Genomic DNA, 143,834 nt, shown 5'->3' with positions numbered 1-143,834 from the left:
CCCTAAAACCCTCACATAGACATTATGCCATTTTCATAAATCTTGACCCTAGACCAAATTGACCTTCACCATTAGTTGAAATACCTTACTAAACTCATATTACAACTTTGTGAATCATAGAAACACCCATTAAATCAAATTCAAATAAAAATTGAGGTCACATAGAATAATGGTCAAATCTGCCCATTATAATCTGGTCACCACTTTGAGCCCCTGTATTTCAAAATTCTCAAACTAAAATCTTTCCACTCTTTGCATGTCATCCAAGACAACATCAAGATGAACACTTTTTGTAAAAACCACCATGCCAAATTATTTATAGATCCATAACTATGCTCACCCAAAGTGGCAACATTTTATTAAAATCAACAACCTCACACTTAGCATTTTTGAGAGTTCTTGGAATTTAAAAATTCCACCATCACCTCAAAACCTCTCTGGTCATGTACAACTTATATCAACACTCACAATTCAAAAACTTTCACCATTTGAATATTTTCGAATTTGGTTATTTTTGCATTTTACAAATTTGGGCACTATTTGCAACTATTGCAAATAGTGATCTACCTCAACCTAATCTACCCAAACCTAACCTACTGGTTCCCCTGGTCCCCTCTCTCACAAACACCAACATAAAAACCCTAGGAGGAGAGGCATTGCAAGCATGGCATGGCCATGCCGGCCACATGCCGGCCATGCCGCACCACCTCCTCTCTCCTTCACCCCCAACCATGGCCACCATGCCCTTGCCCTCCACCTCACCTCACTGGACCCTCTAGCACCGGCCATTGTCGAGGAGGAGCTCGACACCGGCCAGACAAGCACGCGTCCATGGCGCCACGGACGCCGCTCGCGTCGCGCGTGTGCCCGACGCGGACACACCACGGCCACGTGCCGCGCCACCACCCTGAGCACGCCCTGGCCCCCCTGACTAGCCGTTGAGCACGCACACGCCACCACGACGCCGCCAGACACGCGCCCAGCCTCAACCCGTGCTCGCCGCCGCCGGAGACGACGAAGAAATCCCGCCACTGCCGCGCAGATGCTCGCACGCGCCCGACAAAGTTAGGCACCGCCCAGCGTCGCCGTTGACGCTCAGAGGACCGCCTGGACATGCTGAACAGCCCTGCGTCGTCGCCTAGCCCGTTAGCTCGCCGGAGACGCCGCGCCCGTGTCGACCACCTCACTGCCCCGCCCCCCTCACACGATTCTATAAATAGAGCGTTCCCTGGACCAAACCAGGCACACCATTCCACTCCCCTCTCTTCACCGCTCCTCCTCACACCATTAGCCACGCCAATCGTCGCCGGAGTCGCCGCAATCGCCAGCTCGGAGCCGCGGAAGCTCTGGAGGAATCGCCGTCGATCCGGAGCCGCCTCAAGCTCCGCCACCGCTACAGGCTGCCTCACCATCGTCAACAACGTCGCCTCGAACCTCGCCGCCGGCCGCCGGACCTCTGGTTAGCCCTCCGACCCCTAGGCTCGCCGGAGCAGCGACGGCATCTCGTCGCCGTCGACGATGCATGTGAGCCGTTGGATCGTGTTCTGATCCAACGCGCCACAGCTCGCGTACCGTTTCGGGGCGAAACACCCACTGACGGGTGGCCCCCGCTGGCAGGCAGCCCACGCGTGCGTGGACGCGTGGTGGGCTGGCTTGGGCCATTTTAATTCGTTTGGCCCGTTAAGTTTTTCCCGCCGGCCCTTTTAATTCAAATTTCATTTAATAAATTTAGTTGAATTATCCCACTTGGACCCAACTTTGAAATTGCATAGAAATTGTTTGGCTTGGCCAAATTTAATAAATTTTATATATTTGGAAAGCTATTAAAATTATCTACAACATGCCACTGGTCTCATGACCAGATTCGTTGTAGAATTAATTCGACAAAAATAACAAGGCAGGGACTTTTCCCTACTCAATTAATTATTAAAAATCAAATAAAATAGATATTAAGTTAGTTCCAACTCTGGTAGTTCACATATTACTTACACTAATTGATTATGCAATAAAATGGTGTGGTCACCTTGCATGATCATGCCCTAGTTTAAGTAGTGGACAATATGGCTATTTTCCCTAAGTGGTATTGTCCAAAAATATTAGTAAATCATATGGGAGCTTTTCTTCCATTTAAATTCTGTCATGAACAATCCAATATGAGGTGAAGCCTCTGATCATAAAAAATCTCATATGGTCGGTTGATGATATTAAATTATTACCATGTTAGAATTAAATTGTATGGGGTGCTACACCCCATTTAAATCATTTTCTCCAAATGATAAGTGTGAAGAGGTTGACTTGGGTCAACCTAGGTCACATATTATACATAAGAGAAATAAAATCCTAAAAAGATAATGAGAGGAAATTATTTCTCTGAATAATTCAAAAGTAACATTTAAGATGATTATGAGAGGAAATTATTTTTCCTAATTAATAAGAAAAACCCATCCACCAACATAATAGTGATATGTGATGCTAGTTTAATTTGTGTGAATCATGTGTGTGCTTAGTTTAGTAAATAGATTGGTGTGATGATTGTGTATCCCGTATTCGTATTTTAGACGCTAGTACCGAGGAGTACCCGGAGGAGGAGGAGGTCTACTTGTCGGGAAGAAGAAGACCACTTTGACCGGTTTCCCAACCAAGGCAAGAAAATACTCTTGCAAGTGTTAGCTCATCCTGAGCCAAGCACCACCCATTTACTTTATATCATGAGCCTAATTCCCGAGTTTTATTTTAAGTTTTACTTACTGTTATTTTATACTATTGATTCGTAATTCCATAGGGTAAATGTTAGATTAGTACAAGAGTATCAAAGTTAGCCTAGGAGCAAAGCAAATTACTTAGCACCCCTCATCCTTAGTTGCTAGTGCTAAATTAAACATGACTACTCTAGATGGGAACATGTGTGGTGAAATGTTGAAATGACTTTTGAAGGTGAATATGACCAAGAGAAGATGGTGATTTTTGATAAAAACTAATATTGGTTTGGATGCGATACCTTTCCAATTATGGAGTACCCCCACAATACCTGATTATGGGTAGGGCTTAACTAGAAGTTTATGTATCTTAGTATGAGTTTCCTCCTGAACACACATCATAGGGGTTATGCCGAGGCTGCCTCCGTTGTTGAGAAATGATGTGAAGTGAATTGTACGGCCAAGCCTGTGCGGTTCCCGGGTTGACGAGTTGGTCTTCACTTGGGAGGCCAAGCTCATGGGGAGAGGTGCTCATACTAGGGTTAGTAAATGAAAGGTTATGGTTGATGATCCGCGTATCGTGTTACGATGATTCGGGGAAATCCCGACGGATGAAATCAAATGTTGTGGCACAAGTGTGCAACCTCTGCAGAGTGTAAATCTATTCGAATAGCCGTGTCCACGGTTACGGATGGTTGGAAAGGCCATACAGTTTCCAGTATTAGAATTTGATCATGTGGTTGAAATGAATGGTGTGTGGTGACCTGATTATATTGAAAACACAACAGAGTTGTGGGAATGACACCGATGTTCCCACTTGAGTTAGTTAGTATATGAATAAGTCTTTAGTAAATACTTGTGAACTAAAACTAGCTTATGCAAGGAAACTAGAGCTTAGCACCCCCTTACTAGAAATGTTAGCACTTACACTAGTATTAGTTTGCGAGTACATCAAGTACTCACGGCTGTGTCCCTGGCTATTCAAATGGCCAGACTATGAAGAGGAGCGACCAGTACGAGGAGGACGGTCAGCAGGAAGTCTACAACAACTAGGAGTCTGCTAACGTCAAGCGTTGGCCTGTGGACTATAGAGTCCTTGTATCTTACGCTTCCGCTATGAACTTATGTTTGTTCGTTGATCAGTTCGTTGATCGTTAGATCAACTATTTGTGTATTATGGATCATGTGATTCCAATTTGTAAGACTTTATGAGTTGTAATGAATGATGACTGTGATACTTAACTATTATGCCTCGCAACAACAATATTCCTGGGATTGCGATGTATGACATAATAGGCATCCGGACTTAAAAATCCGGGTGTTGACAAGTTGGTATCAGAGCCATTGTTTGACCTTAGGAGACCCTAGTTTAGAATGGACGTCCTGAAAAATTTAGTTTCGAAAGGAGAATGAAGTATTTCTGAAAAACCAAGTCTTTGTCTTCTCCTTAAAGTCCGTTGAAAAATAAGAAGTCATGTTCCTTCTTAAGAAATATACCTAAAATTTTGCCACACTTAGTCACATCTCTAACTTACTCATCCATTTCACTTTCAGATGGAGCCCTACGTCCAGACGGAGACCTACGATCTGGAGAACGGAGGAAGTCTGGTGTTCGAGCGCGACTTGTACCTTGTGTCCGAGAGGCTCGAACGCCCACCTCCCAAGTTCCATGGAGTCCGGATCCACGACACCCCCACCGGGGAACAGCAGTGGATGATCACCGCTGACTTGAAGGGAAGTTCGGAGCCTCCCGTCTCGGAGAGGATCCTTTTCTCCTTCAAGGCATGCAACCGGCCGGACGGGCTTGCTCACGCTCTTCGGGAGGGACTTGCTCGGGTGTGCGGACAGCACATCGCCGCACTCCGGGAAGCCGCTTCGCCTACTTCGCCGAGGCACGACACCATGGGAGAACCCATGGCACCCTCTTCGCACCCGGTGCTCATGATTCATGTGGGGCATCTGGACTTGATGCTTCATGAGACCCGGAAGGACCTGGAGCGGACGCGGGTTCACAACCGAGCACGCCCGGATGAGCGTGGCTCACCATGCCGAAGCTATCCGGATGCTCGCCAAGGACCGCAAGTTACTCCGCCTGCGGCGCGCCAAGAAGGATGCCACTATCCGCCGCCTTCGCGAGAAGATCCGCACTTTGGAGGTGGCTGTTCGTACCCGAGCGGGACCAGATCCGGGAGCTGGAGGAGGATGGAGAGGACATTCAGGGAGGTGATGACTTCTGAGTGACGACAACGACTTTGAGGATGATGAGTTCACTGATGAGGAGGACTACGCGTTTCTGGAGCCCGAGGAGGATGGGATCATCACCATCGATGTGGACATTGATATCGAGGGGTAGTTGCACTAGATCACATGTGTAGGAATGGCTTGTACCCCGTCCTTTGTATCGTAGCATGAAGGGTTCTTAAAACCCTGGGTATGAGTATGTATCCGGTCCCTTGTATCGTAGAAGGAAGAAGAAGGGTTCTTAAAACCCTTAGTGTGTTAGCTTGTAATCTGTGATGCTTGCTATGAATGAATGAATGTTTGTGTGTTATATGCATCATCACAAGTCTTTAAAGTTTAAAAGTTACCCAAAAATAAGCCATAGAAAATTCCCTCTTATCTCATGATCTATCTATCTGTTCAGATGGCTCACCGCAACTCAGATGCGATGATGCAACTACTACAGACCCTGATGGCAGACAGGGAGACAGATCGAGCTGAACGTCAAGCCAGCCTCGCAGCACTACAACAGTTAGCCAACAACCAGCAGGGCCATGGACACCATGACCATCCAGGATCCAAACTCAAGAATTTCCAAAACACCAACCCACCTGTTTTCAGCAAGACTGAAGAGCCCTTAGATGCAGATGATTGGCTGCAAACAATGGAAAATAACTTGGAAGTAGCTGGAGTGGATGAGAATGAGAAAGTGTTGTTTGCTACGCACTACTTAGCAGGACCAGCAAGAGCTTGGTGGACCAGCGCCCGTGCATTAAACGCCGGACAGATGATGACTTGGGCTGACTTTAAGCTCAAGTTTAGCAAGTACCATGTACCACCGGGTTTGATCAAGAAGATGAGGGATGAATTCCGGGAAGCTGAAGCAAGGCCGGATGTCGGTGGTAGAATACCGCGACGAGGTTCCTCACCACTGTCAAGGTACGCCCCCGATGAAGCCGACACCAATGAGAAAAGGAAGGAGAGATTCTGAACGGCACCGCACGACGAGATGCGGACGATGCTCGGTCAACATCCCCTTTGCTGACCTTGAAGCCTTAGTGGATTCTTCCATCCAAATGGAAGGCAAGTTGCACCAGGCCAATGAAAACCGCAAGCGCCGCATGATGAATCAGAGTGGGCCCAGCAATGCCCCGAGATACCGCCCTAGCTCAAGCAGTGGATTCGCCCCCAGAAACAACAAGCCCCAGAACCAAGTGTCGCGCCCCGGATTTCAGAACCGGAGCGGAGGAAACCCACGGCCAGGAGGCCCCCACCACAACAGCAACAACCCCAACTCCTATGTGCACCACAACAGCAACTTCAACCGCGCTCCGCCGCGAGCCCCCAACACCAACAACAACAACACCAACACTGCACCAAGGACCGGGAGCAATGCTATTCCGGTTGGAACCAAGGACAAGTCCACAATCACCTGCTATGAATGTGGAGTGGTGGGACACTTCTCCAATGAGTGCCCCAAAAGGCTGGCCAAGCTCGCCGGCAACACCGCTGCACCTGCTCAGCAGCAACGCCGTGTCTCCACCGGCAAGAAGTTCGCCCCCAACAACCCGCACAACCGCGGAGGTCGCCTCTACCACATGAACGCCGAGGAAGCCCAGGAAGCTCCAGATGTGGTGCTGGGTATGTTCTCTGTTAACTCAATACCAGCAAGGGTGTTGTTTGATTCCGGAGCATCACATTCATTTGTTACCGAAGATTTTGTGAGCACTAGTAAGATTCAACCAATCAGCTTGAAACATGTCATGATAGTTCAAATACCTGGATCAACTACTAAAGCTAGAAAATTTTGCAAAGAAGTACCCATCAGAATTCAAGAAATAATGTTTTTTGCAAACTTAATTGTTACGGGAACAAAAGGATTGGAAGTAGTACTAGGAATGGATTGGATGGCGAAACATCATGGATTGATAGAGCTGCGCCAGGAAGGCCATCACCATGACTAGTAGCACCGGAATAACACTAGAACATGTGTCCGAAAAACTCCCCGAAATTTCACTTGCAACCAAGGAGTAGCCAAACCAACTCTGGATCGGATCAGGGTCGTTTGTCGATACGCTGATGTGTTTCCGGATGATCTACCCGGTATGCCCCCGGATCGGGATATCGAGTTTATCATCGAGTTAATTCCTGGAACAGGACCGATAGCCCAGAGAGCCTATAGCATGAACCCGGCAGAATTGAGAGAACTGAAGAAGCAACTGGATGATATGTTGCACAAGGGTCTGATTCGACCAAGTTCGTCGCCTTGGAGATCACCAGTTTTATTTGTGGATAAGAAAGATGGTGCCAATCGGTTATGTACGGATTATCGTAAACTTAACGATGTCACCATCAAAAACAAATACCCCTTGCCAAAGATAGAAGATCTGTTTGACCAGCTAGCCGGTGCCACAGTATTCTCCAAGATTGACCTTAGGACTGGCTACCATCAACTGAAGATCCGTGCAACGGATATCCCAAAGACTGCCTTCACCACCAGATATGGACTGTATGAGTACAATGTCATGTCATTTGGATTGACCAATGCCCCCGCCTATTTCATGAACCTCATGAACAAGGTCTTCATGAACTTTTTGGATAAGTTTGTCGTTGTTTTCATCGATGACATTCTTATCTACTCCAAAACCGAAGAGGAACATGAACAACACTTGGAAATAATCCTAGAAACCACGAGGCAGCACAAGTTATATGCCAAGTTCAGTAAGTGTGAGTTTTGGTTGAAGGAGGTAGGATTCCTGGGACATATCTTGTCCGCAGGAGGAATCGCCGTAGATCCCGCCAAGATCAAGACTATCACAGAATGGAAAGCCCCAACCACTCAGACCGAGGTCCGCGCATTTCTCGGATTAGCGGGATATTACCGCCGATTCGTTGAAGGATTTTCCAGCATAGCCCGACCTATGACTCAACTGCTGAAGAAGGACAAGAAGTTTGAATGGACTGCCAAGTGTGAAGAAAGTTTCCAACAGCTCAAGAACAGATTGACCACAGCCCCAATATTGATCATGCCGGATATCACCAAGCCATTTGATGTCTACTGTGATGCGTCCAAGATTGGTCTTGGATGTGTGTTGATGCAAGGAGGCAAAGTGATATCATACCTGTCCCGGCAACTGAAACAGCATGAGCAGAACTACCCAACCCATGACCTCGAACTCGCAGCCGTAGTGTTAGCCCTGAAAGTTTGGCGTCATTACCTCATGGGTAATCGATGCGAAATCTATTCTGATCACAAGAGCCTGAAGTATATCTTCACCCAGAAGGAGCTGAACATGAGGCAACGCAGATGGTTAGAGTTAATCAAGGATTATGATATGGAGATCCACTATCACCCCGGCAAGGCCAATGTAGTAGCAGATGCCCTGAGTAGACTGCCTTGTCAGTTAAACTCCATGATAGCAAAGGAACAGCCTAGCCTACACCAAGAGTTTGAGCACTTCAGAATGGAGCTCGTTAGTGAAGGATACCTAGCCAGCATAGAACTGCAGCCTACTTTGGTTGGACAGATCAAAGAAGCCCAGACGGGAAATGCCAGCATAGACGGAATCAAGAGTCAGATAGCTGCAGGAAAGGCACCAGGATTCACCATCGATGAAGAAGGAGTACTTTGGTACAACGGTCGCCTGTGTGTACCGTCAGATTCAGAATTGAAGCAAGTCATACTGAAGGAAGCTCACAACACCCTGTATTCCATTCACCCCGGAGGAACCAAGATGTACCAGGATTTGAAGGAACAATTCTGGTGGCATGGAATGAAGAGAGAAATTGGAAGCTACATCGCCAAGTGTGACATCTGTCAGCGAGTCAAAGCAGAACATCAACGACCCGCAGGACTGTTGCAACCTTTACAGATTCCTGAGTGGAAATGGGATTCTGTCGGTATGGACTTTATCACGGGATTGCCCAAATCTAGCAGAGGAAATGACTCCATTTGGGTTGTCATTGATAGGTTGACCAAGGTTGCACACTTCATCCCTGTCAAGACCACCTACCAAGGCCCAAAGTTAGCTGAGTTATACATCTCAAGGATAGTAGCCCTGCATGGAACCCCTAAGTCCATTGTGTCAGATAGAGGATCACAGTTCACCTCAAGATTCTGGCAGAAAGTGCATGAAGGACTAGGAACCCGTCTAAACTTCAGCACCGCTTATCACCCGCAGACTGACGGACAGATTGAGAGAGTCAACCAGATACTGGAAGATATGTTGAGAGCTTGTGTACTGGAGTATGGATCCAAGTGGGAAGATTGTCTGCCTTACGCAGAATTCTCTTACAACAACAGTTATCAAGCCAGCTTACAGATGGCCCCCTTTGAAGCCCTGTACGGAAGAAAATGCCGTACCCCTCTGAACTGGTCGGAAGTAGGAGAAAGCCAAGTCTTCGGCCCGGATGTTCTGCGAGAAGCGGAAGAGAAGGTGCACAAGATCCGCGAGTACCTCAAGACAGCGCAGTCAAGACAGAAGAGCTACGCCGACAAGAGACGCCGAGAGATGACCTTTGAGATCGGAGACTTCGTCTATCTCAAGGTGTCACCCCTCAAGGGAATGCAGAGATTCCAGCTGAAAGGAAAGCTCGCACCCCGATATGTCGGACCTTTCAAAGTTCTGAGTCGCCGAGGCGAAGTGTCTTATCAACTGGAACTCCCTGAAGAAATGGCAGCTGTGCACGACGTGTTCCACATCTCACTCCTCCGGAAGTGCCTTGAAGTCCCCGAGAAGACGGAAGTATTCAAGAACATCGATCATCGATCGGTGGATATCAACACTGACTTGACATACCGCGAAGTGCCTATCCGCATCCTGGAGGAAGCCTACAGAACCACCCGCACCCGAAGTATCAAGTTTACGAAGATACGGTGGAGCAACCATACCGAAGATGAAGCCACTTGGGAGCGGGAGGAAGACATGAAGAAAGAATACCCAGATCTCTTTAGTACCTAATTTTCTTTTAGATCTCGGGACGAGATCTTTTGTAAGGGGGAAGGGTTTGTAACACCCCAAAGTTCAATAAAAGAAAATTAGAAGAATTCCAGAAAGTAAAATTTCAAACCAACAAAAACTTTTTCTTACATATAGTACCATGCATAGGACTTGTGCATTTGAGTGATATGCCATGATGCTTGTTACCTGGTGCATATGCTAAACCCTAAAAACTCTAATGTGATCCAGTGAAGATCACAAAGAAAATAAAATAAAATAAAATCAATTGCTAAAACCCTAAAACCCTCACATAGACATTATGCCATTTTCATAAATCTTGACCCTAGACCAAATTGACCTTCACCATTAGTTGAAATACCTTACTAAACTCATATTACAACTTTGTGAATCATAGAAACACCCATTAAATCAAATTCAAATAAAAATTGAGGTCACATAGAATAATGGTCAAATCTGCCCATTATAATCTGGTCACCACTTTGAGCCCCTGTATTTCAAAATTCTCAAACTAAAATCTTTCCACTCTTTGCATGTCATCCAAGACAACATCAAGATGAACACTTTTTGTAAAAACCACCATGCCAAATTATTTATAGATCCATAACTATGCTCACCCAAAGTGGCAACATTTTATTAAAATCAACAACCTCACACTTAGCATTTTTGAGAGTTCTTGGAATTTAAAAATTCCACCATCACCTCAAAACCTCTCCGGTCATGTACAACTTATATCAACACTCACAATTCAAAAACTTTCACCATTTGAATATTTTCGAATTTGGTTATTTTTGCATTTTACAAATTTGGGCACTATTTGCAACTATTGCAAATAGTGATCTACCTCAACCTAATCTACCCAAACCTAACCTACCGTGTTCCCCTGGTCCCCTCTCTCACAAACACCAACATAAAAACCCTAGGAGGAGAGGCATTGCAAGCATGGCATGGCCATGCCGGCCACATGCCGGCCATGCCGCACCACCTCCTCTCTCCTTCACCCCCAACCATGGCCACCATGCCCTTGCCCTCCACCTCACCTCACTGGACCCTCTAGCACCGGCCATTGTCGAGGAGGAGCTCGACACTGGCCAGACAAGCACGCGTCCATGGCGCCCTGGACGCCGCTCGCGTCGCGCGTGTGCCCGACGCGGACACACCCTGGCCACGTGCCGCGCCACCACCCTGAGCACGCCCTGGCCCCCCTGACTAGCCGTTGAGCACGCACACGCCACCACGACCCCGCCAGACACGCGCCCAGCCTCAACCCGTGCTCGCCGCCGCCGGAGACGACGAAGAAATCCCGCCACCGGCCGCGCGGATGCTCGCACGCGCCCGACAAAGTTAGGCACCGCCCGGCGCCGCCGTTGACGCTCGGAGGACCGCCTGGACATGCCGAACAGCCCCGCGTCGTCGCCTAGCCCGTTAGCTCGCCGGAGACGCCGCGCCCGTGTCGACCACCTCACCGCCCCGCCCCTCACACGATTCTATAAATAGAGCGTCTCCTCGGACCAAACCAGGCACACCATTCCACTCCCCTCTCTTCACCGCTCCTCCTCACACCATTAGCCACGCCAATCGTCGCCGGAGTCGCCGCAATCGCCGACTCGGAGCCGCGGAAGCTCTGGAGGAATCGCCGTCGATCCAGGCCGCCTCAAGCTCCGCCACTGCTACAGGCTGCCTCACCATCGTCAACAACGTCGCCCTGAACCTCGCCGCCGGCCGCCGGACCTCTGGTTAGCCCTCCGACCCCCTAGGCTCGCCGGAGCAGCGACGGCATCTCGTCGCCGTCGACGATGCATGTGAGCCGTTGGATCGTGTTCTGATCCAACGCGCCACAGCTCGCGTACCGTTTCGGGGCGAAACACCCACTGACGGGTGGCCCCCGCTGGCAGGCAGCCCACGCGTGCGTGGACGCGTGGTGGGCTGGCTTGGGCCATTTTAATTCGTTTGGCCCGTTAAGTTTTTCCCGCCGGCCCTTTTAATTCAAATTTCATTTAATAAATTTAGTTGAATTATCCCACTGGACCCAACTTTGAAATTGCATAGAAATTGTTTGGCTTGGCCAAATTTAATAAATTTTATATATTTGGAAAGCTATTAAAATTATCTACAACATGCCACTGGTCTCATGACCAGATTCGTTGTAGAATTAATTCGACAAAAATAACAAGGCAGGGACTTTTCCCTACTCAATTAATTATTAAAAATCAAATAAAATAGATATTAAGTTAGTTCCAACTCTGGTAGTTCACATATTACTTACACTAATTGATTATGCAATAAAATGGTGTGGTCACCTTGCATGATCATGCCCTAGTTTAAGTAGTGGACAATATGGCTATTTTCCCTAAGTGGTATTGTCCAAAAATATTAGTAAATCATATGGGAGCTTTTCTTCCATTTAAATTCTGTCATGAACAATCCAATATGAGGTGAAGCCTCTGATCATAAAAAATCTCATATGGTCGGTTGATGATATTAAATTATTACCATGTTAGAATTAAATTGTATGGGGTGCTACACCCCATTTAAATCATTTTCTCCAAATGATAAGTGTGAAGAGGTTGACTTGGGTCAACCTAGGTCACATATTATACATAAGAGAAATAAAATCCTAAAAAGATAATGAGAGGAAATTATTTCTCTGAATAATTCAAAAGTAACATTTAAGATGATTATGAGAGGAAATTATTTTTCCTAATTAATAAGAAAAACCCATCCACCAACATAATAGTGATATGTGATGCTAGTTTAATTTGTGTGAATCATGTGTGTGCTTAGTTTAGTAAATAGATTGGTGTGATGATTGTGTATCCCGTATTCGTATTTTAGACGCTAGTACCGAGGAGTACCCAGAGGAGGAGGAGGTCTACTGTCAGGAAGAAGAAGACCACTTTGACCAGTTTCCCAACCAAGGCAAGAAAATACTCTTGCAAGTGTTAGCTCATCCTGAGCCAAGCACCACCCATTTACTTTATATCATGAGCCTAATTCCCAGTTTTATTTTAAGTTTTACTTACTGTTATTTTATACTATTGATTCGTAATTCCATAGGGTAAATGTTAGATTAGTACAAGAGTATCAAAGTTAGCCTAGGAGCAAAGCAAATTACTTAGCACCCCTCATCCTTAGTTGCTAGTGCTAAATTAAACATGACTACTCTAGATGGGAACATGTGTGGTGAAATGTTGAAATGACTTTTGAAGGTGAATATGACCAAGAGAAGATGGTGATTTTTGATAAAAACTAATATTGGTTTGGATGCGATACCTTTCCAATTATGGAGTACCCCCACAATACCTGATTATGGGTAGGGCTTAACTAGAAGTTTATGTATCTTAGTATGAGTTTCCTCTGAACACACATCATAGGGGTTATGCCGAGGCTGCCTCCGTTGTTGAGAAATGATGTGAAGTGAATTGTACGGCCAAGCCCTGTGCAGTTCCCAGGTTGACAGTTGGTCTTCACTGGGAGGCCAAGCTCATGGGGAGAGGTGCTCATACTAGGGTTAGTAAATGAAAGGTTATGGTTGATGATCCGCGTCTCGTGTTACGATGATTCGGGGAAATCCCGACGGATGAAATCAAATGTTGTGGCACAAGTGTGCAACCTCTCGCAGAGTGTAAATCTATTCGAATAGCCGTGTCCACGGTTACGGATGGTTGGAAAGGCCATACAGTTTCCAGTATTAGAATTTGATCATGTGGTTGAAATGAATGGTGTGTGGTGACCTGATTATATTGAAAACACAACAGAGTTGTGGGAATGACACTGATGTTCCCACTTGAGTTAGTTAGTATATGAATAAGTCTTTAGTAAATACTTGTGAACTAAAACTAGCTTATGCAAGGAAACTAGAGCTTAGCACCCCCTTACTAGAAATGTTAGCACTTACACTAGTATTAGTTTGCGAGTACATCAAGTACTCACGGCTGTGTCCCTGGCTATTCAAATGGCCAGACTATGAAGAGGAGCAGCGAGTACGAGGAGGACGGTCGGCAGGAAGTCTACAACAACTAGGAGTCCGCTAACGTCAAGCGTTGGCCCGTGGACTATAGAGTCCTTGTATCTTACGCTTCCGCTATGAACTTATGTTTGTTCGTTGATCAGTTCGTTGATCGTTAGATCAACTATTTGTGTATTATGGATCATGTGATTCCAATTTGTAAGACTTTATGAGTTGTAATGAATGATGACTGTGATACTTAACTATTATGCCTCGCAACAACAATATTCCTGGGATTGCGATGTATGACATAATAGGCATCCGGACTTAAAAATCCGGGTGTTGACAACCTATTAGGTGTGTTGGGGACACAAGAGACTTCTTGCTTTGTGGTTGCAGGGTTGCATGAGAGGGATATCTTTGACCTCTTCCTCCCTGAGTTCGATAAACCTTGGGTAATCCACTTAAGGGAAACTTGCTGCTGTTCTACAAACCTCTGCTCTTGGAGGCCCAACACTGTCTACAAGAATAGAAGCACCCGTAGACATCACTCCCTGCTGCAGCAAAACACATGTTCATCATCATACAGGAAAATAAACCAAAAAAAGTTTCCAGATAAGGAAATAACTTACGGAAAAAGCGCCGGCTTTGGGCTTCAAGCTGATCTATGATGCCTTGCTCCCGCACAATCTGCTCGGCGATCTTGTCGCTTAATGCAGATTCCGCCTTGGAGAGGCGTTGGCGAAGTTCTTCAACAGAAGCAGCATCGGCCTGAGCTTTCTCGCGAGCCTCTTCGCTAAGTTTTAGCTTGGCCTCGAGAGCTTGAGCGCGCTCTTCGGCTCGCTGTAGAGAAGCTAATGGAAAACAACAAGGTGAAGATTCATTAGTCAAGGGTTAAAAGAAAAGAAGCATGTTGAACAAGCAAGTTATCCAACAGGTACCTTTCAAAATATTAGCCTCGTTGTGGAACCCGATAGATTGGAAACCGAGGCGGATGAACTTATCCATTAAAGGCTGTCGAAAAATGATGTCGCAAAAGAAATTCAGGAGAGAACATTCGAGAAAGGGGGAATAAAAAGGCCGGGACAAACAAGGAAAAGCATGACAAGATGCAGCAAAATAGAGTACTGGAGATACTTACATCATTCACCAAAGGAGTCGAGGAACTCCCCAAAATAAGCGTCTGCTCATCGCCAGCCCCGACCTTGAGTCTTTTCGGAGAAGGCGCTCGGGGGCTGGGCGGTGGAGTCGACGTATCCACCATCTGCTAGGGGGAGCCGAAGAATCCGCGGCAACGTGATTTTCTTCGGAAAGGACCACGGTATTGGACGTGCTCGTTGGAGCCGTGCCAGTAACCGTGAGTTCTTCTTCCTCTTCCTCCTTCTCGCCACTGTCAACATATGAACGTAAGCATCACAAGTAAGCAGAGGTCGTGTCAAAGATAGTAACAAGGAAACTTACGAGCTAACTAAGCATGCGTCGTCGTAAGGGTCGAAGGCACCTCCATCTTCAGGAGATGATTCTTCGGGAGCAAGTCCAGCAGGCTTGGAGGTGCCGGAGTCTTCAGTTTCACTCCTCATTCTTTTATTTCTAGGAGAAACAACGGAAGGAGGAGAGCACAAGTACAGATTCAGAAGCATATGCTTCCGTGTCTTTGTCAGAAGAAGCCACGGATTTGCGAGATCCCGCGACTTCAGCTTTAGGGGGAGAGGATTCTTGCGACTCATCACTAATGACGGTTCACTCATCCACCTCTCCACCCTCAGGAAGGGGAGGAAGAGAAGAAAGAGTCTGGTGGTTGTGCCGAAAAAGAAGCAAATAAATACAAAGATGCAAGGAAACAAGATAGTAGTCGAAAATCACAGGCACAACATGATGAAAAGGTACTTACTTCGGGGAGGGCGTGGCTGCCACTATACGGCTCCACGCGACAAGAAGATGGGACTTCTTGCTTTTTGTTCAGCGAAGAAAAACGTCGAACAAGCCTCTCCAAGTCCTTCACAGAAAGGTCCTTGGATACGCGATCAACATCTTCTTCGCCAGCATACATCCAAAGGGGGTTCTTGCGAGCCTGCAGAGGCTGCACCCTGATCCTGAGGAAGTGGGCAGTAATCTGAACACCCGACAGTTCTTTGCCGCGGGTGTTCTGAAGTTCGCGGATGCGCTTCATCAGGGCATCCGTCGCCGTTTTCTCCTCCTCGGAAGCTTCGGCGTCCCATGACCGGCGCCGAAGGATTTTCACGGCTCCATCAAAAGGAGCGATGTTGTACTCTTGCGAGTCGACACTTTCCTCCCGAATATATAACCACCTCCGGCGCCACCCCTGAACGGAGTCGGGGAATTTGACGTCGAAGTAGTGAACGTCGGGTCGGACACAGATAACAACGCTGCCCACATTGTAGGCGACATTGCGAGAGTTGTTGCACCGGAGGAAAAAGATGCGTTTCCACAGGCCCCAATGAGGATGGGTCCCGACAAAGCATTCACAAAGAGTGATGAAGATGGAGATGTGGAGGATAGAGTTGGGGGTCAGCTGGTGCAGCTGAATCCCATAGACAAAGAGAAGACCACGAAGAAACTCGTGGATTGGGGTAGAAAGGCCGCGAATGAGGTGGTCGACAAGTGTTACCCGATATCCGATGCGGGGCGTCGAGAAGCTCTCATCGCCAGGAAGGATCAGATTGTCCTCCTTCATCAGCCCCAGTGTCTTGAGGGTCTTCAGATCTTGGTTGGAGATTTTGGATCTCTCCCAACCGGAAATCTTTGTAGGCTCCATTGACGGGTTGGTTCCTGGTGAGGTGTGCCTTGTGAGCTTTGCGCGTGGTGGCATCAACGTGAGCGCTGGAGAGAGTGGGGAAGAGCACGGGCGCAGGAGCTCAGTAGCAGCAATGGAGGCTTTAAAGAGAGAGAGAGGACATGAGCGCGGCGCAGCGAAGGGGATTATGGAGGAAGAAGAACGTTATTTATAGCGAGCCACTGAACCGCCGCGCCGTTGGATGAAGGAAAAATGGATCCAAGGCCTTACGCGTGTCTCCATGGGTAAAATGGTCTTTTTACTGTGAAGTAACTAGATAGGCGCTACAACGCGCGTGCCAGAGAAAGCGGATGACGTGTGTCCCCCACTTGCGTAACCTGTCAACCGGCGCCGAATTTTGGACCCACAGGTCAGTGACACGACAGCTCCCGCGCCTTACCAATACATCGGTCGTGGCCATCGTCAGCAGTGATGTCACCATAAGCAAAATGTCGATTGGCCTACTTTGAAAAATAGCGACAGGGAAAATGTCGAGAATATAAAGAGAGTAATTTCGGAGAGCCTTTGATCAAATACAAGTGTTTGTTCAAATGCTCGGGGGCTACTCTTATCAGAAGTGTTGTTCGCATTTCTGGTAAGAGGATTTTCTGAAAAGAGAAATACAAGGTCGTTCAAAAGAGAAGAAAAGTTGAGCCTACAGCCAAGTACAAATACTCGACTGTAGCCTCGGGGGCTACTCCCATCGGGAGCGCTGGTCGCGCATCCGATAAAACAAAGATAGAGCGGGAGTGATGTCTACGGGTGCTTCTATTCTTGTAGACAGTGTTGGGCCTCCAAGAGCAGAGGTTTGTAGAACAGCAACAAGTTTTCCCTTAAGTGGATCACCCAAGGTTTATCGAACTCAGGGAGGAAGAGGTCAAAGATATCCCTCTCAAGCAACCCCGCAATCACGATACAAGAAGTCTCTTGTGTCCCCAACACACCTAATACACTTGTCGGTGTATAGGTGCACTAGTTCGGCGAAGAGATAGTAAAACACGGGTGGTATAGATGGTGGTAATATTGTAGAAAGTAAAGATGCGGTAAAACAGTAAACAAGCGGCGCCGAGAAAATAGCTTGGCGGCGTGGGAAGCAATTCTTTATGGTGGAAACAAGGCCTAGGGATCATACTTTCACTAGTGGACACTCTCAACATTGATCACATAATAAATAAGTTCTCTTCCTTTGTGCTACATATACTCTTGTTGGATGATGAACACCACTAATTGTGTAGGGCTACAAGAGCTCCCTCAAGCCGGAGTTAACAAGCGCCACAACATTCGATATTCATATTTAAGTAACCTTAGAGCATAATAGATCTTTGCAAAATAGACCAAGTACTAACATAGCATGCACACTCGTCACCATCACACTATGAAGGAGGCATAGATCACATCAATACTATCATAGCGATAATCAACTCCATAACCTACAAGAGATTATGATCATAATCTACGACAAGAAATACACGATGCACACACTTGTCACCATTACACCATGCGGGAGGAATAGACTACTTTAATAACATCACATGAGTAGCACATAGATAAATAGTGATACAAAACACATTGCAATCATAAAGGGATATAAATAAGCACTTCACTATGCCATTCATAACAGTGAATAAGTATTCTGTGAAATATAGCCTAAGAGACCCACACGGTGCACACACTCGTCACCTTTACACACGTGGGACAAGGAGTCTCCGGAGATCACATAAGTAAAACTCACTTGACTAGCATAATGACATCTAGATTACAAGCATCATCATATGAATCTCAATCATGTAAGGCAGCTCATGAGATTATTGTATTGAAGTACATAGGAGAGAGATGAACCACATAGCTACCGGTACAGCCCCGAGCCTCGATGGAGAACTACTCCCTCCTCATGGGAGACAGCAGCGGTGATGAAGATGGCGGTGGTGTCGATGGAGGAGCCTTCCGGGGGCACTTCCCCGTCCCGGCGGCGTGCCGGAACAGAGACTCCTGTCCCCCAGATGTTGGCTTCGCGATGGCGGCGGCTCTAGAAGGTTTCGCGTACCGTCGCTTATTCCTCTCGTGTTTTAGGTCAGGGACCTTTATATTGGCGAAGAGGCGGCGTCAGAAGGTCAACGAGGCGACGACACAACAGGGGGGCGCGCCCCCCCTGGGCCGCGCCGGGGTAGTGTCTGGTGGGCCTGTGGCCCCCCTCTGGCCTCTCTCGGGTGTTCTGGAAGCCTCCGGTGAAAATATGGTACTGGGCATTGATTTCGTCCGATTCCGAGAATATTTCCTTACTAGGATTTCTGAAACCAAAAACAGCAGAAAACAGGAACTGGCACTTCGGCATCTCGTCAATAGGTTAGTTCCGGAAAACGCATCAAAACGATATAAAGTGTGAACAAAACATGTAGGTATTGTCATAAAACAAGCATGGAACATCAGAAATTATAGATACGTTGGAGACGTATCAACATCCCCAAGCTTAGTTCCTACTCGTCCTCGAGTAGGTAAACAATAACACAAATAATTTCTGAGGTGACATGCTACCATCATAATCTTGATCAACATTATTGTAAAGCATATGACATGAATGAAGTGATTCAAAGCAATATCTATAGTTTACTAACAAATAGATAACAATATAGCAAAACTTTTCATGAATAGTACTTTCAAGACAAGCATCAAAAAGTCTTGCATAAGAGTTAACTCATAAAGCAATAGATTCAAAGTAAAGGCATCGAAGCAACACAAAGGAAGATATAAGTTTCAGCGGTTGCTTTCAACTTTCAACATGCATGTCTCATGGATAATTGTCAACATAGAGTAATATGATGAATGCAAATAAGCAAGTATGTAAGAATCAATGCACAGATTGACACAAGTGTTTGCTTCTAAGATGGAAGGAAATGGGTAAGCCGACTCAACAATAAAGTAAAAGATAGGCCCTTCGCAGAGGGAAGCAGGGATTAAATCATGTGCTAGAGCTTTTGAAGTTTTGAAATCATATAGAGAGCATAAAAGTAAAATTTTGAGAGGTGTTTGTTGTTGTCAACGTATGGTAATGGGTACTCTAACTACCTTAGCAACCAGACTTTCAAGAGCGGCTCCCATGAAGGACGTTATCTCTACCAGCAAGGTAGATCATCCCTCTTCTCTTTTGTTTATACATGTACTTTAGTTTTATTTATTAGATGACACTCCCCCAACCTTTGCTTTCACAAGCCATGGCTAACCGAATCCTCGGGTGCCTTCCAACATTCACATACCATGGAGGAGTGTCTATTTGCAAATTTAAGTTGCTTACTGATAGATCAGAGCAAAACATGTGAAGAGAATTATTAATGCAAGTTAATTAATTGAGGCTGGGAACCTCATTGCCCGCTCTTTTTGCAAAATTATTGGATAAGCGGATGAGCCACTAGTCCATTGTGAAAGTCTCGTCAAAAGTAAATGACAAGATCGAAAGATAAAACACCACATACTTCCTCATGAGCTATAAAACATTGACAAAAATAAGAGATAATAACTTTTGAATTGTTTAAAGGTAGCACATGAAGTATTTACTTGGAATGGCAGGAAATACCACATAGTAGGTAGATATGGTGGACACAAATGGCATAGGTTTTGGCTCAAGGTTTTGGATGCACGAGAAGAATTCCTCTCAGTACAAGGCTTAGGCTAGCAAGGTTGTTTGAAGCAAACACAAGTATAAACCGGTACAGCAAAGCTTACATAAGAACATATTGCAAGCATTATAAAACTCTACACTGTCTTCCTTGTTGCTCAAACACTTTTACCAGAAAATATCTAGACCTTAGAGAGACCAATCATGCAAACCAAATTTCAACAAGCTCTACGGTAGTTCTCCACTACTAGATTTAAACTACATGATGCAAGAGCTTAAATGATTTATGAGAGCTCAAAACAATTGCCAAGTATCAAATTATTCAAGATCATATGAAGCATTTTCTTATTCCAACCAAATAGCAACAAGTGAAGCGATCAACTTTCGCCCTTGAACATTAAAAGCTAAGAACACATGTGTTCATATGAACCAGCGGAGCGTGTCTCTCTCCTACACAAGGATGAATTTATTCAGAGAATGAAAATAACAAAACAAAAATAAAAGCACACAGACGCTCCAAGTAAAATACATAAGATGTGACTGAATAAAAATATAGTTTCACTAGAAGAAACCTGATAAGTTGTCGATGAAGAAGGGGATGCCTTGAGCATCCCCAAGCTTAGATGCTTGAGTCTTCTTAAAATATGCAGGGATGAACCACCGGGGCATCCCCAAGCTTAGACCTTTCACTCTTCTCGATCACATTATATCACCCTCTTCTATTGACCCTTGAAAACTTCTGCCACACCAAACTTCGAGCAAACTCATTAGAGGGTTAGTGCACAATAAAAAATTCACATGTTCAGAGGTGAAACAATCATTCTTAACACTTCTGGACATTGCACAAAACTTCTGAAAGTTAATGGAACAAAGAAACTCATTCAACTTAACAAAAGCGGCAATGCGAAATAAAAGGCAGAATCTGTCAAAAAAAAGAACAGTCCGTAAAGACGAACCTGGAAGGGGCACTTAACTTGCTCAAACGGAAAAACTCAAAACTAATGAAAGTTGCGTACATATCTGAGGATCACACACGTAAATTTACAGATTTTTTTGATTTGTTTACAGAGACTTCTGCGCGAATTCGTGACAGACAGCAATGCTGTTTCTGCGCAGCAATCCAAATCTAGCATCAACTTTACCATAGAGACTTTACTTGGCACAAAAACATGATAAGGAGAGGTTGCTACAGTAGTAAACAACTTCCAAGACTCAACAAAACAAAAAATTGCTGTAGTAAAATAAACACATGGGTTATCTCCCAAGAAGTTCTTTCTTTATAGCCATTAAGATGGGCTCAGCAGTTTTAATGATGCACTCGCAAGAAATAGTATTTGAAGCAAAAGAGAGCATCAAGAGGCAAATTCAAAACACATTTAAGTCTAACATGCTTCCTATGCATAGGAATCTTGTAAATAAATAAGTTCATGAAGAGTATAGTGGCAAGCATAGGAAGACAAAACAAGTGTAGCTTCAAAAATTTCAGCACATAGAGAGGTGTTTTAGTAACATGAAAATTTCTACAACCATATTTTCCTCTCTCATAATAACTTTCAGTAGCATCATGAGCAAACTCAACAATATAACTATCACATAAAGCATTCTTATCATGAGTCTCATGCATAAAATTATTACTCTCCACATAAGCATAATCAATTTTATTAGTTGTAGTGGGAGCAAATTCAACAAAGTAGCTATCATTATTATTCTCATCATCAAATATAGGAGGCAAAGTATCATCAAAGAAAATTTTCTCCTCAATGCTTGGGGGACTAGAAATATCATGCTCATCAAAACCAGCTTCCCCAAGCTTAGAATTTTCCATATCATTAACAACAATGGTGTTCAAAGCGTTCATACTAATATCATTGTTACCGACATGCAAATAAGATTCCATAGGTTTTTTAATTTTCACAGCAAACAATCCATGTCTTAACTCAGGAAATAGAAATAAAAGCTCACTGTTGCTTTCCATTATGCCTAACTAGTGTAAAAAGAAACCAAAAGATGCAATTGCAGGATCTAAAGGAAATAGCTTCGAGTACTTACAACGGCGCCGGAAAATAGCTTAGTAGCCGAGATCCGGAGTGTGAGTACCTTTTACCTTTCCTCCCCGACAACGGCGCCGAGAAAATAGCTTGATGTCTACGGGTGCTTCTATTCTTGTAGACAGGTGTTGGGCCTCCAAGAGCAGAGGTTTGTAGAACAAGCAGCAAGTTTTCCCTTAAGTGGATCACCCAAGGTTTATCGAACTCGAGGAGGAAGAGGTCAAAGATATCCCTCTCAAGCAACCCTGCAATCACGATACAAGAAGTCTCTTGTGTCCCCAACACACCTAATACACTTGTCAGATGTATAGGTGCACTAGTTCGGCGAAGAGATAGTAAAACACCGGTGGTATAGATGGTGGTAATATTGCAGAAAGTAAAGATGCAGTCAAGAGTGTAAACAAGCGGCGCCAAAAAATAGCTTGCTGGCGTGGGAAGCAATTCTTTATGGTGGAAACAAGGCCTAGGGATTATACTTTCACTAGTGGACACTCTCAACATTGATCACATAATAAATAAGTTCTCTTCCTTTGTGCTACATATACTCTTGTTGGATGATGAACACCACTAATTGTGTAGGGCTACAAGAGCTCCCTCAAGCCGGAGTTAACAAGCGCCACAACATTAGATATTCATATTTAAGTAACCTTAGAGCATAATAGATCTTTGCAAAATAGACCAAGTAATAACATAGCATGCACACTGTCACCATCACACTATGAAGGAGGCATAGATCACATCAATACTATCATAGCGATAATCAACTCCATAACCTACAAGAGATTATGATCATAATCTACGACAATAACTACACGATGCACACACTGTCACCATTACACCATGCAGGAGGAATAGACTACTTTAATAACATCACATGAGTAGCACATAGATAAATAGTGATACAAAACACATTGCAATCATAAAGGGATATAAATAAGCACTTCACTATGCCATTCATAACAGTGAATAAGTATTCTGTGAAATATAGCCTAAGAGACCCACACGATGCACACACTGTCACATTTACACACGTGGGACAAGGAGTCTCCGGAGATCACATAAGTAAAAATCACTTGACTATCATAATGACATCTAGATTACAAGCATCATCATATGAATCTCAATCATGTAAGGCAGCTCATGAGATTATTGTATTGAAGTACATAGGAGAGAGATGAACCACATAGCTACCGGTACAGCCCCGAGCCTCGATGGAGAACTACTCCCTCCTCATGGGAGACAGCAGCGGTGATGAAGATGGCGGTGGTGTCGATGGAGGAGCCTTCCGGGGGCACTTCCCCGTCCCGGCGGCGTGCCGGAACAGAGACTCCTGTCCCCCAGATCTTGGCTTCACGATGGCGGTGGCTCTGGAAGGTTTCGCGTACCGTGGCTTATTCCTCTCGTGTTTTAGGTCAGGGACCTTTATATAGGCGAAGAGGCGGCGTCAGAAGGTCAACGAGGCGACGACACAACAGGGGGGCGCGCCCCCCTGGGCCGCGCCGGGGTAGTGTCTGGTGGGCCTGTGGCCACCCTCTGGCCGGTGTTCTGGAAGCCTCCGGTGAAAATAGGGTACTGGGCGTTGATTTCGTCCGATTCCGAGAATATTTCCTTACTAGGATTTCTGAAACCAAAAACAGCAGAAAACAGGAACTGGCACTTCGGCATCTCGTCAATAGGTTAGTTCCGGAAAACGCATCAAAACGATATAAAGTGTGAACAAAACATGTAGGTATTGTCATAAAACAAGCATGGAACATCAGAAATTATAGATACGTTGGAGACGTATCAGAGAGTCGTGATTTTGAAGACGTTAAGTGAAGTAGCAATACAAGTTGAGCCTACAGCCAAGTACAAATACTCGACTATAGCCTCGGGGGCTACTCCCATCGGGAGCGCTGGTCGCACACCCGATAATTTATGCTGAGGAAGATGGTCGCCGAAATTCGAGTTACACATAATTCTTCATTTACTCCCATCGGGAGCGTCAAGCTATCATCGTTTATTGACTCGATAAAATTGGTTATTCCAGCAGCCGATAAAGGTACTCGACAATATATTCCTGGAGCGCGTCCGCCGCGATAAAATCTCTGGATGCCGTAAAACTTTACGAAGGTAAGTCCCCAGGTCCTATCCTGAGTGGCGTGGTATCGCACCAGACTGCGCTCTACTACTTTTTCCGTGTCAACAGATGCGAAGAAACATTCCTAGCGGACGCGCTATGGACTTTATAAACATGACTGGAATTTGATTCATGGGTAAGTCCTGAAGCGGCACATGTCGAATTATGCTAGTATGTCGGGGTCATGTCCAGGGACTTGACCTTGAAGTAGGTTTTTGCGGGTTTGCCACGAGAGCAGTTAACTGGTACTTGATCCGTCAGATGAAGCAGCCCCATCTACCATTATCCCTGCACAAGATATGTATGTCCCGATTAAGTTATTTGTAAATGACTCGAAGAATGTGATTGAGATTTTACTCGACTCTACGAATCAAGAAAAATCTCGGGGGCTACTGACATAGGCATCCTGGATGGGCCTGCCGAAGATAGTACCCGGGGTTTATTGAAGGCCCATAACCCGAAGATTGTGAAGTCCGGAAGCCTAGCAAAGCATTGAGTATGGTAAATAGAGATAGATTAGGAATGAAGAGACTTGTAACTTCACGGGTTGAACTCAAAGAGTCTCCCGGAGTTTTGTAACTTGTGTAATACGAAATACTCGCCTCCGCCTCCTATATAAGGGGGAGTTGAGGGACGAAGAAAGGATCAATCTCATTGTCAACAAACCCTAGCTTTTTAGCAGTCGAGCACCTTTTCGGCTGAAACCTTCGAGATCTACTTGCCTTCTACTTCCACGAAACCCAAGTCTACAACTTGTAGGCATTGACAAGTTAATCCCTTGTCACTCTTTGACCCATAGGTATGAAGTGTTCAATGGATGGTTTTGTGAGACCAAGGGGAAGTCCAAGATAAGTCAATGGGAGACTCACAGTCTTGCAGCTCAGAGTACATGCAAAATGGTGTAACATCTTTTCACCCAGATTAATTGGAACCATGCTTGATTTGTTGTAATTTACTTTTAGACCAGTAGAATCAGCAAAAGAGTGAAGAAGTGCTTTTAAGCAAACAAGCTGAGAAGCATTTGCCTTACAAATTACTAAAGTATCATCACATATTGGATCACAAAAAGTCTGGGCAAGATGGGCAATTGATAGGCAGGGTAATCACACCTTGGTGTAGAGCTTTATTTAGTACGAACTGTAGTAGATTTGCAGCTAACACAAAAAACAAAGGGGATAAAGGATCATATTGTCTAACCCCTCTTTTACAATAATTTTTATTTTCACGCACACCATTTAGCAGGACTGCAGAGGTACCAGATTGAAGAATGAACTTTATCCAGTGGATCCATTTATCACCAAATCCTTTTGATTTAAGAATTTCCAGAATAGTCGAGTGCTCAATTGTATCAAAAGCTTTTGCAAAATCCAACTTGAGAATGAGAATTTCTTCCTTTGACTTGCGACATTGAAACAAATATTCAAAAGCCATCCAAGGCAGTCCTGAATAGAGCTCGATACTGGTTTTTGTGCACAATCTTTAAATGATTTTTTGCAGTCTATTTGCCAAGATCTTTGTGATTATCTTTAACACTGAATTCATCAAGGAAATAGGCCAGAAGTCCCCACCATTCATAGGATTATCTATCTTTGGAATAAGAGTGATGAAATAAAAGTTGATGCTTTCTAGATCTATTGTCCCGTTGTAGAAATCAGAGATAAGAGAGAAAATGTCATCTCCAATAACTGGCCAGCAATATTTGATAAATTCATTGTTAAAACCATCATGCTCAGGAGATTTATCGTTGGACAAAGCATTCACAATATCTTCCACTTCTTTTTCCCAAAAGGAAGCTCAAGAGAATCTCGCCCAAACTTCGGATCTGGATGAAGCGCTCGAAGGATTTAGCAAGTTCGATGCAAATACATGGACCAATGAGAAAAAGCGGAAGGACCATAAGTCTTCTTCTTTCATTTAACTTCATATATCCAATAATTGTTTTGCAGTAAGTGTTGTTGGAGAAAACTGCAGCGACCTTGTGGTTGAAAATGGAATCAATCTTATGTTTAGAATCCAATATATCGTCGTTAACCTTTATAATCTTGTTCATATAACCGACCATGCAGCCAAATATGTATCCATGCGCATACTATGGCCAAGTTAGGCGCGATGATACGCCTTTTTTCATGTTCATGTATGATCTTGAAACTATGATGATATGTTTAAATTCAACATGTTCTGCCTCTAAGTTGTTCATATATAGTTGTGTTCAAGTGCGCCTTTGATCTATTTTTTTGCTTATTTCGTGTAATTATGCCCAGACCATCTCTTGTAGCGTAAGGCGTGACTTCATGAAACATATACATATATACATTAATCAATCGAGACAGTTTGTCACCATGCAGCAGGATTCATTGCCCATACCCGAGAAAACCTTCATTATTCAAGTCATCAATGAGACAAATCGAACCTGTTTCAGTGGCCCTTGTTGGATAGAGCTTACAGAGTTCTACATGATGGAGCCAGGGATGAGGTATGATTTCTACCTCGACGGTGTATTTCACAACACCTACTTCAACTACAAAGACCGTGCAGACTCCTCTTCGTCTAGTGATGAATGTCAAGACCTAAGAGATGCTGACGAGGTTATTATCCATTACTCATTTGTGGAGCCACAGCCGGCCGTGGAGTAGCTACCTAGCGAGCTATATGTTCTTAATAATGTGATACTAATACTCTATCAGGATTTTAGTACTATTATGTGATATGATGTTGCTACTACGCTACATAATGTTGCTATTCTATCATTTGATATTGTTGCCAAATGAAATAAAATAGCATTTTTTTTAAAAAATAATTAGCGGCAAGCCAGCGGTACGATACACCATTAGTAGAAACGTTACGAGCTACGTGGGAGTTAGCACGCCATCAATATTCCTCTGATAAACGACTTGGTTGCTGGCACGGTCGATAACGTTTACCAGGGGCGAGATATCGGAGGCGTGGCACATACGCCGCTAAGGCCCATATTGCCACGTTGAAAGGACACAGATGCCGCCTAGAGGGGGTGAATAGGCGGTTTGAAACTTTACGAATATGGCTTAACAAATACGAAATAAAACTAGCGTTTAATTTGTCAAGCACAAAACCTATATAACTAGGATTCACCTATGTGCACCAACAACGCATGCTAAGCAAGACAAGCAACTATGTGATAGCAAGATTTATAACTTCAAGCACGAAGGCTATCACAAAGTAACGTGCATAAGTAAATATCTTGGGTATAGGAATAACGGAGGTGACGCGGAGACGATGATGTATCCCGAAGTTCACACTCTTGCGAGTTCTACTCCCCGTTGGAGCAGTGTGGAGGACAAGTCACTCCAAACGACACGAAGGTCCACCGTATTCTCCTCGACCATTCCCAGCAAAGGAGAAGACCTCGATCCACTATGGAACCTTAGGGTGGTCACCGAACCCGCACAAAGCTTGGAGTTATCTCCACAACTTAATTGGAGGCTCCCAATAAATCGCCACACATGCCTTGCCCTTGAGGAATCTCCACAACTTAATTGGAGGCCCCAAGAACACCACTAAGCCGCAAAGCACAAAGCTTGAGGCAATCTCCACAACTTAATTGGAGGCCCCAAGAACACCACAAAGACCACTAAGCCGTCTAGGATCCAAAGACCGAAGAGGAACAAGCTCCCGAAGTGTATATCTCACGAACTTTCACATCCACGTATCACCGCGGAGAAGTCAAACCGATGCACAAAATGCAATGGCAAGAACACCACAAAGATGCTCACGTCCTTCTCTCTCAAATTCCAACAAAGCTACAGAAATTATTGGGGGAATAAGAGAGGAAGAACAAAAGGAGGAGAAACATCAAATTTCTCCAAGATCTAGATCTAGTGAATTTCCCTCACAAAGAGAGAATTTTGTTTGGTCAAGATGTAGATCTAGATCTCCTCTATCTTTTCCTTAAATATGAGCAAGAATCATGTAGGGATTAGAGGGAGAAGAAGCTTCTCAAAGTTAACAATGGACTAGAGAGAGTAGGAGAAGCAACCAACTCAATGGGGAAGAAGAGGGTTATATACGGCCTCCAAAATGAAATCTAACCGTTGAAAACGCACCCAAAAACAACCCCCAACCGGACCTTCCGGGCTTGGCCGGACCACTCTGGCTGGCCGGACTCGTCCGGCCAAGTCCGGACCATTTCGCGTTTTCGTGCTCGCAGTAATTCGGCCGGACTGAGTTTGGCCCGTGGCCGGTCCACTCCAGCTGGCAGCGCACACCAAAAATATCGTCATTTTCACATACGAACTCCGATTTTGATGAACTTGGTCTCGTTGGAATCACAAGAAAGAGATATACAAGATCATGCAGAGAACCATCATAGTCCAACTATTTAGAATAATATAAAATGGGGAAAGATTTAACCTATGTATAAGAGCCAAATCGGTCACACCTCCAATACGGAAAATGCGACAACTTGAGTTAGAAAACTTGGATTTAGGTGAACTCAGTTTTGTTGGAAAGAGGATGACAAGAGATAACCCACAAGGAGATAAAATATTAAGAACAGGTGGGATAGATTTTTCCATGAATTTAGAGGTGAAACCTCTCAATACAAAGAACCGGGAAAAAACTCCAATATCGAAAACACAACAAGTATTTCATGTGAAATCCGTTTTCTATAAACTAAATCTTGTCATGAGAATAAGCACAAACCCTAAAACACCATATGGATAAGATCTAAACAACACCCCAAAAAATACGATGCAAGGACGCAAAGGTTTGACCTCTCTCCGAATGATATGACCGAGTTACTCACTCGAGAGCCCCTTGATATAGCGGCAACTAACCTATTACCCGGTCTTCCAACTAAACCACGAGACCGATAAGAAAGAAACCCTATCAAGACCAAATCTTAACCGTGCGTATTCCACTTGAGCTTGATGATGACGATCTTGACCACAACAAGATGGGACGCCATTATTGATTGTGCTTGCTTGATGAAGTCTTACGGATTGCTCCCCCACACTCCACTATGGAAAAGTTCCTTCTTTGGTGCATCTTCACATATCCATGAACACCATATGAATGAAAAGTTTCAAGCATATGATCTCTCCGAGTTGGCTTATCTTGAACTTGCACCTCGTTTCATCTTATTGCAACCTTGAAGCCAACATATGGGTCAACCATTGCCAATAAACAACTCCTACAAATATAACTCAATGCAACCGTTAGTCCATAAGGATTTTCATTAATTACCAAAACCACACATGAGGGATCTATGCACTTTCACAAGCCCCGATTGTTCTTTTCCTAGTAGTGATTTAATTATTTTGAGGACATTCATGCATGCATGAGTTTGGGATATCAATGTACTTTGCCTATGACGGTTATATCTTACTTACTACCTCTATTCAACAAAACAATGCGTATATATTTAGTCAAAAGTCGACAACTTGCAAATTTGACCAAGCCTATAAAGAAAATTATGAATATCTACATTACTAAATACATGTCAATATATTCACCTCGGAATATATTTTGTTGACTATTTGTTTATATTGTATATTATATTTTTCTATATAAGATTGGTCAAACATATAAGACATTGACTTTTGATTGAAAATATGCGCCTTGTTATATGGAAAGGAGGTAGTAATATACAACATCAATCGTTTTTTCATATAATACAATGCGACATAAGCAAAATACATAGGATATCGTGTAAAAAAATCCTAGTTTTTTTTAGAAAAAGCGGGGATAAAATCTTTGCCCCAATCTATTACAGCGGATTTGCATGAAAAGAACATGCCTTACAAACGTATATTATTACAACACGATTTACTCTCGCGGCATCAAATTTCCCAAATTCATAGCACTATCTATTACCCATACACGTGCCTCGCGTTTAATCATATCGAAGACTACTTGCGTTGGCGCATTTTTTTAGCGGAAGGCCCTAGCATTGATTTCATTCCTAACCTCGCAAGAGACTAACAAGGAAGTGTGGAGGTACCTGGGTCTGACGGAAAATGTAAATGATCTGCAGCAACAAACTGATCATTTAGGTTCAGTAATCATCAAGGAGATCATTGTGAGAGCGGAGAAAGTATCTTGCCTTGGTGATATTGGGTTCAAGGAATTGGTTCTAACAGCAGGATGGTATCTATGGTGGGATTGAATGCAAATAACAAATGGTGAAATAGTGCAAACTCCTTACAAGTCAGCTATGACGATTGCTACCCTAACTCTGAATTATATGATTTCAAGTAGGAAGAATGAGGCTAAAGTAAGAGAAGGTTGGAGGAAGCCATTGGAAGGAAAGATAGTTATCAATGTGGATGCGGCCTTTGATGAAAACTCAGGCACATGAGCAACTGGTAGATTATCAGAGATGATCATGGGACTTGTTTGGGGGCAGCCAACAAGAAACTTGATTATGTGACTGATGCTCCAACGGCGGAAGCATATGCATTTCGGGATGGGTTATCTCTAGCACAAAGTCTGGGGTTTAATAAATTCATTATCCAAACAGACTGTGTGCAGGTTGTTGATACAATGATCAATGGAGGTTTCTCGGCGACCTCGGCGGCGGCCATCTATATGATGACTGTTCTATCATGTGGAGTGGCTTTGATGAAGTGTCGATGGAGTACTGCAATAGGGAAGGCAATGTTGTTGCACATGAGCTGTCTAAGCATGCTTTTATTTCGAATTCTTCTTGTAATTGGTTCGAAGAACCTCTTAGTTTTATTTTTCTTGCTCTTACAAATGATGTAACTTTGTTATCAAATCAATAAAGCATGCCGCATGTGGATTTCCCTCAAAAAATAGGTGATGGATGCCATGGCCTTGCGGTTATGCATGCCCCCTCCCGCCATAAAGTTCCACCAACCGGGCATATCTAGGTCTGTTCATTGCGTGGGGTGAAGGTTGTTGATCCCCATCCACTCTTTGACAAGACCCCAAAGGCGGGTAGTGAAGCGGCAATGGACAAAGAGGTGATCAATAGATTCCGTACATCGCTTGCATATAGGACAAAGTCCACAATTGGGCCAACCTTGTTTGGCCAAACGATCGGCCGTCCAAACCCTACCTTGATTGGCAAGCCACGCTAAGAATTTCACCTTAGGCAGGGCCCATGCCTTCCAAATTGTTTTGTCCATAGGCGAGGTAGTTGACCCTAGAAATTGCAAGTCATACACCAACTTTATCGTGTAATGCCCACTAGGAGTAAGTCTCCAAATGATACCATCCTCCATCCCGGGGTCAAGGGTGATGCTTGAAATGAGAGTCCATAGGTCAACGAACTGGGAGAAGTGGCCGAGGGTGAAGGGATTATCCAAGATGATTTTGCTTATCCAAGTGATGAAAAGCCTATGTAATCGCAATATCTCAGAAAAACATTAGCAAATGAGACATGTTTTTGTATGATGAAACCTTTTGCGAAGAGTTTTTTTGCGAATTAAGAAAACCTTTTGCGAAGAATTTTTTTACTACTCTGTATTACATATTACAATTTGCCAGCCATGCCTTTCTTTGTATCTTTTACGAACACCTTATCGGTCAGGCCAGGTTTCACTATGAGGATAACAGAGCAACAAGATATCAACATCCATGTGTTCCAACAAAAACAAAAATGATTGTTGCAAAATGAGGCCCAAGCAGAAAAGATGCGACGTTCTGCACAGCCAGAAAACCACCCTATCGATCTGTGATTCCTTAAGACAATTATTCAGGGAAGATCAACAAGGACATGAGAGAATCACCTTGTTCTCCGACCAGGATCATTGGAGTCAACTTTTCGCGTGTGCGGATCATCTTATGGGAGATGAAGATACACTTTTGTGGTACGCTCGTGTTGCAATCTGCTCGCTGATCCGTTCATAGTACCTCTGCCACCTGGTATTAGATGATATTATTCCTTGCATGATTGAAGGTTAAGCCGGCTTTAATCGGTAGATGCGGATACACGCATCACCGGTACTCCTAGGACTAGTTAGCAGTACCACCCTAGCTTGTCTGAAATAATAGTTGTGCCCACCGCACCTGTCGACTCTTTTATCGTGTCCTTATCTCAGCATCATGCTAATCACGAGTCCTCCTGATCTGACATGGATGGATCGATTAGAGCGCTTGTTTGCAAACCATGACTGAACTATCTGGTCAGTGAAAGAGATCATGAGCATATGTGCATTGCAATTTTGCAACGCATGTGCGTGTCGTTAGTGGGATGCTTTCTGCCTAAGTAGCATTACCATCGATCGTCGTTCCACCTGACTACTCGAGCTCATGACACGGAACATTCGACCATGATAGACAATATCCGAAAAGTATGCTGTGTCACTAGGAAGAAGAAGGCTGGTCAGCTGTTCTAGACGATCCAGCTTCCAAAAAGGGGGACCTGCTGAGCTGCCACGTGCTCCCTTCATCGTCCTGCAGCCAATATTGCACAGAAAATTTGCCGAAGACAAAAGCAATTTTGATCACAAAGTGACAGGAAAAGTGCTACTAGTAGAAGACAGATTAAGCTCCATCGCAGCCATCCATGGCACCACGCCCCAGTTGCTGTTCGAGCTGATCCGCTCCGGCCATCCTGCGCTCCATGACCAAGAGCGAGGTGGCTAAATGCCGCCGTCAGCACCTCCTTCCTCTTCGGCCTGGCCTAAAACTGAAAATAAATTGGGACTGAATTAATTAGGTGTAAGGCTAGAGGGTTGATTTTGGACCAAGTCGCAGAAGATATGCTATAAGCCTATAACGAACTCTCCCTGATTGACTTCTGAGATCGAGCTACTAAAACTGTACATAGTCCAATCTTGATACCGAAATGAAACTATATATACAGTCATGTCGGCGTGCATGGCCTCATCAGCAGTTCACCAGCTGGCTACCGCCTACCGATACGTACAGTGTAGTAGTGCTAAGTAAGTATTCTGACCGAAATAAATTGTGCGCGCCGCACGCGTGAAGTCGATCGTGTTAATTAAACTAGACACTCATGACACGGACGGTGAAGCTTGCTTGCTCTCATGTGAATCGAGACCGACTTCGTTGTCTGCACGTTACTCAACCAACAGATCATGACTCATGAGGTTTAAGGTTACGGTCGCAGATTTTGCAATTGCGTGTCGTCGATCCGTGCCACCGATCGATGTTTTCTGCCCAAATACCACAATTACATCATCGTCGTCATCATACCATCTGTGACTAAGCTACTGGCATGCATGGAACAACTGAAAAATGTACATTGGGCTACCACATCATCCATCATTCCATTCTATGTATTTTTTTTGACAATCAATACAACATATATTTATAGTAACAAATAGTACATGGTAGAGATACATGAACTGACTTCAACGATTACAAAACAAAGTCTAAAAAATAGTAACAAATCTTCGAGGTCTTCAATTTCTTTCTTCTTCCAGAACACAATCTTGTACTCTTTTGAAGGCAGCCAAAGATAGATAACGAACTATAGACCTGTAGATACCGATGAAATTTCTCCCATAATTTTTTGAGCCGCAATGCCAAGGCTGAGCAGTCATACAACATCGGCAAGACTACCAACACCAGTATGGAATAATAACCGACTAGCTTTGTCGTCGTCGATGGAGAGCCGAGAGTACGAATCACCATTGTCGAGGACGTAGCAGCCGGGACAAAAACTGCGAGGGTAATCCTCCTCGCGGCAACAACGACAAAAGATCTAAAATCAATCTGGCGAAGCAAGATCTGAAGGCCCATACCTACAAAATTGTGATCGTTCAACACTACGCAGGGAAGAAGATCTCGTCGCCGAACAAAAGACCGAAGATCACTTATTGCAGGCGATGCCATCTCCATTGAGGGGAAACCAACAAGAAGACGGCTACCAAAATCCTAACACAATCTAATAAAAACAATACTTTTATTGAAAACTCCACGTATAGATCGGGTTCCCCACTCCTCCCAACGCCGGCGAAGCCGGCCGGAGGAGGGGGAACCGATCTATGGAACAGGATGAACTGGAGGCGGCTAGGGCTGAGTTTCAGAGAAGAAACAACGATTCGATCAACGACTTAATTGAGGGGGTGTTTGGTGTGGCTTTTTTTGGCTTTTGGCTTTGGCAAAAGCCACCAAAAGCACCTAAATAGGTGTTTTTTTTGGCTTTTGGATTTTGGAAGCCAAAAGAATAGGATCTTTGTTTTTGGCTTCCAAAATCCAAAAGCCCAAAAGCACGCTGTTTAGGTAGCAACAGTAGCTTCTTGCAAAAGCCAAAAAAAGCCACACCAAACACCCCCTGAGTTGGTATCATTCCATTCTATGTTACTATAAGGTTGTTTCGAAGAAGGGTACCACTATCTCAAAAGAAAAAGGTGAAGAAGAAGGGTACCACTGGACCAAACGCATCTGGCCACCGGGCTACCCAACCCAGACGGACACATGTAGACTCACAGACGATTTTGTGTCTACGGCCCAACCCAAACAAACGAAAACAAATACTACAATTGCTAAAAGATAGATGACCTCCACCGATCGATGCTTTCTGCATAAATACCACAATTCCATCATCGTCTGTGACATGGAACAGTTTAAAAATATACCAGCAGGTATGACATGGCTGCACCGTCATGATGGAGAAGAAGGGTAATGATTCAGCTTCCTAAAGGGGACCTGCCGACCTTCCACGTGTTCATCGATGATGATACGAAAACAAAATTGATCACGGCCTCGTCTCGTCACAGAAAAAACGGTACATAGCTCCATCATAGCTGGAGCCATGGCCCATGGTGATAGCATCGTCACGGCAGCCTACACCACTGCCTGAAGCCGATCGAGCTCCACACATCTCTCTACTCTGCTTTGTTGCCAGACATTCAAGAAAATCAAATGGCTGTCTTGCGCAGGCTGTACAACAAGAGCAGCCACAATGCCGCCGCCGCCGGGAGCGCCTCGTTGATACTGCTGCTCCTGCTCGTCCTCTCCCTCTCCGGCGGCGGGGTTCGAGACAGGCGGGGTGGCATCTTGTTAGGCTCCGGCGTAGAGGCTGGAGATGCAGAGGAGGGGATCTGCGAGGAGGAGCTGCTGGCGCTCGAGGGCCGCGCCGCGCGGTGCCGGTACCTCCAGTCCAGCCACCCGCCGTGCGGGCCGCAGGGGTACGTCGACTACCTCGTGCTCTTCTACTGCGCGTGCGGCGACGGCCAGATGGACCTCTGGTGGTCGCCGTGGCTGGGCGGCGCGACGATCGGGCTCTGGCTGCTCCTGCTCTTCTACCTCCTCGGCGACACCGCGTCCGAGTACTTCTGCGCCTCGCTCGAGGGCCTCTCCGCCGCGCTCCGCCTCCCGCCGGCCGTGGCCGGGGTCACGCTGCTCTCGCTCGGCAACGGCGCGCCCGACGTGCTCTCCAGTGTCGTCGCATTCGCGTCGGGAGGCGCCGGGGACGGGGCGGGGGACGTGGGGCTCAGCGGCGCGCTCGGCGGCGCGCTGTTCGTGTCCACGGTCGTTGCCGGCCTCGTCTCCATCTTGTCCGCTCGCCGCCGCGGAGGCGCGGGGGACGCAGTCGTCATCGAGCGGCGTGGCTTCGTGCGCGACGTGGGATTCCTTCTCGTCGCGCTCTGCTACCTCCTCGCAATCCTACTCGCCGGCAACGTCACTGTCTGGTCCGCCGCGGCCTTCCTCTCCCTCTACGCCGTCTACGTCCTTGCCGTATCGGCCTCGCACTGCTGCCCCTGCGCCGCCGCCACCGCAGACAATAGTACCAGCAGCGCCGATCACTCCGACGACCTCGCCGCCCCGCTTCTCCCCGTCGTCTCATCCAAGAATAATAAGAAGCAACAGCTAGCAGCCTTCGCCCGCCAGCTCCTCGCCGCGCCGCTCTACCTCCCGCGCCGCCTCACCATCCCGGACATCGCCGCGCACCGCTGGTCACGTGCCAACGCCGTAACCTCCGCGCTCCTCGCCCCTCTCCTCCTCGCAGCCGTCACCTGCCCACTCACGCCATCCTTCCTGCTCGGCGCTGCCCTCACCGGCGCCCTCCTGGCCATTGCAGCGGCCTCGACCACGGACGCCGTAGCACCCCCTCGCGGCCGGTACGCGCGCCTCCTATGGCTCGTGGGCGGGTTCCTCATGTCCGTCCTCTGGTCCTACGTCCTCGCCCGCGAGCTCGTGTCCCTGCTCGTGTCCACCGGCATCATCGCCGGCATTCCCGCCTCCGTGCTGGGTGTCACCGTGCTCGCGTGGGGCAACTCCCTCGGCGACCTGGTCTCGGACGTAGCCATGGCAACCCAAGAAGGCAAGGCGGGCGCGCAGACAGCGGTGGCGGGTTGCTACGCGGGGCCGGCGTTCAACATGGTGGTGGGGCTGGGACTGTCGATGGCGATCGCGGCGGCGGGGACGTACCCAGAGCCGTACGAGGTGCCGGTGCAGGCGTCGACGTACGTGACGGTGGGGTTCCTCGTGGCCGGGCTGGCGTGGGCGCTGGTGGTGCTGCCGGCGCGCGGGATGCGGCTGGACGCCGTGCTCGGGGCCGGGCTGCTCGCACTCTACCTCTGCTTCCTCGCCGTCAGGTTGGCCGACGCCGTTGGCGTCCTCAGCTTGAATTCGTTCTCTCTTGCCAAGGATACCGTAACGTGAGCGGCATGCATGGTTGATCGATCGCTGTAAGATCTGACGGTGAAGCGACAAAAATTGATGGGACAAGATCGAGAGGAGGACGAAGAAGATTGGAGCTGGTGATGGTACACTGGTACTAGACTGTAAGCCTAACTAACTACATCGATCGATTGATGCTTAATTACGTGTGCTTTGTCTGAAGCTGTTTTTTATGTTTGGCTTCTTCTTCTGCTGTCACTGGTGACTTCTCAATATGCATAGTATGTAATGCCAAATGCGTAAATTTCTGACTGTTGTGTTGTGAATTGTGAGGTAAGACAAAAATGATGAAGTGATTCTATAGCAAAGAGTTATATGTAGGAGAAGCCTAATCTTTAAGTTCAAATCAAATAGCACCAGTGGTCTAGTGGTAGAATAGTACCCTGCCACGGTACAGACCCGGGTTCGATTCCCGGCTGGTGCAATTTTTAAGTGCGGACTAGAGAGTGTCATCACTCATCAACATATACTGTTACAAACAATAGTTTCTTTTTTTTATTAGATGACAAATAATGTAGTTGCCTGTAGTTTAATTTTTATGTCTATCACTTGCGGTTACAAACTTCACAATTGCGAGCAATATGTATTGGATCTCTGCTCTGAGTCTCATCGCCATATACATTACAAAGATTAGTTCTTTTTTTAGATAACAAATATTGTAGTTGCCTGTAGTTTATTTTTTATGTCTATCAGTTACTGTTACAAACTTCACAATTACAAGCAATATCTATCGCATCTCCGCTCTGAGCTGGGAATTCTCAAGCAATGGTCTCATGACCATATAACATTACAAAGATTAGTTCTTTTTGTAGATAACAAATATTGTAGTTGCCTGTAGTTTTTTTTTTTATGTCTATCAGTTACCGTTACAAACTTCACAATTACAAGCAATATCTATCGCATCTCCGCTCTAAGCTGGGAATTTTCAAGCAATGATCTCATCACCATATACAATTATAAAGATTAGCTCTTTTTTTTAGATATGCTCAGCTGCTTGGACGGGACAGACACTTTTGTGTACAAATAGGTTTTTATTCCTTGTACTTAACATTCTAAATATGTATGGAGAGCGGTCTTCATTTTTTGGGGGTTATCAAGATCACATTTAAGATTAGTAAGTACGATAGGGAGTTTGTGGGCTACCCTTGGCATTGGAAGATGGCCTCTCCTCTTTTCGAGAGCGCCTCGTTGCCCTATCAAGGGGCTGACATGGAGAGACCTATTTAATGTCAGCCAAAAGTTGAAATTAGCCACAATTCCGGTAACCAGCTCTGCTTTCGCGGTCTCAAAAGGAGAAGCCTCGAGCGCTTGCAGTAGCTCTGCCCGCCTATTTCCTTCGAAGCTTGCCTCTGCAGACTGTCTTGCACGTCGGATTCCTCCATATCGACACAAAAATATCGTTCTGAGGAGTTCCCTCGTCCCCCCCCACCACCACCACCACCACCGCCACTCGTTCGTTGCCGCCTAGTCGGTGGCTACTCTGGGATGGATCAATGTTTACCCCAACAAAGGGGGCTTGCTTCCTTTCTTCTGGTTCGGGGGAGGGGGGTAGAGATGCTCGAAGCTGAGCAATCCTTCAAACTTGCATCATCAGTGAGAATATTTATGATTTATTTAAAGAAGGAGGGTTAAACATAATGCATCACAGTTGGTTATCTAATTGCGTAGTCAAACATGAGTCAACATGGTTAATAAAACTGAGAAAATAAACTCGGAAATAATTTGTTTGTAGCCTTCATTGTGAAATTGAGGCCTAACAATAATTCAATATGGTTGTAACCAAGTCCCGATCCCTGTGTCGCCCTCCTCTGGCCACATGGGAGGAAACTCTAGCCGCCGCCTCGACCCCCCCCCCCACACACACACACACACACACACGCACGCAAGAAGTGCCGCCGCCGTCTTCAGCTTGAATTCGCTCTCTCTTAACGTGACCAGCATGCATGGTTGATCGATCGTGTAAGATCTGACGCTGAAGCAATAAAAGATCGACGGGACAAGATCGAGGAGGATGAGGAAGAAGATTGGAGCTGCTGGTGGTGGTGACCTGGTGGTAGTACTAGAATGTAGGGCTAACTAACTGCAGGAGTACATCGATCATGGATGCTTTTGTTTGTAAGCTGTTTTCTTTGGTTTGGCTTCTTCTTCTGCTGTCACTTCATTAGCTGTTACTACTTCGCGTGGTTATGTGCATTGCTGCATGGATATGTTATGCCAAACGTTGGCTGTGTGTTGTGGATTGTCAGTTATTAAGACAAAAATGATGAAGTGATTCTGTAGCTAAACATTATCTGTCGTACTTCACTAATGTTTCAATTTAAATCAATTAGCACCAGTGGTCTAGTGGTAGAATAGTACCCTGCCACGGTACAGACCCGGGTTCGATTCCCGGCTGGTGCAATTTTGTTTTAGTTCGAGCTATGTATATTTTCTACGTAGAAAAGAATTTCTATCTCTTTCGCATACAATCAGAAAAGACTAGTTTTATCGAGGAGGAAGAAGATTTTGTATGTAGAAAAGAATTTTTTTCTTTTTCGCGTACATTTTTTACATAGAAAAGAATTTCTATCAGCCTACTCTCTCCTTTAGTAATTTTACCCTGCCACGGTACAGACCCGGGTTCGATTCCCGGCTGGTGCAATTGTTTTTTAGTTCGAGCTATGTATATTTTCTACGTAGAAAGGAATTTCTATCTCTTTCGCATACAATCAGAAAAGACTAGTTTTATCGAGGAGGAAGAAGATTTTGTATGTAGAGGGGTTCGATTCCCGGCTGGTGCAATTTTGTTTTAGTTCGAGCTATGTATATTTTCTACGTAGAAAAGAATTTCTATCTCTTTCGCATACAATCAGAAAAGACTAGTTTTATCGAGGAGGAAGAAGATTTTGTATGTAGAAAAGAATTTTTTTTTCTTTTTCGCGTACATATTTTACATAGAAAAGAATTTCTATCAGCCTACTCTCTCCTTTAGTAATTTTACCCTGCCACGGTACAGACCCGGGTTCGATTCCCGGCTGGTGCAATTGTTTTTTAGTTCGAGCTATGTATATTTTCTATGTAGAAAGGAATTTCTATCTCTTTCGCATACAATCAGAAAAGACTAGTTTTATCGAGGAGGAAGAAGATTTTGTATGTAGAGAAGAATATTTTTTCTCTTTCGCGTACATTTTTTACATAGAAAAGAATTTCTATCAGCCTACTCTCTCCTTTAGTAATTTAATTTTTTGTAGATTTTTTGAACGTTTTTTTGTATATTTTAAACCAGGCGATTTAAAAAAAACTGTTTGAATATATGAGCTTTATAACAAGATTAATATTGAATATATTTTTAACAATATTGAAAAATGATACTCCTTCTATTAATGAATAAGACTTCTTTTTTATTTGAAAAGTCAAGCTAAATAAACTTTGACCAAAATTCTAGAAAAAAACATTAACAACTTTAATATTGTATACATATCAAAATACATTTCATGATGTATCTAACGATATTGATTTTGTATTTTACATGTTAATAATTTATTCAAAAATATAAGCCTTATTCATTTGGAACGGAGGTAGTAGTTGGTAAAACTTTATGACACCTAGCAAAAAAATTATTCTCAAAACAGCTTATTTAACAATCTTTTAATTTTTTAAAATTTTGTGTTTCACCATATTTTTTAAAACTTGTATTCGATGTGTTTGATAAACATATCAAATAGCGAACACTTTAATGTTGCTTATTGGGTTTCATTGTAAATCATCATGTTTCATTGTGTTTCAGAATTCAGGTTTTCAAATTTTGCTTATTTTACGTTGCTTAAAAATATCATTGAAATAAAAACACATGTCTTGCTTAATACTACAGATATATAGTCTTGATATTAAAGAAGAAAGCGCACCACTCAAGGTCTGTGAGAGAGAAGCCATGAATGATGCTAATGCAAAAGTGGCCAAGTTGCTTAGAGATGAAGAGTCTAAATGCAGGCAGCGGAAGTAAAGCATAATCAAGAGGGGGAAAGTAATACTAAGTAATTTCATCTTGTCGTAGATAGAAATCATACAAGAAAGAAGATCTTTCAGCTAGAGCAAAATGAGAGCACGATAATAGGGCAAGAAAATATTTAAGAATTGTATCACTGATTTTTACAAAATTATTTGGGATACATACAAAAAAATTATTCTCTCTGGTAGAGTTAGAATTGGTTGATATACCACAGATTTCTCAAGAGGAGAATAGCATTCTCATACTAGGCTTTGCAGGAAAGGAGGTTTATGACTCTATAATGCAAATGAAAAAAAAAAAGACCTCTGGGACCAAACGGGTTTCCGGCAGAGTTCTATCAAACGTTTTGGGAGATTATAAAGAAAGATCTAATTCGTATGTTCGATAGTTTTGAGCGAGGGGATTTGCGGCTCTTTCAGCTCAATTATTGTACTTTTATCCTACTTCCCAAGAAAGATAATACAATTCAAATTCAGCGGAATAGACCACTATGTCTACTGAATGTGAGTTGTGAAATCTTTGCCAAGTTTTGCACTATTCGGGTTTACAAGGTTAGGCCGACTTGAAAGGATTTTATACCAGGACGACACATTCTTGAGGAAGTGTTAATCCTGCATGAGACCATTCATGAGCTTTAGAGGAAGAAAATGGATGAGGTGTTACTAAAAATTGATTTGAGAAGGCTGACGATAAAGTCAAATGACCATTATTAGAATAAGTCATACGTATGAAAGGTTTTCACCTAAATGGTGGGAGTGGATAAACCATTTGTCAGTAGGGGAGTGTAAGAATTAGAGAAAATCATGGCACATGTCATTACTTTTAGACTCATAAACGAAGGAGCTTTAGGGACATGGAGCTGTTCAATCTGGCACTACTGGGACACCAAGCCTGGAGGCTACTAACCAACCCAAATACCCTAAGTGCGAATTCTGAAGCACTTCACTGCCCAAATGAAGATGTTCTGACAGCTGAGCTGGGCTCGCGCCTATCCAAGATTTGGCGCGATATCAGTGAAGCAAGGGATGCTCTTTGATTTGGGCTTGTCAAGAGAATTGGGACAGGGGAACAAACAAGGATCAGGGAAGAAAACTTGTTAACACGGGACGCTCGGCGTCGGCCAATAACTGCAACCAAAAAGTCGCCACCAGTGTGGGTTTCACAGCTGATCGATCAATCATCCAGATCATGGAACTTGTGGAAGCTCAATGCAAAAAAAAAATGCCGATGGATGTAGAGATTATTCATTCGATACCGTTGGGAACGGTCAGCCACGATGACTTTTGGGCTTGGCATTTTGAGAAACACAACAATTTCTCGGTTAAGTTTTCATATCGAAAGCTAACCAAAACAAAGAATGAAAGGGAGGCATGGTTAGAAGAGAGAGACAGCTCGAGTGGCTGCAATAATCAGAAGCATTGGGCGTCTATGTGGAAGACAAAGGTCCCTTTGAAGATTAGAGTGTTTCTTTGGAGGTTGTTGCATCAGTCCTTACCAACGGGCAATGTACTGCACCGACTATCACATGTGCGATGACAGTTCATGTGGACTATGCCGTGCCCCTAATGACTCTTGGAAGCACTCACTTTTAGAGTGCAATATGGATAGCAGAACTTGGACACTTATCGATGAGGATCTAGTGGAGCACCTTCTAGCAAACAATTGTGGTAATGCAAAGAAATGTTAGTTCTTCTTAATTGAAATGTTGTCTCATGCGGTAAGGCATTAAGCTATACATGGGCAGAATTTCCAGAGCCCTCTATCTATATATAGATTCATCAACTCTTTCATGGCTACTCTCAGAGTTGCAAATGATGTCCAAAGAGCACGTATGATGGAAAGTTGTCAGATGCGACAATCGATAGTCTGGTTGCCGCGGTGCCGCCACCTCCTAGTATGTGCAAAGTCATTGTCGATGCTGCTCTGTCAAAGACGGCAATTGTAGGTGCGGTAGGAGCTATTTGCAGAGATGAGAAAGGTGTATTTATGGGAGCATCGACAAGAGTCATCGATGGTGAAAGGACGAGATGTCGCCTAGAGGGGGGGAGTGAATATGCATTTTTATAAACTCTTACGAATTTGGCTTGTAAAAATGTGGAATTAAACTAACGTTTATTTTACAAGCAGAAACCCTAAATATGCTAGGCTCAACTAAGTGCAACAAAAATAACTAGAGCTAAGCAAGATAGGCACAATATATATATGAACAAGAAGTGATAGCAATATATAATAAATACTTCAAGCTCGATGGCTATCACAAGGGAAAGTAAACTCGGGTATATAAATAACTGAGGCACGCGGAGACGAAGATGTATTCCCGTGTTCTCTTCCTTTGCAAGAAGGTATGTCATGTTTGTAGAGGTGGGGATCTCACGAAGGATTTCCCAACGCCACGAAGGCTGACCTTCTTCTCCGAGCCTATCCTACGAAGGAATAGCCCCTTTCCTTATGGTTAACTTTCCCTCCTCTCCGGAGATGGCAAGCTCCACAACCACTTCACAAGCTCCACGAAGGAGAAGCCCGAGCCCCTTCACAACCTTCCACGAAGGAGGTCACCGGGACACCAACCAAGCCAACTAGGAGGTCACCCTCCAAGAGTAACAAGCTCACGGTCTCTCACTCGAAGTGGAGAGCTCAACACTATGGAATGATGCAAAGCACGAACACCAAAGGTGTTCAAATCCTTCACACTCAAATCCCACCAAAGCAACTAATGTTAGGATGAGATTAGAGAGGAAGAACAAAGGAGAAAATCAACAAATGACTCCAAGATTTAGATCCAAAGGGTTCCCCTCACTTAGAAGAGAAATGGATTGGTGGGGATTCTAGATCTATATCTCCTCTCTTAGATCCCTCAAGAATGAGCAAGAATCATGGGGGGATCAAGAGATAGGGCAAGTTTTTCAAAGTCAACAATGGAGAAGAGAGAGTGGAAGAAAACTTACCCAACCCAAGGTGGAAGAAGGCCTATTTGTAGCCTAGGAAAAAAAGAGTCGTTGGGGGAAAAAGATGGGCAGAAAAATGACCCAGCCGGCCAGCCACGCGGTCCACTGGGCCGGGCGGCGGACAGGCTAACGCACAAGCCGGCAGCGCCGGCTGACAGGCCGGACTGGGCAGGCAGGCCGCGCAGCAGCAAAGAGGGCCCAACCGGCGGGGGGGGGGTCGACCAGGTGGGGTGCCGGACTTGGGCCGGTAGACCCCCTGGAGCGGGCCGATGTGCACGAGCGCATGCCCGGAGGCCGGTCCCCACCGGGCAGGCCGGTGGCTGGCTCGGCGAGGCTGGGCGGTGGGCCGGATTTCGAGACCCCGTGAAAAACCTTTTCCTTTTCTTTTAAATAGAAAATGCTCACGAATTCCGATTTACATGAAACCAATTTTGCTGGAAAGATAACGATAAATAGAGCCCCACAGAATATTTTTAGATGATTTTAGAGAGGAAGTCTCCCAACGTCAAGAAACGGTAAAGACGTTCAAACTTGAAAACGCAATAGAAGATGCATGCGGATTCCGTTTTCGATGAACTTGGGCTTGTTGAAAAGCTAGCAACAAGCTCAAGAATCTCACACAGATAAATACCAAGAAGCAATAGGGATATGCAATGTATGCAAATGATTGAGCTCCCTAAGACGATGTGATCAAGTTATCCAACCGAAAGCCCATCTTGATAGTGCGGCTATCTATCCTATAACCCGGTCTCCCAACAACCACCTTGAGACCGTGATACGTCTCCGACGTATCGATAATTTCTTATGTTCCATGCTACTTTATTGATGATACCTACATGTTTTATGCACATTATATGTCGTATTTACGCATTTTCTGGAACTAACCTATTAACAAGATGCCGAAGTGCCAGTTCCTGTTTTCTGCTGTTTTTGGTTTCGAAATCCTAGTAACGAAATATTCTCGGAATTGGACGAAATCAACGCCCAGGTTCCTATTTTGCCCGGAAGCATCCAGAACACCCGAGAGCCGCCAGAGGAGGGCCACAGGGCCCCCAGATGATAGGGTGGCGCGGCCCACCCCCTGGCCGCGCGGCCCTATGGTGTCGTCGCCCCTTCGACCTTCTGACGCCGCCCTTTCGCCTATATAAAGCCCCTGCGTCGAAAACCCTTACGGAAAAAGCCACGGTACGCGAAACCTTCCAGAGCCGCCGCCATCGCGAAGCCAAGATCTGGGGGACAGGAGTCTCTGTTCCGGCACGCCGCCGGACGGGGAAGTGCCCCGGAAGGCTTCTCCATCGACACCGCTGCCATCTCCACCGCCATCTTCATCAACGCTGCTGCTCCCATGAAGAGGGAGTAGTTCTCCATCGAGGCTCGGGGCTGTACCGGTAGCTATGTGGTTCATCTCTCTCCTATGTACTTCAATACAATAATATCATGAGCTGCCTTACATGATTGAGATTCATATGATAATGCTTGTAATCTAGATGTCATTATGCTAGTCAAGTGAGTTTTACTTATGTGATCTCCGGAGACTCCTTGTCCCACGTGTGTAAAGGTGACAGTGTGTGCACCGTGTGGGTCTCTTAGGCTATATTTCACAGAATACTTATTCACTCGTTATGAATGGCATAGTGAAGTGCTTATTTATATCTCTTTATGATTGCAATATGTTTTGTATCACAATTTATCTATGTGCTACTCTAGCAATGTTATTAAAGTAGTTTTATTCCTCCTGCACGATGTAATGGTGACGAGTGTGTGCATCCGTGTTAGTACTTGGTTTATGCTATGATCATGATCTCTTGTAGATTGCGAAGTTAACTATTGCTATGATAGTATTGATGTGTATTATTCCTCCTACATAAGCATGAAGGTGACAGTGTGCATGCTATGTTAGTACTTGGTTTAGTCGTTTCAATCTTTCTTGCACTCTAAGGTTATTTAAATATGAACATTTAATTGTGGAGCTTGTTAACTCCGGCATTGAGGGTTCGTGTAATCCTACGCAATGTGTTCATCATCCAACAAGAGAGTGTAGAGTATGCATCCTCTCATGGGCTATATGAGATCTCACTTTTGATGCATGCCCATGAAAAGATACCTAACCCACATAGACAACACAAGAGCACATATATGATGGGTTAGTTCATAAAGCATAATTGACAAGGCTTGTCATACCACACGACTTCACCTGGCACATTCTTCATGCTTCACGTGTTGACCAAACTTAAATCTATTCTTCACTCTTTGTATTGGTTAGCCTTGTATCTTCTCATGCTCTATCATACTATCTTGAGGTGTATAAAGAACTCTTCATTTGTTTGCATGCTCTAAATCTTAGTCAATCCTAGATTAACTTATGAGTCTATCATGACACCGACTTAGAGTCATATCTTGAATTCTTCACTTGGAATCAAGCACTCAAGATCTTGATAATTCATTGATTATGACATAATCTAGAGAATGGCTAATATTGAGTTTCACATAAGAACTCCATCTTCATTTCTTCTTCTTGATCATATCACATATATGTCTTAAAATCGATGATCTTGATGCCAATACTCAAGGTATATCTTTTATCTTCATGGCATCTATACTTGAATCCAACACATGGACTATAAGTATTATGTATGAAATATTCCTTCATATAAACTCAATGAAAACATTAGTCCATAGGAGTTTTCACTAATTACCAAAACCACACATATGGGCAATGTACCCTTACATATGGTATGAATGATCCTACGATGTTGGAGGCTTTTGCATGTTCTCAGGGCCTAGAACTAGCTCATGATCTCAATATTGAAAATATCCAAGTGACTATAGACCGCCTAGTTGTCTCGCGAGAAATCAATGATGGCATCTTAACTTCATATGGTTCTATATTGAAAGAGATTGCAGAGCGCCGCCGCCGTTTTAACAACTCTAAGTTGATGCATGAACAAAGATTTTTCAACACATAAACTCATAATTTTGCTAGATCTCAGTAGCTTGACAAACCAGTTGTCATGTGTGGCTTGGTTTTTCTCCTGGTCCAATCTTTGTACCCATAAACATTAGAAAACTCTATCTATCAACCAACCACCTCATTGCATCAGCCCGTTTTGTTATGTCGCGCGTATTTCGCATCTTCGTCACGTCCCGTATCGCTGGCGCTTAGGTCAAAATCATTCATGCAGGCCTTTTCCCCTGTCACGTGTTACGTGTGCCACTATTGTAAGCCGCTGATGGATTTGTTGTCGACGACCTCAAATCAGGCAAATCAGGTATTGAGAGATTTGCACCAATATTACATATGTTATCGTGTAATGTTTAATAGATTGGAATAAAATGTTTGATGCATTGCAGAGAAATTTTGTACAACAATGTCACATTTTTAAAAATGTTACATACTTAGGAAAAATATACATTTGGGAATTTTTTGTACCATTGGGAAAAAAATTGTACCATTAGTTTGTGACGAAATGGAAAATGTTGGTGACAAATGTTACATACTTATTAATTTTTTATTACACACGATCCGTTTTTGTACCACGATCGGACATGCAAAATTCGCTTACTTAAGTTGATCTGACGGTTGAGAAGGCGGCTGATGGGAAGACTTTTTACAACCAGCAGATTCCTAGCGTTCGCCTAAACATTATTGTTTGAATAAAGATGGATCTTACAGCTCAAAAGAAAAGGTAGAAACATTTTGTTAGGTATGAGAGTTTTTTGTCGAGAATACACCCTAGAAGGTGTATCAATCATATAGAAGAAAAGAGCCAGAAGGCCCACATTGTCAACAAAGGGTGACAGCTCCCCACCCAAAGGCCTAATTTTCATCCCTCCATGAGAGCGGAAATGGCTCGGGGAAACCAAAAGTCTCCGAGCGGAAAAGTGAAAGTATAGAGATGGTAAACCTAGAGGGGGGGTGAATAGGTTTCTACAGATTTTAATTCTTTCTTTGCAATATTAGGCTTTGCGGAATATAAAGGTGAGCCTAATGCAAACTAGGTGAAGCAACCTATATGAGGATACAACTAACTCGAGCACGAAGGCTCTCACGAGCGATTAAATCACAAGTAAGGAGTTTGGTTAGAGATAACCGATAGCACGCGGAGACGAGGATGTATTCCCGTGTTCCCTTGCTTTGCAACAAGGTACGTCACGTTTGGAGGAGTGGAGGTCCCACGAAGGATTCCCCGCGCCACGAAGGCTCACCCTATTCTCCGGAGCCTATCCCACGAAGGAATAGCTCTCTCACTTGTGGTAGACTTTGAGGTAGCCTCCAAACCTTCACAATCTTGCCGGAGCGGATCCACGGCCCGGATGCTTCCGAACTCCTCTTGCCCACCTAGGGTTTCCAAGGAACCCTAGGAAGCAAGCTTCTTGATGAATACAAGGGGGAATGAGATTTGGCTTGGTAGAACGGTAGATCAGGTCCTCCTCTATCGTTTCCCGGAGGGATTTGAGTTTGGGTGGAGGAGGAGGGAGATCTGAGGCTTTTGGTGTTTCTAACAATGGAGTATGAGAGAAGGAGCTCAAGAACAGCTTGTAGTGTATTGCCTAACTGTCTAGAGGTAGGAGAAGGGCTATTTATAGTGTTCTTCGAAATATGGCCTTTGGCCACTTGCCACCTCAGCTTTTCCTCGACAAACCCGGTCAACCGGACCAGGGACCGGACTGCCCGTGCAGAGGCCGGTCGGACCGGGCAGGTGACCGGAGCTTCTTTTTCGTCGTCCAGAGGCTCCTCCGGTTGGCGCCCGGTTGGCGCCCGGTTGGCGACCGGTCGACCGGGCCGTGCGCCGGACTCGCCGGTCTGTAGGCCGGCTGACCGGTCGGCAACCGGATTTGCTGTGTTCTTGTGTGGAGCCCGGTTGGCGACCGGTCGACGGGTCGTGCGCCGGATGCTCCGGTTGGCGACCGGTGGACCGAGCTGCGCGTCGGGCGCCGGCGGTTGCTGGCCCGGTTGGACCGGGCTGCGGACCGGATTTCGCTCGTAGACCCCTTTTCGATTGTTGTTGAAGTGGGGGTCTCCTTTAGCCTTCTTGTTCCTTTGATACACCATTTATGCCTCATTGCCTAAAACCCGAGATTATCCTTATAAACATATTAGGCCAAATACTCTAGCACGGTGTCATTGTTACCAAAATAATGGATAAGGGTAAAATACCCTTACAATCTCCCCCTTTTGGTATACGATGACAAACCGAGCTAGAGTCACAAATAGATATTATGATTAGCTCTAAACCTTGATTCCATATAAGATATTACGACTGACTCCCCATAATGTGTGCACTTGGAGAATTTGCGTTTGAATGCAAAGTGCACCATTTGTGGAACATGAGAAGCTCCCCCAATATCTTTAGGAAACAAGCATGGTATGGAGATGTGCATGTTAAGATATATAAGCATATATGTAAGCATAGCACACATAATCATCCTAACATAGAGTAGCACACATAATATTCGTCCATACACAAATTATTCGAAGTAGCAAATCCAAATGGTTCTTGAGAAATCAAAGCAAATAAGCACAAGCCATATAAGAATCAAATAAAGCAACCCTATTCTTCGGAGCCTATCCCACGAAGGAATAGCTCTCTCACTTGTGGTCGACTTTGAGGTAGCCTCCAAACCTTCACAATCTTGCCCGGAGCAGATCCACAGCCCGGATGCTTTCGGACTCCTCTTGCCCACCTAGGGTTTCCAAGGAACCCTAGGAAGCAAGCTTCTTGATGAATACAAGGGGGAATAAGATTTGGCTTGGTAGAACGGTAGATCGGGTCCTCCTCTATCGTTTCCCCGGAGGGATTTGAGTTTGGGTGGAGGAGGAGAGAGATCTGAGGCTTTTGGTGTTTCTAACAATGGAGCATGGAAGAAGGAGCTCAAGAACAGCTTGTAGTGTAGTGCCTAACCTTTCCAAGGTAGAAGAAGGGGTATTTATAGTGTTCTTCAAAATCTGGCCGTTGGACAACTTGCCACATCAGATTTTCTTCGAGGAAGCCGGTTGACCGGGTTTGGCGCCGGGCCGTCCGGTGCACGGTCCGGTCGGACCGGCACACGACCGGCCGGCCGGTTTCAACCGGAGCAGGGACCGGAGCTTGACCGGAGGAGCTTCGGGCTTACCGGAATGCGCCCGGATGGCACAAGCGCGGAATCCGGTTGGTGCCGGGGCAGCCGGTCCGGTATCCCGGTCCGACCGGCTCGTGGACCGGATACGCCGGTCCTAACCGGCTGGAGACCGGGCGACGACAGGAGGGCTTCCCTCCTTTACCGGATCCCCGCCCGGATGGCACAAGCGCCGGAGCCGGTCCCGACCGGGCTGGCCGGTGCTGGGCCGGTCCGACCGGGCCGTTGACCGGCCGGACACGAGAAAATCCCGTTGATTCTTTCGTCGAATTGGGGGGTCTCCATTGCCTTCTTCTTCCATTGATACACCTTTATACCTCTTTGGCTAATACACGGGAATCATCTTGCAGTCATGTATTAGTCCAAATACACTAGCACGGTGTCATTGTTACCAAAATAATGGATAAGGGTAAAATACCCTTACAATCTCCCCCTTTTGGTATACGATGACAAACCGAGCTAGAGTCACAAATAGATATTATGATAAGCTCTAAACCTTGATTCCATATAAGATATTACGAAAGCTCCCCCATAATGTGTGCACTTGGAGAATTTGCGTTTGAATGCAAAGTGCACCATTTGTGAAATATGAGAAGCTCCCCCAATATCTTTAGGAAACAAGCATGGTATGGAGATGTGCATATCAAGATATATATAAGCATAGCACACATAATCATCCTAACATAGAGTAGCACACATAATAGTCGTCCATACACATCCATACACGAATTATTGGAAATAGCAAATGGTTCTTGAAAAACTCAAAGTAAACAAGCACAAGCCATATAAAATCCAAATAAAGCAACTCACATGGCTTGTGGCAACACCCCGTGAATCCTAGACTCTACTCTCTTCTCCCCCTTTGGCATCGGAACACCAAAAAGGCGAAGAAAAAGAGGAGAGATGGTAGCGCACCCATCAAAAGATCTCACGCCCAGCGGAGTATGAGCTTTCGCCATCATCACGCGAATCAGGAGCATCTTCATCTTCTTCATCCTCATCATCAGTAGGGGCACGAGCAGGCTGAGGAGGAGGACCGCCAAAGCCGTACCATGTAGGATCAAAGTTCTGGAACATCTGATCAGTGAGAGGAGGCATCTCCCAGTTAGGTGCATGAACAGGCTCTAACTCAGGGCCAGGAGGAGGAAAAGTGATATTCCGAGTGGCCATGTACTCATTCTGGCGCCTTCTCGTCTCTTGGGTCATAGCAAGGCTTTGATGTGCAACATCATTAGAATTCTTGCACATCTGCCACATGGAGGAGAAGAACCTAGAGATACCATGCTGCGGGCGCCGAGTGAAGCGGGAGCTAGTAGGGTCATGGCTTTCCTTGGACCGGCGCTCGGAGGTGTCATGTCGGGGACATCCGGTCTATCACCTTGGACAGGAACCTTGAATGCTTCCATCTTGACCCGTTGACCATGGGTATTGAGAGGAGCGAGCACAACCTTGTTGATGAGGAGCTGGATGTATTGAGCATAGTTCGGGGTCATCCTGTCGCGAACACTTCTCCTCGCCTCGAGTAGATGAGATCACATCCATCAATGCGTCGCCGGTGCTCGGGGTTGCGGTAGTACATCAAGTTCAAGTGATATCCTCGGCATTCACTTGTGTCGCCTGACTTGCTAATGAGAGACTCTCTGAATAACTTGGCAAGCAGGAGATAGGAGTAGAACATGCCAGATATGGTGGGAGGACGAGCGGTGGGCTCCCGAGGATAGCAGAAAGCAATGTCTCCTTTGTTGAACTTCTGCTGAGAGTAAAGCTTGAAACCGTGAGCACGACCTCCACCAAACCCAAGGGCATCACAGAAGTCAAGATAGTTGCAGGAGTACTTCTCTTTGCCTGTCATCCATGTCATGGTACGGGCTGGATCATCATGGAAGTACACAGTGCAGTGGAATTGCCTTACCAAGAGTGGGCAATAGCATCCATCAGAAGGCGTCAGACATACAAGCTCGTACAGCCCCATGTTCTTCAAAGTCTCAACCACAAACCGATGTGTGGTGGCTGCATGCATCTCAATAACATCCTTGACGGCCTTGGGCATAACAATGGTGCCATTCTTCATGTGCTCACGGGAGTCATAGTACTCAAGCCACATCCTCTCGCCGACTCTGGGTCCGAAGAACTTGTCGCCCCGGTGTAAGTGGGAGCCTCAAAGCGATAGTGATTGGTTTCTCGAAGCCTTTTCCATGCACCAATATGGACATCGCCAACATTGTAGTCTGGCAATTCCTCATCATCTCCCTGTGCAGCGTGCTTATCTTTCCTTTTCTGGGCAGGCTTCTTGGTGCGGCCTCCAGCTGAGCTGCCACCAGCAGTCTGAGGAGCACGACCAGTAGAGCGCCGTGGTGGAACTTCTGAGTGCCTCCCTCGCTTGGCAACAGTGCCACGGTCCTCAGCACTCCATTCATCACCTGTGAATCAGCAAAATAGAGCGAGGATAGCAAAGAGGTAAGTGTACATGTCATCAATGAGGGAGAAACCAGAAAGCATAGCATATATCCAAGTGGATTGATGAGATTGTGCTGAAAAACTAGGCGAGGCCGGCGCACGAGCCGGTCCGACCGGACTTCAGACCGGGCGAGCCGGTTGAAAATCCGGACGACCGGGCCGCACGCCGGACCGGCCGGTTGAATGGCCGGTTGACCGGGCTATGAACCGGGTGGTGATGATTTGTGATGTTTGCCCAGATTTTCTACCACAAATTCATGCAAAAACTTCGAAATACTTGAGTACATGCTATAGCAATAGAGTGGAGTATGTGCTTAGTGTTGAGAGACACTCTAAAGGCATGAGGACTTGCAAACCCTAACCCTAACCCTAAGAGTTCCTCAAATTTTGGCAAGAACTTGCAATGTGTGAGGAGGACTAGAGGTTAGGGAGAAAAGGAGAGTACATTACCCGAAGACATTGTTCTCCTTGATCAAGGGAGCAAGAAGAACACAAGGTAGGGCTTGAGAACCAAGAACTCCAAAAATTCCCAAACTAGGTGGAGAGGGACCAAATCCTTCGGTGGAGATGTGCCAAGGGCCCCGATCTATGGTGTGGTGGAGTTTGGGGAAGTTCTTGTGGTGGGAAGTGCCTAGATCTTGGTGGGGGTGCGGAGGGCGCCGGCCATGGTGGTGTGGGAGTTGGGGAAGAATGAGGAAGATGACCCCAAAGGGTAACCCCTCAAACACATATCAGGCCGCGCGGCCGGTCGGGCGCCGGCCGACCGGGCTCGGAGCCGGCCGGCCCGGCGCAAAGGCCGGTCCAACCGGGCCGTAGACCGGCCAGTGGCATTTTTGCCCGCTTTTGTCTAGTTTTGCCTCTTTTTGCCCCTATTCTTTGTGTAACCGTGTATGAATGCTCAGATGATGACATGTACATATAGATAGATAGAGGATGATAAGATGAGCATAGACATGGGGTTGGAAACACAAAGTTCTCTAGGCATACCCATTGGAGTGAAAGTCCAAACAAGATGTAAATAGCAACAATGGGCATGATTCGAAGTATAAATCAAGAGTCATAAGTCATTTTTGAAGTGATTTTTGCAATAAGATCATTTAGCCTTGTATAGTCAAAACAAGTTGCAATTTGAGACTAAATGAGGGGCGGGGATTACTCCCCCTATGTGAAAGCGCAAATGTCATGTGACCTCGAAGAGACGTGCTTGGGTCCATATAATGACATTGGGTCTATTTATGTTGCACACATGGGTATGCATCATACCAAGACATGGTAAGATGACTATCCCCATATGTGCTATGCCTCTAAGCTAGATAGTTAGATAAATGCAAGAATATAGTGCAAGAAGTTGATTCAATCCAAGTTTTTAGGATCAAGAATACCAAGTTCTCCTCTCAAGTTTACAAACCGGGCTTCATCCAAAGGCTTAGTGAAAATATCCGCCAATTGGTAGGTTGTTCCCACATGAGTGAGATCAATATCCTTATTGGCAACATGATCACGTAGGAAGTGATGGCGAATGTCAATATGTTTGGTGCGACAATGTTGAACCGGGTTATTGGCGATCTTTATTGCACTTTCATTGTCACATAGAAGAGGCACCGTACCAAGAGACACACCATAGTCTTTCAAGGTTTGCTTCATCCATAACAATTGAGTGCAACAAGATGCCGCGGATATATATTCGGCTTCGGCGGTGGATAAAGCGGTGGAGTTTTGTTTCTTGGATGACCAACTCACCAATGACCGGCCAATAAATTGGCAAGCCCCGGAGGTAGACTTCCGGTCAACCTTATCACCGGCCCAATCGGAGTCCGAGTAGCCAATGAGTTCAAAGGTTGACCCCTTTGGATACCATAGCCCGAGAGTAGGAGTGAGAACAAGGTATCTTAGAATCCGTTTGACCGCCATCAAATGGCTCTCCTTAGGAGCGGATTGAAAACGAGCACACATCCCTACACTTAGCATGATATCCGGCCTAGAGGCACAAAGGTAGAGCAAGGATCCTATCATGGAACGGTATACCTTTATGTCCACATCCTTCTCACCGTCACATGAGCCAAGTTGCCCCTTTACGGGCATGGGTGTCTTCATTGGGCTTGCATTGGTCATGTTGAACTTCTTGAGCATGTCCTTCACATACTTTTCTTGAGAGATGAAGGTGCCTTTTGCAAGTTGCCTCACTTGGAAGCCGAGGAAGAACTTCAACTCCCCCATCATGGACATCTCAAATTTCCTAGTCATCAATTGCTCAAAAGCTTTGTTATGATTGGGGTTAGTTCCACCAAATATAATATCATCAACATATATTTGACATATAAACAAGCCACTCCCTTTAACCCGCTTGGTGAAAAGGGTGGAATCGACCGTACCCATGCAAAACCCATCTTGTAGTAGAAAATCCCTAAGGAACTCATACCAAGCACGTGGAGCTTGCTTGAGACCGTAGAGTGCCTTATGGAGTAAATACACATGGTTGGGCTCGGCATGGGTCTTCGAAACCCGGGGTTGAGCTACATATGCGGTTTCTTTTAGAGGACCATTCAAAAATGCACTTTTCACATCCATTTGGTATAGTTTGAAATTGTGGAAAGATGCAAATGCAAGCATAAGACGAATAGCTTCAAGACGGGCTACCGGCGTAAAGGTATCCTCAAAGTCCATACCTTCTATTTGGGCAAACCCTTGCGCCACTAACCTTGCTTTATTTCTAATGACAATGCCATCCTCATCTTGCTTGTTCTTGAACACCCATTTGGTCCCAATGACATTGATGCGATGATCCTTGGGTCTCTCAACTAGAGACCATACTTCATTGCGGGTGAAACACTCCAATTCTTCTTGCATGGCAATGACCCAATCCGGATCAACCAAGGCTTCATGTACCTTGAGTGGCTCAAAACTAGAAACAAACGCATGATGTTGACAATAAGTCATAAGTAATGCATGGTGTCTACGAGTTACCACTCCTTTTGAGATGCTACCGAGGACAAGATCCACTTTCATGTCACTTGCCCTTGTAGCCGCCTTGATCTTCCGAATGGTTCCTTCATGATCAATGAATTCATCTCTTGCTAATACTTGATCATGAGGGACAACTTGAGCTTGAACATGAGTTGAAGATGTTTCTTGATCATCATCATGATCTTGCTCGATGGGTTGAGGGCTTTCTTCTTGTTCTTCGGGATGTGGCTCATCTTGAGTGGAGGATACATCTTGGGTTGCACTTGATGGTTCAACTTGAGTTGAGCTAGGCTCAACTTGAGGTGAGCTTGATACTTCTATTCCATCACCTTGATCATCACTATGTACTTCCATGGGCCGGATGTGTCCAATGCCCATATGCTTGATGGCACTAGATGGATCATCATCATTACCTGCAACACATGGAACAACTTGCTCCACTTGGGAGCCATTATCCTCCAAGAACACCACATCACAAGATACTTCAATAGTCCCAGATGGACCGGTTGTAGTATCTATAGGCGTGAGAGTTCTCCGCATATCCAACAAAAATGCCCTCTATAGTTCTAGTTTCAAATTTACCAAGCTTCCCTTTATTGTTCTTAACAAGACATTTGCATCCAAAGACACGAATGTACGTGACATTAGGCTTGTTACCCGTGAGAAGCTCATATGGAGTTTTGTTGTGGAGAGGGTGGAGGAAGAGCCGGTTGGAGTAGTGGACTGGCCGTAGAGATGTCTTCTCCCCAAAAGTTGTGGGGTGAGTTGAATTCACTCAACATGGTTCTTGCCATCTCAATGATAGTCCTGGTTCTTCCTTTCAACAACACCATTTTGTTGAGGGGTATATGGAGCTGAAAACTCATGCTTGATGCCCTCATCATCAACAAACTCTTGCATAGTGTAGTTCTTGAACTCGGTGCCATTGTCGGTCCTAATCGCCTTGATCTCGGATTCATATGTACGTTGAGCTTTCTTGGCGAAGGTGATGAACTCCCTATGGGTCTCATCCTTAGACTTAAGGAGAAATACCCAAGAGTATCTTGAGTAATCATCAACAATGACAAGTCCATACTTGCTCCCACCAAGAGTATCATAATGTGATGGCCCAAAGAGATCCAAATGAAGGAGCTCCAAAGGCCTAGATGTGGTGACGATACTCTTGATAGGATGTTTCTTCTTGAGTTGTTTTCCCGCTACACATGCACTGCATACACGATCTTTCTCAAAAGAAATGTCGGTTAGTCCAACAATGTGCTCACCCTTTAGGAGTTGTTTAAGATTCCTCATGTTAACATGACCAAGGCGGCGATGCCACAACCAACCTTCGTCATGCTTGGCCGCCATTAGACATGTGGAGGGAGATGGGCTCTCTTTCGAGAGGTCAACCACGTAAAGGTTGTTCTCCACATATCCAACAAGGACCAATTTGAGATTGTCACTCCTAAAGACTTGCACATAATACTTAGTAAAATATGAATTGTAACCGGCATCGGCAAGATGATATATAGAAAGCAAGTTATAACCAAGGTGTTCGACTAGCATGACCGTCTCAAGGCACAAGTCCTTAGAGATTGCCACCTTGCCATACCCAAGTACCTTTCCCTTTGAGTTGTCACCAAAGGTAATGCTTGACTTCTTGTTAATGTCTTCAATGAATTGGTCAAGCACACCTCTTCCTCCGGTCATATGATTGGTGCATCCACTATCAAACACCCATTTTGGACCACCGAGGAATACCCCTACAAAATCAAGTAGAGGATTTAGGAACCCATTGATTAATGGGTTCCCTAGTCATGGCAACAAGATCTTTTGGTACCCAAATTGAGTACCCTCTATAAGCATAGCCATTACGAGGACCGACATAGTTAGCATAAACATCACCATAATAATCAACAAATAAAGCATAGTGATTGTTTGGCCCCGTGCGGTCACCACTAGCGGCTTTGCCCTTTGGGGCTTTGCCATCATTAGTGACCTTCTTGTTCTTTTCTTGAGCGGGCTTCTCTTTCTTGTAGTTGTTCTTCTTGTAGGGCTTGGGGACATACCCAAGTCCATACTTTTGATTGTTTGACCTTTGCTTACTCAAAAGGTCATCCAATCCCATCTTACTCTTGGTTGTGGTGAACTTGGCAAGTTCTTTCTTCAACCTAACATTTTCCTCAAGAGTAGTTGCTTGCTCACAAGCCGATTCATTAGGATAATAGTTGAGACCATATTTGGTTACCAAAGATTCAAGATATGTATTGGTCTCAACATGCAAAGATAGTTCCTCTTGTAAACGAACATGTTCCGCAACAAGCTTAGCATGCTCACTAGTAAAGGTGGTGGAGGAACTAGCAACATTTTTATCAACAATAGAATCATTCATTGATTCAAGAGATTTAGAGTAGGATTCTTGGAGTAGGTCATGGTTCTTTCCAAGTTTCTTGAGCTCATCCTTGACAAGCTTGTTAGCTCTTTCAAGGTGGTCAAGATCCCTAGTGAGAGAAGCATGAGCAACTTCAAGTTCCTCCTTTGATGCATTGAGCTCTTGGGTCAATGATTGAGCCCTTTCAATAGTTTCAAGATCCTTAACTTTATCTAGTTCATAAGTTTCAATTTGTTGCTTAAGACCTTGAGATATGCACCTTTCGGTTTTTAGCTCTTGTCTTAGGAGATTGAATCTCCTTTCCTTATCATTCAAATGATATTCTAATTCCTCAATGGACTCATCCTTTTCTTTGAGAGAGTCCATCAAGAAATCAAATTTGACAAGAGCTTCACCACGAAGGGTGCATCTAACATTGTAAAGTTCCTAAGCACAGCTTAATTCATCTTGTTTTTCAGCTTCATTGTCAAGAACACTAGACAAAGAAGGTGGGGATTCCATTACCTTGGTTTCTCTTGCCATAAGACAAGAGCCAATGGTTGTAGATGAGGAAGAGTCGTCGAAGTCATCCTCTTGAGTGATTCTTGCCATGAAGGAGGAACCAACATCATTCTCCGTGGAGTAGTCCTTGGAGTAGTCATATGTGAAGAGTGACCCGGGCTTGGAGTAAGCCAAACCGGCCACCCCGGCCTCCTTCTCCTCATCTTCTTCTTCATCATCGGACAAGTACTCAGCTCCAACAAAAGCTCTTCCCTTGTTCTTCTTGAATCGATCGTTGATTGGGTTTGGCTTCAATCTTGGCTTGACCCCTTTGATGAATCTTGGCTTGTCTACCCTTTTCTCATAAGGGCACTCATTTGCAAAGTGGCTATCTTCATCACAATTGTAGCAAGTTCTCTTCTTCTTCTTGTCATTGAGAAGCATAGGCAACTTTCCCTTGTACTTCTTGGCAAAGAAGGCAAAGTCGATGACGATGTCACTAGTTGAAGTCATCTCCTCATCTTCTTCAATTTCATATTCTTCTTCTCCTCCATGGTCAGCTCTAGCCTTGAGAGCAAGGTTGTGTGACGCTTCATGGTTGTGTGAGGCTTCATCAACACGATTCATTGCCTTGAGCCTCTTTCCGGCTTTGGCCATGTTTTCATTGGCGGCCACATAGGAGACTAGATCATCGGAGTTGAGATCGGCACTCTTGGTCATGATTTGCAAGTTGAGTCCAAGGTTGGTGTCTTCTTGTTTGACGGAAATCATAGCAATGACCTTGGATTTTATGAAGGCTCCGTTCATCTCGAATCCGTCATTGTACTTCTCAGCACCAAGTCCCTTGACCCTTACTTTCAGAGCACCAAGCCTAGCATAGGCATCGAATACGGATTCTCCATCTCGAATCATGAACTCGGTAGGCCTCTTGCTTTGCGGTCTCATAGAGAGATGATTGGATCAAATCGGTTCCCTCTTGGAGTACTACGATCCGATCCCACAACTCTTTAGCGGAGACAATGTCATCAACTTGATCTAGAAGCTTGCGGTTGATGCCACTTCTAATCTTGTCACGTGCGGATGCATTGAGTTGACGGTTGTAGAACTCGGTGGAGGTCAACCGAGTAGGATCTTGTGGCTCCCGGTATCCATGAAGAATGATCTCCCATAGCTCCACACTGCAGCTGCGAATATGAGATTCCATAGAAGATTTCCAATGTGGAAAGTGAGTTCCATCAAAATGGGGAACGGTCCCACTATGGTTTATATGAGGCATGGGTGAAGTGTTTCTAGGATAGTCATGGTTAACTTCATGGAAGGATTCCTTAGAGGCCGAAACCCCACTAGGAGCTCCTCCAAGTAGTTAGGTTCTTAAGCATGACAGACATTTACGCCATTTGGCTTTGTAGTTCATCCTCCTTTTTCTTCTTCTCGGCCTCATATGCCAAGAATCTAGATTTCATTTCTTTAACCGAAAGGTTAGAGTCATCATCTAGACCCTCGAATAGTTTATCCATCTCACTCTTAAGGCGGTGAAGCCCTTAAAAAGAGTCCAGGCTCTGATACTGATGCGCGTAGATGTACACGTCCGTTGGGAACCCCAAGAGGAAGGTATGATGCGCACAGTGGCAAGTTTTCCCTCAGTATGAAACCAAGGTTTAATCGAACCAGTAGGAGCCAAGAAGCACGTTGAAGGTTGATGGTCGCGAAATGTGATGCGGCGCAACACCGAGGATTCCGGCGCCAACGCGGAACCCGCACAACACAACCCAAGTACTTTGCCCCAACGAAACGGTGAGGTTGTCAATCTCACCGGCTTGTCTGTAACAAAGGATTAAACGTATCGAGTGGAAGATGTTTGCAAAGAAAATAGTAAACACAATTGCGATAGATTGTATGCTATGTAAAGAATAGGACCGGGGTCCACAGTTCACTAGAGGTGTCTCTCCCATAAGATAAAAGCATGTTGGGTGAACAAATTACAGTCGGGCAATTGACAAATAGAGAAAGGCATAACAATGCATATACATGATATGATAAATATAGTGAGATTTAATCCGGGCATTACGACAAAGTACATAGACCGCCATCCAACCGCATCTATGCCTAAAAAGTCCACCTTCAGGTTATCATCCGAACCCCCTCCAGTATTAAGTTGCAAAGCAACAGACAATTGCATTAAGTATGGTGCGTAATGTAATCAACAACTACATCCTTAGACATAGCATCAATGTTTTATCCCTAGTGGCAATAGCACATCCACAACCTTAGAACTTTCTGTCACTGTCCCAGATTCAATGGAGGCATGAACCCACTATCGAGCATAAATACTCCCTCTTGGAGTTAAGAGTAAAAACTTGGCCAGAGCCTCTACTAGTAACGGAGAGCATGCAAGATCATAAACAACACATAAACAATAGATTGATAATCACCATAATCATAGTACTCTCTATCCATCGGATCCCGACAAACACAACATATAGTATTACAGATAGATGATCTTGATCATGTTAGGCAGCTCACAAGATCCAACAATGAAGCACAACAAGGAGAAGACGACCATCTAGCTACTCGCTATGGACCCATGGTCCAGGGGTGAACTACTCACTCATCACTCCGGAGGCGACCATGGCGGTGTAGAGTCCTCCCGGGAGATGAATCCCCTCTCCGGCAGGGTGCCGGAGGCGATCTCCGGAATCCCCCGAGATGGGATCGGCGGCGGCGGCGTCTCGCAAGGGTTTCCGTATCGTGGCTCTCGCATCGCGGGGTTTCGCGACGGAAGCTTTAAGTAGGCGGAGGGTCAACGCGGGGGCCACACGAGGGGCCCAGTGGGTAGGTCGGCGCGGCCGGGGCCCGGGCCGCGCCGGCCTCCTCTCGGCCGCCTCGTGGCCCCACTTCGTTATCTCTTCGGTCTTCCGGAAGCTTCGTGCAAAAATAGGACCCCGGGCGAAAGTTTCGTCCAATTTCGAGAATATTTCTTTACTAGGATTTCGAAACCAAAAACAGCAGAAAACAAGAATCGGCTCTTCGGCATCTTGTTAATAGGTTAGTTCCGGAAAATGCATAAATATGACATATAATGTGCATAAAACATGTAGGTATCATCAATAAAGTAGCATGGAACATAAGAAATTATCGATACGTTGGAGACGTATCAAGCATCCCCAAGCTTAGTTCTCGCTCGTCCCGAGCGGTAAAACGATAACAAAGATAATTTCTGAAGTGACATGCCATCATAATCTTGATCATACTATTTGTAAACATATGTAATGAATGCAGCGATCAAAACAAAAGTAATGACATGAGTAAACAAGCTGAATCATAAAGCAAAGACTTTTCATGAATAGTACTTCAAGACAAGCATCAATAAGTCTTGCATAAGAGTTAACTCATAAAGCAATAAATCAAAGTAAAGGTGTTGAAGCAACACATAGGAAGATTAAGTTTCAGCGGTCGCTTTCAACTTATAACATGTATATCTCATGGATATTGTCAATCATAAAGTAATATAATAAGTGCAATATGCAAGTATGTAGGAATCAATGCACAGTTCACACAAGTGTTTGCTTCTTAGGGTGGAAGGAGATAGGTAAACTGACTCAACAATAAAAGTAAAAGAATGGTCCTTCAAAGAGGAAAGCATCGATTGCTGTATTTGTGCTAGAGCTTTTATTTTGAAAACATGAAACAATTTTGTCAACGGTAGTAATAAAGCATATGAGTTATGAAAATTATATCTTACAAGTTGCAAGCCTCATGCATAGTATACTAATAGTGCCCGCACCTCGTCCTACTTAGCTTGGACTACCGGATCTTCGCATGCCATGTTTCAACCAAGTGTCACAAAGGGGTACCTCCATGCCGCCCGTACAAAGGTCTAAGGAGAATGCTCGCATTTTGGATTTCTCGCTTTTGATTATTCTCAACTTAGACATCCATACCGGGACAACATGGACAACAGATAATGGACTCCTCTTAAATGCATAAGCATGTAGCAATGATTATTATTCTCATATGAGATTGAGGATATATGTCCAAACGGAAACTTCCACCATGATTCATGGCTTTAGTTAGCGGCCCAATGTTCTTCTCTAACAATTTTGCATGCTCCAACCACTAAAATGATAGATCCTTCAGACAAGACGGACATGCATAGCAACTCACATGATATTCAACAATAGTTGATGGCGTTCCCCAGAAGCATGATTATCGCACAACAAGCAACTTAATAAAATATAAAGTGCATAAGTACATATTCAATACTACGATAGTTTTTAAGGCTATTTTGTCCCATGAGCTATATATTGCAAAGGTGAATGATGGAATTTAAAGGTAGCACTCAAGCAATTTACTTTGGAATGGCGGAGAAATACCATGTAGTAGGTAGGTATGGTGGACACAAATGGCATAGTAGTTGGCTCAAGGATTTTGGATGCATGATAAGTATTCCCTCTCGATACAAGGTTTAGGCTAGCAAGGTTATTTGAAGCAAACTCAAGGATGAACAAGTGCAGCAAGACTCACATAAAAGACATATTGTAAACATTATAAGACTCTACACTCGTCTTCCTTGTTGTTCAAAACTCAATACTAGATATTATCTAGACCTTAGAGAAACCAAATATGCAAATCAAATTTTAGCAAGCTCTATGTATTTCTTCATTAATGGGTGCAAAGCATATGATGCAAGAGCTTAAACATGAGCACAACAATTGCCAAGCATCACATTATCCAAGACATTTTAGAATTACTACATGCAGCATTTTCCAATTCCAACCATATAACAATTTAACGAAGAAGAAACTTCGCCATGAACATTATGAGTAAAGCCTAAGGACACATGTGTCCATATGCAACAACGGAGTGTGTCTCTCTCCCACAAAGTGAATGCTAGGATCCATCTTATTCAAACAAAACAAAAACAAAAACAAACCGACGCTCCAAGCAAAGAACACAAGATGTGATTGAATAAAAATATAGTTTCAGGGGAGGAACCTGATGATGTTGTCGATGAAGAAGGGGATGCCTTGGGCATCCCCAAGCTTAGACGCTTGAGTCTTCTTAAAATATGCAGGGGTGAACCACTGGGGCATCCCCAAGCTTAGAGCTTTCACTCCTCTTGATCATAGTATATCATACTCCTCTCTTGACCCTTGAAAACTTCCTTCACACCAAACTTCAAGCAAACTCATTAGAGGGTTAGTGCATCATTAATAATTCACTCATTCAGAGGTGACACAATCATTATTTTCACTTCTGGACATTGCATAATGCTACTGGACATTAGTGGATCAAAGAAATAAATCCAACATAGCAAAAGAGGCAATGCGAAATAAAAGGCAAAATCTGTCAAAAACAGAACAGTCCGTAAAGACGAATTTAAAGTTGGCACTAGACTTGCTCAAATGGAAAAACTCAAAACTAATGAAAGTTGCGTACATACCTGAGGATCACGCTCGTAAATTGGCAGATTTTTTCTGAATTTTCTACAGGGAACTGTGCCCAGATTCGTGACAGACAGCAATGCTGTTTCTGCGCAGCAATCCCAAATATAACATCAACTTTGACATAGAAACTTTACTTGGCACAAAAACATGATAAGGAGAGGTTGCTACAGTAGTAAACAACTTCCAAGACTCAACAAAACAAAAAATTGCTGTAGGTAAAAACATGGGTTGTCTCCCATAAGCGCTTTTCTTTAACGCCTTTCAGCTAGGCGCAGAAAGTGCAAATCAAGTATTATCGAGAGATGAAGCATCAACATCATTACCAGGGGTGTCGGGAGTTTTCTCAACCAAGCATAGTATATTTGATATATAAGTTTTAGCGTCTCCCTTTTCATTAGTCTTAGGCTTGCTACTCTCATCGAACAAATTTTCAGGAACAAGCCAAGCATAGTTATTTTCTAATGCATCATTCATAGCTAGGAGTTTACATGGTATTGGTGCTTTGATTTCCCCACCATCATTAATGTTATTAGTGTACATTATTCTATCCATGTCCATTTTTTCAAGGAGACCAATAAAATTGGTATGAGAACCTAGCATATTAAATTTAGCAAAAACCTTTCTAGCCTCTCTTGCTAGACCACCAAATTCTCTAAGAAGGGTTTCTAAAACAAAATCTTTCTTTTCCCCTTCTTCCATATCACCAAGTGTAAGAAACATGTGTTGGATTATAGGATTGAGATTAACAAATTTAGTTTCCAACATGCGAACTAAAGCAGCAGCAGCAATTTCATAGGTAGGTGCAAGTTCTACCAAGTGTCTATCTTCAAAATCTTCAAGTGATACTAACATGATTGAAAAATTCTTCTATATTATTTCTCCCAACTATGGACCCACGTCCTACCGGTATGTCTTTTGTGGTGAAATTAAAAGGAAACATGATGCAATAAGCAAAAAGTAAACTAGGCAAACAAAGTAAAAACAAGTAACTAATTTTTTGTGTGTTTTTGATATAGCGAGCAAGACAATAAATAAAGTAAAACTAGCAACTAATTTTTTTGTATTTTGATTTAGTGCAGCAAACAAAGTAGTAAATAAAATAAAGCAAGACAAAAACAAAGTAAAGAGATTGAGAAGTGGAGACTCCCTTGCGGCGTGTCTTGATCTCCCGAGCAACGGCGCCGGAAAAATTGCTTGATGCGCGTAGATGTACACGTCCGTTGGGAACCCCAAGAGGAAGGTATGATGCGCACGAGTGGCAAGTTTTCCCTCAGTATGAAACCAAGGTTTAATCGAACCAGTAGGAGCCAAGAAGCACGTTGAAGGTTGATGGTCGCGAAATGTGATGCGGCGCAACACCAGGGATTCCGGCGCCAACGCGGAACCTGCACAACACAACCCAAGTACTTTGCCCCAACGAAACAGTGAGGTTGTCAATCTCACCGGCTTGCTGTAACAAAGGATTAAACGTATCGAGTGGAAGATGTTTGCAAAGAAAATAGTAAAACACAATTGCAGTAGATTGTATGCTATGTAAAGAATAGGACCGGGGTCCACAGTTCACTAGAGGTGTCTCTCCCATAAGATAAAAGCATGTTGGGTGAACAAATTACAGTCGGGCAATTGACAAATAGAGAAAGGCATAACAATGCATATACATGATATGATAAATATAGTGAGATTTAATCCGGGCATTACGACAAAGTACATAGACCGCCATCCAACTGCATCTATGCCTAAAAAGTCCACCTTCAGGTTATCATCCGAACCCCCTCCAGTATTAAGTTGCAAAGCAACAGACAATTGCATTAAGTATGGTGCGTAATGTAATCAACAACTACATCCTTAGACATAGCATCAATGTTTTATCCCTAGTGGCAACAGACACATCCACAACCTTAGAACTTTCTGTCATCGTCCCAGTATTCAATGGAGGCATGAACCCACTATCGAGCATAAATACTCCCTCTTGGAGTTAAGAGTAAAAACTTGGCCGAGCCTCTACTAGTAACGGAGAGCATGCAAGATCATAAACAACACATAAACAATAGATTGATAATCACCATAATCATAGTACTCTCTATCCATCGGATCCCGACAAACACAACATATAGTATTACGAGATAGATGATCTTGATCATGTTAGGCAGCTCACAAGATCCAACAATGAAGCACAACAAGGAGAAGACGACCATCTAGCTACTGCTATGGACCCATGGTCCAGGGGTGAACTACTCACTCATCACTCCGGAGGCGACCATGGCGGTGTAGAGTCCTCCGGGAGATGAATCCCCTCTCCGGCGGGGTGCCGGAGGCGATCTCCGTAATCCCCGAGATGGGATTCGCGGCGGCGGCGTGTCGCAAGGGTTTCCGTATCGTGGCTCTCGGCACTCGGGGTTTCGCGACGGAAGCTTTAAGTAGGCGGAGGGTCAACGCGGGGGCCACACGAGGGCCCAGGGGGTAGGTCGGCGCGGCCGGGCCTCGGGCCGCGCCGGCCTCCTCTCGGCCGCCTCGTGGCCCCACTTCGTTATCTCTTCGGTCTTCCGGAAGCTTCGTGCAAAAATAGGACCCCGGGCGAAAGTTTCGTCCAATTCCGAGAATATTTCTTTACTAGGATTTACTGAAACCAAAAACAGCTAGAAACAAGAATCGGCTCTTCGGCATCTTGTTAATAGGTTAGTTCCAGAAAATGCATAAATATGACATATAATGTGCATAAAACATGTAGGTATCATTAATAAAGTAGCATGGAACATAAGAAATTATCGATACGTTGGAGACGTATCAGATACCAATTGAAAGTATAGAGATGGTAAACCTAGAGGGGGGGGTGAATAGGTTTCTACAGATTTTAATTCTTTCTTTGCAATATTAGGCTTTGCGGAATATAAAGGTGAGCCTAATTCAAACTAGGTGAAGCAACCTATATGAGGATACAACTAACTCGAGCACGAAGGCTCTCACGAGCGATTAAATCACAAGTAAGGAGTTCGGTTAGAGATAACCGATAGCACGCGGAGACGAGGATGTATTCCCGTGTTCCCTTGCTTTGCAACAAGGTACGTCACGTTTGGAGGAGTGGAGGTCCCACGAAGGATTCCCCGCGCCACGAAGGCTCACCCTATTCTTCGGAGCCTATCCCACGAAGGAATAGCTCTCTCACTTGTGGTCGACTTTGAGGTAGCCTCCAAACCTTCACAATCTTGCCCGGAGCAGATCCACAGCCCGGATGCTTTCGGACTCCTCTTGCCCACCTAGGGTTTCCAAGGAACCCTAGGAAGCAAGCTTCTTGATGAATACAAGGGGGAATAAGATTTGGCTTGGTAGAACGGTAGATCGGGTCCTCCTCTATCGTTTCCCGGAGGGATTTGAGTTTGGGTGGAGGAGGAGAGAGATCCGAGGCTTTTGGTGTTTCTAACAATGGAGCATGGAAGAAGGAGCTCAAGAACAGCTTGTAGTGTAGTGCCTAACCTTTCCAAGGTAGAAGAAGGGGTATTTATAGTGTTCTTCAAAATCTGGCCGTTGGACAACTTGCCACATCAGATTTTCTTCGAGGAAGCCGGTTGACCGGGTTTGGCGCCGGGCCGTCCGGTGCACAGTCCGGTCAGACCGGGCACACGACCGGCCGGCCGGTTTCAACCGGAGCAGGGACCGGAGCTTGACCGAGGAGCTTCGGGCTTACTCGGAATGCGCCCGGATGGCACAAGCGCGAATCCGGTTGGTGCCGGGGCAGCCGGTCGGTATCCCGGTCCGACCGGGCTCGTGACCGGATACGCCGGTCCTAACCGGGCTGGAGACCGGGCGACGACCGGAGGGCTTCCCTCCTTTACTGGATCCTGCCCGGATGGCACAAGCGCCGGAGCCGGTCCTGACCGGGCTGGCCGGTGCCAGGGCCGGTCCGACCGGGCCAGTGACCGGCCAGACACAGGAAAATCCTGTTGATTCTTTCGTCGAATTGGGGGGGTCTCCATTGCCTTCTTCTTCCATTGATACACCTTTATACCTCTTTGGCTAATACCTGGGAATCATCTTGCAGTCATGTATTAGTCCAAATACACTAGCACGGTGTCATTGTTACCAAAATAATGGATAAGGGTAAAATACCCTTACAATCTCCCCCTTTTTGGTATACGATGACAAACCGAGCTAGAGTCACAAATAGATATTATGATAAGCTCTAAACCTTGATTCCATATAAGATATTACGAAAGCTCCCCCATAATGTGTGCACTTGGAGAATTTGCGTTTGAATGCAAAGTGCACCATTTGTGAAATATGAGAAGCTCCCCCAATATCTTTAGGAAACAAGCATGGTATGGAGATGTGCATATCAAGATATATATAAGCATAGCACACATAATCATCCTAACATAGAGTAGCACACATAATAGTCGTCCATACACATCCATACACGAATTATTGGAAATAACAAATGGTTCTTGAAAAACTCAAAGTAAACAAGCACAAGCCATATAAAATCCAAATAAAGCAACTCCCATGGCTTGTGGCAACACCCCGTGAATCCTAGACTCTACTCTCTTCTCCCCTTTGGCATCGGAACACCAAAAAGGCGAAGAAAAAGAGGAGAGATGGTAGCGCACCCATCAAAAGATCTCACGCCCAGCGGAGTATGAGCTTTCGCCATCATCACGCGAATCAGGAGCATCTTCATCTTCTTCATCCTCATCATCAGTAGGGGACACGAGCAAGGCTGAGGAGGAGGACCGCCAAAGCAAGTACCATGTAGGATCAAAGTTCCGGAACATCCGATCGGTGAGAGGAGGCATCTCCCGATTAGGTGCATGAACAAGGCTCTAACTCGGGGCCGGGAGGAGGAAAAGTGACATTCCGAGTGGCCATGTACTCATTCCGGCGCCTTCTCGTCTCTTGGGTCATAGCAAGGCTTTGATGTGCAACATCATTAGAATTCTTGCACATCTCGCCACATGGAGGAGAAGAACCTAGAGATACCATGCTCGCGGGCGCCGAGTGAAGCGGGAGCTAGTAGGGTCATGGCTTTCCTTGGACCGGCGCTCAGGAGGTGTCATGTCGGGGACATCCGGTCTATCACCTTGGACAGGAACCTTGAATGCTTCCATCTTGACCCGTTGACCATGGGTATTGAGAGGAGCAAGCACAACCTTGTTGATGAGGAGGCTGGATGTATTGAGCATAGTTCGGGGTCATCCTGTCGCGAACACTTCTCCTCAGCTCAGAGTAGATGAGATCACATCCATCAATGCGTCGCCGGTGCTCAGGGTTGCAGTAGTACATCAAGTTCAAGTGATATCCTCGGCATTCACTTGTGTCGCCTGACTTGCTAATGAGAGACTCTCTGAATAACTTGGCAAGCAGGAGATAGGAGTAGAACATGCCAGATATGGTGGGAGGACGAGCGGTGGGCTCCCGAGGATAGCAGAAAGCAATGTCTCCTTTGTTGAACTTCGCCGAGAGTAAAGCTTGAAACCGTGAGCACGACCTCCACCAAACCCAAGGGCATCACGAAGTCAAGATAGTTGCAGGAGTACTTCTCTTTGCCTGTCATCCATGTCATGGTACGGGCTGGATCATCATGGAAGTACACGATGCAGTGGAATTGCCTTACCAAGAGTGGGCAATAGCATCCATCAGAAGGCGTCAGACATACAAGCTCATACAGCCCCATGTTCTTCAAAGTCTCAACCACAAACCGATGTGTGGTGGCTGCATGCATCTCAATAACATCCTTGACAGCCTTGGGCATAACAATGGTGCCATTCTTCATGTGCTCACGGGAGTCATAGTACTCAAGCCACATCCTCTCGCCGACTGCGGGTCCGGAAGAACTTGTCGCCCCCGGTGTAAGTGGGAGCCTCAAAGCGATAGTGATTGGTTTCTCGAAGCCTTTTCCATGCACCAATATGGACATCGCCAACATTGTAGTCTGGCAATTCCTCATCATCTCCCTGTGCAGCGTGCTTATCTTTCCTTTTCTGGGCAGGCTTCTTGGTGCGGCCTCAGCTGCCACCAGCAGTCTGAGGAGCACGACCAGTAGAGCGCCGTGGTGGAACTTCTGAGTGCCTCCCTCGCTTGGCAACAGTGCCACGATCCTCAGCACTCCATTCATCACCTGTGAATCAGCAAAATAGAGCGAGGATAGCAAAGAGGTAAGTGTACATGTCATCAACGAGGGAGAAACCAGAAAGCATAGCATATATCCAAGTGGATTGATGAGATTGTGCGAAAAACTGGGCAGGCCGGCGCACAGGCCGGTCCGACCGGACTTCAGACCGGGCGAGCCGGTCGAAAATCCGGACGACCGGGCCGCACGCCGGACCGGCCGGTTGAATGGCCGGTTGACCGGGCTATGAACCGGGTGGTGATGATTTGTGATGTTTGCCCAGATTTTCTACCACAAATTCATGCAAAAACTCGAAATACTTGAGTACATGCTATAGCAATAGAGTGGAGTATGTGCTTAGTGTTGAGAGACACTCTAAAGGCATGAGGACTTGCAAACCCTAACCCTAACCCTAAGAGTTCCTCAAATTTTGGCAAGAACTTGCAATGTGTGAGGAGGACTAGAGGTTAGGGAGAAAAGGAGAGTACATTACCCGAAGACATTGTTCTCCTTGATCAAGGGAGCAAGAAGAACACAAGGTAGGGCTTGAGAACCAAGAACTCCAAAAATTCCCAAACTAGGTGGAGAGGGACCAAATCCTTCGGTGGAGATGTGCCAAGGGCCCCGATCTATGGTGTGGTGGAGTTTGGGGAAGTTCTTGTGGTGGGAAGTGCCTAGATCTTGGTGGGGGTGCTGAGGGCGCCGGCCATGGTGGTGTGGGAGTTGGGGAAGAATGAGGAAGATGACCCCAAAGGGTAACCCCCTCAAACACATAACAGGCCGCTCGACCGGGCCTGGAGCCGGCTAGCCCGGCGCAAAGGCCGGTCCAACCGGGCCAGAGACCGGCCAGGGCATTTTTGCCCAGTTTTGTCTAGTTTTGCCTCTTTTTGCCCCTATTCTTTGTGTAACTGTGTATGAATGCTCAGATGATGACATGTACATATAGATAGATAGAGGATGATAAGATGAGCATAGACATGGGGTTGGAAACACAAAATTCTCTAGGCATACCCATTGGAGTGAAAGTCCAAACAAGATGTAAATAGCAACAATGGGCATGATTCGAAGTATAAATCAAGAGTCATAAGTCATTTTTGAAGTGATTTTTGCAATAAGATCATTTAGCCTTGTATAGTCAAAACAAGTTGCAATTTGAGACTAAATGAGGGGCGGGGGATTACTCCCCCTATGTGAAAGCGCAAATGTCATGTGACCTCGAAGAGACGTGCTTGGGTCCATATAATGACATTGGGTCTATTTATGTTGCACACATGGGTATGCATCATACCAAGACATGGTAAGATGACTATCCCCATATGTGCTATGCCTCTAAGCTAGATAGTTAGATAAATGCAAGAATATAGTGCAAGAAGTTGATTCAATCCAAGTTTTTAGGATCAAGAATACCAAGTTCTCCTCTCAAGTTTACAAACCGGGCTTCATCCAAAGGCTTAGTGAAAATATCCGCCAATTGGTAGGTTGTTCCCACATGAGTGAGATCAATATCCTTATTGGCAACATGATCACGTAGGAAGTGATGGCGAATGTCAATATGTTTGGTGCGACAATGTTGAACCGGGTTATTGGCGATCTTTATTGCACTTTCATTGTCACATAGAAGAGGCACCGTACCAAGAGACACACCATAGTCTTTCAAGGTTTGCTTCATCCATAACAATTGAGTGCAACAAGATGCCGCGGATATATATTCGGCTTCGGCGGTGGATAAAGCGGTGGAGTTTTGTTTCTTGGATGACCAACTCACCAATGACCGGCCAATAAATTGGCAAGCCCCGGAGGTAGACTTCCGGTCAACCTTATCACCGGCCCAATCGGAGTCCGAGTAGCCAATGAGTTCAAAGGTTGACCCCTTTGGATACCATAGCCCGAGAGTAGGAGTGAGAACAAGGTATCTTAGAATCCGTTTGACCGCCATCAAATGGCTCTCCTTAGGAGCGGATTGAAAACGAGCACACATCCCTACACTTAGCATGATATCCGGCCTAGAGGCACAAGGTAGAGCAAGGATCCTATCATGGAACGGTATACCTTTATGTCCACATCCTTCTCACCGTCACATGAGCCAAGTTGCCCCTTTACGGGCATGGGTGTCTTCATTGGGCTTGCATTGGTCATGTTGAACTTCTTGAGCATGTCCTTCACATACTTTTCTTGAGAGATGAAGGTGCCTTTTGCAAGTTGCCTCACTTGGAAGCCGAGGAAGAACTTCAACTCCCCCATCATGGACATCTCAAATTTCCTAGTCATCAATTGCTCAAAAGCTTTGTTATGATTGGGGTTAGTTCCACCAAATATAATATCATTAACATATATTTGACATATAAACAAGCCACCCCCTTTAACCCGCTTGGTGAAAAGGGTGGAATCGACCGTACCCATGCAAAACCCATCTTGTAGTAGAAAATCCCTAAGGAACTCATACCAAGCACGTGGAGCTTGCTTGAGACCGTAGAGTGCCTTATGGAGTAAATACACATGGTTGGGTCGGCATGGGTCTTCGAAACCCGGGGTTGAGCTACATATGCGGTTTCTTTTAGAGGACCATTCAAAAATGCACTTTTCACATCCATTTGGTATAGTTTGAAATTGTGGAAAGATGCAAATGCAAGCAAAAGACGAATAGCTTCAAGACGGGCTACCGGCGCAAAGGTATCCTCAAAGTCCATACCTTCTATTTGGGCAAACCCTTGCGCCACTAACCTTGCTTTATTTCTAATGACAATGCCATCCTCATCTTGCTTGTTCTTGAACACCCATTTGGTCCCAATGACATTGATGCGATGATCCTTGGGTCTCTCAACTAGAGACCATACTTCATTGCGGGTGAAACACTCCAATTCTTCTTGCATGGCAATGACCCAATCCGGATCAACCAAGGCTTCATGTACCTTGAGTGGCTCAAAACTAGAAACAAACGCATGATGTTGACAATAAGTCATAAGTAATGCATGGTGTCTACGAGTTACCACTCCTTTTGAGATGCTACCGAGGACAAGATCCACTTTCATGTCACTTGCCCTTGTAGCCGCCTTGATCTTCCGAATGGTTCCTTCATGATCAATGAATTCATCTCTTGCTAATACTTGATCATGAGGGACAACTTGAGCTTGAACATGAGTTGAAGATGTTTCTTGATCATCATCATGATCTTGCTCGGTGGGTTGAGGGCTTTCTTCTTGTTCTTCGGGATGTGGCTCATCTTGAGTGGAGGATACATCTTGGGTTGCACTTGATGGTTCAACTTGAGTTGAGCTAGGCTCAACTTGAGGTGAGCTTGATACTTCTATTCCATCACCTTGATCATCACTATGTACTTCCATGGGCCGGATGTGTCCAATGCCCATATGCTTGATGGCACTAGATGGATCATCATCATTACCTGCAACACATGGAACAACTTGCTCCACTTGGGAGCCATTATCCTCCAAGAACACCACATCACAAGATACTTCAATAGTCCCAGTGGACCGGTTGTAGTATCTATAGGCGTGAGAGTTCTCCGCATATCCAACAAAAATGCCCTCTATAGTTCTAGTTTCAAATTTACCAAGCTTCCCTTTATTGTTCTTAACAAGACATTTGCATCCAAAGACACGAATGTACGTGACATTAGGCTTGTTACCTGTGAGAAGCTCATATGGAGTTTTGTTGTGGAGAGGGTGGAGGAAGAGCCGGTTGGAGTAGTGGACTGCTGTAGAGATGGCTTCTCCCCAAAAGTTGTGGGGTGAGTTGAATTCACTCAACATGGTTCTTGCCATCTCAATGATAGTCCGGTTCTTCCTTTCAACAACACCATTTTGTTGAGGGGTATATGGAGCTGAAAACTCATGCTTGATGCCCTCATCATCAACAAACTCTTGCATAGTGTAGTTCTTGAACTCGGTGCCATTGTCGGTCCTAATCGCCTTGATCTCGGATTCATATGTACGTTGAGCTTTCTTGGCGAAGGTGATGAACTCCCTATGGGTCTCATCCTTAGACTTAAGGAGAAAGACCCAAGAGTATCTTGAGTAATCATCAACAATGACAAGTCCATACTTGCTCCCACCAAGAGTATCATAATGTGATGGCCCAAAGAGATCCAAATGAAGGAGCTCCAAAGGCCTAGATGTGGTGACGATACTCTTGATAGGATGTTTCTTCTTGAGTTGTTTTCCCGCTACACATGCACTTGCATACACGATCTTTCTCAAAAGAAATGTCGGTTAGTCCAACAATGTGCTCACCCTTTAGGAGTTGTTTAAGATTCCTCATGTTAACATGACCAAGGCGGCGATGCCACAACCAACCTTCGTCATGCTTGGCCGCCATTAGACATGTGGAGGGAGATGGGCTCTCTTTCGAGAGGTCAACCACGTAAAGGTTGTTCTCCACATATCCAACAAGGACCAATTTGAGATTGTCACTCCTAAAGACTTGCACATAATACTTAGTAAAATATGAATTGTAACCGGCATCGGCAAGATGATATATAGAAAGCAAGTTATAACCAAGGTGTTCGACTAGCATGACCGTCTCAAGGCACAAGTCCTTAGAGATTGCCACCTTGCCATACCCAAGTACCTTTCCCTTTGAGTTGTCACCAAAGGTAATGCTTGACTTCTTGTTAATGTCTTCAATGAATTGGTCAAGCACACCTCTTCCTCCGGTCATATGATTGGTGCATCCACTATCAAACACCCATTTTGGACCACCGGAGGAATACCCCTACAAAATCAAGTAGAGGATTTAGGAACCCATTGATTAATGGGTTCCCTAGTCATGGCAACAAGATCTTTTGGTACCCAAATTGAGTACCCTCTATAAGCATAGCCATTGCGAGGACCGACATAGTTAGCATAAACATCACCATAATAATCAACAAATAAAGCATAGTGATTGTTTGGCCCCGTGCGGTCACCACTAGCGGCTTTGCCCTTTGGGGCTTTGCCATCATTAGTGACCTTCTTGTTCTTTTCTTGAGCGGGCTTCTCTTTCTTGTAGTTGTTCTTCTTGTAGGGCTTGGGGACATACCCAAGTCCATACTTTTGATTGTTTGACCTTTGCTTACTCAAAAGGTCATCCAATCCCATCTTACTCTTGGTTGTGGTGAACTTGGCAAGTTCTTTCTTCAACCTAACATTTTCCTCAAGAGTAGTTGCTTGCTCACAAGCCGATTCATTAGGATAATAGTTGAGACCATATTTGGTTACCAAAGATTCAAGATATGTATTGGTCTCAACATGCAAAGATAGTTCCTCTTGTAAACGAACATGTTCCGCAACAAGCTTAGCATGCTCACTAGTAAAGGTGGTGGAGGAACTAGCAACATTTTTATCAACAATAGAATCATTCATTGATTCAAGAGCTTTAGAGTAGGATTCTTGGAGTAGGTCATGGTTCTTTCCAAGTTTCTTGAGCTCATCCTTGACAAGCTTGTTAGCTCTTTCAAGGTGGTCAAGATCCCTAGTGAGAGAAGCATGAGCAACTTCAAGTTCCTCCTTTGATGCATTGAGCTCTTGGGTCAATGATTGAGCCCTTTCAATAGTTTCAAGATCCTTAACTTTATCTAGTTCATAAGTTTCAATTTGTTGCTTAAGACCTTGAGATATGCACCTTTCGGTTTTTAGCTCTTGTCTTAGGAGATTGAATCTCCTTTCCTTATCATTCAAATGATATTCTAATTCCTCAATGGACTCATCCTTTTCTTTGAGAGAGTCCATCAAGAAATCAAATTTGACAAGAGCTTCACCACGAAGGGTGCATCTAACATTGTAAAGTTCCTTAAGCACAGTTAATTCATCTTGTTTTTCAGCTTCATTGTCAAGAACACTAGACAAAGAAGGTGGGGATTCCATTACCTTGGTTTCTCTTGCCATAAGACAAGAGCCAATGGTTGTAGATGAGGAAGAGTCGTCGAAGTCATCCTCTTGACTGATTCTTGCTATGAAGGAGGAACCAACATCATTCTCCGTGGAGTAGTCCTTGGAGTAGTCATATGTGAAGAGTGACCCGGGCTTGGAGTAAGCCAAACCGGCCACCCGACCTCCTTCTCCTCATCTTCTTCTTCATCATCGGACAAGTACTCGGCTCCAACAAAAGCTCTTCCCTTGTTCTTCTTGAATCGATCGTTGATTGGGTTTGGCTTCAATCTTGGCTTGACCCCTTTGATGAATCTTGGCTTGTCTACCCTTTTCTCATAAGGGCACTCATTTGCAAAGTGGCTATCTTCATCACAATTGTAGCAAGTTCTCTTCTTCTTCTTGTCATTGAGAAGCATAGGCAACTTTCCCTTGTACTTCTTGGCAAAGAAGGCAAAGTCGATGACGATGTCACTAGTTGAAGTCATCTCCTCATCTTCTTCAATTTCATATTCTTCTTCTCCTCCATGGTCAGCTCTAGCCTTGAGAGCAAGGTTGTGTGACGCTTCATGGTTGTGTGAGGCTTCATCAACACGATTCATTGCCTTGAGCCTCTTTCCGGCTTTGGCCATGTTTTCATTGGCGGCCACATAGGAGACTAGATCATCGGAGTTGAGATCGGCACTCTTGGTCATGATTTGCAAGTTGAGTCCAAGGTTGGTGTCTTCTTGTTTGACGGCAATCATAGCAATGACCTTGGATTTTATGAAGGCTCCGTTCATCTCGAATCCGTCATTGTACTTCTCGGCACCAAGTCCCTTGACCCTTACTTTCGAGCACCAAGCCTAGCATAGGCATCGAATACGGATTCTCCATCTCGAATCATGAGCTCGGTAGGCCTCTTGCTTTGCGGTCTCATAGAGAGATGATTGGATCAAATCGGTTCCCTCTTGGAGTACTACGATCCGATCCCACAACTCTTTAGCGGAGACAATGTCATCAACTTGATCTAGAAGCTTGCGGTTGATGCCACTTCTAATCTTGTCACGTGCGGATGCATTGAGTTGACGGTTGTAGAACTCGGTGGAGGTCAACCGAGTAGGATCTTGTGGCTCCGGTATCCATGAAGAATGATCTCCCATAGCTCCACTCTGCAGCTGCGAATATGAGATTCCATAGAAGATTTCCAATGTGGAAAGTGAGTTCCATCAAAATGGGGAACGGTCCCACTATGGTTTATATGAGGCATGGGTGAAGTGTTTCTAGGATAGTCATGGTTAACTTCATGGAAGGATTCCTTAGAGGCCGAAACCCCACTAGGAGCTCCTCCAGTTGTTAGGTTCTTAAGCATGACAGAACATTTACGCCATTTGGCTTTGTAGTTCATCCTCCTTTTTCTTCTTCTCGGCCTCATATGCCAAGAATCTAGATTTCATTTCTTTAACCGAAAGGTTAGAGTCATCATCTAGACCCTCGAATAGTTTATCCATCTCACTCTTAAGGCGGTGAAGCCCTTAAAAAGAGTCCAGGCTCGATACCAATTGAAAGTATAGAGATGGTAAACCTAGAGAGGGGTGAATAGGTTTCTACTGATTTTAATTCTTTCTTTGCAATATTAGGCTTTGCGGAATATAAAGGTGAGCCTAATTCAAACTAGGTGAAGCAACCTATATGAGGATACAACTAACTCGAGCACGAAGGCTCTCACGAGCGATTAAATCACAAGTAAGGAGTTCGGTTAGAGATAATCGATAGCACGCGGAGACGAGGATGTATTCCCGTGTTCCCTTGCTTTGCAACAAGGTACGTCACGTTTGGAGGAGTGGAGGTCCCACGAAGGATTCCCCGCGCCACGAAGGCTCACCCTATTCTCCGGAGCCTATCCCACGAAGGAATAGCTCTCTCACTTGTGGTCGACTTTGAGGTAGCCTCCAAACCTTCACAATCTTGCCGGAGCAGATCCACGGCCCGGATGCTTCCGGACTCCTCTTGCCCACCTAGGGTTTCCAAGGAACCCTAGGAAGCAAGCTTCTTGATGAATACAAGGGGGAATAAGATTTGGCTTGGTAGAACGGTAGATCGGGTCCTCCTCTATCGTTTCCCCGGAGGGATTTGAGTTTGGGTGGAGGAGGAGAGAGATCTGAGGCTTTTGGTGTTTCTAACAATGGAGCATGGAAGAAGGAGCTCAAGAACAGCTTGTAGTGTAGTGCCTAACCTTTCCAAGGTAGAAGAAGGGGTATTTATAGTGTTCTTCAAAATCTGGCCGTTGGACAACTTGCCACATCAGATTTTCTTCGAGGAAGCCGGTTGACCGGGTTTGGCGCCGGGCCGTCCGGTGCACAGTCCGGTCAGACCGGGCACACGACCGGGCCGGCCGGTTTCAACCGGAGCAGGGACCGGAGCTTGACCGGAGGAGCTTCTGGGCTTACTGGAATGCGCCCGGATGGCACAAGCGCGGAATCCGGTTGGTGCCGGGGCAGCCGGTCGGTATCCCGGTCCGACCGGGCTCGTGACCGGATACGCCGGTCCTAACCGGGCTGGAGACCGGGCGACGACCGGAGGGCTTCCCTCCCTTCTTGGATCCTGCCCGGATGGCACAAGCGCCGGGCCGGTCCTCGACCGGGCTGGCGGTGCGGGGCCGGTCCGACCGGGCCGGTGACCGGCCGGATACGGGAAAATCCTGTTGATTCTTTCGTCGAATTGGGGGGGTCTCCATTGCCTTCTTCTTCCATTGATACACCTTTATACCTCTTTGGCTAATACCTGGGAATCATCTTGCAGTCATGTATTAGTCCAAATACACTAGCACGGTGTCATTGTTACCAAAATAATGGATAAGGGTAAAATACCCTTACAAAAAGCCTAGCTAAAAGCCATCTCTAAAAAATCCTCTTGATCCTACATCTAATGGCACCCACCTCCGGTCTCACTTTGTTGAACACCACATCATTCTGGTGCCTCAAGATACACTAGAAGATCAAGATCACTCATCCAGAGGTCCCTCCTCACCGCTCTGGGGCAGGGCAAGGAAGACCACCACTGTAAGAGATCGGTATCCGCTGCCGGCATCCACTCTAATTAACTTCCCCCACCTCGCGAAAGCCCAAGCCCACACCACACGAGCCGCCACGCAACCAAGCAGAAGGTGTTGGATTGATTCCGGCTCACAAGGTGCAGGCTGCAGGGTGTGGCAAGCCGCGTCGTTGCAGCCAATCCGCAGTCCAACACATGTTCCTTGCGACGAGCAACACGAAGAACTTGCAACTGTAGGAGGATCTCGACCACCAGATGTCAGTAGAGACCGGCGCAACAGTGGTCCCAGCAAAGAAGGCACTATACGCCGACTTGCCGGAGAAAATGCCATCGGCTGTCCAACGCCACACAAATGAATCTTCTCGCTCCTACGAAAGCTAGAAATCGGCAAGGATGTCCCAAAGGCGGAAGAACTCCAGCACCGCGCCTCTCCCCAGGTTAGGTTTGGAAGTAGAGTCTGGCTCCAACTTGTTTCCTTCCTTGTTGGGCGATCAATCAACAATAAAAACTGCCCGGTATGATCCGAATTATGTAGGGTGTAGCAGACCACAATCGCCTCTCCATCAGATTGGAAAAACGGCCTCACCAATCCATGCCACCACGGGAGAACCCGCTCCAGGTGGACGACCTCCTCCGAGAGATCCTCCTCTGCCTCCCTCCACGGCCATCGTTTATTCCACGCGCCTCTCTAGTTTGTGTTCGATGGCGCCGAATCATCTCCGACCCTCAATTCCTCTATAGATTTCGTGCCCACCACCGCACGCCCCCGCTGCTCGGCTTCTTCGTCTGAGACCTCTTTAAACACTCGTTTGACTCCGCTCTGGAGTCACTTGAATGCATCCCCGCTGCACGCTTCTCCATGCGAATACCACTACACAACGCCAACTACTGGCGCTTCCATGGCTTCCGCCATGGCCTCGTCGTCCTGATCAGCCAACTACTCGACGTTGTTATCATATGGGGCCCCCTTGTTAGAGATGTATAGATCCCTTTCTTGTATATCCCCAGTGTATGAGGGGAAAATTAGGTAACATCCGTGGAGACGAAGAAATCAGAAGGGGCGTACAGAAGTTCACATGGGGCTTGAGATGACACCAGTCAGGGAGGAACCAAAGGTCTTGCGGCAAGGTGCCACCCAACTCCTGGAAGGGGCAAAAACCTTAAACTTCAGGGCATCATAGATTCATAGCTACATCCTAGGAGTTATCTCTGACTCTGAATAATAGAGCAAATGGACGCCCATGACTTGAAATTAACAAACAATTAAGCAAACTTTTGCTAAATTAACATGACATTATATAATAATCAGGACATCCGTGGATGAATAGATTTGTCAATGGCTGAGAAATTGTTAAAGTCAGCAAAAAAAAAATCTACTGCTTTCAACATAGGAATTTAGGGAAGACTAAAGAGTAATAGAGGCCTTAGATGAAACTCATTTTTAGCATATACATGATACATCTTGCAGAAACTATTGTACCTAGCATGTTCAAATCACCTTGCACAAGAAGAAGCCGCAAGATCAGGAAGCATCCAACGACCACTGTCCATAAACGAGGAGTCCAGTTCAGATGATTTTGTTCAAAAATCCAAAATACATTTAAGGAAGCCCTAAGAAACACATATTTCAAATTTCTATGGGCAAGTAATAAATATTTAATTTATGAATTGTAGGACTTTACCCTCTCCGAAGAAAGGGAGCCCTTCCAGAAATTCTCAGTGACCCGTGAGGGCCAAAGAGGGGATTTGGAAATAGTTTTCAACCAGCAATTGACGCGCCTCGGTATAACCTCACTAGCTGCGTCATTGCCCCAAGCGCAAAGATGCTTTCTCCCGATCGCCCACCTCCCCATTTTATACCCAGCCTCACCTGTCACGCGCCTATCGCCAACCGAGGTGGGACAAAAGAAATTCAACAGCCGGAGAACACAGCTGCGCACAGTCTCGCTCTTCTCATGGGCCGGGAATGTGGAAATGGAAGCTCACTATCGGGCCCGTCTAGCTAATCGTAGTGCTATGCTACTAGGCGCGATCAAACCAGAAAAGGACGGAAAAAAATTACCCGCATACGGTGACCCGCCGCCGCCGCCGCTGCCTCCCGCCGGCAACAGCCGCAAGAGCCCTGCCGCCTGGACTGTTCCCGGTCTCCTCCAGGCGGACTCCTCTGCAAAGAGATTGCTCGCCGCGGCTGCTCTGTATCGAGTCCGACGCCGCCTCCAGCCCGGAGTTGTCTGCACCGAGCTTGCCGCCTCCGGCCCGAGCACCTCCTCCCGCCCTACAAGCTTCTCCAAATCCGAGCACGCCTTCTACAGCCGAGCACCAGCCAGGAGCTCCACCGCTCTCTCCCCCGGTGAGCTGCCGACCTACTCACTGATATATGCCACTGTAACCTTATTTCTATGTCCCCTATTAGCTGATTTGTAGTACTACTGTATTAAACAAATGTTGTGATTTGTATGTCCCCTCTTAGCTGATTTGTAGTACTCCTGTATTAAAACAAATGTTGACGGGATTTTCTTAGGAGAGCACAGAAGTTATGCTAATACAAACAGGAATGACATGAATCTCCTACACCAACTCTCTACGCAGGCAGCACAGACCAGCGAGTGGAGCGTCGTCTCAAGCAGCGGGAGGTTGACCAGGTTTGCCCCCAGCCTCAGCTCACCCATCTCAGCTCCAGAATTTGGAATGTGAGTAGTGACAGGACTTTGGATCGAATCACAGATTTCGTCATGTCATCATTCGCCGGTCTCTCCGTTGTCACCAACGGAAAGCACTGCACCACGACGGCCATCGATGCCGGCATGGACAGTGGGTACCACCTGCTTGTGGTCAAAGACTACTTGCGCACCGTACAAGAGGTGCCCAACGGCAAGAGCATCTTCTCTGGGCATTTCATGGTAGGAGGACATAAATGGCGCATCAGCTACCACCCAAATGGCAAGCAGCCAAGTTGTGCCGACTTCATTTCTCTCGGTCTTCGCCTTGTCGATGACGATGTTGAAGAGGCTGTGAAGGCCAAGTTCATGTTTAGCTTCGTCGACCAGGTTGAGAAGCAAAAGCCAAAGGAATTTTTTGCAAATCAAACATGCATCTTCCCCGTCAAAGGTTATTGTTGGGGCTCCTTGAAGTTTATGAAAAGAGATGCCCTTGAACGGTCAGCTCATCTAAAGGCTGATTGTTTCACCATCCGGATTGACATCATGGTCTGCAATGATCTCACCACACAGCAGGACGTCGTTGGCACCCTGTCTGGCATAGGCCAACATTTCAAAATTCTACTTCAAGATAAGGTGGGTTGTGATGTCACATTTGAGGTCAGTGGTGAGACGTTCCTTGCACACCGGTGTGTGCTTGCAGCCCGATCTAAAGTTTTCAGGGCACAGTTCTTTGGCCCCATGGCACAGGGTATCACGTCCAATGCCATACAGATCAAAGACATGGATGCAAAAGTGTTTGCGGCTATGCTTAGCTTCATCTACTCAGACTCGTTTCCTCAGATGGAGGAGAACAAAGCACAAGCTGTCCAAGGACAAGAAGAGGAAGCAGCAAAGCTTGTTACGTGGCTGCAGGACTTGTTTGTAGCGTCAGACAGATATGATATCCAGCAGCTCAAGTTCTTATGTGAAAAGAAGTTGTTCGACCTCATAGGTGTGAGCTCCGTGGCCTGCACTCTAGCTCTAGCTGAGCGACACAACTGCCACGGATTGAAGGATGCGTGCTTGACGTTTATCCAAGTCCAATCTCCCAAGTGTTTGGAAAAGGTAATGGAGACTGGTGGCTGGGAGCTTATAGTTACGACCTATCCCTCTATTTTGAAGGAGATCATTGCCAAGGTTGCGTCCAATCAGAAGGACAAGAAGAGGAAGTATGAAAGTATGTAATGCAAGACCTGAAGTAATACTACTATGCATATATGGGATAGGACCCTCTAGGTAGATGGTAGTCTGTGTGTCTTGCTTTTGTTTCATCATGTCGTTTGCCTATATGCTGAACCAGAAAGATCCAATATATGGGCAAATGTGAACGTCTGTAGTTTCAGGTGTAAGCATCAACATTGATCTGTCCAAGTAACCTAGCTAGTCGTTTCTCTGTGCATTGTTTCGTATATTGTTGCTTTGTGCCTTCCCTGTCATGTGGAATGAAGTAAGTAAATAGGTTATGCCGCTTTGCTGATTGGATGTAATTATGCTAGCAATATAATTAGTACACGTGACTGGCAATAGGTCATGTTCATCATCTTCAGCCATGTGTTTCTTCCACGCCGGCGGTGTTTCTTCCACGCCGTCCAACGGCCACTACGGGGTCTCACCGACGCCGACATCGTTGAGGTCACGCCACAAGCACGCGCGTCGCCGCTTGGTCGCCTCCACGGCAACATCGTCGTCACCCATGGTCCTCCATCGTGGGGCCCACCTGGCAGTGACTACTAGCGCCCAGTTCGCTAGCCAAACCGAGCTACACCGAGCTTTTGCAATGCGTGAGCCAAGCTCATTTTCCCAGCTCGCAGCGCCAACGAGCCAGCCCGTGCCGAGCTGAAAAATAGCGAGCCAAACAGCAGCTCCACTGAGCCGGATCCAGCGGAGCGACCGTTTGTGTCCGCCCTGACCGAAAATGCGTCGTGCACCACCTCCAGCGGCGCGATGCAAAGTGACCGGGCCGTCCGCAGAGACGGAAACCTGGCCCATGCGCCAGGTTTCCGTCTCTGCGGACGCTGCCGCGGACGCGCAGTCCGCTCGGTCCTCGCACGGGCCCGCCTGGCAGCGGCACAACTGCTTCGTCTTCCGCAGCATTACTTCCGGGCGGCGCGCTGCAGCCTTTGCAGGGCCACGTTAATGGCGTGTCTCGGCTTCCGCGAGCGTGCGCAGCTAGTAGACGTTGCACTGGCAGGCCATTGAAGGCGAGATGGCGTCGGAGCCTTTTAAATGGACGCTGCCGGCGGCCATTTCCACGACCAAACCATTGCCAAATCCCACATTATCCACCCCACCGACGCCATGGGAAAGAAAAGCTGGCCGTTTCGCAAGACGAAGAACGACCAGGAAACAACCAAGAGGCTAGCGGCTCGCGTTCCGGCAAAAAGGCACGGGTCGGCCGGTACGTCCGCGTTGACCTCACGTGGCAGCTATGGGAAGAAAACCGGCCGGTGCCATGGCCGGACGCGAACTTGCCGGGAGGGGGCTGGTACCTGAACTCGCGGCGCGTGCCGTCCCCCCCCCCCGTGCCGCGCGAGAGCCGAGAGCGGCGGGACGAGGTGCGCCGCCGCCGAGCGATCTTGCCGCCGGATCCGCGGGAGGATCAGGCGTACGCGCTGAACTCCTACAACTGGATTTCATTCGGGACGTGGGAGTTCGACGCGCGCCGCCGCGCTGGCTACCTCGGCGACGTGGACTTCTTCGACCGAGAGATCGCCGCAGAAGAAGAAGAGAACGACCAGGAGGACGAGGACGCGGACGAGGACGTCGACATGGTCGACTACGACCACGACGACGGCGGGCCGGCGTGGGATCCGGAGACCCAGCCACCGGACCTTTCCGAGGATGAGGCCATTTCCATGGCACTGGCCAACAGCACGCAGGACGAGCTCAACGAGCTCGCTTTGTGGGAGGGATCGCAATCCGGTACGCGCGAGTCGGCGCTCGCGCGGGGAGACCGGCGACTCCTCCGGCAACGCCGACGCGTTCCAACGACCGCGCTCCGCCTCGCTGCTCCGGCGTGGGATCCCCGGCCACAGCCTCCTGCCCATGCGGCGGTACCTCCTCCACCGCCGGCGTACGAGCTTCCATGGCCGACGCCGGAGTTCATTGACCTCGTCAGCGACGACGACCAGTAGGCAGCAGCAACTTTTAGCACGCCTTTATGGCTTTTTTATGTTTTTTATTAATGTAAATTATGGTTGCATGAATGAAAAAAGAATTATGCGTCGCGCCGCTGGAGCCACCCCCCCCGACGCAAACGGACGCCCGGACGGTTTCGACCATTTGGGCCGACGCAAACGGATACGACGCGTCCGTTTCGACGTCCGAAATACGTCGCGCCGCTGGAGATGCCCTTAGTCCCTAATCACATGTGCAATGAATGGGCAGAAGAAGGTCTCTTCCAAGGCTACCTATGGTTCTACGACGCCGCCAATATATTATTATCTTAAAGAACTTAATAAGCAACTCGTGAGCGCTGCAAGGAGTTGATGGATTTCTTCGGGATGAAAACCTATGGTCTTTGATCAGGGCGATGACGATGCTTGTACATTGTTCCCTTCTTGAAGGTATCGTTTTTGGAGTTGACGGATTTATGGTGTTGTTTTGGTGGCGATTTGTCCGCTGCTGCAAGGAATTGGTTACTTAGCGAGACTTTTTTTTGGCTGTGTGCATCTGTATTGCTATTATTGTATTTAGTATCTTTGCATATTAATATATTCCATTTATTGAAGAAAAAAACTCGTGGGCGCTCGAGAGCACATAACAAACAGGGCCAAACAATTATGTTAGCCTGTTGTTCATAACAATCTTAACGATCTGAGTTTTAACAATCACGAGTTTAACGACCCAAGCTTTAGCGAGCCAAGTAGCTTATTGGTCCAGCCATTGGAGCGGCAACACTTCAACCATGGGTCATATTATCTCGCATGACGCCCCCAACCAAGACGTCATTAGCATGGCCTCCCCGGGCGTCATGTAAAGAGACCATTTTTTTTTTCTTTGTCCATTTTCACGTTCCGCGGGCTGTTGTTTGTGGTCGGCTTTCGCAGCTAGGTAGTATCTTCTTAAGCTTGACACCATCAAGGTAGCTCTGGTAAACGTACGACAAGAACCCCCATACAGCTATGAGCATTGCTAGAACCTTGGTCCCGTCCATCCGGTCACGGAGAAAGATAACCGCGATGACTGGTGACAGAGCCATACCCGCGGTGCTGATCACGTTGGTGAAGAGCGACGACACCGCCGCGACGAGCCCCATCATGCCCGTCATGGTCAGTTGCCACGATATGGCCGTCCATACCAGATTCATGGCGTAGGACACCTTGCCTTTCTTGTAACCATGCATCTCCCCGGCCAGCGTGCTCCACTCCCCCGAGATGAAGAGCCCGGCCACCGACACGCAGGCCGCGGCAGTGTTGCTCCAGAACTGCATCTTCACCGCGTCGTGGAAGGTGCCGCTCCTGAGCACCTTGTCGAACGTGAGCTGCGTCAAGGACAGGACCAGGGAGAAGATCGCGGATGCCGACAGCGCCAGCAAGAACCCGGCCAGAAACTTCCCCTGCGGCACGCTGCTGTTGGTCCCGTCAGAGGCGTGGCCCACGCCGACGAGCGCGGCGGAGAAGCTGATCACCACGACGGAGTTGAGTACGAGGGCGGTGAACTTGTGCTTGTTCAGCAAGTAGGAGAAGACGGCGTTGAAGGAGAGCTGGGTCGCGCAGATGAGAGAGTACGTGGACATTGGCAGGTACAGAAGGCCGTAGGAGTGCATCAAGTTGCTGCCGGCCAGGAGGACCCCGAAACCGGCGTAGATCGCCGATATCTTTCGGAGCGGCGGCCGGGCCACCGTGGAGGACTTGGGCCGACGGAAGTAGAGGAGCAGCGGGATGGCGAGGGGCGTGCCGCAGGACTGCACCACCGTCGCCATCCACAAGCTAGCGCCGCCCTGGTCGTAGTAGATCCTGCCGAGGAGCGTCGCCACGCTCTCTCCAGCGACGACGAACACGATGTTCACAAGGACGAGCGCCCACCATTGTAGGCGCTCCGATGTCAACCGCGCCGCGGTTGAAGGAGATGAGCCCTTGTCATTGTCAGCTAACTGTCCATCTTCCCCGGCATCTTCTGGCCCACGTAGGACACCTGCATGACCGATTGGTTCGGTTAAGTTCAGAACTGTTCTACCTACCAATCAGTTTGCACAAAGAATTGCAGAAGCAAGATGTTTGCAGAGACTGACCTGCGATCTGCAGCTGAATTTCAGCCATACGACGGTCTGTATCTTCGAAATGTGAATTCCTGAAAATGATATGCAAGTATGCAACAGAGATTTTACGCCCTGAACTACAAATCTGATCCCATTGCCTACGGATACGTAAGTGATTGACCGATCGTCCTCCTATAAAGAAATGACAGTGCTCCAGGATTTTGTATAAGTCAGAGGGCCTAGTACTGAACGTGTTGCGCACAAGTTCTTTTCATTGAATTGAATAATAAACAAGGAAAGGGAAAAACATGCCAGCGGACGAAAGTAGGAAAAGACAAGTCAATCAATTTTCATTTGGACTGCTGGAAATAGGCTATTAATTCAAAAGCATTGTGGCTCTCGCATTTAAATGCGAGGGCATCTTCTGTCGTCTTTACTTTTGTGAGAGATATTAGAATCATTTTTATTGTGTCAAAAGTGATCAAGAAACAGGTTCAAAAATTTATGGACATTTATACTTTGTCATTTAAAATAATATAAATGTTTAGTGATTCACATAAAATATGTTCGATCGCATCGCAAGAGAACCGTACAAACTCACCAGCCATAACATTTTCTAAAGGCATGTGCTTTAGTAGACCCCCCCCCCCCGCCTCCCAAAAAATTACAACCCACGAAAGCCCTACGGCCCGTATCAACCTTGCGCATGTTTCGCCTGGCGTCAGCGGGAGCTCAAAACACACATCAGTATAAAAGCCTCCTCGTGCTGCGTCGCCTCCCCACGGTCCCCTTTTTTCCTCAAATCTAGCAAAAAAAACCGAGCTCTCCCACCGCTATTCTCCTCTAGCAACCGCCTCTCTCACTCCCCGCAAACCCCCTCTCCCGGCCGGGAATTAAGCTAGTTAGCACAGGAGCCGATGCCTCCGCAGATCTAGAGGAGGAGAAGTAGGTGGTCCGCGTGAGATGTCGTGGGGGAAGCTCCCGGAGTTGATGGCGGTGTGGATAGTGTTGCAGCAGCTGTAGCCGCGGTGCACGTTCCCGAGGCGGATATGAAGGGGAAGAAAGCAATGGGGAGTGTGACTTGCCCGTCGCAGATTTGGAGGGGGCGGATGCGGCCGCGGCGTCCTGGGCTCATTGCTGCTTCCTGGCGACGCGGCCGTCGATGAGGCGGAGGCATGTAGCTCGGACGCAATTTTATCCCCATGTGGTTTAGATAGCAAGGAAAGAATTGAATTAGTTGCTGATCTAGTGTGTGAATTCTGTATTTGATTTTAGGCTTAGATTTTACTTGTTGATTTTACGGACTGGTTTTAGGGTTTGAGAACATTCCAATTTAGTGTAGTGCATGAATCGAAGGAAATATTTAAATTAAACTACAAACTGCATCAGCTTCATACACTCTAAGATCTTCACATAATTGCTGAAGGTTCAGGCGTGATTGCAAGATCAAAGCCTAAAATCAACAAGCTGTACAAATTTGGGTCATGGCGTCGATGCAAGCTGTGCAAGAACTCTTTCCCACATTTGTGTAGACATCCTTCTCGTCGTCATCTCGAGGGAACGAACCAAGCAAGTTCGTGGGACCGCAATCAGCAGAATCAGTCATTTGCAAGTCTTGATTACTACATTCCTTAAGAAAGAGAGCCAGAATTTCTACAAATTTCGCTAGACAAGTGAAAAATATTGAATTTATGAATTGCAGGGCTTTACCCTCCCCGAAGGAAATTAGGAGCCCTTTCAGAAATTCTCAGTGGCCCCGGAGGGCCAAAGAGGGGGTTTGGGCCCTCCCCGAAGGAAATTAGGAGCCCTTTCTGAAATTCTCAGTGGCCCTGGAGGGCCAAAGAGGGGGTTTGGAAATAGTTTTCAACCAGCAATTGACGCGCCTCGGTATAACCTCACTAGCTGCGTCATTGCCCCAAGCGCAAAGATGCTTTCTATTGTGCGCCCACCTCCCCATTTTATACCCAGTTTCGCCTGTCCCGCCTACCTCGCCAAGCGATGTGGGACAAAAGAAACTCAACAACCAGAGGGAGAACACAGCTGCGCACAGGCTCGCTTTTCTCATGGGCCGGTAATGTGGAAATGGAAGTTACCTATCGGGCCCGTCTAGCTAATCGTAGTGCTATGCTACTAGGCGCGTCCAAAACAGAAAAAGGACGGAGAAAAATTACCCGCATACACTGACCCGCCGCCGCCGCCGCCTCCGCCTCCGCCTCCCTCGCTGCCTCCCGCCGGCACCAGCCGCAAGAGCCCTGCCGCCTGGACTGTTCCCCGTCTCCTCCAGGCGGAATCCTCTGCAAAGAGATTGCTCGCCGCGGCTGCTCTGTATCGAGTCCGACGCCGCCTCCGGCCCGAGCACCTCCTCCCGCCCTACAAGCTTCTCCAAATCCAAGCACGCCTTCTACAGCCCAAGCACGCCCTCCAGCCGAGCACCAGCCAGGAGCTCCACCGCTCTCTCCCCCGGTGAGCTGCCGACCTACTCACCGATATATGCCACTGTAACCTTATTAGCTGATTTTTATATACCCAACTGTTGTGATTTGTATGTCCGCTCTTAGCTGCTTTGTACTAGTACGGAGTACTACTGTCTTAAACAAATGTTGACGGGATTTTCCTAGGAGAGCACAGAAGTTATGCTAATACAAACAGGAATGACATGAATCTCCTACACCAACTCTCTACGCAGGCCGCACAGACCACCGAGTGGAGCGTCGTCTCAAGCAGCGGGAGGTGACCAGGTTTGCCCCCAGCCTCAGCTCACCCATCTCAGCTCCAGAATTTGGAATGTGAGTAGTGACAGGACTTTGGATCGAATCGCAGCTTTCGTCATGTCATCATTCGCCGGTCTCTCCGTTGTCACCAACGGAAAGCACTGCACCACGACGGCCATCGATGCCGGCATGGGCAGTGGGTACCACCTGCTTGTGGTCAAAGACTACTTGCGCACCGTACAAGAGGTGCCCAACGGCAAGAGCATCTTCTCTGGGCATTTCATGGTAGGAGGACATAAATGGCGCATCAGCTACCACCCAAATGGCAAGCAGCCAAGTTGTGCCGACTTCATTTCTCTCGGTCTTTGCCTTGTCGACGACGATATTGAAGAGCCTGTGAAGGCGAAGTTCGTGTTTAGCTTCGTCGACCAGGTTGAGAAGCAAAAGGCAAAGGAAATTTTTGCAATTAAATCATGCAGCTTCTCTGTCAAAAGTTGTTTTTGGGGCCTCTTCAAGTTTATGAAAAGAGATGCACTTGAACGGTCAGCTCATCTAAAGGCTGATTGTTTCACCATCAGGATTGACATCATGGTCTGCAATAATCTCACCACACAACAGAACGTCGTTGGCACCCTGTCTGGCATAGGCCAACATTTCAAAATTCTACTTCAAGATAAGGTGGGTTGTGATGTCACATTTGAGGTCAGTGGTGAGACGTTCCTTGCACACCGGTGTGTGCTTGCAGCCCGATCTAAAGTTTTCAGGGCACAGTTCTTTGGCCCCATGGCACAGGGTATCACGTCCAGTGCCATACAGATCAAAGACATGGATGCAAAAGTGTTTGCGGCTATGCTTAGCTTCATCTACTCAGACTCGTTTCCTCAGATGGAGGAGAACAAAGCACAAGCTGTCCAAGGACAAGAAGAGGAAGCAGCAAAGCTTGTTACGTGGCTGCAGGACTTGTTTGTAGCGTCAGACAGATATGATATCCAGCACCTCAAGTTCTTATGTGAAAAGAAGTTGTTCAACCTCATAGGTGTGACCTCCGTGGCCTGCACTCTAGCTCTAGCTGAGCGACACAACTGCCACGGATTGAAGGATGGGTGCTTGACGTTTATCCAAGTCCAATCTCCCAAGTGTTTGGAAAAGGTAATGGAGACTGATGGCTGGGAGCTTATAGTTACGACCTATCCCTCTATTTTGAAGGAGATCATTGCCAAGGTTGCGTCCAATCAGAAGGACAACAAGAGGAAGTATGAGAGTATGTAATGCAAGACCTGAAGTAATACTGGAGTATTATGCATATATGGGATAGGATCCTCTAGGTAGATTGTAGTCTGTGTGTCTTGCTTTTGTTTCATCATGTTGTTTGCCTATATGCTGAACCAGAAATATCCAACATATGGGCAAATGTGAAGGTCTGTAGTTTCAGGTGTAAGCATCAACATTGATCTGTGCAAGTAACCTAGCTAGTCGCTTCTCTTTGCATTGTTTCGTATATTGTTGCTTTGTGCCTTCCCCTGTCAAGTAGAATGAAGTAAGTATAAATAGGTTATGCTGCTTTGCTGATTGGATGAAGAACTGGCAATAGGTCATGTTCATTATCTTCAGCCATGTGTTTTATTCTATCCACCTAAATGCTACTCCCTCTACCAAATTATAAGACTTAGCACACTGTTCTAGTAATCTAAAACGTCTTATAATTTGTTACAGAGGAAGCAGTATTTTCAGTTACTTATCTGCTTTTCATAGAAGTATTAAATTAGATGAAGATTGTTTTCTGAATAAATGGACAATTTAGAGAGTATGATCTATAAAAGTAAATAATTCTACTTGACCAAGATAGTTATGCTTGCATCTTTTTATTGTTGTTTTCGCACAACTTGACTGTTTTTTCTACTGATTCTAGTGATTTATTAGTTTCATTGATACTAACTTTCTCCTGTTTCTTGTTATTCTGGAGAAACATCTTTAGTCTAGTGTTATCTTCCAGTTTTGTTGTTCCATTCTCTAGAATTTTACATCCAGATGAAGAAAAATTTCAAAATTCTTCTGAAATTTCTGGTCGCATTCTCCCAAACTTCACATCCAGTTGGTTCTAAACTAGAAAAAACTTGTGCTCTTCTAAGTTCTTCCAGTTCAAAAATCGTAGACAGCTACATCCAGTCCTTTTTACTTTGATGCAGGTCAACCTGGAAATATGGATAACTTTTTGATGAAGAAAGGAACTTGCTTGCCCGCCCGGAGCAAGCCTGATTCCGTCGACACCTACGACTACTTTCTTGCCTTCTCCTTATCTGCCCGCCTAGTAGAGTGTGTTTCAATTCAATTCACCATACTCCTGACTGGTTATATTCATTGGTTAGTGCATTCTTAATTTCATATCAGTCCATCATGTACGTATAAAAGATTTACAAATGTCATAAGCTTCTCAACCTGCATCTTCAGCCCCTTTGAGAATATTCAGATTGAATTTTACAAACGAATCATCTAGCAAAACCCTCGTAGCAATGCTGCAAGTCCAGATTTCACATGTTCTCATACATACACAGCTGTCCTCCTGCATCGGTTATCTTAAATTGAACTTTTGAGAATATTCAGATTGAATTTTACAAACGAATCATCTAGCAAAACCCTCGTAGCAATGCTGCCAAGTCCAGATTTCACATGTTCTCGTAGATACACAACTGTCCTCCTGCATCGGTTATCTTAAATTGAACTCTGTTGTTTTCTCCATCGCATGCACGGATACATGTGCCAAATAAAAAGCAGAGGATTGTGCAGTGCATGTTTGGTTAAAAGAATATTAGTCCGCTTGTCTAAATTGGTTGGTAACTAGTGTGATTTAAAGGATTTATGTACTATGAAACCTAGAAACTTAATTCGGCTCCTAGGTGCGTACGCTCCCTCTACCAAAAAAATTATTTTCAAGTGTCGAAATTTTTAACAAAAAATTCTACATGTACATGTCCACTATATATGTTCGTCAAGTTTCGTGAAAAACCGATATTTTTCATGGCCTATATAAAGAAGAGAAAAGTTATCCTCAGCTATGGTATATGTATGTTCGTCACTGTTTAGTCTGACCTCAGCTACAGTTATCCTCACAATTGTCAGCAACTGCTTCGTAGGCTGTTGGTTCTTCACACAATGATAATCTCTGTAGCTCTATGTCTGGGAGTTGTACGACTTGTTCTGCAGCCATGAAACAACGATAGCCTGAACGAAACCAGATCCTCTAATGTATAGAAGGGAAGTCACCGGAGGTGGTGTTTGGGCACATAGGTGCATATGAACCTATTATACAAAATGCAGAAACAATAAAATTTTAAAATATCAAAAAATTCTAAGATAAAATTTCGCGTGTATAAGACATTCTATGTTCGCACAGGAGTTTTCGGGGGAAACGAACATTTTATGTGGCCTATGTAAAAAAGACAAAAAAATCTCATGTGAATAGTCATGTGAGAACATCTAAAATTGTCTTTTTTACACGGGACATAATAAATTTTCTTCATAAAATACCTACATGTAAATGCGCAATTTTATTTCAGAATTTGTTAATATTTTGAAATGTGTTTTCATACAGTGAGTTTACATGCACCCATAAGTCGAAATGAATATCCCAGAAGTCACCATGCTACAGGATCAGCCTAGTGTAGAATGAAAAAGCAAAGTTAGGACTGTTAGAAGGTTATTTACTGGTTAAAATATAAATAATCTAAAATTGATTTTATTACACCATAATTTTGTTTATATGTGACTAATGTAAATGCATGCTGTGGATTTGTATTTTGCAAACTAATTTGAGCTATTTTAGCCTTAATGATATGGATTGAAAGAAGGAAAGTTAGGATATTGTAGCTTCTCTAACTTTGCTTCTCGGATATATTCCAGCCTGAACATCGTCCATGCTCACCTGTGAGGATGATGATGATAACAGACACTTCTGGATCCTTGGTGTCAAGTGAGATCTCATCTAAGTCCCACTTATAATGTATTTTGTTTTTTCTGGTGTAAATTTTTACACTAGACTTTAAACTAGAAAAAATAAAATATACGCTATAAGTAAAATTTCGGTGGGATCCCACCTTGACACCTTATTCTGGAGCCTCGGTGGCGAAGTTGCAGGTCTTCTTTGACCTAGTGTCGATAGGATGAGCGTATCCCACAGGAGAGATCATTCATCTGCTCGCACATTTCGTCACGCCTCAATGTCTTCGGAACCTCGCCGGGAATTTGAGTTTGTTCCACCAATTCTCCAGTTCGGAACGATCAACAGTCTGAAGCCACAGAACATGAGCAATCAGGGAGATGAAACATACTACTACGTACAAGGAAAAAAAAAAACAATTCCAATAATATAGTCAACTACGGACTATAACAAGATACCATGTTATTTGTAGTCACCATATAGCTAATATGTATAATAGTTGGCTATAAGAATGAAATACTTTACTAACATATGGCTCACCTTTCACTCTCACAAAGTGACTAGGAACATGTGTAAGAGCTGACTATTGCATAAGAGTCCACCTTTCTTCTCTCTCCCCTTCTCTCTCATCCAAATCATCTAAAATATATTATTTAATGTCTTATAGTTAGCTGACTGAACTCTATTGTACTTGCTCTAAAGAACGCATCGGGATAATACAATTGTTCGGTTAGAGTTCAATTGTTGTCTCGAAAAAAAACTAACAAAAATGCAATGGACTAAGAGCATCTCCACCGGCGCGCCCCATATAGTCGTCGACAGGGTCGCCGGCACTGCTGTATAGGGGGCGCCGGCAGTGTATCCTCTATTTTGGGGACGTTGTTCTCACACCGGCGCCTCCCAAACTGCGCCCCCAAAACTTTTTGTTTTTTACAATATTTTGAAACAACATATCAATCACATTTTATTCGTACTATATTCAATAATTCATACAATCACATAAATAGTACTTAAATTATTTGTACAATCAATCAAACAAATAGTACTTAAATTATTCATACAACCAAACAAATCACACAATCACACAAATATAAATAAAATCATGTATTGTTGGCGGCTCCTCTCCTCGCCCACAAATACGCAGCTAGATCCGCCTTAAGTTGTACATGGACACCTGCATCTCGAATTTCATTATGCATACGAAGAAAAGCGGCAAATTCTTGGGGTACATGCTCTACCTCAGCAAGTGGCCCTTGATAATCAAATGGTTGATCATCCTGCACAGGTTCGTCGCGCTCGCTCTCAATGATCATGTTATGCATGATCACACATGCGTTCACCACCTCCCACATCTGAGACTCAGACCAAGTGAGAGCAGGTACCTGACAATGACGAAACGCTGCTGAAGCACCCCAAAAGCACGCTCAACATCCTTGCGTGCTGCTTCCTGGCATGTTGCAAAATAAGCTTCCATCTTGTTTGCTGGAGAGGGAATTGTCTTCACAAATGTAGCATACGTTGGGTAGATACCATCAGCTAGATAGTACCCCTTGTTGTATGTGTGGTTGTTTACCTCAAAGTTCACGGCAGGAGCTTGTCCCTCAGCTAGCCTGGCAAACACCGGAGAGCGTTGCAACACGTTGATACCATTGTTTGTTCCTGCCATGCCAAAAGAAATGCATGCTAAATCTAAAGTGAAAGTGCATGGAGCCCCCATGTGTGGTTTTGGTAATTAATGACAATCCCTATGGACTAATGTTTGCATTGAGTTATATTTGTAGGAGTTGTCCATAGGCAATTCTTGAACCATATGTTGGCTTCAAGGTTGCAATAAGAAGAATTTGATGAAGGATATCAAGTGTCAAGTATGTCTTGAAGATGAAGATGAAGTGAGCCCTCAAGTTACTTCAAGACATCAACATGTTTGTATTAGGTTCCAATAAGAAGAAATTGATGAAGTATATCAAGTGTCAAGTATGTCTTGAAGATGAAGATGAAGTGAGCCCTAGAGTTACTTCAAGACATCAACATGATGAAGAATGAAGAAATGAAGTGCAAGTTCAAGATGAGCCATCTCGAAGAGGTCCTTTGCTTGAGTCTTGCCATCCATATGGTGATCATGGATATGTGAAGATGTGCCGAAGAAGAAGCTATCCCATGGTGGATTATGGGGGAGCAATCCACATGGTGGTCATGGTTATGTGAAGATGCGCCGAAGAAGAAGCTCTCCCATGGTGGATTATGGGGGAGCAATCCACAAGACTTCGTCAAGCAAACACAAGCAAGAAAGGCGTTCCATCTTGTTGAGGTCAAGATCGTCGTCATCGAGCTCAAGTGGAATGCGAAAGTATAAGGTTTGCTCTTGATAGGGTTTCTTTCTCACCGGTCTCATAGTGTAGTTGGAGACCGGTTTATAGTTTAGTTGCCGTACTATCAAGAGGGCTCTCGAGTGAGTAACTCGATCGTATCGTTCGGAGAGAGCTCAAACCTTTGCATCCTTGCATCATCTTTCTTGGTTGTTATTTGGACCTTATCCATGTGATGTTTTAGAGCTTGTGCTTATTCTCATGACAAGCTCTAGTTCATCGAAAACAGATTTCGCATAGATCACTTGTTGCGTTTTCGAGTTTGGTTCATCATCTTTCTTGGTTTTATTTGGATCTTATCCATGTGATGTTTTAGAGCTTGTGCTTATTCTCATGACAAGCTCTAGTTCATTGAGAATGGTTTTTGCATGGGCAACTTGTTGCATTTTCAAGATTGGATGTTTTACCGGTATGTCTTTTTTAGATAGGTCAAACCTTTCATCATTTGTTTCTATCCTCCCTTGTTGAACTATGATGGTTTCCTGCATGATCTTGTAGAGCTTGTTCCTAGCTTCAAAACAAGCCCAAGATCATCAAAATCGGAGTCCGGATGCAAAAGTTATGCCCGTTTTAGTTTTGGTGATTCTGCAGTTTTCTGGGGGCGGATAATCCGGCCCGAAGGCCAAAACATGGACAATATCCGGCCAAATATCCGGCCCGAGCCAGGGGCGATTTCGGGGGGCGGATAATCCGGCCCGAGGGCGGATTTTCCGGCACTGGGAGGCCCCAAACGGTCATATTTCGTTGGGAGGGGGTATATAAGACCCCCTTCTTCCTCCTTGGGCTGGTTGGTTCACTTTCTCTCTCTCCCCTCCATTGTTGTACTTCAAAGCTTGCCCTAGTTCTTGATTCCTCCCATGATTCTTGCATATTCTTGAGGGAAAAGAGAGAGGAGATCTAGATCTACATTTCTACCAATCAAATCCATCTCTTTGTGAGTGGAACTCTCTAGATCTTGATCTTGGTGTTCTTTGTGAATTCCTTTGTTCTTCCTTTCTTATTCCCCCAATAGCTTTTGTAGCTTTGTTGGAATTTGAGAGAGAAGGACTTGAGCATCTTTGTGGTGTTCTTGCCATTGCATTTGGTGCATCGGTTTGAGTTCTCCACGGTGATTCGTGGAGGTGAAAGCAAGAAAGTTGTTACTCTTGGGTTCTTGGAACCCTAGACGGATTCTAGGCCTTTGTGGCGGTTTGTTGGGAGCCTCCGATTAAGTTGTGGATGTGTGCCCCAATCTTTGTGTAAGGCCCGGTTTCCGCCTCGAAGGAAATCCCTTAGTGGAACCGTGACCTAGGCCTTTGTGGCGAGGGTCACCGGAGATTTAGGTGAGGCGCCTTCGTGGCGTTCGGTTTGTGGTGTGAGTACCGCATCTTGGGGTGAGGCCTTTGTGGCGTTGGTGTGCATCGAGCAACCACACCTCAAGGTGAGCCTCTTGTGGCGTTCGGGAGCACTAAGCAACCGCACCTCTCCACCGGAGATTAGCACTCGCAAGAGTGTGAACTCCGGGATAAATCATCGTCTCCCGCGTGCCTCGGTTATCTCTATACCCGAGCTCTTTACTTATGCACTTTACCTTGTGATAGACATCGTGCTTGAAGTTATATATCTTGCTATCACATAGTTGCTTGTATTGCTTAGCATAAGTTTGTATATCTTGCTATCACATAGTTGCTTGTATTGCTTAGAATAAGTTGTTGGTGCACATAGGTGAACAATAGTATATAGGCTTTCGGCTTGACAAAGTAAACGCTAGTTTTATTCCGCATTTGTTAAGCCCATCTCGTAAAAGTTTTAAATCGCCTATTCACCCCCCCCCCCTCTAGGCGACATCCGTGTCCTTTCAATTGGTATCAGAGCAAGGTCTCTCATTCTTAGGCTTCACCGCCTTGAGAGTAAAGATGTCGGCTAGGGGATTAGCGCACAATAACTTGTTTATATTTGATGGTACAAATTATGATCTATGGAAAATTTATGTGCTTAATATTTTGCGGCGTATGTCCCCGGACATGGAGCGATTTCTTGACATGGTTTTTTCTTCTCCTAAGGATCCTCAAAATTTATCTCTTGAGGAGGAGAAAAACTCTTGTCTCGATGCTCTTGCTTCTCATGTGTTTTCCATTGTTGTGAGCAATGTAGTTACTTCTTCAATCATGCCTTTTGGGAGCGCTCATGAATTATGGACAAAGCTTCAAGATAAATATGATGTGTCCAATATTATTGAGGATGATTGTATTGCTTCCACTTCCGGTCGTGATGAGTTCTCATCTTCATCCACTTCACCGAAGTGTGGTAAGACACAAGGTAATGATATGGTGAGTGGTGATGAAAATTGCAATGTTGATATTGAGCTTACTATTGATGATTCTTCATCTCTATCTCATTGCAATGCTTCATCTTTGGACTTAAACACATCTAGCACTAGAAATGATTTACATGCTTGTGTTGATAGTCCTTGCATATCATGTGTAAGTTGCTTGAATAAATCTAATGATGATATGCTTGCATTGTCTTGTGACCATGATAAAAATGCTTCTATTTCCTCTAGTTGTTGTGTGTCTAACAATGTAGAGGAAACCAAAGATTCTATTGGTCAAGACAAGATCTTGAAAGGAGCCTCAAGTAACTCCTCATCTTTATCTCACGGTCCTCATATATGCCTTATGGCCAAGGGTTCCACGGTACCTCCTACCATGGAACCTAATATGTCTCGTGGTGATAAGGATGAGGATGAATATGAAGAAGAGGATTGGGTTGTCTCTCTACGCGATAAGGGTAAGAGCGTATTCAAGGTTATTTGCAAAGATAAAATTGCTAGCACTCACTTCTTTGAAATCTTGACTACCGCTATTGAGAGCCAAAAACTTATTTGGATGCATGAGAACACCATTGATAAAAAGGGTGCTCTAGAACGAGAGTATGCCGATGATGTAGCATCATTAAAGAATGAACTTGAAGAAGAACAAACCATCAAAGAAGCTCTTGAGGAGACCTTTGCTCTAGAATTGTCTAGAGAAAAGGAAAACCATGATAGAGCTCTTGAGATGGCAAATGAACTAAAGCTAAAAAATGATAAGCTTGTGTTTGTTAATGCTAAACTCCTTGAGGATTTTGAGCAACTCAAAAAGGGCTCAAGGGTCATTGAGAGTGCGCTCACCAAACTCACCGAGTCGCATGAGCAACTTAAAGCTTCTTATCTAAAAGAGCATGCCAACTTGCCTTCTCCTATTGCTATTGATAATGATGCTTGTGCTACTAACTCTACTTCTTGTGAAGCATCTATCTTGAAGGAGAATGTTGAGCTAAGGGCTCAACTTGATTTGCTAACTTGCAATTATGGGAAATTGGAAGAAAATCATGGAAATCTTTCTCACTCCCATGAGGATCTTCTAGCCTCTCATAATAGGCTAAAGTTAGCTCATGAGGCTATCATATCTAAGGCAACACCTTGTGAGCCTCATGTGGATACTAGCACTACTACTCAAAATGCTATATTGCCATGTGCTAGTCCTAGTAATTCATCCACTCATAATATTGCTAAACCTTGTGATGAATTATCTTCCTTGCCTTGTTGCTCTAACAATGAAGATTCTACTTCCTCTAGTACTTGTGTTGTTACTAACCATGTAGAGGAAATCAAAGAGCTCAAGGCCCAAGTCACTTCTTTGAAGAATGACTTGGTAAAGGGTCATGAAGGGAAATGCAAACTTGACACGATGTTGAGTATGCAACAATCCCCCAATGACAAGAGTGGACTTGGTTTCAAATCCAACAACAAGAACAAGTCCATGAACAACAACAAGAAGAAGGGCCAAGTACAAGTCAAAGACCCGGCCAAGATTGTTTGCTTCAAGTGCAATATTGAAGGGCACCATGTTAGATCTTGCCCTTTGAAGAAGAAGCAAAAAGGAAGCGGCCCCAAGCTCAAACTCATATTCAACCTCAAGTTGAAGAAATGCCACTTCCCAAGAAGAAACAAGCCAATGCTCCCATTGTGGAGAAACCTAGTGAGAAGAAGGAGAAGAAAAGAACTTGCTACATATGCCATGAGAAGGGCCACATCTCCTCCTTGTGCACTATTGGTACCTCATCCAACTCTATCACCATTGATGATGTTTATTCTCTTCGTAAGGATGAGGGTGGCAATGTGTTTGCCAAATTTGTTGGTGCTCAAAGTGGTGTCAAGAAAAGAACCATTTGGGTTGCCAAGCCTATTGTGACTAACCTCTTAGGACCCAACTTAGTTGGGGACCAACAATCCAAAATTTGATCAATAGGTGCTTGTTGGAGGGCATTGGAGACTTGGCTACATCATGAAGAATTAAGGTATCTTCATCATTTATATTATCTCAAGCCAAGTCTTTTGATTATCTTGCTACTATCATATATCCAATGTTCCTCCTTGCGGTAACATGTTCTCAACTCATTTATATTGAAAGTTACTCGCCCCTTTGCATGTGTTAGTTTTGTTCCTAGCATGTGTTTGTATATGTTGTGCTTCCTACTTGCTTTTCTTGAGAAATCAAGTCTATGTATGTTGGGTTGCACACCATGTATTTGTGTTTGTGTTGGAGCCACTTTGCATCTTGTTGTATCTTATATGGCTCTTATGGGCGATTAATGGACTATCCCATTTTGGGGGAGTGATATTCCTTTGGGAATTTCATGATCCTAACAATGTGTGTACATGAGGAATATCACTTAGAATTGATATTGCAAGATTATCTAGTCTCTATGTGGTATGTCATCTTCATGAGAAATTCAAATTCCAATGTCCATTAATATCTCTAGTTGGATCTTATTTGCCTCTTGTGAAAATAAATTCCTTATCACATTATGGGGGAGTAATAAGCTTTGTGCATATTACAAGCCTATAAAATGTGAACATTTGAGGTTGTGTCACATAGAATTGATACCGTAAATTATCTCTCTCCTATGTGGCATGTTTGCTCAAACAAGCTCCAATTTGCTTAAATGGCTTCATTGCTAATATCTTTGTGGATCTTATTTGTGAAAGTTCTTCTTGGCATGGTTTTTCACAACGTGTCCCTCAATACCTTTTTGGAAAACCATGTGCTTCAAGTCATACTATTAATTGCTTTGCATGTTGGTATGAATACTATTAATTGCTTTGCATGTTGGTATAAATACTATTAATTGCTTTGCATGTTGGTATGAATACTATTAATTGCCTTGCATGTTGGTATGACTAAATGAAGCTATCAAGAAACTATCTTTGCATGATGGTTAACTCTTATCTTTTACCATATGCTTTGTTCGTTGTAAATATGATCTTATGTATACTTACAAACTACCACCGGAAATATTTCTTAATACCTCTTGTCCTAGGACAATTGGTAATCAATTATGAGGTAGATATTTATTGATCATATCTACATTGGCTCTTGTATTTATTTTGCCTTTTTTATTGCCATGAATTTGTTGTGCTTTGACTCCCATGTGTCTTCCTTGCATCTTATGGATCTAAGTTGTCTATTCAAACTTTCTTAGCATTGTTAGAAGATATAGGTAGCGTGATGATCCTAGTTTTGTGCATTTTGTATTCATATAAAAAATCCTTGATAATGCACCAAACTTGGGGGAGCTCTTCTATATTATTAGAATGCTTAACATCTCTTGATCTTTATCAAAAATTGGGTTTTGGGAGACATAAAATTTTCTTTTTGGTACTTTGTGCCATCATAAAAAATGTCGAGGGTTTGGTTTATTTGTTGGAACCTTGCTCTCTTGGGAGTTGGTTATCTCATTCCTTTGTGCTTAGGTTTAATTAGCTTCTTATAATGAGATAAGTCTTTGGAGTCAATCTTGTGTTGATTTGATTCTTTGATATAATTTGGACAACCATTGTCTCTTGGTTTATTTGGTGTTTTGTCCAAATTGTATCTTCCTTTGGTTCTTGAAAGTATTGTGCATGCATATTTAATATATGTATATCTTATGGCATGTGTCACTTTCTTTGATCCAATATATAGGGTAAACTCCATAAAATCTTAATTTGACTAAGATGTGCATGAAATTCAATTTCATATCTATATGCACATAGAATTGTGGAGTTTGTCCTATATGTTGTAGTGTGTCTAACTACTTCGGACCCAATTAGTTTGGGGACCATTTTGTACTTACCTTTGTGTTAGGTACAATGGATATGCATTGAATGCTTGTCTCACTCTTGGAAAGAAGTGGTGACTCAATGGTAACGTGAGGCAAGATAGGATGATCAACGAACACATATCTACTACATCCACACCAATGCTATCTTGGTAACAAGTATCTTCTCATGCATACTTTTGTTGTATCCAACCTTATGGTTGCATCTTGGCATGAATCTCTTGATTTGCAAATGTTGTGCTTCTTGCAAAAGTCTTAATGAAACCTCTTTATTGTGAATGAGAGTAATTTGAGATGAGTGCATTTGTTGGGAAGTATTTTAAATCATGCTCATGATTCATCCACCCCAACTATGCCCATCTAGCAATTTTGTTGCATATCAATTCCTCAAGGCTCTCACATGTGCAATATAGATGAAAGTGCAAATTTAGTTACTTCTTTTGGTATCCCCGTTTGTGATACTTGTTGCCTTTCTCAAATGCATCCCAACTATCTTCTATCCCTTGTTGATATTTGTGATGTATTTTAGTTGTTTGTGGTTGAAGTTCATGAATGTACAATAACATAAAATTGAGCCTTTGGCCATGCTATTAAGCAAAAATTCTTATTGGTATATTGCATGACTTCGTCTTGGATATCATACTATTTTTCTTGTGTATCTATTTTATGTGTGCATGTTTCTTTGTGGATAAATATCTTTGTGATATTGCTCACTTAGAGAAACTTATACACATAAGAGATGATACATCTCCTTTTGATATCTTATTTATTTATTGCATGTTGATTGGTCATGCTAAGCAATATAATTCATTGAAGACTATGATGATGCTTTTTGCTCATCCTTGCAATAGTCTTATAATATGCTTTATCATGCCTTTCACATATCCTCTTGGTTGAGCCTTTTATTATGGTGCCTCCTACTTGTTGCTCAACCATTTGTTTGTTGCAAGTGTTAAGCTTAATTTTCTATCTATGATCTATTGCAAATGTTTGTGTTTTAAATGGTAATGAGGGAGTAAGGATTCCATGTTATGCATATTGTATTCAAATGCAACATTTTAATTTATGCATGTACCTTGGGGAGCTTCCTCATTCTATTTAAGGCACTATTTTGTGGTGATCATTAGAGTTTGATTCACTTGGTATCTTTTGTTTTGAATGATATCATGGGAGTGATGATTCCATGTTTGTGCACTTTATACTCCAATGCAAATTGTCTTGTTTTGTGCACAAACCTTGGGGAGCTTCCTCATATTAGTTAGAGCAATCTTCTTGATCTTATCATAATATCTTTCTTTCTTTTGGTATCTTCTTTGTGGTTCATTTGGTTGCTTGCTTCATTTGTTGAAGCTTCTTGAAGTTGTTATCTTTTTGCAATCTTTGATCCTATCTATGGTGTGACTCCTTCCGAATATTCGTAATTGGATATGTGCATTTGATTCCACTCAAATTATGAGAAATGCACACGCTATGGAGGATCTCTCACTATATTGGCCTTCTAAATTTTTCACCAATTTCGGCAATTGGTGCCAATGGGGGAGAAGTTTGGAGGGTTTAAGGGAATTTGGTTATGTCTTTGCTTTGTACTTAAACATGTGCCTTTATTGCATTGCATCTTGTTGCTTTGCATAGTTGAATATTTAGAGGAAACTCCACTAGGCTTTGAATGCCAATATATGCAATGAAAGTCAAGATCATTCACACATGCATATATTATGGGGGAGTTTGCTCTATATATTCAACTTATTTGTTACTTAAATTCCATATATAAACCCTCTCAAAGAGATTGTCATCAATTACCAAAATGGGGGAGATTGAAAGTGCATGGAGCCCCCATGTGTGGTTTTGGTAATTAATGACAATCCCTATGGACTAATGTTTGCATTGAGTTATATTTGTAGGAGTTGTCCATAGGCAATTCTTGAACCATATGTTGGCTTCAAGGTTGCAATAAGAAGAATTTGATGAAGGATATCAAGTGTCAAGTATGTCTTGAAGATGAAGATGAAGTGAGCCCTCAAGTTACTTCAAGACATCAACATGTTTGTATTAGGTTCCAATAAGAAGAAATTGATGAAGTATATCAAGTGTCAAGTATGTCTTGAAGATGAAGATGAAGTGAGCCCTAGAGTTACTTCAAGACATCAACATGATGAAGAATGAAGAAATGAAGTGCAAGTTCAAGATGAGCCATCTCGAAGAGGTCCTTTGCTTGAGTCTTGCCATCCATATGGTGATCATGGATATGTGAAGATGTGCCGAAGAAGAAGCTATCCCATGGTGGATTATGGGGGAGCAATCCACATGGTGGTCATGGTTATGTGAAGATGCGCCGAAGAAGAAGCTCTCCCATGGTGGATTATGGGGGAGCAATCCACAAGACTTCGTCAAGCAAACACAAGCAAGAAAGGCGTTCCATCTTGTTGAGGTCAAGATCGTCGTCATCGAGCTCAAGTGGAATGCGAAAGTATAAGGTTTGCTCTTGATAGGGTTTCTTTCTCACCGGTCTCATAGTGTAGTTGGAGACCGGTTTATAGTTTAGTTGCCGTACTATCAAGAGGGCTCTCGAGTGAGTAACTCGATCGTATCGTTCGGAGAGAGCTCAAACCTTTGCATCCTTGCATCATCTTTCTTGGTTGTTATTTGGACCTTATCCATGTGATGTTTTAGAGCTTGTGCTTATTCTCATGACAAGCTCTAGTTCATCGAAAGCGGATTTCGCATAGATCACTTGTTGCGTTTTCGAGTTTGGTTCATCATCTTTCTTGGTTTTATTTGGATCTTATCCATGTGATGTTTTAGAGCTTGTGCTTATTCTCATGACAAGCTCTAGTTCATTGAGAATGGTTTTTGCATGGGCAACTTGTTGCATTTTCAAGATTGGATGTTTTACCGGTATGTCTTTTTTAGATAGGTCAAAACTTTCATCATTTGTTTCTATCCTCCCTTGTTGAACTATGATGGTTTCCTGCATGATCTTGTAGAGCTTGTTCCTAGCTTCAAAACAAGCCCAAGATCATCAAAATCGGAGTCCGGATGCAAAAGTTATGCCCGTTTTAGTTTTGGTGATTACGCAGTTTTCTGGGGGCGGATAATCCGGCCCGAAGGACAAAACATGGACAATATCCGGCCAAATATCCGGCCCGAGCCAGGGGCGATTTCGGGGGCGGATAATCCGGCCCGGGGGCGGATTTTCCGGCACGGGAGGCCCCAAACGGTCATATTTCGTTGGGAGGGGGTATATAAGACCCCCTTCTTCCTCCTTGGGCTGGTTGGTTCACTTTCTCTCTCTCCCCTCCATTGTTGTACTTCAAAGCTTGCCCTAGTTCTTGATTCCTCCCATGATTCTTGCATATTCTTGAGGGAAAAGAGAGGAGATCTAGATCTACATTTCTACCAATCAAATCCATCTCTTTGTGAGTGGAACTCTCTAGATCTTGATCTTGGTGTTCTTTGTGAATTCCTTTGTTCTTCCTCTCTTATTCCCCCAACGGCTTTTGTAGCTTTGTTGGAATTTGAGAGAGAAGGACTTGAGCATCTTTGTGGTGTTCTTGCCATTGCATTTGGTGCATCGGTTTGAGTTCTCCACGGTGATTCGTGGAGGTGAAAGCAAGAAAGTTGTTACTCTTGGGTTCTTGGAACCCTAGACGGATTCTAGGCCTTTGTGGCGGTTTGTTGGGAGCCTCCGATTAAGTTGTGGATGTGTGCCCCAATCTTTGTGTAAGGCCCGGTTTCCGCCTCGAAGGAAATCCCTTAGTGGAACCGTGACCTAGGCCTTTGTGGCGAGGGTCACCGGAGATTTAGGTGAGGCGCCTTCGTGGCGTTCGGTTTGTGGTGTGAGTACCGCATCTTGGGGTGAGGCCTTTGTGGCGTTGGTGTGCATCGAGCAACCACACCTCAAGGTGAGCCTCTTGTGGCGTTCGGGAGCACTAAGCAACCGCACCTCTCCACCGGAGATTAGCACTCGCAAGAGTGTGAACTCCGGGATAAATCATCGTCTCCCGCGTGCCTCGGTTATCTCTATACCCGAGCTCTTTACTTATGCACTTTACCTTGTGATAGACATCGTGCTTGAAGTTATATATCTTGCTATCACATAGTTGCTTGTATTGCTTAGCATAAGTTTGTATATCTTGCTATCACATAGTTGCTTGTATTGCTTAGAATAAGTTGTTGGTGCACATAGGTGAACAATAGTATATAGGCTTTCGGCTTGACAAAGTAAACGCTAGTTTTATTCCGCATTTGTTAAGCCCATCTCGTAAAAGTTTTAAATCGCCTATTCACCCCCCCCCCCCTCTAGGCGACATCCGTGTCCTTTCATAAAGGTCATGGTCTGCCACCGCCTCAAGAATGACACTGCACTCACCAGTATGTCCCTTGTAGATCCACTGCCAAGCAAAAAGGGAATTCTTCCAGCCCCAATGCAAACAGTCAATGCTTCCGACCATCCCAGGAAACCCTCTTGCTGCATTTTTTGCAGGATCCGAGCTGTATCATCTTCTCTTGGTGCTCCCAAATAGTCTTTAGCAAACACCGCTATGATGGCTCGGCAAAACATGTAGAGATTCTATGTACATGTCGACTCTGCCATCCGTAGGTGTCATTGGTTGTATCTGGAGGAGCTCCGTATGCAAAACAGCGCATTGCAGCAGTGCACTTCTGAATTGAGGTGAAGTCCCACGAACATGTGCAATCTTGCTTGGCAATGAAGTAGTTGTCGTACTCCCTAACGACGTAGACAATCTTCAAAAACAGCTCCTTGTTCATCCTAAACCGGCGCCGAAATTCCTTCGGCGAATGAGTCGCGTCGTCGTTGAAGTAGTCGGCGTCAAGCAGCATTGCGCCGGCTTGACGATGCCGGTTGATGTTCCTCCTCTTGCCTGGCTTTGAGCCGCCGCGCCGAGGCACGACGAACAAAGGCTGACGAACATGCAACATGCTCGTCAGAATCAGCTGTTGTTGTTGCCGTCGAACAGCCTCAGCGTTCTGCTCCTTCGTGAACAGCTGCACCATCATCTTGTCGTCGCTGTCCATCGCGGCAATCGACGAACACCTTGCAGGCGGAGCGGTTGTGCCGCGGTGGCGGCGAGCTCTGTTCCGGGCGAAACAGCGGCCACCGGTCGAGGGGGTGGTGGCCATGTCGATGGACGGCGATTCCTAGACAGGTGGCGGCGATTATTGCAAGCAGGGGCGCGGCGGCGACCGCGACGGTGGCGATCTAGAGGGATGGGAGTTGGCTTGGGCGTGGGTAGGAGGTGGGAAATCGGTGTGTCTGGCTGCCAAGCGAAGCCCACGCTCGTTTTCTGACGTGTCGCGAGGCGTCGGCGCTCGATTCGCGCCCTTCGAAAGGGGCCGGCATGGGGATGTTAGCGATTCTATTGAGCTTGAAAACTAGTTGGCGCCGTTTGAAGCATACCAGTGGCAGTGCGAGCCCAAAAACCAGGTCGATCCTCAAAACGCTATCGAGATCGTTATCGAAGCCGCCGGTGGAAATGCTCTAATAAAGGTTTCAGTTCTCGGAACAAGCTAAAAGAACTTGCATATCCATCTAGGACACTGTTCCTCGTGCCCAGCCATCTGATGAAGATCACCCGCTGTCTTGAATCTCGATGACCTGCAAGGCCACCCAACTCGACAATGTAGCAGCCGCCGCACTTTTCTTGCCACCGCTCCGGTAGTTTCAGTTTTTTCTTTCCTGTTTCTTGAGACAGGGGTGGGTTCATCACAGTCAGCTTTTCAAAAAAAAAAAAAACGAGATCCATGGGCACTAGCACCCAGGGCTTATTCTTATAGAAGAAGCTCAATGAGCCGTAAATCTGCGTCCGAGGAGATTCGAACCCAGGTTGTGGGGTATGCGTCCGAGGAGATTCGAACCCAGGTTGCGGGGTAGCCACCAACTCAAGCTAACCATCTGACCCTCTATAAATATTTTATGAGTAGCCTCCTATGTGATCTGTCAAAATTTCATTGTAAATTATGGATGAAAAAGTTTATGTTTATGAATTGTAGGGCTTTACCCTCCCCGAAGGAAAGGAGCCCTTTCAAAAATTCTCAGTGGCCTCGGAGGGCCAAAGAGGGGGTTTGGAAATAGTTTTCAACCAGCAATTGACGCGCCTCGGTATAACCTCACTAGCTGCGTCATTGCCCCAAGCGCAAAGATGACTTCTTCCGTGCGCCCACCTCCCCATTTTATACAAAAGAAACTCAACAACCGGAGGGAGAACACAGCTGCGCACAGGCTCGCTTTTCTCATGGGCCGGTAATGTGGAAATGGAAGTTACCTATCGGGCCGACTAGCTATCTTGCGCTAATCGTAGCACCAGTACAAACTGCAAATTAGCCAACAACTAAAGTGGACTGAACGTTCATCTAAAAAAATGGTGGACTGAGTTCTAACAAAAACTAAACTGGGGCAAAGGAGTTGCTCTTAGTTTACACTATCGAGTTGCTCTTAGTTTGCACCATCATTTTTCTTGGAAGAACTAACCATCATCAATCTTGGGAAAAACTATCTGTAAACTAAAAGGAACTCGACGATAGCACAGCTTCCGTGTGTTGCTCACAGATCATGCATCTCCTAGTGAAAAGGTTTAAGCCATAGGCTATTATCCAATTACTTCAACCTTCACGATGGATGTAACACATCAACAAATAATTTCACGAAGAAACCAAACTTGGATACATGTATGGGCAAAGCTTTGCATGAGTCGATCAACATTCCTTTAAGCATTAACAGGTGTAACAGCATCCTCTAGGCAAACAAAAAAGGGGGATATGGAGAGAGATAAAAGACAAGAAAACTCAACAAAACCATGTATAATACTTATTCCTTACAATCAGTAAACCTCCTGGTAATATTTAAGACAGACTTTACGAGACTAGGAAGAATATAGGGGAGATCTAACTAGTTCCGTTTCATCTCTGCTGTGTAGGGGAGCACAGGAGGCCTGAGGCGTCGGCGCCAACCACGGCCAGCTCGCATATGGTACAAAGCTGCCCTTCAACTGAAGGAACAAACCGGGATGCACAGTATGGGCAGGAAATATCCTTCTGGCCACGGTAGATGGGAACGTATGTAGAACCGCATACCACGAATGGATTTCTGTAGTCGTAGTTCAGCTCAGCGCTGTCTCGCTTGCCGCTGCACTGCTGCTGGACCTGCCGAGCCTTCTTCGCTTGGACCTCGTTCGGGCTGTTCTCAAGAAGCAGCCTCGCGAAATGCTCTGCGGTCGCTAAGTTCTTCTGCTTGTAGCATAGAGCCATGGCATTTGAGAGCACAAGTCTCATGTGAACCCTCTGAAGCTTGCAGTTAGTGAAGTAGGCTGCCAGTTCCTGTTGCCGGTTGACATTGTCTTTCAACTCCTTTCTCTTGAGTTCCATTCTTAGACCAAGAACATACTCCCTCGCTATCTCGATCAGCTCCTTCACTTCATCAACTTCTCTTCGTGAGTCCACCACAATAAGAGGGATGGTATGCAAGATGCTGAGGAACTGCCGCAGCGCTTCTGGGAACTTTCCTTCGGTGGTGGCTTTGTAGGCTGCCTTGAGTCTGTCCTCCATTTGTGAGAAGGAGAACACTAGTGTCGGAGGGCCCCTCACATTAGGACTTGAAGACTCGCTCCAACCTTTCTCAACAGCAATTGATACAACGGGAGCAGTTGCAAGTGCACGAAGATATGAATGACTGCCCATATGGAGATCGAGAAACAAGGACTTCAGAGGAGCAAAGTTCTTGATACCCAACTGGCGGCTAAGCAACCTCATGGCAGTGTCAAAGTTCCCTGCTGCCGCATGCTCGCCAGCAAGAGAAGATTTCTGAGTCCAAATTTGGCTTACAGGCATGCCAGGTGTAGGAGCAACAAACACAGTGGAGCGAGTATTTCCTGCAGCTTTTGGTGTATCTGCTTCAGGTGGTAATTCCAAATCTTCAAGATCCCAGCCACCATCCTCGCCATCCTCTTCATTTACTTCGCCCTCCTCAGCATTAAAACCATCATCATTTGCCACTGCATCACTAGCATCCACAATATTCAGGTCCTCATCATCCCAGTCAGCAATAACAGCATCATCATCTTCCTCAACTTCTGCTCTCCCAGTAGCATCCAATCCAACCTCAAAAGTACCACGCATCACCCGGAGCAATGGCCAATCAACACTGGATATGAGAGGTGCAGGGGGAATCAAAAGTGAGCGAGATTTTCCTGCAGGTAGAGAAGGAACATTCTCACCCAATTCAGCAGCAAGCCTATCAGCAATTTCAGTGAGCCCATGAGTGGCAGCAGTAGCATAGGCAAGAGGTAGCTGCCCAGCGTTCTCCAGGATCTCAGCTCGCTTCCTAGCATCCCCAAGATACAATGCATTGTGGAACTGACCCATCAAATTGTTGTTCTGTCCAGCAATTTTGCACATGAAACCCACCTTGTCCATGAAACCAGTAATGAGATACAGAAAAGCAAGCCTCTCAAAATTCTTTGTCCGCTGGTATGCATATTCCACAATACCAACATTCCCCTGCCTCAGGGCCTCAATTCCCAGCCTGTACCAGTGATCTTTGTCATCAATCTCTTTTGCAGAAGCAACTGCAATTTGGATGTTACCACTCTCAAGAGCTAGATTAAATCTTGTCTTCTCATCTTTCACGAAGTGGAGAGCAACTTCTGGAAACCCTTTCTGTTGTAAATATGAAATTACTGCCTGTCCACACAGCTGTGAGCTCTTAATCATACTCATAACATGATCATAACGTTTCCGGAGAAGGGCGAGCTTGAAAATGTATTCTGAAGCATCGACTGTTATCAGTTTGTTCTTTCCATCACGATCCAGACAGAAAATGTTGTTCCCAATAACCCTCGTTATGTAAATAGGAACATCAAGGGTTTTTATGATCCCGCTGTCTCCATTGGGAAGACAGTATTTGATATGGTTCAGTGTAGAGTAAACAAACACACCATTCTCATCCCATGCACCACTTTTCACACGAATGGTTTCATGCAGTGTGGAACGATGGACAAGCTTCTTGCTAGCTATAACTACTGCATGCTTGCTCAGCAATGCAACAGACTCCATGTCAGTGGACCAAACAATATACTTGACACCAGCAGCCTGCAGTTCACCAAGAACTAGCCTTTGCTGTAGATCAAAGATGACCACACGGTCTTCAGCTTTGCACAACAAATTACCAGTCCCAGCATAATAAATTGCATCAGTCGCAATAGGAAGAGGACTTTTCTTCACAATTTCATTCTTAAGATTCTTCACCAAAACTTGATTGCTACTCTTCTCAAGGACAGCAAACCTATTTCGTGCCACAAAAACAGCTGAACCACCAGCTCCCTTCTTTCCATCTTGCAAACTGCCAGTAGAATCCTTAGGAACAATGTAGAGATCATATGAGCCCCCATCCACATCTGAGCATATCAACACAGCATTTTCCGTTGGACTATAAGATAGTGTCCTGGGTGACTGGTTCAAGCTGACTGATCCTGGTCTTCTTATTGGAGCCACCTGAACTTCCTTCTGGGTGGAGTACTCAAAGAACCGAAGGAATCTGTCCTTCACATAGAATACAGTATCAGCACTGACGCTGAAAGCTGGACGCTCTCTCTCTAATTTGAACACAATCATGCCACTGTCATGCCCAGCAGCAAGAAGATTCATTTCAGGGTGAGCAGCAAGAATCCAGAAACGGTCATGTTCCCGCCTAAATGTCTGAATACCAGTGCGCTTTGTGGCATCCCAGATGCGAATGCTTTTGTCTTCTGAGTTGGACACAATGATGTCTTGCTTCGCATGGAACATCACACAGGACACATTATTCATGTGCCCCCTCAGAGTATCAACTTCCCAAGCCTTGGTATCTGCCAATAAACATCAAAGATTATTTTATTGTTTGTAGAATTCTACCAATAGGTAGAAAAAATTAATACTATGCTGGACATTCAGTGGATATTTCCACGCAGCTATTAACAGTTCAACAAAGAGAGGTTAATTTCATGTTTTTATTACTATTTGTTTAGTTCTCCCAATATGAGTGATATACTGAACCTTTTAATTGTTATATTCATGTATCCCTCAGCATTAAACAAATTGTAATTTGATAACTGCAAAACATGTTTCTTGCATTCAGCTAATTTTGATGACAGCGGACAAATTACTTCAGAATACCTTGTATAGACTAACAAGTTAACTGTAACAAGCTAGTCTGTAGAAGTTTGTTTGAAATGTTCATATATGGAGGGACATAAAAATATGTACAGAAGTATGCAGGGTATCGTTAAGAACAGAAAACATAATAAAAGTGTAAAACAAACATGAAGAGGTTGGAGAAGTGATTGAATTGTTACCATTCATTCTCCACAGCTTCACTTGTCGGTCATCTGCCCCAGAAACAATGAGCGGCAGAGTGGGATGAAATGAGGCCCAGTTGACACCACGGTCATGGCCTTCCAAGACATACTTCACAACCGCGTCGACACCCCCAAACAGATCTGTGTTCATCTGAGTGAGGCGCATGATGTCATCGGCGGGTGACACCGTCTTCTTCCTGAGAGCACCAATATCCCAGACACGAACAGTCTGATCTAGCGACGCCGACACGACCAGGTCCTCCTTGGGGTGGAAAGACGCGCACATGACATAGTGGTTATGCCCGGTCAGCACAGCCACGCAGGTGCGCGACTGCCAGTTCCAGATCCGGATCGTCTGGTCATCGCTGGCACTCACGATCCACGGGTACTCGTGGTGGAACTGCACGGTGCGGATGTAGTCGAGGTGGCCAGTGAGCGTGAACAAGCAGCGGTGCGTCTTGTAATTCCACACCTTGATCTTGTAATCGTCACCTGCAATGCATCACGGAAACAATAATCTTATTAGAAATCTTATTAAGAAGGTCCAACTATGGCTCACCGAGTCACTGCTAAGGCAGTGCTAAGACTGTAATATGCACCAGGGTGCGTGCACCTCAGTGTCATCAGTCACAGAATCCCATCATGGATATGTGCAAGAGCTAGTAAGCATGCAATGGCTCATTTCACTATATCTAATTTCGAACTGGCTGCAAAACCTTGGGGATTTACCAGCCAACAGATACTAATAACCAAAATGGCGCATGGCTGCTCCAAACAAATAATTCTCAGAAACAGTTACTACTTCCAAGCACACGTATATATCATAAAGCAAGCACCAGATCCGGCCAACCCGTCCTACCAACTACGATTCTTCACCAACCACTACATATCAAGCGCGATCTAACATCGTCGACGGATCACACCGAGACCTAATGGTCTCGAACGAAACTCGCGCGCACGGCCTCCAATCCAGGGAAGGATCGGGGCCCAGGCGCACAGCGACATACACGCAAATGGTAAGGCAAAGCACGCACGAAGTGATCGAGGCCGAGCGGGATCTAGCAGCAGGGCAGTACCTCCGGAGACGAAGAGCGGCTGGGTGGCGTGGAAGTGGACGCCGCGGACGGGCCCGTCGTGCTCGTCGAAGCGGTCGAGGAGGGTGCCCATGCGGTAGTCCCACATCTGGATGACCCCGCTGTGGAGGCTGGCGAGGATCCATGGCCGCCGCGGGTGGAAGCTGAGGCCCTTGACCCGGTTGCTCTTGGTCTCGAACTTGGTCAGCATCGCCCCCGCCGGCGCGTCGGCTCGTCTTCCCCGGCGGCGGCCGCGGAGAGGGGCGGAGGCGTCGGTGGATCTGGGAGGGGCGGGCGGAGGGGGAGAATGGCGATGGGTGGGGAGGAGGACGGTGCTTTAGATCTCGGGAACGGGGAGATCTGGGTTTCGGACGCGGCGGTGGCTGCTGAGGTGGTGCGGGGAGCGGCGGCCGTTGGATTCTGGGGGGAAGGCAATCTGGGCCGTTGGATTGGTGTGCCCAGCTTATCAGGCAGGCTTGCGCTTGCCGCAATGCTAAGATAGCCAGTTTGGTTAGGAGCTAATTGTATTTTGCGCCCTGCCTAACATGAAATTTGCATTTATAAGCCAACAGATTACATTGTTGATCTAGGCTTTATTGTCATTAAGATATTTAGAGGTTATGTATAGTTTAGTGATAATCTTTTGAAGAGGAAATTGTCGGAAAAAAAATCTTAAACTTGAGGTCCTCAAAGGCTTATGTGTGAGGCGAGTACCTAAGAACAATGGCGGAGCTAGGGTTAGGAGATGGTGACGTCAAATGCCCAAAACAAGTGATAGATGATACCAATGAGGTCGATATCTAGTACTTTAGGATCAACACCAATGTATTCATAGCTATAATCATGGTGTTCATCATTTTTGTGATGTCAATTGACTTCACGTACACCATGCAGCTCCACCACGGCCTCAGAACTCGGAAGATGCCTCTGTGTACCCTCGGTGACTGAACATAGACGATTTAAAGATGATAATTTATCAAAGAAGAAAGTCCACTTTTGGTCCTTGAATTCTAGTGAAAGTTCACTTTTGGTCCTAGAACTTCTGTCTGGTTCAAAATGAACCTTGAACTCTCAAAATCATTCAATTTTAGTCCTTACTCTAATTAAGCTAGGCAAATATCTATCATAGGTGCCCAAAAACTCAAGGTAACGGTGCAAGGGTAGAGAGACGAGACGATGTTGATAAGCAAACAAGGATACCTTTGTGGCGCAACGCTTCACGTGAATTAGAAGGGAGAGAAATCAAGCGAGAGATTGGTTCAGGGACCCAAAGGTTTCGTTGTTTTTGCATTGTGACGTTTGATTTAACATCTCAGCTAGTTTGGGCTTGATCTGGTTCTAAACCAATTTGGTTGGTTCCCTATTTTTTTTCTTTCCACACCAATAGTTTGCTCAACTTAACTGCAAAGGGATGAAAAATGAACTATTACGAGAGTTCAAGGTTCATTCTAGACTAAAAATAAATTTTGAGACCGAAAGTGAACTTTTCCAAGAATTCAAGGATGAGAATTGGACTTTCTTCTTTATCAAACAACCAGGGGATACCAAATCCAACTTACACGACGTCAACCAAAAACTAGAGTCAACGGAGCTCTAGGATCAACACAAATGTCTCGTTACTAACAATGCGTGTCGTCTCGCATTCAAAGAACAATCCACCTTACTAATATACACAACCTTAAACTTGAGGTTTAATTTCTAATATACTAGAGGTACAAGTACAACTAACCCACGAGATATATAGATGGTTGGACTTTGATGCCATATTTGTGACATGTTGAGGATTGAATCCTACGAGGCCAAGCGAAGGAGGCGAAGACGAGAGATTATCGTGTGGCGGCTAGTAGTGGCGTATCTTGACATACATCATGGAAGAGGGAAAGAAGATTAAATGTGAGTGGAGCGGGTGAAACTAAATCATATTGTCAGTTATGTGGTAAAAAGTTGATAAATACATACTAGTACTATGAAGAAATCTTTTAGCTGGTTTTGATATGCCCCCCACCCCCCTCCTGCCATCTATTTATTGTAGTTAGACGATGTATTGTGACTATCAGTTGTTATTTACACGTCTTTTTTGCAAAATTCCACTTAACCACTAATAATCATCGACAACGGTACAAGAAGTCCTAAAGTAATAAAAATTGCAAATAGATCTTTGAACCTTCTAGCGACGACTACAAACAATAGCACGAGCCGAATACGCACCGCCATCATCGCCCCTCCATCACCGGAGCCGGGCAAAGCTTGTCGTAGTAGAGCTTGTTATAGTAGACAGACAAAAATTCATCGTACTAAGGCTACGGAGGACCAGCGCACCAGAGTAGCAACCATCGCAAATGATAACAACCATAGATCGGAAGAGATTGACCTAAAGTCACACCAATCAACATAAAAAACGACCAGATCCTAGAAGATTCGTTAGCCACACGATTCCACGCGCCCTCCGCCAACGCTAGACGCACCACTGTGGCGAGGGTAGGGCGAAGAAGACCTTAGTTTGATCCCAGGATGTAGCCGCCACCTCGCGATCCCGAAAAGAACACTGAAACTAACTTAAACAAAAAAACAAGAACCCTCCCGCTTGCGAGGGGTCATGGCTCGCCACACCTCCAAGGCCCCAACCCCCAAGACCACCGGAAGCGGAAGGGACCACCAGCGTCGTAGGCGAGGGGGGAGGAAAACCTATATGGATATGGGTTTAGTTTGGCTCCCCCACATCGCCTCTTATTTACATGTCATTGATTTGATTGCTTATTTGAGTTGGAGTTTTTGTTGCCGGGGTTCCCCAGTATGGGTATCTTTGGTAGTTTGGTTTCTCTATTTTCTTTCATTTGAGATCGAAACGCCGCAGGGTTGCAAAACACAGTGTTCTGCTAATCAGAAATTCAGGAAGCAGGGGAGAAAAAGGAAGGACGCGTCTGACTAGGACAATGGTGGAATCGCGAGGTAGCAGAAAGGGACGTCGGGATACACGATCACGCGAGCTCGCCCATGTAGCCAGGCCGCGACATTCCCAACTGATTCACGTTTCTTTCAGAGCAGGCAAGACTGAAACCACTTTACTGAGACGAGCTCACACGGCTCCCTGTATCTGCTGCTTGACGAAGGAGGAAAACGACGCAAGCAACTCGAACTCGGAGCCAGCTAGCTGGAACCACTCTTGCCCAGCGTGGAGGTTGCGTAGCTGGTACTCGTCTAGATCATCGTCACACTCATGCTCAGTTATCTCTCTACCTGCGTGGTCCGTGCACCACCATCACTTCAGTAGCTGCTTCTTTGATTGATGCCACCGTGAACCTAGGACAATTATTTCGGCGTCGCCATCGCCAAGAGAACATCAGCATCGGATCGCCGACCGATTCGGTTTTCTCCAGGAACGGTTGCCTGCGTCAGCAGATCGCTTGGAATCTGTCCAATACAGCATCACGCTTGCGGTGTCACCAATGGCGCAGCAAACGGCAGCCGTCAGGGACAAACACAACTCGAGCGTGTGCCCTGCTCTGCTCAGCACACACGTCTGCCCGGGTGCAAGATTGTCCGCTGCAGCGAGTAGTTGGACAGAATCATCTACTCCCTCCATTCCATAATTCTCTGTCATTGTTTCAATTCAAATTTGAGCTACAACCACGGCAAGAATCATGCATCAGAGGGAGTAGGAAATAGAGCATCGAGAGTGGGTGCGATTTCAGACGCGCTTTGCGGTTTACCACATCAAGAGCAGTGTTCAGCAGAGCCATGGGAAGGAAACCAGCAGATTGCCAGCTTGAAACGGAGAAAGCAAGAAAGCAAACCAACCTGGAAGGAAGAACGCCGCCGCAGCTGAAGAGGATAACACAAATGTGAACTCGGAAAGAACACCCAGAAACCACCAACGAGAAAAAAAAAATCAGTTGAAATGAAGTGCGAACATGTCAACCAAGATGAATCTTGCAAGCAACATGCATCTAAGACCACCATGAGGAAACAGAGGCTTCAGCCGGTGGTTTCTGATCAACTAACTGCATTGAATTGCGAGCGGGGCACAGAGATACAGGGGGGATACACCGTCGCCGGAGGGGTGGGGTCTCCCCCCTCCGGCGACCTAACAATAGCAAACACCACGGACTAACTGACAGACACACCACCCACACTCACCGGACCGACGATGCCTGCCAGGACCCGCCGCCTCTTCTTCTACCCTGAATTAGAACACCACGAACGGACGGAGAAATGACCTCCACACGACACCACACCGAGCACTGGAACAGACGGACAGCTGGGAAGGAAACACAGACGGTGCAAAAGTTAGCTCCCTCGCTCTGGCTCGGGCTGGGCTGCTCACACGAAGCCGACCTCGGCGAACTGCGCGCGGGGCTTGGCGGCGGTGGAGCCGGGGCGCGGGATCTGCACCATGCCGTCCGGGAGCGGGTTCTTGCGCGGCCGGCCGCGCGGGCGCGCGACCTTGGGCGGGGCCAGCGGGTCCCGCGGCTTGGGCGGGCGGCCGCGCCGGCGCGGCGCGGCCGGAGCCGCGGCGGGGACGGGTAGCCCGTTGGTGATAGTAGGGGCGCCGATGGGTGTTGCGGCGGGGGCGCTGATGGGGAACCCCGGCGGGCGCACCTTCGGGGGCCGGCCGCGGCCGCGCTTGGCGGGCGGTTGCGGGGGTGGTGGTGGAGGGGGCGCGTCGTCGGGGGAGGAGTCGTCGTCGTACTCCGGCTCGTCGTCGACCTCCTCCGCGTCCGCCTGTTCGACGGCGGGGCAGCGCGAGGGCGGGGTGGGGAGCGCGTACTTGCCGCCGGCGACGGCGACGAGCTCGGCGGCGGCGGCCATGCGGGAGAGGTGGGCGGCGACGAGGGCGGGGTGGGAGGGCGGGAGGTGGCCGGCGGCGCCGTGGGCGGCCTCGATGCGGCGCGCGATGGCGGCCTGGCTGGAGCCGTTGTCCTCCCGCAGGGACGCGATGGCCTCCACGATCATCTGCAGCGGGACAAAGAAGTCAATTTTACCAGATCGGTCGGGGCGGAGCAGATCTGGGGAAAAGGAAAGTGGGAAAAGCGCGCGGCGGCCGTGCTTGCCTGGGGGTAGGAGGGGAGCACGACGAGGTGGGAGGAGGCGGCGGGGCCGCCCCTGGAGGTGGCCATGCCTGCGTCTGCGTGCGTCGCCCGCGCTGCGCTGGCCGACTGTCTCTCTCGCGAGGTGTTGGACTGAGAGGGAGAGAGAGGGGAATTTGGGGGCGCAGCGCACGGGGCCGCGACGCGGATCTGACTGAGTGAGGCTGAGGGGTGCGGGGCGGAGATGGAATGGAAGTACGGTTTGGACAAGAGAGATCTGTCGGGTGGTACCGGGGCGGCCGCCCGCCCGAGGTTCTCACTCGCACAGTCCTCACTGCTGCCCGCAAGGACACGAGCGCACCGGTGGGTGGGCACAGCTCTGCCAAAGAATTGCAAACTACAACAAATACCCAGAAATTATCAGAACCTGCAGATACAATCACCAAAGAAAAAGAAAGAACTAAACAGTTCAATAACCCAATTATGAGAGACTGATACAAAAAAGGATGCACAAATATAGGTGTGTTCTTAATTGCCAAGCAATTGCCATCGAAATAGAAATAGTACTACCTCTGTCCATAAATAGATGCCAAAAGTTTGTCTAAATTCGAATGTATCTAGACACGATTTAGTGTATAGATACATTCGAATTTAAACAAATACCTAGAAATTATCAGAACCTGCAGATACAATCACCACCAAAGAAAAGAAAGAACCTAACAGTTCAATGACCCAATTACGAGGGATCGATACAAAAATAGATACACAAATATAGGTCCAGGGTCGGTCTATAGATTTCGGAGGCCCTAGGGCAGCGAAACGATATAAAGGCCCCTTATTCACAGTAGCGAAGTTATTGTAGGGCAGGGGGCCATTGCCCCCCCCCCCCCCCCATTTTATCCCAAGATTTTCAGAGTGCAACAATACTGAGAATAATTGCAAAACAAAGAATTACTCCAGTTCATGCCACACAAGAGTACGTCGCAGCACAAGCACATCAAGTAGCTGGGATAACATAGCAAGAGATCGGAAGCTAAAGTAGTGACTAGTGAGTACTGACCCTGCGGAGTGCATCAGGCAAGCACTAGAAGAGCAATGACCATGGCGGCGGCGGCGGCAGCGAAAGGGGGCATACGCTCTGAGACGCATAGCTCGGAGGCGCCTGCTGCGACGGTGACATCCTCGCTGCCGCCGGCCCAGATCGCCACGCCGCGACGGAAGGTCGGCATTGTTCCTGACATCGAGTTGTTGGAGATGTCCAAGATCCTGAGAGATGGCAGGGCGGCGATGGACCGAGGCACATTGCCTGTGAGGTTGTTGCCGGCGACGACGATCATGATCAACGACTTGAGGTCGCTGAGAGCGGGATGAAGAGTGCCGTTGAGGTGGAGGCGGGCGAAGTTGACGCCCGTGGTCGCCCCGTTCTTGTTGTCGTAGTAGACGCCGAGCTACCCGTTGCATGGGTTGTTGCCTTTCCAGCTCGCAGCGAAAGTCTCGGGGAAGTGAAGCGCCCCGGCGATGGCGACCAGGGCCGGTCCATAGATTTCGGAGGCCCTAGGGCGAAACGATATATGAGGGTCGGTGCTGTTCTGGATATTTGGGAAGGATAGAGACAAATTGTATTTTCGGGAAAAAATATTTCAATATTTTTTGTTAAAAGAAGTTGGAGTAGAGGCACGGTCAGATCCAGCTTGGACCTTGTATATTAATTATTCTAAATGGTACAACCTATAGCGTAAATATAAATATTTAGTAAGAGGCACGGTAAACTGTAGCTTAGGGCATCTATATTTTTTAGAATTATTTTAAACTTTACAGCCTAAGTACAAGTATATATATGAATCAAAAATGTAGCAGGGGCCCTCGGTGCTGAAGGCCTGGAGCGAGCGCCCCTTTTCCCCGCCCTATGGGCCGGACCTGTATAGGCGAGTTCTTAATTGCCAGCTAAATAGAAATATTTTTTATGGTGCGACTACATAAATCGTCTACTTGGTTAAATAGTGGTCCATCACGCATGAATATGAAGTCGAGTGCTATCATGAAGCTTCACTATAAATTAGGATGGAAATGACCATCTATGTGAACAGATGCATCATGACGACCCCCCCCCCCCCCCCCCCCACCACCCCACATCGCCGTTAGTCTCAGCTCGAGCTCAATGTCGCCACAAAAACAACCTCGGAGCAGAGCAGAAGCAAGGGGGGCATCATGAACGATACGTCACCGGCTTCTACGAAAATAGTTTCAATCATATATCTAATCATTTCTTCCTTTGAGGAAATGCTAAACATATTTGATCATCTAATCATTTATTCTAACTTTTTAGGCATGTAAACATATCATCAAACATTTGGCCTGCATATATTTCTGTACATGAGATGCGAACACACATAAAGAGAGAGAGGGAGAGAGAGGATCCTGGAAAAGGAAGCAAAGCACTTTGAATGTGGCAGCCATGCTATTCAAGGTTTTAAATATCGTGCTAAGATAATAGCAGTTGCCTCATTCAAACGTTATACACCCTATATCGTGCTAATAGTGTGCTATATTTCAAATAGCATTTAAAAAAACTACGTATAGCCTTAAAATACAGGACATAGTCCAAAAGTGGCATAACCATGCATATATACATAATCGCATAGAAGAAAAGTTCTCCACTTTTTTTAGAAGCCTAACATCAATATTCCACGAGACAATAACATAGAATAAATTATTTGTTAAGAATCATCTGGATTAGCCATATTATTTTCCGATTCAGAAGAGACACCAAAAGTTTGCAATTCATCACTAGGAAAAAAATGAACTTATATTTTTCTCGTGGAGGAAAACTCGGGCCCTTTGGCCAGTTGACATTTTAGCGTGATATAGGCATATAACATGCTATTTCGCAAAGAGCGTCATAGCGAGCAAAATTACTAAAATTTAACATTGGATCTCTAGATATGCTATAGTGCGCTATAAGCGTAGAAATAGCATGCTATTTTAAACCTTGGTCTATTCCTTCTTATCGGCGGGTGTACCGACAACAACGAAGCAGGGCCTCGGTGGCGAAGCTCCGACGGTCAATGCCTCGCATGCTCATCGAGGCCGTCGGTTTCGTGCGGTGCAACAACAACGGTCCACACTACTCCTGCCGGCGAATCCCATTTCAACTTCATTTGATTTCGAGGAAAAATAGAGGAAACGTACACGAATAGAAAATCTATTATTCCCTCATTTGATTCATAGGAATGGTGTGAGGGAAAAGTAGAGGAATTTTTCCTTAAGATCTCACTTTGAAGGCAAAATGCACAGGAAATGAAAAATTCACTCACACCTCATTCTTTGAATCTTTTTTTTTTGATGGAAATACTTGTATTCACCCAACAGTAGCAAGGATACATGATCTGAACGCGTACAAATACAAGCAAAGAAGAAGCGGATACAGGCAAAGGAACTCCTGAGGATCAACATCTTCATCATCCACTCGCCATCGACGCGGTCCTCCACCGGCGCGGACACCTGCGAAGCAACCGCCGACAACGACCGTCCAAGGAGCCGGAGGCACCTCCAGCCAGAAGGCGTTGAAGAACCGCAATGACCACCAGCCCCGGAGAACTGGATCTTCAGCGCAAAAGAGCAACGGCCGGCGACGCGCGCCGAGCACCACCCGCTCCATATCTGGCCCAAACGTGCCAGATCCCACCACCGCCAACCACTCCCCATCCTCAGCAGCACCACCACCTCCATCCGGGCTCGCCGGCCGCAGCAGAACCACCGCAGCAGGCCACCCGCTCCTGAAACGGACCCCGGAGACCTCACCACCAGCGCCGGAGCCAGCACCGGCAGAGCAGGGAAGAGGACCCGGGACAAAAGGCCCCAGCTTGACCGCCGCCACCGCCTCGCCGGTCAAACACAGGCACCAAACAGCCTCCACGGCCTCACCGGCGCAAGCACCGGAACGGGGCAAAGAGGGGGAGGAAGAACACCACCACACCGACGCCATCGCCACCGTCTCGAACTCGTCGGGAGGACACCCACGCACACCTAGAAGCAAGCCTATCTACACACGACAAGGACCGGAGCTCCCCCCCCACCTCACGGTGCCGAAACGGCGGCCGGAGGTGAAGGGGAGCGGCGGACTCGCCGGCGAGAACCAGGGAACTGAGGAACTCCCCTCAGTCGCCTATCTCTACTGTAGCGGAAGAGATGAGGAACTGGAGCAAGGGAGAGAAGGTTGCAGACGATTCCTCATTCTTTGAATCTTGTGCACACCGAACGAGGAAAGTTTTAGACCTGCCTCCTTTCCTATTCATGTCCCTTCCATAATAATTCATATTCATTTGACGCCCTTCTTCTTCTTTGCCTGATGGACATCCATTCTAATGGGCCGGGCTGCGTTCCCGTGGCGACAAGAGTCCTCCGGCCAATTGGTCCACTTATAAACCCTAAACCCGCAGCCCAAAGAACACAGAAGGAAAATACTCTCTCCTCTCTTTCTCTCCCCACACGGCGGCGCGGTGAAGCCGGCGGCGGGCGGCGCGAGCGCGGATGGCTACATCTTTCTGGAAGGCGCGCGACTTCCTGTTCTGCGGCGTGTGCGGCACCCTCCTCGACTTGGACAACATCCGCTACGCCTCCTGCCCTCTCTGCGGCTTCAAGCGCATGGCCAAAGGTCTCTCCTCTTCCCTTTCTCTCTCCCCTGTTCCTCGCTTACTCCTGCTCCTCTTGGCGTGATTGGTGCTGAAACCTCCAACGCCCGCCTGCTTTCTTTCTGGAACTCCGATTCCAGAAGTTAGAACCATGGATTCTTGGTCTGAAGCATCATTGTATTTTGGTAAACTCCGTGGCTAATGTGGGACGGGCCCCTCCTTTTGTGCAGATATCGAGGACAAAGAGACTCGGTACTCCATCACCGCTGAGGTATGTTTTTCTTCTCATGTCATGTGTTCTTCCTATGCCTTGTGGCTGCTGCATGAATTTAGCTTCATTAGTGAAACCATATGATTCCTACACGAATGAATTCTTGTGTAGCAGCTCATTTTAGAACTATCCAGCCCGGCATGTGTACGGTACTCTAGATTGTACAACTGTTATACTTATCGTTCTAAGCATTGGCAGTAGTTACCAATTAATGTCGAGGGCTCTATAGACACCTGCTGCTTTTAGATCCTGTGCGGATTCTTGTACCAAGCAGTATATTCTATTTTTGAGGAATGCTTGTTTGATTTTGAACTGGTTGCTGCTCACAGGATATGAGAAGACAATTAAAGACTCAACCGTTTGTGGATGTAGTCGTGCAAAAAACTGTGGTAAGTTAATCTGTTTATCCCAAGATATAACCTAATAGGATTACCTACCTCTTTGATACCCTTAGCACTTGACAAATCTTGTTCTGTCTCAGATCGACGGAACATGCCCGAAGTGCAAGCATAATAAACTCGAATACGACCAGAGGCAGGTTCGTCATTTGCTAAGCATTCGGATGATTGTTTTAGTACCGCTTCTCTCTTTCTAGTTCTGAGTCTTTTGCCAACCTTCTGGACGTGTAACTACAGCTACGGTCTGCGGATGAAGGGGCGACTACCTTCTATGAATGCCCGAAATGCAACTACAGATTCAATGAGAACTAAGAAGCAGGTTTCCTATCAGTTTATGGATGCGGTCAGAAGAAACTACTCGGGTCATGAGCCGGGAATTGATGTTCAAGCTAGCTGCAGTTCTTTCACATGTATTCTAATTCTAATTATGAATGTTATTATCTGGGATATGTTCATCCATGATTTGGATATAGTGACGGTATTTTATTGAATGTGCCTATGAAGATAGCAGGGGGTCTTCCGGAAATACGTGGGATGCATATCTTTACACTTTTGCTATCTTACACCCGAGTGTTTTTCAATTCGGCAACAATCGTTTTATCCCTGCCGTTGTTGGTTGTCTTTGGTTGGATCCATGACTTTCGATTTTCTTGTGTACGGTTTTCTCCGGTTCTGTTCTCCGGTTTTTTTGCACGGCCCACATCCGCACAGCTTACAGCCAGCGGCATTTTCCCCATTTCATAGCAGAGGAGCGGAGAAGAGAGAGAGAGAGTGCGGAAGCTAGGAGTTCGCCGCTGGAGGTCGGGGGGATCCCGTGCCTTGCGGTCGGCGCAGAATTCGCTGCGTGCTTCCGCATCGTGCGGGCGCAAGAGGAGCACCAGTTCGCCGGAGTTTCGCCTTTCTCCGGCCGTCGATTTCCGCTGCATTTTTCCGTCAGGTAAATTCGTTCTCCATTCATGGGTGTGCATCAGCAACAACTGATAGGAGACTCGCGTGTAGATTTTGTATCCTAGATTTTGTCCCCTCTATGATTTGGAGAATACTGGGGGGATTTTGCCGTGAATGCTTCTGGTGTTTATGAACGCCAACGGCATGTTGATTTTCCCTTTAATCCCTAAAATTCCGTGGTCTCGCTAGTGTGTTTGGTGTCGCTAGTGTGTTTGGTGTTTGAGGCACCGTGTGAGGTCGTGTTCTACGACAAGTAGGAGACGGCGGCGCTGGTGTGTCCATGATACGGGCGTGGCTGGACGAGAAACTGGATTTTTTTGCGCCACTGGCCGCGGTCGAGATGTGGGCGCGTGCGCAGGAAGACGCCCCAATAGGTTGCGTAGACTCTGTTCAGTGCCAATAGGCTGTGTCTATTGTCCCTCCATGTGTTTGATGTTGCTAATGACCTTCTCCATGTCCTTTTTAGTGCTAATGACCTGCTCCATGACGATGTAGATTGAGGAAGCCTTTTTTGTGAGGAAGCCTGGGATCGTGCTCATGTACAAAAGGATTTTTTGCACTTTTGTTTTCGTTTTACTGTGGCCTCTTGCTTTCGTTTTACTGTGGCCTCTTCAATCTAAATGAGCACTTTTGGGAGATGCAACTGTATTCACTTTGCCACATCGTCAGACCGCTGATCTACCTAGTACATAAGTCACACAAGTTTTTCTAGCCATTTTTGCATCAGTATATGCAATGTATGTTCATGTGTTTTCGGTGTATATACTCTGTAAATACAATGTATGTTCAGTTGTTTTCGGTGTATATACTCTGTACATATGCAGTGTATGTTCAGGTGTTTTCGGTGTATGTACTCCGTACATGCAGTGCATGTTCATGTGTTTTCAGTGTAATACTCTGTACATGCAATGTATGTTCAGGTGTTTTCAATGTATATGCAATGTTATGTATATAATCTGTATATACACAATGTATATATTTTGTATATGCAGGTCTTTTGTCACAATGTATCAAATACACAATGTATATAATATGTATATACAGTCATTTTGCTAGTAGTATTAATTGGGAATTGGTAGTATATAATATGCATATACACTGTAAATTACTTGGCAGTTTTTAAGTGCATAGAAGTGTCACACTCTTAAGTAGTAGCCATTTTGGAAGTGTGGGCCATTTTGGACTAGCATTTTTAAGTGTGGGCCATTTTGGACTAGCATTTTTAAGTAGTAGCTATTAATTAGGTTTTTCTTCCATGAGATCATATTTGGAAGTGTGGGCCATTTTGGACTAGCATTTTTAAGTCGTTGCGTGGTAGACATAATTTATCTTTCTCTGACGTATGGACCATATTACATGACATGGGAGGCTCACATGCCACCGGGTGAAGTTTTTTTTTGTCTCATGTGTGGGCCGTTTACCTCAATTTTCCAATCTTTATCTATTTTTCATTTTTCTTTTCGATTTATCACCTACTATCCTTTCTTCATTCCGCCCAATTTCTACACGGCAGAGACACCCGAAGACACAGGAGTGGAGAAGAGAGCGAACGGAAGGGGAGAAATCTCCGCTGGTAGTCGGCGGTCGGGGGAAGGGGTGGGAGAGCCCGCGTCTTCTGGTTGTCATGCAGTTTGTTGTGCCGTTCCGCACAGTGCGGGGGCGAAGGCCACTGTAGTTTCTCCATCGGCGCGCGTCGAGGTCTGCTGCAAAGTTCTGCCAGGTAAACTTGATGTTCCTCCATCGTTGCGCGTCAACAACAAGACCGTGAGTGTGTAGTAGATTCGTGTGTAGATTTCTAGCTAGATGTTTTTGCTCTCTAGGATATCGCGAACAGTGTGGAAATTTTGCCATACGATGCTTCTGGGTATTCTTGTGCGGGAGAAATCAGTAGCCTCAAGTGGATGGAAGTGTTCTCTGTATATTTTGGAGAGTAATTTAGTAGCAGGATCCCCTTGACTGCCAAGATACATTATGTCTTGCATCAACTACTGGCCCTGCACAAACATACAGTGGTATACAACCTGTAATTATAGTTGTAGGTACATTATAAATACACAGAGATATCCATTTTGTAAACCATCTTATCTTTTTGTATACAGTGTACTTTCAGTGTTAAATAGTTGTAGATTCACTAGTAGATTCAGTGTACATACAGTGCTCCTCCTGACCTACATAATGATTGTTCAGTACTTTTCTAGCTCACTCGTGTTTTTATTTAGGCTAGACACATTGTATATTTTTTCTTTTGTTTCCTCTGTAGTTTCTAGATTATTGAGGGGCCATCGAAACAAATTAATTAGAGAACAATAGACGTCTCCTCAATAATCTAGTGATTTGTTGTGTCTGAATTCATTTGTCTTTTTTGCGGATGCATTTGCAATTGAAATGTTCAGTTTCAACAGTTTCCTGTTTTTGATTTTCAGATTTGACTATTTGATTAGCAGAGAATATATTAATTAACTTTTAATCTGCACGTACCCGCAAAAAAAATAGTCTGCACATGAACTGAAATGTTTTAGTTAAAACCATGCTAACTTTCATTTTTAATGCCCATTGTAAATACATGTTAAAATCATAAGTAATTTAGGCTGAACTTTTTCATTTTTAATGTCCATGCATACCAAATCCTAAGTAAGTTGGATTGTATTTACGGTCCAAATTGTACGTACTTACAGTGTAACACCACCGTAAATTCTAGGTAGCTTAGCCTGGACTTTTAAATTTTCAATGTCCACTGTAAATACATGCTATATCCTAAGAAAGTTGGACTGTATTTACAGTCCAATTGGTCTGTACTTACAGTGTAACGCCATCACAAATCCTAGGTAATTTAGCCTGCACTTTTTATTTTTAATGCCTTCTGTAAAAGTGTAAATGCATGCTAAATCCTAAGAAAATTGGTTTATACTTACAGTGTAACACCACTGTAAATCCTAAGTAATTTAGCTATTGATCAGGGAAACTCCACTAACTAAAATGAGATTGACCCTACACTGAACATACATGCCATGTTAAGAAAAATAGTCTGCACTATTTTGGTTTGTGAGAAACCTCCTACTTTTGTTGTTTGTGGTTTTAGAACATAAGATCACTACTGACGTCTAAAAGGTTAACCATGTTGCTGATCCACAAGAAAATACCATGTTGATGGGTGGTCTGTACGCTGTTGTCGAATGAATGGATCAAATTTGGCTTCAGGTTTAGATGGAGGAGTAAGAAAGGTTGCCATGGGGTAAAAGAATCAGGGAAGTTTTCACCTGAGATCCATGATCCATGTGAGTTTCTACCATGGCCGATCTAGATCTTCGTTCTTCCCCGTCTATTTCTTCCATCTTCTTTTCTTATTTCCGAACAATGAGGAACAATGCCGATTCCCTTGTTCCAGGTAGTTGAGAGAAAACACAAGCAACGACTGCTGTGCAAGAAATAAAGAAGATGCGTGATGGGATTTCTTCATTTCGTCTATGTTATGTTGTGCCCATGTATCCGGACATCATACGTGATGAGCTTTTAGTATTGTTTGGCCCATTACTTATCCGGTAGCCCGGTTTTTCAGCTTGTCAGGTTTTTTAGCCAAGGGGGAAACATGGAGAAACAAGCCGGAGAAGGAGGAAGAGATAGGAAAAACAAAGACACGTTCCCTGATTGGTCAAAAGAAATTCGAGTGCTGACGAAAAGAAAAACACTCGAGTGCCAAATAGATAGTCCCTATCTTTATGGTTAAAGAATCTCTAGTAGCGCCCCTGTCTATTGGGAGTTGGGACGTCCAGCTGTGGCCCCAACGCGGCTTAGGTCTGCTTAAGGATGGTAATTGGCAGCTGTAGAGCAATACCATACCCATGTCTATCTAGTCAATGGGTATAAACTTCTGCTCATACATGTATCCACGGGTATAAAACATTACCCATACCTGATGGGTACCTAGGTTAAATTGTACACAAGATACTCGCAAATTTACATTTATCGATAGAAAATATTTAAAAAATGGTTTATCTCAACTCAATTAACAACATATAGAAATCACAATCTCATATTCTAATTCATAAATCAACAGAAGTAGATGTGTTGCATGAAAAATGAAAATAAACGGGTAAGGTATGGGTATATCCGCGGATACGAGGCTATACCTGCCCTACCCACGGGTAGAGTATGGGAACTATCCATAGGTATAAAAGTGTACCCATATTTTACTCATACGGAAATAGTACCCGTGGGTAAAAATTGCCATCCGCTACCCATTAAAGCCATACACCTTCTCTTTTCTTCCCTCCTCACATTCATTTCACATTGATGCCCTACACCAAGCCGCGAAGCCGGGGCATGACAGCCAGAGGGTGGTTCTCACCTATCTCTGGACTCTCAAGGAACTCGTTGCCATTCTTCCCTGGCCTACATACTCCCCCAACTACAGCATTTGGTTGCTTCAATCCAAACTCCATGTTTTCGTCAAGCACATCTATGTGGGTGGCAAAATGCAGGGGGCAGAGCACCTCGACCTCAGCAGTCCCTACAGCGACTTATCCAGAACAAGAAGGCTGTTGTTGCAGCGGCACATTCGGCAGTTGACAAGTGCCTCGCCATGGTCAAGTCAGGCAAGGCTGCCAAGGATATAATGAGCAACGCCAGGTGGTAGGGAGATGTTGGAGAAACAATTTTCAACTAATTTTCAAGACTTACAAAGCTTCAAACACCCTAAGGTATTAGCCAGATTTTACGATTATTAATCTTCCCGTGTGATTACAACAAACCTGAATTGCAGTATTTTTCAACATTCTCAAGCAGCTTAATTTAGTAACGCAATTCATAATTCAACAAAAACTGGCACTGAAGTAAGAAACTTGAAGCATTGGCATTTCAGCAGATTTTTATACCCAGTGGATGTTATCGTGAACAGTTCTGAGTACAACAGTTATGAGTACAGGGAAACCTACTACATTCCCAATGATCTGCCACAATTATGACAATTTCTGAGACCTTGTGAATACAGTTAACCTTGACCAATCTTGACCACCCACGGCCGATGATGAGACGCGAAAAAGAAAGCAAAAAACAGCGCTCCTAGGTGACTCGTGCCAACTTATGGTCAAGGATGTTATCATCGACGATGACACAGCAATGGTTTCAAAACAAGGTAACCGCAAAACTGTACTCCGCTGGATGAGATGTAAGAACAGCCTCAATAAGAGGAGCCCATGCCTCACTTTCATCTGCAAAATCGATAGTAACAATTAGATCAAACAGCATTGTTTGTGCGATATCTAACTGGACAAAGGACTCATATACTTACATGTACAAAATCTACACCACGCCAGCACCTTATAAACTGTTTGGTTACTTCAAATAAATTGACCTCGGTATAAACAGACTGCTACGTATCAGATTTCATTGTTGTCTCATCCTTCAATCCTTTCGTCAGCAAATCATAATTGATGGATGCAAGTTGTGAAAGATTCTGCAGCAAGAATAATTTAGAATGATGTGCATAACAGAGGCACGACAGGGCTGATAATTTAAGTGTGCAGACGTATATTCACGGATTGATAAAAGGAAATGTAAGCAACGGCTTATATAGTGGAAACTAAAGGGTTATCATTCGCACTTCAAGGAGGGGACCGTTAATTTAAGATCATTCAAGCTAAGTGTTGATAACGCCTGCAAAGCTGTAAGTTTACCTTGAATGAGAAGTTGCTGAAAGAGTAATTGACATTTGGGCCAGATTCATACTCAGTGGTCTCTCCATGGTCATCCCCCTAACTCGCACAAATTTTAAAATAATTAAGCAAAGGAATCGAGGAACATAAAGTAGATGAACGATTCACAAAGAAAATGTAGCTTTTTTTGTTTTCCTATGCTTCATACAACTACTGAAAAAGCTTAGGCAAAAAGGATCCATACCATGTCATCTTGGTGATTGCTCACACAACTACTGCTGCCACTAAGGCTTCCATTATCACTTGAATCCTCACACTCATAGGCTTCATATATGTTTTCATCTGATGGATTCCAAGAGTAACGGCTGGTGAAGTAGCTGGTATCACATGCACTATCTGAGGAGGGGACAAAGGCAGCCTGCAAATGATTTTTCCGTTATCCTTGGTATGCCCATGCAAAAGAGATGCAGTTCGTGACTGAAGATAAGTAATCGTTGACCCTATCTCTCACCTTCTGCCTAGCAATGGTATCCCAGCTCACGTCCTTAAAAAATGGATGTTGTTTGACCTAAACGAAATAGGATTGGCAACATCAATCATGTATATTTGAATAAGGTATCAATGAAAGAAAGTTCCATGAAAGATTTCTAGCAGCATAAAAAATACCTCAGAGGCACCATCTGATCCTAGCCGTTGATGAGGATCTTCTGTCAAAAATCTGGAGGAAGTTGTTGTAAGATCACAGTACTCTTACTTTAAATGTCCACAATTAACTATATGAAACATTTAGAATTTGAGCATGAAGTAGCTAACAGTGCTGTAAGTGAAATCTGCACCGTTGATGGTATGAATGCATATACTTGAAGTTCAAATGTAAAAAGATTCCAGACTGTATTTCAGTGAGAACACAACTACACAAGGGACAAACATAGCATATAGGAAACATGCTTTCTATTATCTTATGGACTGAAACTGCAAAACTAGAAAACCCGTTTTATGTTGTTTCAGACGAGTAATAGGAGTTGCAAAGCTATGCAGCAAATAACTATATCAGTTTGTGGGGAGATGAATATGAAAGTACGTGTATCTAGTTTGACCTGAAAATGGAATCACAGCTGTGTAATACAACTAGCAATTATAAATTCTAAGCAATAAACTAGATCTAAAGCAACTTGTGTGGTGATCTAACAGTTGAAATAACTGAGGTACCCCCTACAATATATTAATGAACTACTGGATTATTAATTTCAGGCTTTGATTGTTATCTAGGGATTTCCATGCTCGCGATAATACTCCCTCCGTTCACAATTAATTTGCGTTCTAGGTTAGTTTGACTGAATATTTAGGAAAAAATATCAACATCTACAATGTAAAATCTATAGCATTGGAATAGTCATAAACTATATTTTCATATTATATGCCTTTGGTACAATGGTTGATGATATTTTTTCCTATAGTTTTGGTCAAACATGACAAAGTTTGGCTTTGACTAAGCCCATAACACGAAGTAAACAAAAACGGAGGGAGTAATCAAAACGAATGCAGCCCAAACATGGACATATGATATAGCATAAGTCCCTAATTAACATTTTAACAACAAGAAGCAATAATATAAAATCATGTAAGGCATGAGTAATCAAGTACTCAAATGGTTTGAAACATTTCTTACTTGTCAATTAGATCTTTCGCTTCAAAACTCATCTCCTCTGGGACATGTGGCCAAGGTATTTTGCGATTAAGAATATTGTCAAAAATCGTCTACAAAAAACAAGTACAACAAGAATGTCAAGTTACACCTACATGTCCAGATAACAGAAACCAACATTGAGTTCTAGCAAAGGTATCACATTCTGGTTCGTAGAAGAAAAAAATCATCAGTAACCAACATTACTGTATGGACAAAGAGAATTGATTTCTAGCAAGTCCTGACTGATTTCTCATCTGTGTTAACTGATACTCTGATGCTATGAACATGTGGAAAGATACAGTTAAGATTTATAGAACAGTAGATACTACAAAAGATTCACATAATTAGGTACTAAACTACTAAATCAGAAGCTTTGTATGCACTAACCTACATACAACTTGAACTCAAAACAGGAGCAAATGGAATGCCAAGGAAGTGTTAGGAAAATGTGAAGTATTGTACCTGTGGGTGCTCTGCATTGAATGGAGGTATTCCAACAAGTAATTCAAAAAGAATTACACCTACAGACCACCAATCTGCACTAGTACCTGGGAAGATAATGCACACAGCAACAAAGTAATAATCAATATCAGCAGAAAATACAGGAACCTATAAGACAACACTGTTTATCATTTTACCATGTCCTGTCCCCAAAAGGATTTCCGGTGCTAAATAATCAGGGGTTCCAACCGCGGAACGCTTTTGTCTCCGTGCTCGGTGATCCATTTCCTCAAGTTCATTCATCTGAGGTTCATCGTCTCCATACAATGAAGCCCCACTAACAGCAGGGCCAGATAGATCATCTGTGCTGTTGATAAGACCAACCTTGGACAACCCAAAATCTGTCAACTGAAGGCAATCAAGATTAATAAACAGAATAAATATTAAAATAAAATGAACATGGTATCCCAATAACGAAAATTCTATTTCTCCTGTCCATAAAATGATATGGGGACGGAGGGGGGTAGACTATTGAGTATGGAATTAGTGGTCAAACAATTGCAGGCTACAAGAAATGGGTATTCATAAACAAACTTGTGTAGCAAACATGTTATTTTATTATATATATGGTAGCTCACAATCAATCCAATGTATTTAAAATAAGCTTCTATTTTCCTCGTGCTGCACTTATGCTTTTCTTCAAGAACAAAAGCTCAAAGCCTTTGATCTCCAAAGAAGATACGATATGATCGCATTGAAGTTCCTAATCATGTACCATGAACTCAATGTTTATTATACTCAAGAGTATGTAGGTTGGCTGGTTATTTATCTCCGTTACAAATCTACTTTTGCTCGAACGTAGTAAAGGAAACCAGTAATCAGACAAAAGAAACAAGAGCCACATTTGGAAAACAAGAATGGTATTCTCTCACCTACCTAATGTCATACGATATTTGGACAGAAAGGTTAAGAGCCATCTGCGTGCATACCTTTACATGCCCATCATGAGCTATCAATAGGTTATCAGGTTTTAGATCTCTATGAACAATTTGCATGGAGTGCAAATATTCCAAAGCTAGCACCTGCAGGATTTTTTAAATATAAATCAGCAGGGGAGAAAATGAGTGTACAGAGACAAAATGGTAAATGAACTTACAACTTCTGCAAGATATACACGAGCAACATCTTCATCCAAGCACCCTAAATTTCTCAGCAATGAGTACAGATCCCCTCCATTTAGATACTCCATGACCAGATACAAATTTTCCCGAGAGGTAAACGAATAGAAGAAACGGACCTTTCAAAAGCATAACCACTTTAGAATGAAGTCATATCCAAGTTAATAGTCATAATCGTGTAAGTTCACTTACCACAAAAGGATTCCTGACCGTGATCAATATATCACGTTCGGCCAATATACTCTCGACAGCATTTTTTCGAATCATATCTGCCTTCCTAAGCACCTGCTTAAAAGCAAGGCAATGCAGGATATTATTGTCAATATAAGAGTACTCCATGCCATGAACGGAAGAAAGTCGTACCAGAGGAAGTTCAATATTTGTTACTATACATACATCCACATGAATATAAGCTGAGAAACGATTAGTGGTAAAATCAATCCCATGGTATTGCTGTTTATGGTGTCAGCATGCAAATCACGATACATGTACAGTCTGATGGAATGTGTTCATGTAACAAAATTAATATAATCCTTTTAGAAACCTACTTTACCTGCTAACAAATAGAAGATACCAAACATGAATAGGTACAAAGGCGGTAGTCCAGCTTGAAAAGTGAACTAAAACAGACTGACAGGCGAGAACTAAAACTCTATACTACACCTTTTCTTTTTCTTGACTTAGAGCAAATAACAAGGGGAAAATGAATAAGTCCCTACTCTCTGATTTCCCTTCCCTGAAAACTGAAGTCCCATGTGAACTTCGTTCTGTTGGGGACATTCTTGTAGGCTCACTAATGTTTTTCAGTCCAATTATTTGACCATGTCATTTTGGCATATTCATAAAAAACACATACTGACACATGGCATGAGTATTCAAAAAAATACCTTTATAGCAAAGAGGTCTCCTGTAGTTCTTTTCTTGGCCAAGAAAACACGTCCAAATGCTCCACGGCTGATAGGTTTTATGATTTCAAAGTCATCGATTGAAGTACGGTCCTTGACTGGATGAACAGGACTTGCTCTTAAGCTACGGACCACATCATCTTCTTCATCCATTATGGTACTCGACGAGTCAACCTTGTCCATGTCAACTGAGTCACAAAGCTGCAGGTACTTTTCCCTGAAGGATTTATAAAAACAGGAAGGAAAATCAAATAAAAGAGTGAAAAAAGGAAAATAACAATACTATTCCAAAACAGTAAAAGTGAAGTGGCTTAAAGAACTATCCTTAAATGGTGTTATTTAGCAATAATGTGGATTATAAAAAACAGCAGTGAATCTATGCACTCACCGATGGAGTTTTTCTATACGAGTGCCAAATGTCTGCACTGTGAGGGCTTCATGCTTCCTACGATTGACAATTTCTTGTAGATCTTCTATGCATGTAACCAATTGGGATAATGCACTTTCTTCATCCAGAGGAGTATTTGCAATACATCGTGCAATATCAGCAAGTTCAGAAATCTGCACAGATTGAAAGGAACTATGTTAGCAACTTGAAAAATCGACAGATGAGAAGCTAAGGATATTTCTAGTATGAAATGGTTAGCACTTGTTACATAGAAATATAGAATTAGCTTGGTGTCATATTTATGTCCTCAAGAACAATAACCCTTTCACCTACTATCAAGAAAATCCAGGAATCCTTCTTTGCCATATTTATGTCCTCATTGATTTTTAACAGTTAATATTCAGAACTTGCATAAATGTATTATGCTGGCATAATAGCTCATAAACAACAAAAGAGTAGAACAACAAACACCAGTACTTCGTACATATCATGGTTAGCAGCTTTGCACATCACACCCATATAAACAAAGACACTAGCTACCTTTTCCAGTCAGGTAATTTCCTAGCTGACAACTTTCTAGCAGTATACTCAACTACTAATGCAAAAAGAGAGATAAATGTGTAATAATCTAAATTGTATGCATAGCTTTACCTGTGTTAGATCATCACTCTCATTAATTGCACTTCTACCAGCTAAAAGCATATCTATATGATTTGATCTTGGAGTCGTTAGTGGGGATCTAGGCGTCATACTTCCCGCCGATGATGTAGCCATTCCATGATCAGATTTTGGCCCAAAGCGAGTCTTACATGTCATTGAAGGAAGATTTTTTATGTCATCCAACGAAATAGTGTTATCAGCGTCTTGGAGATAGTCAAGCATATCAGCGGAACCTCTTCTAGAACAATCAGACAGTTTTGGAGAGGGACCATCAGACTCTTCATTTATGCTCAGATTTGGAACTTTTGCAGCATCTGGGCTGCTGACAGCATTGATAAGATCTTTCTGTGAATAAGATTCGACCAACTTTTCAAGTGTTTCTGCAACTCTTACTAAACGTTCATCAACACTTACACCTTTTTGGTCACACCTGTCAGCAATTGCACAGACTGCTGAATGATTTTCTACGTAATGAGTAGGGACATATTCTTCACATATGCGACACATTATTGAACCCTCTTCGGAAATATTTGGCTGGTCAGACCAGTGTCCCCATGAAGTCTTGTGCTGATGCTTGGGAGGAAGCGGTTGATGTGATATAGATTCTACTGGGCTTATTAATTCAACGCCACTAATGACCGTAGCGAGTGTATCTGTTTTCTTAGTAGGTGACTCCTCTTTAATAGAGGCGGGTTCTTTGGGGGGCTTTGGAGCAGGTGATGGAAAAGGTTTCCAGGAAGATATCCGTTCTCTGGTTGGAGAATCAACCTCTTTCTTAATATCAGTGTCAAGGGGCATAAGAATTTTAACAGGTTTTATTTCCTGGCTTCTCCTCCATTTCAGATTATGCTGCTCTTGACTGTATGATTTTCTTGCATCGCTTTTGCTGCCTCTGGCTGTTGTCTCATGTGGACCTGATTGCGCTAAAATCTTGTTATCAGCAGATTGTATAATCTTATCTCGCTGATCCATGGCAACTTCGTCCTCGGCAAATCCACTCTCTTTGTGAAACTGGAGCAGCCTTGTACATCTAGTAAGGATAAAAAGCATCCGAGTGTAAAGCTTCTTTAGCACACCCATTGGGAGCTCCTGACGTTGATCATCCAAGTCTTGCACTATACCCTCACATTGTAGCCAAAGTTCCCCTGGTGTCATTACAGAGCAGCTGCGTGCAAGTATTAACAAATCCTCAAAGGTTTCTTTCCATTCAGGATGAGAGTCTGCGTACTTCTCCATTACACTAACCAAGTCGCCTGCAAATACTGCCAGATCTGTATTTACCTCTTCCTTTGCCTTCTCAAATCTCATCTGAATAACTTTTAATACCTCCTGCATAGACAACAAAAGAAAAGATTGTAGTTATTGGGTAGATAAAAAGAAAATAGATCAAGCAAAACTTTAATAGAAATGCTAAATGTAGATACATCATTGATTATTAATCTCACACAAAACAATAATGGAGATCACCTTCAAGTTGTATACACCTCGAGGTTTCAAGAATGGGAATGGTCGGACCCCTTTGGAGTTCAACTCATGTGAGAAACTTTTTATATCTGAAGGGTTTCTCTTCCTTGGTGCACTGGTGGCCTGCATAATGGCCTTAAAGCGCGGAGACTCAGATTCCTTTGGTGTTTCACAGGTATCATATGCGCTCTGTCAATTAAGATGTAGATGCATAGGTGTAAGCAAAAGAGCGAAAGATGGTCTAATCACCGTTTACTTATAAGTAACGTGTGTACATCACATGCAAGTACATCATTACCACAGCCGCTGGTATTTGGGGCGGAGTCCTCAAATCTCCCGAATGGTTCCGAAATGAATTAGACTTGGCTGTGTATAAGATACGTCAGATGTCAATGTATCAGAAAGCAGCAGGTCAGAATGTAAACACATCTATTAAAGAGAACAGACCATCCCAAAAGAAAGTCACCAGAACAGACAAACATGATATCAAGTTACAGAAGACAGTTGTTGGTTCTAATTTGAATAGAGAGATCCTGTGATTGTTCGATATTGCGCTATGGGCACACAAAAGCAGTAAAGTGGAATGTGCTGCATTACATACAAGCCTAGACATAATTCATTTTCATATGAGATGTGCGCAGTCAATTGAACCGTGCATTATAGGATTATTACAGCAAGGCAGCTATAGCAATAGAATATGCATCTTCACAGCATCATTCAGTGCGATGCATACATCTCTGTACGCTTTAATGTTGTGAACTACATAAAGCACAAGCGAATTGACTGATACAGCTCTGTACGCATTGACAAGTGCCGAGGAAGTGACACAGTGAGTAACGCTAACCACGTGTCGCTCCGCTCAAGCTAACATACAATGAATCTGCAGGTATATAATACTAGGAAGGGGTGCACGGCTCACTTATCTTTAGTTGGAATTTCCTTATGCTCAAGCACTAAATCAGGTAAGCAATAACTAGCATTCTCTTGGCCGTGACGAACATTTACAGCTTTTGTTTCATCGGCACAAGGTGTCTGGATGAATTATGCACTCCCGTTGCCCGGCAACTGAACCCTCCTAAGGTGAAACTATAGAGTGTGTGCTGTTTTTTTCCCGGAAACCGCCAAGGTAGCAAGTTACTGAGGACTAAATCCAGATGAACTACACACTCCCGACAACTTAACATATACTCATTGGAACTAGTTTGCTGTTGTTCCGGAAAGCGACAAGGTAGCAAGTAACTGAGGGAGCATGAATAGCTAAATCTTAGACGGCCTATGTGAGAGGTCAGCACTACATAGTTCTAAGCCCTAGCTTCCACCAATGAGTAAGTACACAGCTTACAGGACCTCATGCAGCAAAGCCATAAGCAGCAGAAGGTGCTACTACCTTTTGCAGCGGTAGGAGGTTCCACGCCGGTGGCTGCCGCAGTGCGCAGTGGCTGCTCGGCCGCCTTTCCCTTGCCCAGCTTACTGCCAGTACTGGAATCGGCCCATGAGCTCATGCCCTTCCTGACTTCCTTTGCAGCGGAGGTGGTGCCCGCCTGTGAGTGTCCCCTTGCGAGGTTACTGCTCCCGAGCGCGGCGGCCATCCGCTGGCCCTCGTGCGGCAGCGGGCCGGATCTGGTCTTGATCTTGTTGAGGCCGAGCGAGGAGGCGAGGATCGGGGAGAGGGCGGCGGCGGAGGCCCCGTCCCTGAGGGCGGCCTTCCTGGCATCGGCGGAGGGGCTGGAGGTCCTGGGCGAGGGGACGGGGACGGGGACGGGGACGGCGGGTGAGCCGAAGAGCTTGTCGCGCTTCCGGGGGGTCTCGGATTTGGGCTTCTTCTTGTCGGATCTGGAGGAGGCGGAGGAGGAGGCCGGCGAGGCGGAGGCGGCCGGCGCGGAGGTGGGCGTGCGGGGGCTGTTGCTGCCGTCGGGGCTGGAGGAGGAGTCGGAGGACTTGTGGCGGGAGGAGAAGAAGCGGCCCTTGAAGACCATGGCGGCCGCCGCGGGGGAGGAGGTCCGTCGAACAGGTGGTGGGGGACAGTGAGCGGAGCAAGGGAGAAGGAGAGCGTGCTAGTGGGGACACTGAGAGGAAATGTAGGGAGAGGGGGTGGGGGACGCACGCGGCCGGGTCGCCTCCCCGTCCGCCGGGCCCTCAACGCTGGCTCTCCTGACCCTGCGCAACCCACACTCCACTCCTTTGACCTTTGACCACGCAGAGCAACTAGTACTGACTAGAAAATTACAGTACTATTGAAGGCTGCTAACAGCGGACGGCGATTTTAACAAAAATAACTTTTTTGTGTGAGGAATTAGCCTTTGACTAAACTATCTAACATTTTTCTGCGGCGCCCTTTCAAGCGGCGCCATACACTTTGGGAAAGGCGTCACAGATCATGGCCTACGTGACGCTGCGCGGTGTTGACCAGCCAACGTGGCAAGGCGTGTGGCACCTACGTGGCTGGTTTTGGCTGGGCTCGCGTGACACCCGAGCAACTGTGACCCCATTAAAGTTTGACTAGCCAGACCGAGTATAAAATTAATAGTTGGTAGGCTGTTGCTAACAGTGGACCACGACTAGCCGGCTTGAATTACAGGATAGTAGGGGCCATTCAACTTGCGGCGTCGAGGCGGAGCCTTGTACTCAAACGATCTCCAATTGAACAGCGAAAACCGCAAAATTACCAACGGTAGTGGCCACAGATGCGCCGTGCATGTTTGATTCGGTTGCGCCCTCGACCTAGGCCGCTGGATTCGAACTCGCCGGAGCTCCTCCTATCGCGCCCCTTGTTGGCGTCGCCCGAGTCGGCCACATCGACCCCATCGGGTTAAGATTTGGTTTGGCATGTTCTTCGAGTTATTCTATTGAGCACGATTCTATTTTGGCATAGAATTGTTCTAGATGTCTTCCTCGTTCAGCTACGAGTTCCTTTTCGAGGACTCCTCGTTGTCGGACGATTCGGACATTGAAGAATTGCTCAACGATAATTACAACGAGCACATGATCCTCATCCTCCCTGCGAAGGAAATCTAAAATAGAGCCAACCTAAAAAGGTAGCGCGGATCTACGACCGGACGCATTTGCATCCCGAGGAACCGAGCGCTCAGGCATGCCACAGCAATGCAAGACTACTTCGTAGAGGTACCGACATATTCTGCCGCATATTTTCGTAGAAGGTACTAGATGCAGCGCAGTTTGTTCATCGAGGTAGTGAAAGCTTGCAAGAGGAATTCTCTTTTTTTCCTCGCCAGAGGAACGTTGCCGGCGCCATGGGGTTTATCCCATATCAAAAAATATCTACGGCTATGCGTGTGCTCATATATGGCATCCCCGCAGACTATACCAATGAGTATCTTCGCATTGACGAAAATACAACCATTAAAGCTATTCGGACGTTTGCCAAGGTGATGATCCGGGTGTTTGGTCCCATGTATCTTCAATCTCCAAATGATGATTACACAAAGAAGTTGATGGTGATGAATGGGAATATAGGTTTGCCGGGCATGCTAGGGAGTGTAGATTGTATGCGCTGGAGGTGGAAGAATTTCATGTAGGCATGGCATGGACAATATTGCGGTAAAACTCGGGATTGCACCATTGTGCTTGAGGCCATGGCGTCGGAGGACTTATGCATTTTCCATTGCTTCTTTGTATTGCTTGGATCATTCAATGACATCAATGTTTTGCACACACTTTGTTTGCTATATTAGCTAGTGGACATGCTCCGGCTTGCAACAACAAAGTCAATGGGTATGACTACATGGGGTACTATTTTTCCAATGGCATCTATCTGGCTTGGACAATATTTGCGAAGACCATCCAAAACCCACAAACAAAGAAAGATGCCAAGGCACAAGAAGCATATTGTAAGGACATTTGTAAGGGTATTTTACCCTTATCCATTATTTTGGTAACAATGACACCGTGCTAGAGTATTTGGTCTAATATGTTTATAAGAATAATCTCAGGTATTAGGCAAAGAGGCATAAATGGTGTATCAAAGGAATAAGAAGGCTAAAGGAGACCCCCACTTAAACAACAATCGAAAAAGGGTCTACAGCAGAAATCCGGTCTGACGCCCGGTTGGACCGTGATACGTCGCAAACGTATCTATAATTTCTTATGTTCCATGCTACTTTTATTACAATACTTGAGTGATTTACACATACTTTACAGCATTATTTTACATTTTCCGACACTAACCTATTAACAAGATGCCGAAGTGTCGCTTGCTCGTTTTTCTCGTCGTTTTTGGTTTCGTAAATCCTAGTAAGGAAATATTCTCTGAATTGGACAAAATCAACGCCTGTGGTCCTATTTTTGCACGAAGCTTCCGAAGACCGAAAGGGAGACGAAGTGGGGCCACGAGGCGGCGGACACCGTGGCGGCGCGGCCGGGCCTCGGGCCGCGCGGCCTCGTTGTGTCGGCGCCTCGCGTCGCCCCTCGACCTACCCTTCCGCCTACTTAAAGCCTCCGTCGCGAAACCCCCTGTACCGAGAGCCACGATACGGAAAACATTACCGAGAGGCCGCCGCCGCGAATCCCATCTCGGGGGATTCAGGAGATCGCCTCCGCACCCTCGCCGGAGAGGGGAATCATCACCGGAGGGGCTCTACATCATCATGCCCGCCTCCGGATTGATGCGTGAGTAGTTCATCCTTGGACTATGGGTCCATAGCAGTAGCTAGATGGTTGTCTTCTCCGCTTGTGCTTTCATTGTATTAGATCTTGTGAGCTGCCTAACATGATCAAGATCATCTATTTGTAATGCTACATGTTGTGTTTGGTGAGATCCGATGAATATAGAATATTATGTTAAGTTGATTATCAATCTATCATATATGTGTTGTTTATGTTCTTGCATGCTCTCCGTTGCTAGTAGAGGCTCTGGTCAAGTTGATACTTGTAACTCCAAGAGGGAGTAATTATGCTCGATAGTGGGTTCATGCCTCCATTAAATCTGGGATCGTGACAGTAGGTTCTAAGGTTGTGGATGTGATGTTGCTACTAGGGATAAAACATTGATGCTTTGTCTAAGGATATTTGTGTTGATTATATTACGCACCATACTTAATGCAATTATCTGTTGTTCGCAACTTAATACTGCAAGGGGTTCGGATGATAACCTGAAGGTGGATTATTTAGGCATAGATGCATGCTGGATAGCGGTCTATGTACTTTGTCGTAATGCCCCGATTAAATCACATAGTAATCATCGTTGATATGTATTGAATCTTTATTTGTCAATTGCTCACCCGTAATTTGTTCACCCAAGCATGTTAGTTATCTTATTGGAGAGACACCACTAGTGAACCGTGGACCCCGGTCCATTCTTTTACATCTGAATACATTCTATCGCTTTTATCGTTCTTTGCAAACAACCACCATCTTCCACACAATACGGTTAATCCTTTGTTTTCAGCAAGCCGGTGAGATTGACAACCTCACTGTTACGTTGGGGCAAAGTACTTTGATTGTGTTGTGCAGGTTCCACGTTGGCGCCGGAATCCTTGGTGTTGCGCCGCATCACATTTCGCCACCATCAACCTTCAACGTGCTTCTTGGCTCCTCCTGGTTCGATAAACCTCGGTTTCTTACTAAGGGAAAACTTGCCGCTGTGCGCATCATACCTTCCTCTTGGGGTTCCCAACGGACGTGTGAGTTACACGCCATCAATGACTCGCATTCATGAGCTACAGAACACCCGCGGCAAAGAACTTTCGGGTATTGAGATTACCGCCTATTTCCTTAGGACTAGAGTGCAGCCTCTTCAGGCCCGCAAAAACCCCTTCTGGAAATACACTGGTGAAGAAGATGTCGATAGGCTCTCAAAGGACCTTCCCTTGAATGATTTTGAAAAGCTTATCCGCAAAATCTCATCGCTCAACAAGAAGGATTTAGTTCCCACTTCTTGCCGTGTTGCGCCATATAGCAACGCCAAACCCCTTCCCGAGGTAATTTCCTTTTAATAGCTGTATTGTTTCCTCGGGCTTTGTTATTTTTGTCGATTACTATTTTGTTAATGCCTTTTTATCGACACTTTTTCTTTTCTCAGGGCCACCTCGACCTTGTTTCTCTTCCTCCTCTTCCTGAAGGTGGAGAAGTCGAGGAACGTGCCGTTGTCGACGATGACAACCAAAGCACCGCGCGCCCTTCCACTGAAATCGCGGGTTCTCACAAATCCGCGGCTTCTGCTGAGTCAGAGGCCACTGCCTCGACACACTCTCTTCCTCATGCTTCAAAGAGGAAGAGAGATGAAGTAAAAGATTCTGGCACTTCCAAAGCCGAAGAAGCTGAGCCTTCATATAAAAAGGCAGCTTTTAATCCATACACTGATGCCCTCGTCAGCTCGTAAGTTACTCCTTACTCTTTATTTTTCCTGTTTTGATATTTTTTTGTCTCTTGCTTCTTATACTGTCGCCATTTTATTGTAGTGATGACGAGGAAGAAGAACAAACTGTTGATGCTGCTGCACGAACGAGTACATCGCGTACTTTGATTGTGTCGGAAGCTCAACATGATGGGGATGAAACTTCTCCTCCCCAACAAGACATCGTGCAACCGCCGCCAGTTGAGAGCCCCCGAGCCTCTCCATCAAAGAGAGCGAGGGTCTAGCCATCCAAGGAGTCTATCCAATTCCCTGGTGGTTCGTCGACACCTTCATTGGATGATGTAAGTATTGAATCTTTCAATACTTCGATCATCGTTTTGTTTTGTGCTAAATGTTGTCGAATTTATATTGGCTATATTGACTTCTTTTTTCTCCTTGGTCGTTTCTGCAACCTCTGATGAAGGAGTTTATTCGTCTTGGTACCCAATTCGTCGGGTATCGTGACTATACCAAGAAGCTCGAAGGTACTATTTTCCTGTTCCTTTGTTGCATGTATACTATGATTTTATCATAATATTTATCTGTCGCGATTTTGTTAGGAGATCTTGCAGAAAGCAACAAGCGTGCGGATGCTCTTGCTGTCAAGTTGGAGCAGAGCGAAGA

At 45.3% G+C, this 143,834-nt stretch overlaps 8 protein-coding genes and 5 non-coding genes across 13 annotated transcripts; 6 read left to right on the top strand and 7 right to left on the bottom strand.

The window, feature by feature from the left end:
- The first annotated feature begins 35,230 nt into the window (after window positions 1–35,230).
- LOC124697187 (cation/calcium exchanger 1-like) lies at window positions 35,231–36,973 on the top strand. Its single transcript, XM_047229815.1, has one exon. The coding sequence runs from the start codon at window positions 35,231–35,233 to the stop codon at window positions 36,971–36,973; it is 1,743 nt and encodes a 580-aa protein (XP_047085771.1).
- Window positions 36,974–37,344: 371 nt separating this feature from the next.
- Window positions 37,345–37,415, top strand: TRNAG-GCC. Its single transcript has one exon. It is a non-coding gene; the product is annotated as a tRNA-Gly (tRNA).
- Window positions 37,416–39,320: 1,905 nt separating this feature from the next.
- Window positions 39,321–39,391, top strand: TRNAG-GCC. Its single transcript has one exon. It is a non-coding gene; the product is annotated as a tRNA-Gly (tRNA).
- A 41,037-nt stretch (window positions 39,392–80,428) lies between these two features.
- LOC124704767 lies at window positions 80,429–80,579 on the bottom strand. The gene has a single exon (XR_007003657.1). It is a non-coding gene; the product is annotated as a U4 spliceosomal RNA (small nuclear RNA).
- Window positions 80,580–81,446: 867 nt separating this feature from the next.
- LOC124700246 (BTB/POZ and MATH domain-containing protein 2-like) lies at window positions 81,447–82,765 on the top strand. Its single transcript, XM_047232402.1, has one exon. It carries the CDS (start codon window positions 81,487–81,489, stop codon window positions 82,636–82,638), a length of 1,152 nt encoding a protein of 383 aa, XP_047088358.1. The 5' UTR covers window positions 81,447–81,486; the 3' UTR covers window positions 82,639–82,765.
- Window positions 82,766–85,462: 2,697 nt separating this feature from the next.
- LOC124697186 (probable purine permease 11) lies at window positions 85,463–86,714 on the bottom strand. The gene is made up of 2 exons (XM_047229814.1): window positions 86,687–86,714; window positions 85,463–86,589 (listed from the first exon to the last, which is right to left on the bottom strand). Exons 1-2 carry the CDS (start codon window positions 86,712–86,714, stop codon window positions 85,463–85,465), a joined length of 1,155 nt encoding a protein of 384 aa, XP_047085770.1.
- Window positions 86,715–88,433: 1,719 nt separating this feature from the next.
- Window positions 88,434–88,582, bottom strand: LOC124704768. The gene has a single exon (XR_007003658.1). It is a non-coding gene; the product is annotated as a U4 spliceosomal RNA (small nuclear RNA).
- An 823-nt stretch (window positions 88,583–89,405) lies between these two features.
- On the top strand, window positions 89,406–90,844 carry LOC124700244 (BTB/POZ and MATH domain-containing protein 2-like). Its single transcript, XM_047232401.1, has one exon. It carries the CDS (start codon window positions 89,482–89,484, stop codon window positions 90,631–90,633), a length of 1,152 nt encoding a protein of 383 aa, XP_047088357.1. The 5' UTR covers window positions 89,406–89,481; the 3' UTR covers window positions 90,634–90,844.
- A 16,955-nt stretch (window positions 90,845–107,799) lies between these two features.
- On the bottom strand, window positions 107,800–107,950 carry LOC124704766. The gene has a single exon (XR_007003656.1). It is a non-coding gene; the product is annotated as a U4 spliceosomal RNA (small nuclear RNA).
- Window positions 107,951–108,591: 641 nt separating this feature from the next.
- On the bottom strand, window positions 108,592–113,420 carry LOC124704016 (coatomer subunit alpha-3-like). The gene is made up of 3 exons (XM_047236247.1): window positions 113,213–113,420; window positions 112,134–112,628; window positions 108,592–111,647 (listed from the first exon to the last, which is right to left on the bottom strand). The coding sequence occupies exons 1-3, from the start codon at window positions 113,418–113,420 to the stop codon at window positions 108,706–108,708; spliced, it is 3,645 nt and encodes a 1,214-aa protein (XP_047092203.1). The 3' UTR covers window positions 108,592–108,705.
- Window positions 113,421–117,529: 4,109 nt separating this feature from the next.
- LOC124700243 (HMG-Y-related protein A-like) lies at window positions 117,530–118,326 on the bottom strand. The gene is made up of 2 exons (XM_047232400.1): window positions 118,261–118,326; window positions 117,530–118,162 (listed from the first exon to the last, which is right to left on the bottom strand). The coding sequence occupies exons 1-2, from the start codon at window positions 118,324–118,326 to the stop codon at window positions 117,530–117,532; spliced, it is 699 nt and encodes a 232-aa protein (XP_047088356.1).
- Window positions 118,327–122,766: 4,440 nt separating this feature from the next.
- Window positions 122,767–124,020, top strand: LOC124697185 (DNA-directed RNA polymerase I subunit RPA12-like). The gene is made up of 5 exons (XM_047229813.1): window positions 122,767–122,890; window positions 123,098–123,138; window positions 123,468–123,527; window positions 123,620–123,676; window positions 123,774–124,020. Exons 1-5 carry the CDS (start codon window positions 122,767–122,769, stop codon window positions 123,846–123,848), a joined length of 357 nt encoding a protein of 118 aa, XP_047085769.1. The 3' UTR covers window positions 123,849–124,020.
- Window positions 124,021–129,400: 5,380 nt separating this feature from the next.
- On the bottom strand, window positions 129,401–138,896 carry LOC124704015 (probable serine/threonine protein kinase IREH1). Its single transcript, XM_047236246.1, has 18 exons — window positions 138,246–138,896; window positions 137,157–137,224; window positions 136,862–137,047; window positions 135,386–136,723; window positions 134,735–134,907; window positions 134,329–134,563; window positions 133,634–133,726; window positions 133,420–133,560; window positions 133,253–133,345; window positions 132,461–132,671; window positions 132,285–132,370; window positions 131,805–131,893; window positions 130,802–130,853; window positions 130,647–130,703; window positions 130,380–130,553; window positions 130,157–130,234; window positions 129,772–129,936; window positions 129,401–129,691 (listed from the first exon to the last, which is right to left on the bottom strand). The coding sequence occupies exons 1-17, from the start codon at window positions 138,832–138,834 to the stop codon at window positions 129,853–129,855; spliced, it is 3,747 nt and encodes a 1,248-aa protein (XP_047092202.1). The 5' UTR covers window positions 138,835–138,896; the 3' UTR covers window positions 129,401–129,691; window positions 129,772–129,852.
- Window positions 138,897–143,834: the final 4,938 nt, after the last annotated feature.

The sequence above is a fragment of the Lolium rigidum genome, chromosome 3 (genome assembly GCF_022539505.1).
Source record: "Lolium rigidum isolate FL_2022 chromosome 3, APGP_CSIRO_Lrig_0.1, whole genome shotgun sequence".
Classification (NCBI taxonomy): domain Eukaryota; kingdom Viridiplantae; phylum Streptophyta; class Magnoliopsida; order Poales; family Poaceae; genus Lolium; species Lolium rigidum.
Note: the sequence above shows the minus strand (reverse complement) of the source record. Positions and strands in the feature narration are given on the sequence as shown.

Bases quoted from the DNA above. Each gene is read 5' to 3' on its own strand.
- LOC124700246 (XM_047232402.1), top strand. From the start codon at position 81,487: ATGTCATCATTCGCCGGTCTCTCCGTTGTCACCAACGGAAAGCACTGC.
- LOC124704016 (XM_047236247.1), bottom strand. From the start codon at position 113,420: ATGCTGACCAAGTTCGAGACCAAGAGCAACCGGGTCAAGGGCCTCAGC. The intron at 112,629-113,212 runs GTACTGCCCTGC...GATGCATTGCAG, and splicing joins GCCGCTCTTCGTCTCCGGAG to GTGACGATTACAAGATCAAG. The intron at 111,648-112,133 runs GTAACAATTCAA...GTTTATTGGCAG, and splicing joins GAAGCTGTGGAGAATGAATG to ATACCAAGGCTTGGGAAGTT.
- LOC124697187 (XM_047229815.1), top strand. From the start codon at position 35,231: ATGGCTGTCTTGCGCAGGCTGTACAACAAGAGCAGCCACAATGCCGCC.
- LOC124704015 (XM_047236246.1), bottom strand. From the start codon at position 138,834: ATGGTCTTCAAGGGCCGCTTCTTCTCCTCCCGCCACAAGTCCTCCGAC. The intron at 136,724-136,861 runs GTGATCTCCATT...TTGTCTATGCAG, and splicing joins GAGGTGTATACAACTTGAAG to GAGGTATTAAAAGTTATTCA. The intron at 130,704-130,801 runs GTATTTTTTATG...TATTTCGTTTAG, and splicing joins GATCAGATGGTGCCTCTGAG to GTCAAACAACATCCATTTTT.
- LOC124697185 (XM_047229813.1), top strand. From the start codon at position 122,767: ATGGCTACATCTTTCTGGAAGGCGCGCGACTTCCTGTTCTGCGGCGTG. The intron at 123,139-123,467 runs GTATGTTTTTCT...TGCTGCTCACAG, and splicing joins GGTACTCCATCACCGCTGAG to GATATGAGAAGACAATTAAA. The intron at 123,677-123,773 runs GTTCGTCATTTG...GTGTAACTACAG, and splicing joins TCGAATACGACCAGAGGCAG to CTACGGTCTGCGGATGAAGG.
- LOC124700243 (XM_047232400.1), bottom strand. From the start codon at position 118,326: ATGGCCACCTCCAGGGGCGGCCCCGCCGCCTCCTCCCACCTCGTCGTG. The intron at 118,163-118,260 runs GCAAGCACGGCC...GTCCCGCTGCAG, and splicing joins TGCTCCCCTCCTACCCCCAG to ATGATCGTGGAGGCCATCGC.
- LOC124700244 (XM_047232401.1), top strand. From the start codon at position 89,482: ATGTCATCATTCGCCGGTCTCTCCGTTGTCACCAACGGAAAGCACTGC.
- LOC124697186 (XM_047229814.1), bottom strand. From the start codon at position 86,714: ATGGCTGAAATTCAGCTGCAGATCGCAG. The intron at 86,590-86,686 runs GTCAGTCTCTGC...TCGGTCATGCAG, and splicing joins AATTCAGCTGCAGATCGCAG to GTGTCCTACGTGGGCCAGAA.